The sequence below is a fragment of the Gopherus evgoodei genome, chromosome 1 (genome assembly GCF_007399415.2).
Source record: "Gopherus evgoodei ecotype Sinaloan lineage chromosome 1, rGopEvg1_v1.p, whole genome shotgun sequence".
NCBI classification, from domain to species: Eukaryota; Metazoa; Chordata; order Testudines; family Testudinidae; genus Gopherus; species Gopherus evgoodei.
The window spans coordinates 256,563,972-256,708,150 of record NC_044322.1 but is presented as its reverse complement, the minus strand read 5'-3'; the positions used below and the strand labels follow the sequence as shown (position 1 = coordinate 256,708,150).

The following is a 144,179-nucleotide window of genomic DNA, read 5'->3' as shown; positions in this document are numbered from 1 at the left end:
TCCTCTCTCCACTGTGGAATGTCAGAGTTGATTTTTTTATTACCTTAAGAATTTAAATACAGGTTACTGAGCTGAAATCACTTTGGGCTAATGGTGCACTCGCACTGGGGCTCCCCCACTAAGAGCTGAGATCACTAAGAGTTGAAATCACTAAAGAGCTGAAATAACTGAGCTGAGAGCACTGAGTACTGTGCTAACTAGTGGGGGAGCCTGAAGATATGCTGTGGAAAAGAGGGGCTGGCGGAGTGGAGCAGTTGTGGGGACGGCTGGAGCGGCTCACGGGACAGCTGGTGGCAGCAGAGCGGCTGACAGAGTGGAGTAGCTGTGGGACGGGTGGAGCGGCCCACAGAGCGAGCGGAGCCGAGCAGTTTGCAGAGAGAACTGGAGCAGCTCATGGAGCAGAGCAGCTGGTGGAGCAGAGCAGTTTCTGAGGACGGCTGGAGGAGCAGCGTGGAGCGGCTGGTAAAGCGGAGCAGTTCGTGGAGAAGGTGGAAGCAGAACCCACGGAGAGGCAGGGCAGTTGGCCCCGGACCACGTAAGGTGCCCCTTTCTATCCAGGCTAGGGGGGAGGGACCTCTACAGATAAACTCTCGAACTCTGGGGTGGCATTGACCAGAGACTTTTGGGTTGTTGGACTTTGGAGTGATTGGACTTAAAACCCTAAGGGGAAAAAGGACAGTGCCAAACGTACTTGGAGGTGGGTTTTTGTTTATGGTTTGTGTTATAACCCTGTTTGTGGTGTTTCTCCAATGGGATGCCGCATTAATTCCTTCCTTTATTAAAAAGATTTTGCTACACTCAGACTCTGTGCTTGTGAGAGGGGAAGTATTGCCTCCTAGAGGCGCCCAGGGGGGTGTGGTATGTGAGTGTCCCAGGTCACTGGGTGGGGGCTCGAGCCGGTTATGCATTGTGTTACTGAAACGGAACCCCTGGATACTGAACCCGGCCCTTGTTGCTGCCAACTCAGAGGGGCAGAAGGGTTACATCTGTCTACTTAAGCTGCCTCGGTGCCCTTTGAATTATACTCAGGGCTGGCTCCAGGCCACAGCGCGCCAAGTGCATGCTTGGGGCGGCATGCCGCGGGGGGCGCTCTGCCAGTTGCCGGGAGGGCGGCAGGCAGCTCCGGTGGACCTCCCGCAGGCGTGCCTGCGGAGGGTCCGGTGATCCCGTGGCTCTGGTCGAGCATCTGCAGGGATGCCTGCAGGAGGTCCACCGGAGCTGCGGGACTGACGAGTGGCAGAGCACCCCCCGGGGCGTGCCGCCATGCTTGGGGCGGCGAAATGGCTAGAGCCAGCCCTGATTATACTATCATGTTGATGTCAATAGGAGCGATGCTGATTTACACCAATGAGCATCTCTCCTGTACTCTTTAATATTTTTCTCTGTATGATCTTTGTTAAGACCAGTGAGCGCTAACTTGCAGTGGGTATAACTGAGGGCAAAATTTTTCCCACTGTCTCTTTGCTGAATTGCTTCTGGACTTTCATCCATACTAACAATGACCTGACCACATGATAATCAATTGCAATAAGACCTTGTGAAATGACCAAATGAATTTCGCATCATATGCTGTATCTACAATGTCTCAAAGAATGATACTAGAAAAATGACAAGGGTGCCCTAAAAATCTCAGTGGCTGGGTAGAGGTGTATTATCTCAGGAAAACTGATTATGAGAGAGAAGGCAGAACATTTGCCTTCAGATCTACACAGCTGCTATCAGTTCTGGTAGTCTGCACTTCCTATATGCCTAGGATACTCAATTACTTCAATTTTGGGTCATATATGTGTACAGAAAGAGCAGAACACCAGAGCTGCAAGTAGGGAGTATGACAGAAACTAAGGAAAGAATCTAGTGCAGTGTATTACTGCTGGCCCAAGACATAGGTCTCTCCTAAATAAAAATGTTTTGCTGTGTGGATCAGGAGTGGCGCATTCCTGGGAGATGAGTCATCTTTTATTCCAATGAAGCAGGGATGTCAATTTTAGCAACATTCTCTCAACCAAATTCATTTGTACAAGTGTTATGGGAAGTCATAATGATAATTGTATTGCTTTAGGATTTCTTCCCATCTGTGTACATTGACTGCCTTTAGGCATATTTAATAAAAGAACATTCAAACTCCTCAGGCTGGTACAAAAAGCAAGAACATGTCTGAAAACAATATAGGGAGCTCTTATATTCCTCCATTCTCCCGGTTCAGTTATCCAGATACAAGACGATATATAGAGTGTATTCCATAACTCAATGAGCATGTATACCATACATGTTAAATATTCAGGGTCAGACTCTCGGTGTGAATTAGTGTCATTCCATTGCCTCAGTTTCCCATGATTCTCTCTAAATCTGTCTAAATTCTATTAATCTCTCTCAGTGCTGGCTTTATATGAATATAAACTAAAGATTGAGCTTTAGATTGTTTTTCAAGTTGTTCAGGGGTTCATATGCCACAAAAGTGTTTCATGATGCCTACAGAGTATTTCTGTGCTGTTGCAATTTGCTCCGAGCAAGCAAGTCGGATAAGGAAGGTTTAACATTCGAGTTGCTAATACCCATTCAGACCACGCTGTTACCAGAGTAAACCTCTATGGCTGATCACTTAGAACATTCCTTTGGATAGTAGTATAAGCTTCCTGGACAAATAATAAGTTACACAGGAGACCTTGAGACAGGTGCAAGTGACTAGGAGAGAACTCCCTTCCTGGAGGGAAATTCTCTGCTGGTGCATCTGTGCTGAGCTCCATATTTGGGCATTTGTCACACTCCTCCTCCCATTGTAACAAACAGGGAGGTGTCATGGCACAGCTATGTTACACTAACATTATTCAGCACTAGTACAGGGCCTATTGAGGATCCTGCATCAGTGGCACAGCTTAGAGCAGCCCAGCAGCAGCTCTAAGCCTTGTTGAGGCTGAGGGGGCTGGCTCAGCCCTCAGAATCAGAAAGCCAGAACCAGCTTACTCACACTCACTCACTTTTCTTCACTGAGTCAAGTTCTCGCACAGGAGAGAATCTGACTAGTTTTTTTCATGCTTTAGTTGTTCAGTCTTAGACTATTCCATAAACACCAACCTCATTGATCATGTTTGTTATTTAATATGTAGTGGAAAATGTGTTTTTAATTAACTCCTGAATGCTACTACACATCTACACTCTGTAAAGACTTCAAATATTGACTGTAACATTACTTTAAAGCTGAAAAATTACATATTTGTACTGTGGCACCCTGATCTTGCTGACAAGGAATGTTCTAAATAGTGTCTATTTCTAAAAAAATGTATTTATATTTTTAAAAAATCTAATGTATAAGTATTATACTTCTGCTTTACATACATCTAATTTCATTAATACAAAAGAACAATTGGACTTGCATGAAATCTAAGAACAAGCAATTAAAACCTATTACAAGTGCAAATGTGCAAACAAAAGGATAATTTAATTGCATGTGCAACCCACATAATTATCATAATTGTTCTTTCTACTTTGTGCTAGGAAACCTCTCTGTATGTCGACCATACAATAAATTATGGCTGTATATTTCCATTACATTTCAGAAAGACAGAAAATACTCTTTCCAGAGTATGTTATCTGAGCCAATGGGCAAACATAGGAATTAACTCTGTTTAGTGGAATGGAATCAGACATCCCAGATCTAGCCAAGGAAGGCACTGAAGTCCACAGCGTGCTGCCCCTGTAACTTGGTAGAAGCCCCTCCATCAAGGGGAAGGAGGGTAGGTTGTAGACTGGGATCACATATAGGGGAAAACCTGAGCAAAGGGTGAGATTTGTTTCCCAGAGCAGCTAAGGAAATTGAATGCCCGACTTTGGAAATTTTTACCCTATGTCCCCAGTAAATTGCACCCAGAACCCATCCCACTCACACTATGGAAACCTTCTCTTTCTACCCGTTGTTAGATTCTCGGGGCAGCACCAGAATAAATCCGACATAGATGTTATCAAGGGGCCAAAGAAGCTGAGGTGGCAGGGTAGCAATGCAGAAGAAGGTAGGGACTTGGTGCCTTAATATCACCTCTGCTGCCTCCTCCAAATTGTGCCAAGCACAGGCACTCCAGAGGAGCTAGTGGGTGTTTTTTGCTAGTGAACTCCTGCATGCTGTGTGTGTTTGCCTATAAATTCAATATGATATTTTTGGTCTTGTGGTAGAGAACTCAGAAATAATTAAAAATAAAAGTGTTGCCACCCCTGCACTCACACATAAATGAGGGTTTGCTTCTAAGGTTGTGCCCCTCAAGGGAGTAGGGGGTGGTTCTCCTGCCTGAGTGCTCCCATTGATTTAACTCTGGAGCTATTACAATGGGGGAGAGAGATGGTCTACGAGGAGGGAGATGCTAAGCCATTTAGGGCTTTATAGATAAAATGCAACAACTTCAATTTACCCAGCTTAACAAATGTACATTGCTAATAAAGGACTAACTATTGGTCAGGCCACAAATATCTTAATTATCTGAAATTTTCAGCGGTAAATAGCTTGTAAAAATCCAGTTGCTTTGTGTGCATTTTGTTGCCAGCTTCAGACATCAGGCATAGTCAGACATGAACAGCGTCAAAAACAGGAACATGGTTGTTTTCCCATAAGCAGGAAAAGTTGTAGGTTTTTAAAGCAGCCCCGGCCTATCTCATTCTAACAGCCAGGTTCCGACTCCCAGTCGGACTGCTTGTGGCATAAAGTGCTACCCAATGCGACTAAGGGCGTTGAAGTCTGATCCTAAGGTTTCTTTTGTGTTTTTGATTTATTCCCCTTCTACATATATGGGTCAAAATCCTAATCATTTTGAGACAGCTAACAGATTCTGATCTGTTACACCAGTGTAAATATGGAGGAACTGTTGACAGGGAGTCAAATGGAGGATTATTCCAGATTTACACTAACAGAATCAGAATCAAAACCCACAAAAATACATTGCTACACAGGAAAATACCTTCAGCCTTCTTGGAGGTAAGACAAATGAATGGGTAACCGATCCAGAAATAAAATAAAATGAAACCTACCTTTTCATCAAACATTTACGGGTAAAAAAGCTGAAGTCTCTCCAGAACACTAACAACCTCCCACACAGGCAACCTTTTCACTTCAAATGGAAAACCAAAGAAATCAGACGTCCCCTCTGACTGAAAAGCAATTGGAAAATAATTGAATCTCACACCCGCCAAAAAGAACAAAATTTCAAAGAAGATGGCACAAGCTCTTTCTATACAGACAGGCTAAGATAAACTCACAAAGACACTGGCTCTGAAAGTGTCTATTCCTAAATTTGAAGTGAAAATTATTTATTTATTTTGGTGCATTTTTCTTAGCATGCAAAGATGCAGTTGCCTCAGACCAACTATAAGTAGTAAAATGATTCTTCTTACCTTAAAAATTCGTAATATATTAAGAGATGAGTGCTCTGCTTCTGCAAAAAATAATGCCCCCCTTTCCCTCAGCTCCCAATATCTGTAAAAGTGAAATAAACATGGCCCTAAATAAAAAAAGGGTCAAAATTGTTTGGTTAAGAGCTATTTTCATATTCCCTCCTATTCCCCACCAACTTGTAGCTGCCATGAAAGATCTTCATGGAGCAGCCCCAAAGCCCACCACCTATACAGTTGTATACTATGACTGAAAGCAATAGTAAATTCACACAACCTCTTAACAAATAAGCCTCCTGACTGCTCTAAATATTGCCCAGCTGCCTATTGGCTCAAGGAAAAATTACACAAGAACAGGGGTACTTGAACTATGCTTTAAAAAAAAAAACAAAAAAAAAACCCTTGCCACTTAAGCAGGTGAAGGTGCTGCGCTGTGTGTGTGTGTGTGTGGTACCTATGTCAGCTCTATGCCAGGGGTTCCCCCACACAGCTTGTTTAGATGATGTTCTTGCCCCTTTGTGGCACTAGCATGTCAAAAAGGGACCGTAACTAGACCACAGATCTGTCCCTCCAGCTCTCTGGTGTCAGTTTGTATCAGAAGTCCACCTCTATATGCCTCAAATGCAATCAAAATTCTGCAAGGGAGAGCCATTGTTTGTTCACAAAGTCACATGTCTTTCTAACTGCCTAGAAATAGTGAGCCATCCCCTTTGTGTTCTTTCTTGAGGATATTTCAGAGGGCCTGGACACTTCTTTGGATATTGCAGATGGCCTCACCATGCACTACTTTGCTGCCAGTGAGATCGTATTGCTCTGTAGGAGGGGATGGAAGTCGAGCTTTCACAGGAAGGACTCTGCAAACCCCTTCTATACAGTGCTTAATTTGTGCAGTAGCATGCTAGGGCCGAGCCCCTGCACCTCTAGACTCAGCAGCTTATAGCCCCAGTACCTATGGGCTCCCGGTCAACAGCCACCGCTCTCTGGCTGCCTAGCTCTGAAGGCAGTGCTGCTGCCAGCAACAGCGCAGAAGTAAGGGTGGCAATACACCATATCATGTCACCCTTACTTCTGCTCTGCTGCTTGCAACAGCACTGCCTTCAGAACTGGGCAACCAGAGAGCAGCTGCTATTGTCTGGCTGCCCAGCTTGACCTCTGGTACCTATTTCCTTACAAATTAAGTACTGCCTATATGCTAGAGCTCTGCTCCATGGTGGGTCTCCCCATGGCAGTGTCATATGGAGAGATCATGGTCAGGTTAGTGTGTCTATAGTGTGTCATGGGTTCATTTGCCCAGAAACCATGTGTACAGCAAGTGTAGCAGGCTGGTCCACAGCAGCTATAGGCCCTTCGCCCTCCTTCCTGTTTGGAGAAAGTATTCCTACAAGGTTCTATACTGGCTTCTATGCAAAGCCCTTTAACTCAAGTTTTCTATTTGAGGAGCTGGGAAGGTAAGGGCTGGCTCTTTGTCTCCTCTTTCCCAATATGCTTGTGCAGGACAGGGCAGAATTTGATCTTTAGAGCAAAGTAAGTTTTAAAATGTCTATTTATACCTGGAATAATGGATCCAGTGTTTTGTTTTAAATGTCTAAAGTATAATGCACCGTCATCAGGACTTCGTATTGAAACTACATAGCATCCATACCATGTACTTTAATATTTCTCCCAAACATTCTTTGCTATGGCCCTGATTCTGCCACCATTTATTCATGTGTAGTAGTAATTTTCTCCACAAGAAGTCCCAATGGGACTTCTCACAGAATCAAGTGCAACTCAGCATGAAGAAGGATGACAGAATCAGTCCTTTCATGCACATGTTTACCCTACCTCTGTTCCCATTTGAACATGCAAGGTAATTCTGACCAGTAAGTATTGCTCGCTTTGGGCTAGATTCTGCCAAATTTACTCATGCTGAGTAGCCTTACTCACTGAATAGCCATGTTGATTTCAACAGAGCTACTCAACAGAACTAAGGTTGGCTGAATCTAATGTTCTGTTTATTTCTGCCAAAGATCCCTCTTGCAGAAATCCTGCAGGATAGATTCAGTATAAAGAGTTTTGTACCATTTCTTTATCCCCAGTTAGATTTTTTTTGTTCTAGACAAATAAATATAAAACTCTATTAATTAGGAATCTAGAAAATACTGAATAAAATTTTATTCAGAGACTGGAACTAGTTCTCTGAATAACATTTTCAATTTTTGTCATATCCCTAACTATTAAGAGGGTTTCCCCCCCTCACAACTGCCTCACACCTCCCCAGCCCCTCCCCTGACTTCTGCACCCCCTACACCTCCAGCCCACTGCTCTCCCTGACCTCTGCACCCTCTCACACAGCCCCAGACCTCTGCCCTGACTCCTGCACCCCCCCCAACAGCCACGTGCCCTGACTCTTGCACCCTCCCACACACATAGCCCTCTGCACTCCCCCCACACATACACCCAGCCCCCTGCACCCCCTCACACAGACCCAACCCCCTGCCCTGACTCCTGCACCCCACTACACATACCCAGCCCCTCCACACCCCATGCCCTGATTCCTGAACTCCCCCCCCCACAACTCCACCCCCATCCTGAGCATCAAACAGGAGCTCTTGCACCCCCCACATTCCCACCTGCACCCCTCACACCAAACAAGAGCTGCCCCAGGTAAGCGCTCCACACCCCAACCTCCTGCCCCAACCCTGAGCCCCCTCCCTCACACTAGCTCCTGGCCAGACCCTCCACCCCAACATTGTTTTACAATATTTGGAAAGATCATTAAGTGGTCCATCAAGACTCTCCACAATTTTCAAGTGGTCTGTGGAAAAATAAGTTAGACTACAAGAACAATCAAGGTACCTCACTTTATTTTCATTTACTTGCTATTACTAATAGGAGGAGGATGAAGAAAAAAAGAATGAAAAAAATGAGGGTGGGGGAGATAAGAGAGAATGTTTTTTCTTGGCTGGGTCCCAAGGAGGGACCCCAAAAATGAAGCTGAGCACAGGGTTAGGGGGCCCCACTAACTCTAAATCCATCACTGGCTGTCACGTCACCTGGGCTGGGGAAACTGTGTCAGCTGATCCCCACAGTCTCTAACCTACCTGGGCAATACAGCAGACATGGCCCTGCCCATTAGCTCCTCTCCACTCCCTAGCCCCCTGCTTGCTGCCCCTCCCTTAAGGCTTAGCCCTCTTACTTTTAAAAATGATTGCTTGCCCCTCTCCCCCCTTCAGGCTTTTCTGGCAGCCCTGTTGCCAGATATCCAGCTTTAGACTGGAAACTCCAGTAGAAAATGGGACCTGAATGTCCAGTTACCAGTGCTGACTGGTATCAGAGGGGTAGCCGTGTTAGTCTGGATTTGTAAAAGCAGCAAAGAATCCTGTGGCACCTTACAGACTAACAGACTGACTGGAAACTAAAAGTCCGGTTATAGGAGTAACCACATTACCCTCCGCTCCTCCCACTCCCAACACTCACCCCAGAGGGCGGGAAGAGAACCTGTCCTGCTGCTGCTGGACGTCATGGAGTGTGGGGGAGTCAGGGTCCTGCACCCACCACTTCCTTCGATTCACTGTGACTTTCAGCCAGCCAGTAAAACAGAAGGTTTATTAGATGACAGGAACACAGTCAAAGCAGATTTTGTAGGTATGGAAAACTGGACCCCTCAGTCAGGTCCATCTTGTGGGAAGGGAGCCCAGACACCAGTGCTGGGCCTCCCTCCGTTTCCCCAGCCAGCTCCAAACTGCAACCCCCTCCAGCCCCTCCTCTGTCCTTTGTTTCTTTCCCTGGGCCAGGAGGCCACTTGATCTCTTTGTTCTCCAACACTTTCAGTTGGCACTTTGCAGGGGAGGGGCCCAGGCCATCAGTTGCCAGGAGACAGTGTGTCAGCCATTCTCTGTGCAGACAGCATCACACCTGCCCTCTAGGGCTCTGCAACAATCACACAGCCTTATTCCACCACCTACATACTTCAGAAATGCATAGGGGAAACTGAGGAACCCACAGAGTATTCAGAGAAAACATTAAGAAAATTCCCACTTTGTAACACTGGAGGAGGGGCAGCTCAGTGCAGAGAGAGATGAAGAGAATGGGCTAGAACCAGGGAGAAGGTAGGTACCCGCTCTATGTGGGCAGGGCCGGGACCCTGTTTACCCCTCCCCAGCCCTGCTGCACGTGCAGTTTACTCCTGGCCCCTCTCTTGCTCCAGGGACCAACCCTAGCTCCCGCCTCACTGTGCTTTTGCCCCGGCCCCTTTCACAGTCATTCCCTGAGGGGGCCACAAATATGTTTGGAGCCAGGCCCACAAAAAGTTAATCTGGCTCTGCAACTTGGAGGAACACTTCTTAAGGGAAAATAAACAATGGAAAGTCTCTCATAATTAATTCTGCACATAACAGAAATTCATGAAAATTCTTTATCTAAAAGTTTAATAATAAGCTAAACTAAACAGTTTAATATTGTTATTTTTTAAACTTCAACATTGGGCTCTTTTCTATTTCTTATTTCTTCATATCTCTGAGAAAGGAAATAGCTTGAAAGATCTCACTAAATCTTTAATAACGTTGCTACCTTCCTCTGATTTACAAACCCTATCAGTTAGAAATGAGAGAGGATTTTGCGCCCATTTAGGATTACACTGATTTAGGAATACATGGTGCATTGGTTGGTGACAGAGTGAAAAATACCCAGTCTGGAGGATCTGCAGTGCTGATGGCTCAGGATGTCAGACAATTAAGTATTTCCAGTAGTACCTCCAATGGAATAGATTTCAGTTGGCTTGGACGTCCATCTTCGTCAAGCTGTCTAAACCTGATTTCAAAGTTCAGTCAATTCTGTGTTCCTAACAATGGACCAAATTTCTACTATCCAGAAGCCCAGAGGCAAACAGTGTTTGGGTTTTTAGTACCGAATTTAGTTTTTATATTACATAATTATAATTTTATCATTGTATAATAATTGCCTGTTCAGTAGCCAAAGTACTTCAGCACAGGGGGTGCTTTATAAATAAAATTATTATATTATTGCATTGTTCCATTCCATTGCCTCCTAGTAGCAATTCACTGGCTTAATTCTCTAGTTAAACTAGTCTCAAACTGTGTAGCCTGATAGTACATTTTAATGCTTGTATTGCCAATCCCCCTTAATGGGTTTGTTCAGTTGCAAAGTCCTTCAACTTATTTACCTCTTGTTCTAAAACAGGCAGAAATATAATCTACTACCTTCACACACACAAAAAAAAAAAGGAAAGGAAAAGAAAGAAAGAAAGAAAGAAAGAAAGAAAGAAAGAAAGAAAGAAAGAAAGAAAGAAAGAAAGAGGTATAATAATGGATTACATAAAAAGGTTAGGTAACCAAATTGTTTTTTTACTTTACTGATACAGCCTATCCTATGATGATTAATAGCTTCGAGTTTTATAGCTTCCTTTTCTCTTTGGTTAATAATACTTTGCACTTATATAGTGTATTTTCTCTGAGGCTACCAAACTGTTCTGAAACACAAAGAAAGATGCTGCCAACACAGTATTATCTCTTCCTCTTACTGAAAATATACTTTGAAATAATTTTCAGCACACTATTGGTCTGATCAAACAGAAAATAGCCTGAAGGAGTTGCTGGACTACAGAAGTTGGCCGTGCCTTTAGTTCCCTGCACTAGTCACATAGATGGAATTGGCTTCTTTTCCACCCCTGACTTCCCCCAAAATGGGTCAGCATCTACTGTCTTCCACAGCTTGGAAGGCTGCAGTGCTTGGATGAGATCAGCTCATGGATGAAGAATAGCTGACTGAAGCTGCACCTGAGCAAGACTGATAACACTGATGGGCATAAGAAAGTCTCTTGGAGTATGAAGCCATGATGCAGTCTTCTTTTGGTTGAAAGTACACACCCACAACTGCTCAGCTGTGTATGCTGAGATCTCACATAGCAGCATTGCTTTTTGTCATCTCTGGTCGGCTAGGTTACTCCACCCCATACTGACGGCTGATGACCTGGCCTCGGTGACACCTTTGTCACTTCTAGGCTGGACTACGCCACTGCAGTAGACCTTGCCATGAAACGTGCAGCACTTAAACTCCAACTAGTGCAGACATGCTGCAGCGCATCTCCTCAGCAACACAGGCTGCTGCAAGCACATCAAACCAGTCCTCTGCTCTCTAAACTGGTGTCTGGTACAAAATCAAATCTAGTTCAAGGCCTTAGTCCTTATCTCTAAGGTGCTCCATGGCCTGACCCCAGGAGAGCTAAAATATGGTTGAAAACTCTGTTGTGTGGTTGACAACCTTGCTCCTGGCACAATGGACCTCTCTGACATAAAGGTAAAATTTGTCTGTGTGGGCCACAGAACTTTTTCTGCGGGTGTTCTGAGACAGTGGAAGGAACACCCCCAGGGCATGAAGGACCATCACAAGACTCCCCACTTTCTGCTCAAAGTGCAATGTGAATTGACCTTTGACTTCTCTAATACAAAAACAGAGGGGTGTGTGTCTGTCTGTCTGCCTGTATATATATAAAAAGCAAAGCAAAACAAATGCCCTACCAAAACCAAATAGTCCACTCCACACACTTCTCCTCCAAAGAGAGCATGAGAGAACAAACATGTCCGATGTTAACCATGGTGCTTAATGCACTACTGGGAAGTGCTCAGATACTGTGGTGATGAGCCTAGTATAAGAACCTATTTAGAATAGAATTATTTTAAAGCAAATGTGTAAATTAAACAATTAATACTTGAAATGCATAATGACTAGTAGACAGATTGTGGATTTTGCACCCTTCTTGGCTGCATGCAAAATTCCAGGCCAGTTTCAAAGGAATAATAGCTGCTGTGAAAGAACAGATACTCAAAGAAATGTCCATTTTGAGCTGTAACATTTCAGAAATAACCCTGAGCTTTTGTATTTCTGTTGAAATGCATTAGCCTGTTGTACACTTTAGCATTTCAGAAAACAGCATGAACTAATATTGATGGACGGTTCCAGACTGACATCCCTACACAGATTGAAATCCTCCATTTACTGAAGGAAAGGTAACAGCAAAGGCAGAAGCTTTCCAAGCTTCCTTATACTGAACCTGCCAATGAATAGTCCTGCACTAGAACTGCATACTCCATCTGATTTGACTGTTTGTTTGTTTGTTTTTGTTTGGCACAATACTGTTTGCTAGTAACAAAAGGGATAATGAGTTCTGGAACATATGTACAGAATCCATGTAAACAGCTGTTTTCTGTAAGAGGAAGTCACATAGTATTTCACGTGCGTCCCCAGTGGGCTAAGCCTACCTCACTAGATCAGGAGGGACAGCAAAAGCCATCTTGACTCAATTTTTTCAGAGAGGGAAGATCTGTTTAGGTAAATTATCTTAGCCTCTTTAGTACAGAAGAAAAGTGCCTGTGATAATATGTATATCTTAAAAGATTCTGCTTGTGTAGGTGGAGAAGAGTATACCGAGACAAAGAACTTCTTTTCCCTTTTGTCTGTAGTTAAAAAAAAACACAACTCATGCTATAAAGTAAAGATTTTATTCTGTGGAGTACATGATCTACAAAGAAATATTCTCATAGCAACAGAAGACTTACGTAGCTTCCAGTGAGGATTTTCAAAAGTGACCCTTGATTCTGGGTCCCCAGCTTGAGTAATTTCAGGCCTGATTTTTCAGAGGTGCTGAGTACCCAACAGCTGGCACTGATTTCAACTGTAGTTGAGTGCTCAGCACTTGTGAAATATCAGTATATCTACATAGTGAGTGGCAGCCCACAGTAGATACACTCAGAGCCAGGGTTAACAGATGTGGGCACATGGGGCTCACACAATCGGGCTAAAACTAACGGTGGAGACATTGCAACTCAGGATCTGAAGCCTACCCCCTTCCCTGTGCTTCAGAGCCTGAACTCCAGCCCAAGAAGCAATCTCTACACAGCCATGTTTAGGGCTGTAGAGTGAGCCTGTCAATCCCAGTTCTGAGACTTGCAGCCACTTGCTGTGTAGATGTACCCTAAGGGTATGTCTTTGCTGCAGTTAAACACCTGGGGCTGTCCTGGGCCATCTGACTTGGGCTCGGGCTGTGGAGCAGTTTAATTGCAATGTAGACATTTTAATTCAGGCTTCAGCCAGAGCTCTGGGACCCTCCTTCCAGGCAGGGCCCTAGAACCCGGGCTCCAGCCCAGGCCGAAACATCTACACTTCAGTTAAACAGCCCTGCCGTCCAAGCCAGCTGGCATGGTTCAGCCACAGGTTTTTAATTGCAGTTTGGACATGCCCTAAGTGTCTCCAGATGAGCAGAAAAGGAAATAAATAGAGGCATCCCAAATTAGTGGGCATATTTGAAGATTTTGGCTTATGCATCCAGCAGTGATCTATTATAGTGGTTTTCAACCTTTTCATTTGCAGACCCCTTTGGCAATCTTACACAGTCTGCGGACCCCCTGGGGGTACACGGACCACCGGTTGAAAACCACTGACTTAGTAGTATTAATTACAGAAGCTGCTGCACTAGTCTGACACTGCTTATCAGAGCACTGAGTATCCGCTGTGCTGCCAGAATTCACAGTGCCACTCGCCTGAAGGTAGCTTAGGTTTATACAACAGGCTGAGGAGCTTGTGGTAGCCCTAGTGCTATCAGTGTCCACCCAGGCAGTGCTGCCCTCCTCAGTCACAAATATATCTGTCCCTGGTATTCTCAGGAACCAAAGGCCAGCCGTAGGTGGATGTATTGTGCAACACAAATGACCTATGGCCTTCAGGAGAAATCAGTGACAGGTCTTCAAGCCTCCTGGTCTGTTTGTGTTGGTTTATGCTTTATGCACTCTTCACATGAAAAATGGTTCTGCCTAACGTTTGGTTTAATTTTGTCTTGCTTCTTTGTTTTTAAAAAGCTGAGATTTTTCTTTGCATTTCTAACTCCTTCATAGTGGGGGAGCCTAGGGCCACTGGTGTGTCAAGCCCCAGAGGCCAGTCCTGGATATCTCTGTGATACCAGCATTGATAGCACTGGGCTACTCTGAGTATGCACACAATGGACTTCCCTATTAAAATACTTGCAGTCAATGTTGCCAACAAAAATGTGTGGGCACAGATTCCGATGAAAATATATTCATACATGCTTCAAACTTGGAAAGGTTTGCACAGCTCTAGCTTCCAGGCTGTCCTGTAACTGTAGGGACGGGTTCATGATCCATGCCCATCCAGTCCTTGGCCTCTCAGAAGAGGCTGCCAAAAAGGGTTATTGTTACAGGTTTTGTAGTGTTCTGTTTTGGCTCCTGGGGATTAACAGAGAGACGAGTAACTAATTTCCACTAGATCCCCAAGCAGCTGACAAACACTAATTGATTAGTCTCGTTATAGTTGGTATGGCAACACCCATTTTTTCACGTTCTCTGCGTGTATATATATATCTTCCTACTGTATTTTCCACTGCATGCATCTGATGAAGTGGGTTTTAGCCCACGAAAGCTTATGCCCAAATAAATGTGTTAGTCTCTAAGGTGCCACAAATACTCCTGGTTCTTTTTGCTGATACAGACTAACACCGCTACCTCTCTGAAACTAACAAAGCTGGGTCACTAACCAAGATAACATTGATTTGGTAACCTAAAGTTAGAGATCTGTAGAATTAACCTATGGACCTCACTGCCGCAAAAATTTTGAAGCCAAGAGGTTGGTGGGATTATATATATAAACCCTATTATTTATATGAATAATATCCACTCTTGCATTAGACAAGCTATATATATGAATTCGGAAAACAATCATGGCAAGGATTATCTATAATTGTCCATGGTGGGAGTTTTTATCCATATGGTAAATCATGGAAATGTAGGACTGGATGGGACTTTGAGAAGTCAGCAACTCCAGTACTCTGTGTTGAGGCAGGACCAAGTAAATCTAGACTATTAATATTAAGTAGATTAAACTCATTACTACTTGTCCAACCTTCAGTAGACATGAAGAACTGTTGATCTCTCTATAACAGCCCTTCTCATATTTGAAAAGTGTTATCACGTCCCCCCTCAGTCTTTTTTTTTCAAGATTAAACATGCCCAGGTTTTTTAACCTGTGCTTATAGGTCAGGTTTTCTAAACCTCTTATTATTTTTGTTGCTGTCCTCTGAACTAGGGTGACCAGATGTCCCAATTTTATAGGGACAGTCCCGATTTTTGGGTCTTTTTCATATATAGGCTCCTATTACCCCCGACCCCCGTCCCAATTTTTCACATTTGCTGTCTGGTCACCCTACTCTGAACTCTAGGAGATATGTGGATAAATTGTACTAAGTGTGGTGCCCAAAACTAGACACAGTACTCCAGCTGAGGCCCCATCAGTACCAAGTGAAAGACCATTATACCTGGGGAGGGAGAGGTATAGCTCAGTGGTTTAAGCATTGGCCTGCTAAACGCAGGGTTGTAAGCTCAATCTATGAGGGGGCCATTTAGGGAACTGGGGTAAAAATCTGTCTGGGGATTGGTCCTGCTTTAAGCAGGGGGTTGGACTAGATGATCTCTTGAGGTCCTTTCCAACCCTAATCTTCTACATTTTAAATATGAAATTCCTGTTAATTCACCCAATAGCCTGTTTCACAAACGCATAACATTCTCTGACTCGTATTCAATTTATGATCCACTATAAGTCCCAGATCCTTTTTGGCAGCATTGCCACCTAGCTAGTAATTTTCCATATTGTACTGATGCATTTGATTTTTTCCCTTCCTAAGAGTAGTACTTTGCCCTTGTCTTTATTGAATTATGTCTTGATTTCAGCCAATTCTCCAATTTATCAAGGTCATTTTGAATTCTAATTTGAATTCTCCTATGTGTTTGCAGCCCCTTCCATCTGCAGATTGTATAAGCATACACGCCACTCCATTATCCAAGTCATTAATGAAAATATTGAATAGTACTGAACCCAGGACTGACTCTGTGGGTTGTCATGAGCGGTGGAAGTCCCTGGAACCTCCACCTAATGTTCGGCGTAGAGGAACTTGGGCCATTCCACTCTGGGACCAACCAGGGTCCCTCTTGGGCACCATAGGGAAGGTATCCGCTAACTGTGACCCACCACCTATGGCCCCCTTCTGTTGCTCTTTCCCTTCTCAGGATGCATCCCTGGTTTGAGGTTATCCCTTGGAACTCAGTTTACAGGCCTCTGCAGGCTAAGGAGTCTCAGCTTCATGCAACTGCCTTCTATCTGAGGATACCCTCCTGGCATAGACACTCCATCACTATGAGTGCAGCGCTCTCTCTTCAACCACCACCCTGTTGTGCTGAAGGCTCCCTTTTAAATCCCTTCTTCAACTGGAGCATGCCCAGCAGGCCTGCTAGAGAGGGGGTTCCTAGGGCTAGAGATGTTCCTGAACCCCTCTCTCTCTACTGTGGGGTTTATCCACCCCATGATATATCCCACTAGATAATCCTGCCAGTTTGACAGTGAACCATTGATAACTAGTCTTGTAGTATGATTTTACAACCAATTGTGCACCAACCTTATAGTGATTTCATCTAGGTCCCATTTTGCTAGTTTGCTTATGAGAGTGTCATGTGGGACTGTGTGAAAAGCCTTACTACAATCAATATATCGCATCTACTGGTCCCCTGCTTCCACTAGTCCAGTAACCCTGTCAAAGAAGGAAATTAGACTGGCTGGGCATGATTTGTTCTTGACAACTCCATGCTGGCTATTCCTTATAATCCGATTATTCTCTAGGTGCTTACAAATTAATTGTTTAATAATTTGTTCTAGTATCTTTCCAAGTATTTAAGTTATGCTGACTGATCTAGAATTCCTGGGTCCTCTTTGCTCCCCTTTTTAAAGATAAGTACTATGTTTGCCCTCCTCCAGTCCTCTGGGACCTCACCCATCATTGTGTTCTCAAAGATAATTGCTAATAGCTCCGAGATTGCTTGAGTTAGTCCATGTAGAATTAGTTGACTATAGTCTGAGGGAGGGTCACAAACTACATGAGCTATTGGTTTGCTCCAGAATGACAGTTATGTTTCTAAGGCTATGTGTTCTAGCTCATTAACAGTACTTTGAGTTAATTCAGTCTCTATAATACAGATACATTGGGATGCTTACACTGTGTAAATGGACTGTGAATGTAGTTTGGCTATTTTTTTTTAAAAAGTGGGTCTTAATTAGCACAAACTCAGACCTCAGTCCTGCACCTGACTCTCATTTGATAGGTTCTGCATGGCCCCAGACATAGGCAGCAGGTTTGTATAATTTTTGGTGGTGCCCAAAATGGTGGTGCCATCCCCACTCCCCTGCTCCCACCCTATAAGCCAATATAAAATGAAGCTACAACGCGTCGGCACCACAAGATTACAAGGGTCAATTAAAAGTGGGAAGTCAGAAGCAGCACTTGCCTGCTTCAGTATACGGTATTATATTTTGTTGCACCTGTTGTGACAAAGTGGAAATGTTCATAATGTTTTCTCAGAATACTGTGTGGGTGCCTCAGTTTCCCCCGCAAGGTGACAACTGAAGGCGTTGGGGACAAAGAGATCAGGTGGCCTCCTTGTCCAGAAGAGACACAAAGGCCAGAGGAGGGAGTGTCAGTCTGGAGCTGGCTGGGGAAATGGTGAGAGGCCCAGAACTTGGGTCTGGGCTCCCACCCCGCAAGATGGACCTGACTGAGGGGTCCTGTTTTCTGTACCTACAAGCTCTGTTTTAAACTGTGATCCTGTCATCTAATAAATCTTCTGTTTTACCGGCTGGCTGAGAGTCATGTCTGACTGCAGAGTTGGGGTGCAGGGACCTCTGGTTGCCCCAGGACCTGCCTGGGCAAACTAGCTGCAGAAAGCGCACGGTGTGAAAGGGCATGCTGAATGCTCCGAGGTCAGACCCAGGAAGGTGTAAGCTTCTTGCCCTGGAGACAGTATGCTCAGAGAGAGGAAGCTCCCCCAGAGACCTGACTGGCTTTGTATGGAGTAGTTCCAAAGCATCCCAGCATCCCCTTCCACACCATGTGCTTCCTGGAAGTCCACACAGGCACTGACACTTCCTCCTCTGGCTTTTGTCTCTTTTCCAGGCAGTAGGAGGCCCCTGATCTCTTTGTTCTCCAACACCTTCAGTTGGCACCTTGCAGGAGAGAGACCTAGGCCCTCAGTTGCCCAGAGACAGGGTTTCGGCCATTCTCTGTGCAGACGGCATCACACTAGCACTCTAGGGCTCTACAACAATCACACCCCGTTATCCCACCATCTAGATCCTTGAGAAATGCATAGGGAAAACTGAGGCACCCACACAGTATTCAGAGAAAACATTAAGAACATTCCCACTTCGTAACACCTGTATACGACTAGTTATATACTTTAAAGCATATAAAATAATCAAGTATTGTGCTAAACACAATGATACTCCAAACTGACCACCAAATTTAAGTTGCAGGTTTTTCCTGTCAGGTGAGGGCTCTGGGGTGGGGCTGGGGATGAGGGATTCACAGTGCAGGAGGGTACTCAGTGTAGGGATGCTGAAGGCCAGGCTCTGGGGTGGGGCAGGGCTGGGGATAAGGAACTTGGGGTGCAGACAGGATGCCCTGGGGCTAGGACCAGAGAGGACTGGCAGCAGCAAGCTCCAGGGGAGGGACCCCTCCTCTTCCTCCCTCCCCCTTCCCCCCCAGCAGCACACTCACTCTGCACCACGGTCACTGCACATGCTCCTAGAGCCTCTCTCAGGTCCAGAAAGCCCACTTGCCTCCCCTATGGTGGGTACCAGGGGGGATGGGGTTGCCATCATGTGTGGGCTCCCCTGCTGCTGCCCCTCACCATAGCCTCACTGGGGATGGGGCTGCCCCTTGCCCAGCATGGGGCAAGAGTGGGGACTGTAGGGTGGTGGCTGGTGGCTGGGATGGGGGGAAGAGGTAGGGTGTCACAAAATTCACCCAAGCCCCAGTTGCTCAGGTCTAGGAAACCCCCCTTCCCCATCTCTGTGGTGGGTGGGTGGGTGTTGTGGGGGGACTGTCATCACATGTGGCTTCCTTCCTCCCCTGCTGCAGCCTGCTGCCCCTTGCCCTAGCCTCACTGGGGGTGTGGGATGGAGCTGCCCCTTGCCCAGCATTGGGCAGAAGTGGGGGCTGCGGGGGGGAAGGGGGTAGATCACAGAGTCAAATGTCACGGAAGTCCCAGCAGCTGCTCAGGTGAGTGAGGTCCACTCCAGATGTCCATCTCCTGGCTGGAAGTCCCCTTGGCGTCTCCTCCAGATGGGTGCCAGGGGATGAGAGAGGGGGCTCCCAAGCACGTGCGTGCCTCCTCCCCACTCCTCTCTCCCTCTCCCCCTTCCTCTCCTGAGGTGCTCCAACAGCCGCTGCTCTCTACAGCCTTAGGCAGAAGCAGCAGCAGGCAGCCAGCAGGACAAGCAAGGGAGAGGCACTGTTTTTTTTTTCAGGTAGGGAAGTTCGGGGCTGGGGGGGGGGGATGCTCTGGGGCAGGGGGCGGCAGGGCCAGCTCCAGGTAGGGCCAGGGGAGAAACCCAGCTCCAAATATTGGTGGACCACAGCCCTCAGCCTTGAATATTCCTGGTGCTCGGGCACCACGAGCCCATATAACCTGCCGCCCCTGGCCCTAGAAGGTGTATCAATGTGGCTCTGAGTGGGTGCCACAGTCTATTGCAGAATCAAGGATTTGCTCTTGTTTCTGCTAACATGTCTTGACTTTCCCATACTGAAGCAAAAGCGATCTATATAGTAGATTTATTTGTTACTTTCTCTAACATAAACATCTGCAAGTTTCTCCAACAATGGTTTGAAGACCTTGGGCTTTTATGACATCCATCAAAGCTCATTCACACTTTGAAGCTTATTCTACCAGAACACCTGGCTATGCTCCCTCATTCTGCATTCACACAATCATTTTGCTCATTTATTTATCTAAGCAGCTGTGACACCTTCATTTAAAAAAAAACAACACAAGGTACTTTGCAATTGTAGTTGGGTGAGGACAATGACATGAACAGTCTAAATGGGAATGGAAAAATGAAAACCATTGGTCTTAGTAGGTTTAGATTTTTATTAGTAAATGTCGATAATTGTCAATTTCACCATACACACACAAGCCAATTGAAAGATATTTCTATTAATCATCATCATCATAATAGACGTTTACAGCTAAGCAAAGCAAGAAAATTGCTGCTTGAGAACTTAATAGAGTTGGATTTAAGGATTTTACTTTGTATATTTTGGCACATGATATTGATAATATAGTGTATTAACTCTTTGAATTTCAACATCTGTGATTAAAAGATTGTTTCATTCCTCCTGTTGCCTGATACCCCCATAATATCCCACAGCTGTGATAATGTAAATAGATAATTTTAAAATGATGAAACCCCATAATTCTGTGCAACTGAAAATTCAAATAGATACAAATAGAAAAAAATCCTTAAAAATAAACATCAATCTCAACTATTATAAAAAAAAATAAAAACTGAATTCTGCCAAGATTAAAACAATGTTTTCAATTATGCAAATCTGACTTTTTTTTAACCCGATTAAAGGCTTTCTTTTATTCTAATATTTTTATAGTGCTGTCAGTGTACACAGCACTGTGAGCAGGATTACTCTTGTTTTACATCCATTGTAAACTTTTCCAGTACAAATAAAGTGTGTGTTCCTATGGTTGTTAATATTTTTAATATTAGAAATATTTATTTCAACTGTGAAAAATTATTCCACTGGTCAAAAAGCATCTGGTCCAGCCCATATCTGAGCAAACAGTGCAAAACTATGTCCATGAATATTCATTTGTTACCACTGTATTCATGCCCCTTTTTATATTTGAATATTGTACCAAGCTAGTTTACTGGCAGGAATATACAAAAAAAGACTGAATGTTATGTGAACATTGGAGAATATTTGTGGAAAGTGAATTGAGAACTAACAAACATCAGTATTCACACTGCAAATCTGATTTTTTAGAGTTACATTTATCCAGATGGGAAACAAATATTTATCAAGTGACATACATAGATATTTAAAACTAATTAACGCTGCTCAAATTTCAAATATCAAATACTTGTAACAAACCTTTCATGCATGATCTATAGACCAAGAATTATTCAACCGAAATTTTTGGGGTGACTGAGGCAAGTGTTTTTGGCCTCATTATGTGATTTTACAACCTATACATAAATGCAAACAGTAAATACTTAATATTCCATTTAGTTTGTGAATTATGGTGCAATATCATAGCACTGAAGTTTAAATCTAATACTTTTTACCTCTGCAGTACTTTAAAGTCTAATATCTCAAGCAGCATCCCCATGTATACATTCTTCTGACTGGATGCCTTAGTTCTTCAAAAAGAGTGCATACATTTACAAAACCCATTGAAGTGAGTTTGTAATGAATAAATATTTTCTCGAATAACGCTAAAGCACAAACTGTTTTCTTCTTTTGAGAAACTGTGTGCTATTTTAATTTCAGAGTAATTACTTTTTGGACACGGAACACAGATAATAAACTTCTTTTCGGGACTATGGCATATTTAAAGACAATACCGAAATAACCAGGACTAGGCAACTGATAAAAGTCTTGAGCTTCTGTCACACAGTGATACAGCACTGACTAAAACCTTTCAAGTACATGAGGCAAGATGGGAGCTAGGTAACCGTGGATTAGCACTCTAGCCTTTCACCTCTGTTGGTTCAGCTTCAAATTCTAGCACCAGCCTAGGTCACAAATAAAAATGAGTTGGATAGTCTCTTCCTAGTCCACAGTGGTCAGCCTCAAAGAACTTCTGCATAGTGCCGCATGATTAATAGTGTCAACTCAATAAAGGCTTTATACTAAAATAGAAGGGCACTAAAATTTATGAGTGAGGTGTACTGTAGAGTTGTGTGGGAAAAGTACACAGCATCTTAACTAAAGCGAGTACTTTTAGTCATTCATCTTCATGATTAGCATACTAAGGACAGGCCTCTGCATCACAATTTCTCAAAAGTCATGCCCAGCAATTAATGAACATGGAGACTGAACTGCTCTCTTACTCCAGAGGCTGTAATTTCACATCAGATTTGAGGCATACTATGGAGTAGTGCAGAAAAGTTGATGTGTTTGTTGTACCTCTTTTGTGGCTGGCTACCTAAGGGATTTGAGTTTCCACCAGTGCCTTATAGGTTCATGGCCTTGTGTTCTTACATAAACATCCAAGTACATTTCACTAAGGCAGCTGTTCTCAAACTGTGGGTTGGAACCCCAAAGTGGGTCACAACCCCATTTTAATGGGGTTGCCAGGATGGGCGTTAGACTTGCTAGGGCCCAGGGCTGAAGCCCAAGCCCTACCACCTGAGGCCGAAGTGGAAGCCCGAAGGCTTCAGCCCTGGGTGGCTGGGGCACAAGTTAAAGACCCCTTGCCTGGAACTGAAGCCCTTGGGCTTTGGCTTTGGACCCCCCAGCTGGGGGGCTCAGGATCCCCCCAACCTGGGGCAGCGGGACTCGGCGGGGAGGCTTAGGTCCCCCTCCTGGGGTCATGTAGTAATTTTTGTTGTCAGAAGGGGGTCACAGTGCAATGAAATTTGACAACTGCTGCACTAAGGCATGGTAAAGGTGAAAAATAATCACATTTATATTGTATGGGAAACCAGCTAGAAGGAATGGAATAGACAGTGACACTTCACTTAGGCACAAACACAAACATACTCGTAAGCACTTTTTTTTCTAGCACTTACAAAGTTGGCGTAATATATAATACATTATAACATCTGCTTAAGCAGGAAACTGTTCATGAACAAAATCTATTACCCATCACATAGATATCATAAACTTTTCACCTGTTCACAACAATGCTACTGTGCCTGAAGTGTGCGTGTATGTGTACATGTACAAAGATTGTGTGCTTAGGCTAAGCTGGGTTGATGTTCCATTAAAAATCAGACCCAAAAAATTTCCATGTGTGAAAATATCTCATACATATTTTTCAAAAAAAATAGTTAGGCTATTTGCAGGCAGAGTGTGAGGGGGCAAAACTTTTTTTTTCTTTATAGAATAAAATATGATAGAGTATTTAAAATAATAAAATAAAGCTATTGTGCACAATTGTTATTCCAGTTAAAGGGCTTCAAGAGAATTTTTTGTCTGAAAATTATGTTTCAAATGCATTTCAACGTGTCTTCCAAGTGAGACACTTAGATTGTTTTACTGAACATTAATATAAACATTAGTATTTTTCTAAAAGTAAATTTGCATATTAGGTGTTTTCTTTATGAAGTGTAGCACTGATTTTTTTGGCCCAATATTACGTCAGCTTCCAGAGTAGCAGCCGTGTTAGTCTGTATCCACAAAAAGAACAGGAGTACTTGTGGCACCTTAGAGACTAACAAATTTATTTCAGCATAAGCTTTCATGGGCTACAGCTCACTTCTTCGGATGCATAGAATATATGTATAAATATCTTCTGTCCGTGTGTTCCATTCTATGAATCCGAAGAAGTGAGCTGTAGCCCACGAAAGCTTATGCTGAAATAAATTTGTTAGTCTCTAAGATGCCACAAGTACTCCTGTTCTTATTACTTCAGTGTTATGCTGGTGTAAATATTTTCAGTCAAGTTCATCATCATCATGTCCCTATTACGCCTCTGGCATTTAGGACAGTGACGAAGCTCCTCCACTCCTGTCTGTTTCTGGTAAGCCTTTCAATGGTTCCCAGCTCTGCCCCAGGTTTTTCAGCTCAGCTTCCACAGCTCTTTGCCATGTTGTTTTTGGGCAGCCTCATTTTCGCTTGCCTTCAGGTGTCCATCTTATTGCTACTCTGGTGATGGAATCAGTTGCCATCCGAAGCACATAACTGATCCATCTCTAATGCCTCTTGGCAATGATGGTGCTCAGATCCTCTTGGCTGCACTGTGTCAATAGATCTTGGTTTGGATTGTTCTGGGCCAAAAGATATGGAGGATTTTTCTGAGGCAGGTTGTATGGAATGAAGACAATTTGGACAGATCATACTTTCTTATTCCCCATCATTTTGCACTATAAAATAGTGTTGAAAGTACACAGCTCTGATAAATCTTGAGTTTGGTTTTGGTGTTGTATTTTGATGATTTCCAGATTTCAGTCAAGTTACACAGCTGTAAAAACTGGAGTAACATGTAAGGAACAGTTATATATAGTAACAGTTTATAGTAACAGTTAATTTTTGCTGGAAATAAACCCAGAATGTTTTCTTCTATGCATTTGTTAATGCACTAAGAAAGAGAAGAATTTCTATTGCAAGGACTTGTATACATACCATTCATTATGTCTTTAGACAGGAAGACAGACTTAGTTCATTAAAAAGTTGTTAAATTTTTTATCAGATATAGCTAGTTAATCCATAAAAAATGAACAAACTGCTCTGTTGCAAAGTTTAATAGGTTACTTACATCATGCTGTGAAAGACTTAGGAGAGTATGAAGAGTATGAGGACAAATATAGAAGTAAGCTCAAGTTTTTGGAAAGTTTTATGCTTCAGAACAGTTGTTTTACATTTTAAACAGATGTAAATAGGTAGCAGCCTTGTTTAAAGCACAGGAGAGTCTTTGATGAATACCATATGTGTGGTCTGTGTCTTTAAGTGTTTTATTTTGATCTATGATTTGTTCCAAAGGCCCTCTGCTGAAAACTAAGATGAAGTTATTACTTATTTAAAATTAAAAGTACAATACCTACAAAATATATTAAAATAGGCAGTTGCCGGTGGTGCATTATTAAAAGATAGAAGATTTGATTGATATGTGAGGCTTTGAAGCTGGTGTATTTTAAAAATACATTTTACATTGCTCTTTTGTTTTTGTTTGGGATTGTATTCCTCTCAATATTGTTTTAATTATCTCTGATTATGTAACAATAAAAAATTGGTGGATTTTTTTCAATAACAGACACTTTATCTAAAAGTTAGTGGGAATCTTTCTAGTGACTTCAACAGATTTTGGATTTAGGTCCTAAATGAGTACTGTATCACATTAAAAGGATGTAAGTTATTTGAAGGAGATAGAAAATACCTAACTTCACTATTGCTGTGTGACTATCCAATGGTTATAGATCAGGAAAAGTAAGAAGAATGTATAGTTGAGGTTTCTGCACTGAGAAATCTAAAGTTATACATCTTTTTAATATAACAATAAAAATGAAATGACTGTTTTGGCTTTTTGTTGTAATATTGCTCAAAAATTAGTTTGCTGTAGAACACTAAGTATAAATACTGTTTGGCCACAGCTTCCAAGAACAACTGTTAGCTTCCTTTCATAAAAGGAATAACAATCTAGAGAATTCCAAAATTCCCAACTTATAAAATTTCATCACAGACCCTTCCCATTCATAATATATAAACTGTCATGCTTCTTATTATTGGTTCTAAATAATTACACATTAATTTAACCAGCAAACTTCACTAACTTAGTATCCACTACTTACTATAGTAATTAATAAGGAACACTAGTGCCAATATCAATCTCTGAGGTCCACTTCTGTTAACTTCTTTCTACTATGATTTTTTTATTTCTTGTCTTACTACTTTTTAATCAATGTTTAGGGCTTTTTGCCTTTTCTCTGTGATTGTTTTCCTTTTTAGTTAGACAAGGCATGACTTTTCCTTACAGAAGATGCATTTTTTGACAGTCAGCTTATACTTATCTACCATTTTAGTACACCTCTACTTCGATATAACGCAACCCGATATAACACAAATTTGGATATAAAGTGGTAAAGCAGTGCTCTGGGGGAGCAGGGCTGTGCACTCCGGTGGATCAAAGCAAGTTCAATATAATTCAGTTTCGCCTACAACACGGTAAGATTTTTTGGCTCCTGAGGACAGCGTTATATTGAGGTAGAAATGTACTATTCTATCCTCTGAAGAAAGCCTACTGGTCTGTTATTCTCACTATGTTAGTAGATGGTGGTCTCAAAAGCTAGATCTCATATTCGTGTCAGTATTTCCTTCACATTTGTAAGCTGAATACCATCCAGGCATTGTGCACTGCCCACCTCTCAGCTACATAGACATCTAAGGAAAATGTTATCTCAATTAAGACTACATGCTGATTTTTTCCATGAAGAGCCACATGTATGATTACCTGCCCTATAGGAAGGTGGCATGTGTGTGCATTCGCTGCAAGGAGCTCCTGGCCCTCAGAGACCACGTACGGACTTTGGAGACCAGGGTAGTGGAACTGGAGGAGCTAAGGGAGACAGAGAGACACATAGATGAGACTTTCCAGGACACAGTAGAACAGTCCCAACCTGGGTCTGACAGACTCTGTGCTGTTGAGGAAGATGAAAGTCTCAGGGAAGAAGAACATCCAACTGGACCAAAGTTGGAATCCTCCTTTCAGATGATGTCATGCTATCCTCTCGGACCGAGGATACCTCTCCAGGGCAGGGAACTCCAGTTATTATGAAGAGACAGGTATTAGTAGTGGGTGATTTGATCATTAGAAACATAGATAGCTGGGTTTGCGATGACCGGGAGAACTGTATGGTGACTTGCCTGCCCAGTGCGAAGGTTGCGGATCTCTTGAGACATCTAGATAGACTTATGTGTAGTGCTGAGGAGGAGCTGGTGGTCATGGTACATGTAGGTACCAGTGACATAGAAAAGGATAGGAAAGAAGTCCTGAAGGCCAAATTTAGGTTATTAGGTAAGCAGGGTGAGGATGTTAGGGAGATTCCCAAACCTGAGCCGTTCATTGTAAGTTACAAATCTGAAGAATTGTCTCAGATTGAAGTGTCACTAGAGAAGGTTTTGGAATTAATTGATAAACTTAACAGTAACAAGTCACCGGGACAGGACGGCATTCACCCAAGAGTTCTGAAAGAACTCAAACATGAAATTGCAGAACTATTAACTATGGTTTGTAACCTGTTCTTTAAATCGGCTTCTGTTCCCAATGACTAGAAGATAGTTAATGTAATGCCAATATTTAAAAGGGGCTTTAGAGGTGATCCTGTCAATTACACATTGGTAAGTCTAACATCAATACTAGGCAAATGAATTGAAACAATAGTAAAGAGTAAAATTGTCAGACACATAGAAGAACATAACTTGTTGGGCAAAAGTCAACATGGTTTCTGTAAAGGAAAATCATGTCTTACTAATCTAGTAGAGTTGTTTGAAGGAGTCAACAAACGTGGACAAGGGGGATCCAGTGGATATAGTGTACTTAGATTTCCAGAAAGCCTTTGACAAGGTTGCTCACCTAAGGCTCTTACATAAACTAAGTTGTCATGGGATAAGAGGGAAGATCCTTTCATGGATTGAGAACTGGTTAAAAGACAGGGAACAAAAACTAAGAATAAATGGTAATTTTTCAGAATGGAGTGGGGTAACTAGTGGTGGTCCCCAAAGGTCAGTCCTAGGACCAATCCTATTCAACTTATTCATAAATGATCTGGAGAAAAGAGTAAACAGTGAGGTGAAAAAGTTTGCAGATGATACTAAACTGCTCAAGATAGTTAAGACCAAAGCAGACTTTGAAGAACTTCAAAAAGATCTCTCAAAACTAAGTGATTGGGCAACAAAATGGCAAATGAAATTTAATGTGAATAAAAGTAAGTAATGCACACTGGAAAAAATAACCCCAACTATACATACAACATGATGGGGGCTAATTTAGCTACAACTAATCAGGAAAGAGATCTTGGCGTCATCGTGGATAGTTCTCTGAAGACATCCACACAGTGTGCAGCAGTAGTCAAAAAAGCAAACAGGATGTTAGGAATCATTAAAAAACAGACAGAGAATAAGATGGAGAATATCTTATTGCCCTTATATAAATCCATGGTACACCCACATCTTGAATACTGTATACAGATGTGGTCTCCTCTTTTAAAAAAATATACCGGCATTAGAAAAAGTTCAGGGAAGGGCAACTAAAATTATTAGGGGTTGGAAGGGGTCCCATATGAGGAGAGATTAAAAAGGCTAGGACTTTTCAGCTTGGAAAAGAGGAGACTAAGAGGGGATATGATACAGGTATATAAAATCATGAGTGGTGTGGAGAAAGTGGATAAGGAAAGTTATTTTCTCATTCCCATAATATAAGAACTAGGGGCCACCAAATGAAATTAATGGGCAGCAGGTTCAAAACAAATAAAAGGAAGTTCTTCACACAGCGCACAGTCAACCTGTGGAACTCCTTGCCTGAGGAGGTTGTGAAGGCTAGGACTATAACAGGTTTTAAAAGAGAACTAAATAAATTCATGGAGGTTAGTCCATTAATAGCCGTTAGCCAGGATGGGTAAGGAATGGTGTCCCTAGCCTCTGTTTGTCAGAGGGTGGAGATGGATGGCAGGAGATAGATCACTTGATCATTACCTGTTAGGTTCACTCCCTCTGGGGCACCTGGCATTGGCCATTGTTGGTAGACAGGATAGTGGGCTGGATGGACCTTTGGTCTGACCCAGTATGGCCATTCTTCTATTCTTATGACATGCTTCCATGCTGATGACGCTCACTAAAAATAATGCCTTAATTAAATTTGTGACTGAATTCCTTAGGGGAGCATATGTCTCCTACTCTGTTTTACCCACATTCCACCATATATTTCATATTATAGCAGTCTTGGATGATGACCTAGTACATGTTGTTCATTTTAAGAACATTTTCACTGCAGATTTGACAAAACACAAAGAAGGTACCAATGTGAGGTTTCTAAAGATAGCTACAACACTCGACCCAAGGTTTAAGAATCTGAAGTGCCTTTCAAAATCTGAGAGGGATGAGGTGAGGAGCGTGGTTTCAGAAGTCTTAAAAGAGCAACACTCTGATGTGGAAACTACACACCTCGAACCACCAAAACAGAAAATCAACCTTCTGCTGGTGGCATTTGGCTCAGATGTTGAAAATGAACATTTGTTGGTCCACACTGCTCTGGATTGTTATTGAGCAGAACCCGTCATCAGCAAGGATGCATGTCCTCTGGAATGGTGGTTGAAGCAAGAAGGGACATATGAATCTTTAGCACATCTGGTACGTCAATATCTTGCAACACTGGCTACAATAGTGCCATGCAAACACCTGTTCTCACTTTCAGATGATGATGTAGATAAGAAGTAGGAAGCATTATCTCCCACATAATGTAAACAAACTTGTTTGTCTTAGCGATTGCCTGAGCAAGAAGTAGGACTGAGTGGACTTGCAGGCTCTAAAGTTTTACCTTGTTTTGGTTCTGAGTGCACTTAACGTAACCAAAAAAAATCTACATTTGTTAGTTTCACTTTCATGATAAAGAGATCGCACTACAGTACTACTTATGTGAATTGAAAAATATGATTTTTTTATCATTATTACAGGGCAAATATTTGTAATAAAAATAATATAAAGTAATCACTGTACACTATTTATTATGTATTGTAATTGAAATCAATGTATTTGCAGATGTAGAAAAAAAAACCCAAAACATTGGTATTCTATTGTTTAACAGTGAGATTAAAATTGCAATTAATCGTGATTAATTTGTTTGAGTTAATCGTATGAGTTAATTGTGATTAATGGACAACCCTAGTGAGTTTCTAATACTTGTTGCAATTAATTGTGACTCAATGTAGAAAGATTTCAGTTTCTGTCAGTTCAGGCTTTTCTTAGCTGAGAGTTTAAAATTGTGAGCCAACATTTATGTTTCTCACTTTTTCTTGCTTACTTACTAATCATGTGAATGAAATACTCATTGGGACACCATCTTATAAGGTTCTGTCTAGGTTAGATATCAGAGGGATTCTGCTGGTGAAAGTTAGTTAACCACATACTTAAATTTAGAAGGGCAGGGCACTCTTAGACTAACAAATCACTGGCCCTCTTCCTGTAATGCTATCTGCACCCTTTTAATCTCTAGTGTCCCACCAGAATTTATTTAACAGTATAGATGTTTTGCGCCACTGACACCCCAGCCAGTGGGTGGCTGAAAACAATGGTGAAAACCACATGGAAAACCAAGTGTCAGTTCTCGGCACATCCCTCAATCCCCACTCCAGAGGCAGTGAGGCTTTCCAACAATGAGAGGCTGCAAAGAATCTCAGATGCCAGGTCACCAAAAGGAAACCAGACAACTCTCTCAGTGTGCATTTATAACTGCAGAACACTGACAAGGGAAGAACTGATAAACCATCTCATGGAGGAAAAGGCAAAAACAGCCGGCAATGTGCTGGGTGTTTCCAAAACATGACGAAAGAAGGAGATGGAGATCAGCTGGAGGGACGGAAGCATGGTCATTTTAGGAAAAGGAGAAAGTACAAGGACAGTTGGAGGAGTCGGATTCATCATAAACAAGGAATGGTCTTCGAAAATTGTCTCATGCCTTTGAAGTTGTCGTGTATCAGGGTGCTTTACCGCTGATTGAACCAAATAGAACCCTCAAAATCATCCAGATCTATGCTCCCACATGTTTATGTGAGGATGATGATGTGGAAGGATTCTATCATTCAGAGTTCCACATATACAATTGTAATGGGAGATTTTAACACCAAGGTTGGAAGAGGGAGAGAGGGTGAAAAGTTCATAGGAAGGTATGGTATTAGAGAACAAAATGCATGAGGAGAACGACTAGCTATATTGGCAGAGACAATGAGAATTGGTAACACCTAGTTCTGAAAGAAGGCCAACAGAAGATGGACCTGTATTGCACCAAACGCAAAGACAAAAAATGAAATTGATTACTTTCTGATTGATAGACGATGCATCATGCAGAATATTTCAGTAGTGCAATCATTCAATATCGGTAGCAATTATCGCCTACTGGAGCTAGACTCATGTTCACTGTGAAGGTGGAGAAAAAGGTGCTGTGTATGGAGAACAGAAGGCACCAACTGGTAGCTTTCAATGAGGCAATCCTGAAGGAAAACATTTCTAGGGAAGATTGGAGCCTCCTGGATGACTGCGATGACGATTAAGAGAACTTCAGTAAGAGACTGAAACGGTGTGTGAAATCAGCGGAATGTGAAAGATCAAGAAGAGCTAGTGGAAGAATCTCAGAGAATACAAAGACTTTACTGGAGAAGAGGAGGAAAATGAAAAGAAATGGTAGCAACAGGCTTGAGTACTCCCTTCTCTGCAAGCTCATACGAATGAAGTTGAAGGAAGACTTCAAGAAATTTCAAACCGAAAAGCTCCTAAAGACTGCTAAAGATCCGTAAAAGTCTCAAAAAATGCAAACGGGAACTGGCGTTGTACAGGTCATCATTACTGGCTTTGAAGAACAGGGATGGAGAATCAGTAATCGATCAAACAGAGATGGAGGCAATCTGCAGGGATTTCTATACTCAGCTCTTTGCATCCCGTATAGACATCCCAATGCCATCACTTTAACAAACCAATGAACACATACCTCGGTTTTCATTACTGAAGTCCACCATGTAGTCCATCAAATGAAAGAGGGGAAGGCTCCAGGTAAGGACGGTCTGACAGCAGAAGTGCTTAAGGCGGGAGGTCAGGAACTTGGAAAAGCACTCACCCAAAGGTTCAGCCGATACCTGGAAATCCAGAAGATACCATCCAGTTGGAAAGAGTCCAATACCATCCTGTTGCATAAGAAAGGCAATTGAGAAAATCTAAAGAACAATCCCCGATCTGCCTGCTTTCACATATCTATAAATTGTTCACTAAAATAATAACAAATTTACTATGGTGAAACCTGGATGAACAGCAACCTAGAGAGCAGGGCAGCTTTCAAAGGAATTATAGCATGATAGACCACCTCTTCACTCTAAACCAACTACTAGAGCATTCAAGGGAATATAAATTCCCTTTGTGCATTGCCTTCATGGACTATGAGAAGGCGTTCGACAGCGTACAGACTAACACTGTTCTTGAAGCTTTTTCAGAACAGGGCATCAGCGTGAAATATATTATATTACTAAAGGAAGCGAACTCTGGCTGCAGCACAGACATATCACTGTTTGATACTCCCTTCCAAATCCCCATCAAGAAAGGTGTGAAACAAGGAGATAAAGTTTCACCAAAATTATTCACAGCCTATCTTGAATTGTTTTTTCAATGAGCAGACTTGAAAGGTGGGATTAATATCAACGGCAAGCGGCTAAACCATCTCAGGTTTGCAGATGATATAGTGCTGATAGCCAAAAATACAGCCCAGCTTGAAAGAATGCTTAAAGAACTGAACACAAAAAGTACTCAAGTCAAATTAAAAATGAATCAGTTGAAAATGAAACACATGAGATCAGATGTTCTGCCAAAAACTGGAGAGTAGATCCAAGAGGTTGACAAATACATTTATTTGGGCCAGGAAGCCAACATGTGCCACAATCAGAAAGGCAAACTGTCACACAGGAACTAAAAACTAGATGGTGCGCATTCAATGACATCAAAGAAATCCTCCAAGGAAAGATCACCAAAACAATTTGTGCGAATCTTTTCAACTCGACTGTGCTTTCAGCGATGTTATATGGGAGCAAAACATGGTCGCTGACAAAGATGGAAGAACATGAACTGTCTGTCGCACAGAGAACGATTGCCCAAAAATGTTTGTTCCTTTCACTCCACAATCACATCCTCAATGCAATAATTAGGCAGTAGTCTGGAGTGCGAGACGTTGTTGTTGTTGAAAGCAGGCCCAGGAAAATGTGGTGGGCGGGACATATGGCCCAACTCAGCAACAACAGATGGACCGCAGCTACACCTGAGTGGTATCCGGGAGAACAGAAATGGCCACGCGGTCAGCCTCCAAAGAGGTGGGATGATTTCCTAACAAGGAGATATGGACGAGCATGGCAAAGGATGGCCAGAGTGAGAGAAAATTGGAAGACATGTTGATCAGCTCAGTCTCAACTGATGAAGGACCAACAGTCTACACAGATGTTTATTTATATACACTGATTATATAGTCACACACATACACAAACACACACAGGCACCCATAATGCAGTATTAAAACAGGTAACAAACACAAAACAATACAGTTGATCTCAAGAGAAATAACCCTAATAAGAAATAGCCTTAATAATCACTAGTACCTATGGCTACAGGGTAAACCCTGCTGTATTCTGTAGATTTCGCCAACACTGCTGAACCACTTAAAGGTTGTGTATTAGGACATATCATTTGGTGGCTAAGACACAAGAGTTTGAGGTATGCTTGGTTAGCAATTTAATTAGGATTTATCTGTGCCATTTGCAAAGCCACTCTACCCCGTAGGAGAGGTGGACTGGGAGCAACTCTGACTCTTAGAGCTCCCTAGCACACAGGTGAAGGGGAAGGTATTCCCTTTCATGGGGGTACAGCACACTTCTGTCACTGCACCAGGCCTGCCCATCCTGTCAGCTGGGGGAGAAAAAAGTTGGGGCATGGTCCCACTGGGGTGATGTGCACACGATCATCATGCATCCCTTAGGCGCTCACAATGAGTAACAGCTGTGTCGCTAATGGGAATTTGTGTGCCAGATTCCACAGGCAGGTAACTGTCCCCTGTATGGTATGAAAACGTCATATTTACGCCTAGTTTGTGGCTTGTAAACTCTGCACATAAACTAAAGAGAGAGCGCCAGTTAAAATGAGAGCAGTTAAGGGGGCGGGGAAAGCTGGAAATGATAGGTTATGTCAAACTGAGGCCGTGTCCATTAGAACTATTGGAGATTCATTTTAATTGGAGATTAATTGCTGATTGATTACTGCAAAATCAGAGAACAAGTAATGTCTTTAGGCTGGACTCACAAAAGACTTAGTCTCCTAATTGCCATTTTAGGCACCTAAATCCCAGGATCAGGTACTACTGGGATTCACAAACCCCCCACTAAGCTGCCCCCACAACTTACAGGTATCTAAACTCGCTCGACACCTCCCTCTTGCAGTAAAAGTTCCCTAGGTGCCCATTTTTCTGCCTCTGAGCATGCTCACTGCAGCCTCAAAACAGCCATCCGGATGTCTAAGCCCCAGAGTGATCCATAAATCAAGAGAAGATGGATGGTCATCCACTTGCTCAGACTTCGCCTACCGAAACGGGCTCCTAGGGATGAGCTTACACAAAACAGCTGGGGAGGAGAAAAGGAGGACCTCCCTTATATCTTTTAGCCCAGTGGTTAGGGTACTCACCCTAACCTACTTCCCAGTAGGTTAAGGTACTCACCTAACCACTGGGAAGAAGGGATTTGAACAAGCTTTTGCCACCTCCCAGGGGGTGTCTATATCCACTCAGCTATGGGATATGCTGATGTGGGGCTCCCTCAGTCTCTCCTGTTGAAGCTGTTCCACTGTGAATAAATATATTAAAAATTAATTGGAGCAGGCTCTTGGGTTTCCCATCTCCCAGATGAGTACTGTAACCACCAGGCTACAGAGTAATTCTCTCATTCCGCTCCCTCTCCCCTCCCATGTCCCTCCCAATGATTCTTTGATTATTTATCCACAGTGCAGCAGTTTCAACATTGGCAGAGAGAGAGAGTGTGTGTAGATGTGTGCACGCCCAAGTAGAGAATGACACCTAGTGTGTGATCCTCCAAGTGTGCTGGCTTTGTGAATCCATTCTAAGGCACCTCTCCCCATTCACTGTACTGGGAGCCTAGGCACCCAACCCAGGCTTCATGAATCTCAGTGATTTTTCTAGGTGACTATGTTTCTTTTTCAATATAGCCCTTTATGACTAACTATTTATTTATCAAGATCTACTAGGGAAGTGGACACAGGCTACCGGGTTCTCTCAGGATTTGTTAAAGAAATGTTTCACATTTGAACAGATTGTTGGCCAAGCAAAATTATTATGTAGCAGTTTTTTCAGGTACGAATGGCTTGAGCACAACAGAGGGAATTTGATTTATTCACAATTATCCCTTGGGACAGCTCCTCACCAGAAGCACCACATTCCAGCTCCAGTCCCCAGCCCACCAAGGAGATGGCTACATTGGTTGCCTTGTTAAGGCAGATTTCCTTCCCCTTGGTGCCAACAGAATAGTGTAAAAGGGACAAATACAGGGACCAGGATCTGGCCAAGAGATTTGTATTACGTGGCTTATTTTTAAAATTAATTTTCTGTACTCCAGAATTTTCACTAAATATACAAAGATCAATCCATACAAACAGTGCCCAAGAACAGAGTACCCCGTTCCACCCTGGCATAGCAAGCACAGTTTCCTTTAAGAGTGAACAGTGTCGTGCCCATTTTAACCAAAGCTAAATTTTGCCAATAACATGCAGGGCTCCAAACTAGTGATGGCAGTGATAATTAAGAAATAATGTCAGTGGAATAGAACAATGTCACAAGATAAAGGTCTCCTGCTGCTACACAAATGGTGAAGTGAAGCTCATTTATCAAGAATAAATGTCAAGACAGAACTGATGCATTTTTAAAGCAATGTTCAGGTCTAATTATTTTTATTATGCTAAACTAAATGACTGATATATATGTAGTAATTTTGTCCAGTGGATACTGCTGCAGCAGATAACAGATTCACTGCACAATTATTTGACCTATTTTATTCTGATTGCCTTAGAGAGAAGGCTTCTTAATGTACCATAGCCAATTAATGTTTATTTAACCATACTACTATGAATTGGCTCAATGAATCTTGCCCTGTGGTCTATAAGGTTTAATCATGCTATATTATATTATATTCAGTGGTTAGAAATGAATTCAGTTCTTAACTTCAATAAGAGCAGGATCAGGACCAGTGGGCCACAGAATCCTTCTTGGTGGACTTCCAGATGAAACATTCTGGAAGTCAAAATGGGAGACAGAATTCCTTTTTCAGTTCTTATGATTGAGACATTGTAAGAACCAAACAAAAGTATTGGATAAATCAATGAACTGGCTTTTTGGATGGGATGTAGTTATACTGTATTAAGTTTTAGAAGTAAATAAGGAGTATGCCCTTGGCAATCTGACTGGCTTACAGACATTGGAATGTTTTAGATGATGAGCCAAATTTACCAGTACAGTCTGGCTGTTTTGTGCTGCTTTAATGACACAAATTAAACCTTAAACTTTACTTCACTCAGGTTCTTGACTTCTTTATATCATCAGAGCAGCCAGAGTATACTGGGGAATCTGGCCCTGATATTTCACGGGAAAATTTTGAAAAACAGTTTTTATTATTCTTTTTAATGAATTTCACTAGCATGTTTATTTTCCAAACCACAGCATTGGGCCAACATGGTTTTCTTATCTCTAGCTGAAGAAATTTCAGTAGTAAGTCATCATTCCTTTCCATGATAAAAGAAAAGAAGGGCCATTATTAACAAGCTACCTGTTGTAATAGGGTGTATTTCTATTATTACAGTCTCCTACGCAAATGCTTGGATTTACTATTTTTGGTGTGAATTCCCACTCCTCTGTTTGTTGAACAGCACATGAGAGGTTCCCAGGAGGAGACAGGGTAGGTGCAGAGCTGAGGTCTGTGAGTGGGACCTCAGAGGGCCCAGAGAAGGAAACATTCCAGGTAAGTGACGGATGATACAATAACCCCCTTATATCTCATGAAACTACCTGAGGGACAACTTGTCAGGTGAGGGAAGTTCTAGAAGATCTACCATAGCCAGACTTCCCCGCACCCCCAAAGGAAAATAAGATCCATCTCTCTGTCACCACAAGACAGAACCTGTTGCTGCCTCACTAAGGTCTGTGGTTTCTCATTAGCTGTCACAAGCTTGTCAGTAATTTATGATAGAGCAACGGCTAAATTTCCAAGACCAGCATGAGCTGCGCTAGCTACCACCAAGACAGGAAGGCCTTACCCATCCTTGTTTTTATGGTAAGAGATCAGCTAGCATAGTCTTTTTCAGGTAATAATATTAATATTTAGCATTTATATTATCACTTTACATGCTCAAAGCATTTTACTACCATTAACAAATTAATCTACACAACTTCATTTGCTGTAAATAGGTAGGTAAGTGATGGTGGCGGTGTTATCCTAATTTTACAGATGAGGCAAATGAATACACACAGTAAGTGCAAGAGCCAGAATTAGATCTCAGGACCTTTTGACTCCCAATTCCATGCTTATTACTTCAGCTCAAATTGCCACAGGACAGATCATATCACACTTCAATGAATTACAAGATATGCATTTTTTATTTAATCACCAGCTAGTAACTGGAAAGCAAACAACTGTGCATAGAGGACTCAAGACTTTAAGATGCCAAAACACTTCCCCAGCTTATGCATTGATCATATACAAAGGCAACTGGAAATAAAAGATTTTAGTAATCATCTCCTCCTCTGTCCCTAAACATTAATCTTAAGCAATTATATCTTCTCCTAAATCTCCATAAATTATTCTGTGCTATAAGTCTTTTTGAGAAACATTTCTAGAAAAACTCAAGCATTATGTGGCTCTGATTTCAGGTATTTGTAAAAGTCCTATGAGACCTTCACTGCTCTGTCTAACCCAATGGAATTCAAATCAGAATAATAACTGCACCAAACTCTTTAAAAATCGATGGGAGCTGTGTATACTCAGTCTTTTGAAAATCAGGCCAACATGCATTTATACAAAGTGTATGCATGTGTGTGTGAGTGTACGTGTGTGTGCGCGCATGCACATCTGTTACCTGTATTAAGGTAGAGTCTGGAGATATCAACCCAAGGGCCTGTATTAATTAATACATAGCACATAGAGATGGGGTATGCGGGGAGGGAGAAGAATCAAAAATTGACGCTTCAAATTTTGATGTGAGTGAAAATTGAAGCCAATCTTGACCATCTCTAACTCCAAGGGACAGTCCTTGCTCAAAAGAGTTCATAATCTCAATGGACAAGAAAGACAAAGGATGGGAGAAAGGAATGATTATTGTTCCCATTTTACAGATGGGGGAGTTGAGAGAAATGAAGCAATTTCCCTAAGGTCACAAGAGAGACTGTGCTAGAGGTAATATCTTTTATAGGACCCAACTTCTCTTGCTTTTGAGCTTTACCATTAGGAACTCAGCTGCCCGTGGGTTCAGTCATCTAGCAACTCAATGAGCTCGACTGGGCCCTCACTGAGAGACTGTTGTCCTTGATTGGTCAGAAGAGCCAACACATCACCACTGTAGCCCTGTAGCAAAGTAGTTGCTTGGCTTTCCAAGCCTGAAGCTGCACCAGACCTACTTCCTGTCCAGCCCTTGCTCCGACTCTAGCCTCTCTACTCCAGCCCAAGTCCCTGCCTAGCACTGAACTCCTGATTCCTGGCTCTGAGCACTGGCTTGTCTCCTGACCACAACTCTAGTTGTGCCTTTTGGTTCTGTTCTGACTCCTGGCTCCAACAATTGGTTTGCCTTCTAATCACACTTCTGGTTTTGCCCTCTGATTCTCCTCTAACCACTAGGTCATACCACCTACACCTCGGTGTGTGAAGTTCATAAGAGTTCTTCTTTAGGTCACTCTGGGAAATTTGAATGCTTGTCCCTTCTGCCAAGAGAAGCTGATCCATTAAAAGGTATTATCTCACCCATCTTGCCTCTCTCATATCCTGGGACCAACATGGCTACAACAACACTGTGCTAGAGTTGGCATTTGAACCTGGAACTCCTGAGTCACTCTCCAATGTGTTAACCAGAAGGCCGTCCTTCTCCATGTACATTTAGAACTGTCTCAAAGAATTAGAAGGTGCCTCCTGAATAATTCTGACCTTCAGCTAGAGGATCACAAAGCAAAGTGAACAGTTATCTCTTGATGTCGGAAAAGTGGATGATGCAATTATCTCATGCAGTGACTTAGTGCACTAATTTTCACCTCATGAGTGGAGTTCAAATTCTAACCAAAGTGATCTCATCCTCGTCCCTTTATCTTGAAAGCAAACGAATGAATGAAAACAGCATCCCCATACCCTACAGCCATAATGTGTTAGTCTGTTATTGCAGATACCATTCCACTCTTTATGACACCCTTTGTTCAAAATATGCTTGTTGGGAATGCTCAGCTTTGACAGGCTCTGCCCTGTGGATTGCTTTATAACTGCAATAATGCCTATCAGACAGCTATTTTTTATTACATTAGCAGTGAAAGACACTTCTTATTCAAAATTAGAGGATTAAAAATGCTCAGGCAAACTAAAGCAATCTTTAGTGCTTTGGAGTTTTGCTATATAGCTTTTAAAATCCATTTTAAAAGATAATCCAGTTAAAAGTGTATGTGTATGTAATCATTTTTACTTAATTTTTTTACAGATAAATTAAAAACCTAAAGCTGAAATGTGTAACTTTCTCCAGTTTTGTTGCTTGTTTTGTATATCCCCAGTTATTGATCATTAAACCAAAGAAATTATGAGGGCCAGATTCTCAGCTGCAGTAAACTGATTTGGGCTTGTCTACATGAATACTTGGATATGTCTACATTTAAAATGCTACAGTGATGCAGCGGGGCCACTGTAGTGCTTCAATGTAGATACTACCTATACCAATGGGAGGGATTCTCCCTTCAGTGTAAATAATTCACCTCCCTAAGAGGCAGTAACTAGATTGACAAAAGAATTCTTCCATCAGCTAGCACTGTCTACACTGGGGGTTAGCTTGGTGTGGCTACATCTCTCAAGGGTGTGGATTTTTCACACCACTGAGCAATGTAGCTATACCGATGTAAGTTTCTAGTGTTGACCAGACCTTCATTCACAGCTAGCTGGGGTGTAAACCTACCCTGCACTGGCCTGCTGCACACTAAGTGGATCCTGCTGCCATACATGAAAAGTTACGCAGTGCGCTTTGAACTACTCTGCTTTGAAAGGGGCATAGATCAAAGTGCACTACAGAACTTTTAGTGCATGGCAGCAAGGACTTTTAACATATGGCAGACTACCAAGGGGTAGACTTACATCCCAGCTTGCTATGAACTAAGTTGTGTAGACAAGCCCTTACCTGTGTTATAGTAGCACCTACAGGTACCAACCAAGATCAGGATTCCACTGTGTTAAGCTCTGTACAAACACACAATGAGATAGAACAGGGGTCAGCAACCTTTCAAAAGCGGTGTGCCGAATCTTCATTTATTCACTCTAATTGAAGGTTTTGTGTGCCAGAAATACATTTTAATGTTTTTAGAAGATGTCTTTCTATAAGTCTATAATATATAACTAAACTATTGTTGTATATAAAGTAAATAAGGTTTCTAAAATGTTTAGGAAGCTTCATTTAAAATTAAATTAAAATGCAGAGCCTCCCAGAATGGAGGCCAGGACCCGGGCAGTGTGAGTGCCACTGAAATCAGCTCACGTGCCGCCTTTGGTACACGTGCCATAGATTGCCTACCCCTGAGATAGAATCTCTGCGCTGAAAAACTTATGATCTAAATTGAAAAGACACACAAAGGGTAAGGGGAAATAAAAGCGCAGAGAAGTGACGTGACCTCTCCAAACAGGGCTGCCTCTAGGCACCAGGGCAGCAAGCAGGTGCTTGGGGCAGCCAACGGAGAGGGGCGGCATGTCCGGCATTTCGGCGGCTGGTCTGAAAAATGAAGTGGCAGCGGTAGAGCTGCTGTCGAAGTGCCACCGATCACGGCTTTTTTTTTTTCTTCAGCTTGGAGTGGCAAAAATGCTCAAGCAAGCCCTGTTTCCCAAGTAAAACAACAGGTCAATGGCAGAGACAGGAATAAAATCCAGATCTTTTTGACTCTCTACCCACTAGACCACCATGCTTCCCCACAGAAATCAATGGAGCTATACCAGTTTCACCAGCTGAGAATCTAACCCTGACTCTTGAAGTCCAAAACTATAACATTCATTGATCACCTCTGCACTGTAACCTGGTCTAAGGTTACATAGGAAATTTCCAGTAGAGCAGGGGATTGATTCCAGGTCTTTAGAGTCCAAGGCTAGTTGAATCCAACATCAGTTTTGTAAGCACCGATAATGGCCATTAGAAAGTTCAAAGAGCAAATTTCTAGCCAGTGTCAACACTTTTATAGCCTTAAAAACAAACAAACAACAACAAAAACAGTAGACCCAACATAAATTTGCCAATTACTGGCAATCAACCTTACAAGTACAGGTAGGGCATAATTTGATCAGAAGAGCTTGAACCAATGAGTAATCATCCCACTGCATTCTGAACAAGCTGCAAGTAATGAAGCAGCCATACAGAGAGCCCCATGAAGAGAGAAATGCAATAATCAAGCTTCTTGGACACAAGGGCACGTGATGAAATTGTGAGGTCAACCAGCTGGAAAAAAATGAAAAGCTTTCATACCACTTCCAATTCAGACTCACAATTTTCCATTGAAAAGACAAGTTTAAAGGGGATGCTATGACTCTTATTCTGATTAAATATTTCCAAATGACTCCCCTGAGTAAACAAAGACGGAATCACCTTGCATAAACAACTTCTCCCCAACAGCAAAACATATGGCTTCACAGGACTGAGGACAAGATAGCTCTAACACATCCAACCACCAGTATCATTCATTTAACTAATCTCTCAGCAACACTTTTTTTTTCTAATGAATTCAAAAAGTTTATATCCAGGTTTCCGATTTAGAATGCAGACACATTTAATAAAGGGATAGTAGTAATTACTGATTTATTTTGCACCCTTGCAAACTGCGAGAGTTTCAAGCTGAGATTTTCAAAAGAACTGAAGGAAGTTAGGTGTCCAACTAATTAGGCACCTATCTCTCTTTGGCTCCTTTCAAAGTCCCAGGCTTAATAACCTTTTAAAAAACAGCCATGAACAATTTTCTTTTCAGTGGTTTGTGTTATACCCTACATAGATGCTTAATAACAATAATAAATAAGTGAATTATGGCAGTGCCTGGAGGCCCCAACTGAGATCAAGGTGCTATTGTGATGGGCACTGTCCGTAAACATAGTAAGAGAAAGATCCTGGTCAGGAGTAAGGCCCTGCAGCTGTGCCTTCTGTGTCTCTGACAGCCTAACAGGTCAGCTATGCTGCCTGACTGGCTAAGGAAGCTAACAGGCCAGTTCTTAAGCCCAGCAGCAGCATTAGCTTGCTGACTGCTCAACGCACATGACTGTGGATTCTCTACCTCCCTGTGCTCACTTCACGCCAAGTCCTGCTCCTCCTTTGATCCTCCACTGCTCCAGCATAGACCCTGCCCTGCACCCAGCCTTATTCTAGTCCTGTCCCAGACTTGCTTCTGCCTTGAAACCAGCTTTGCTCTCAACTCCAGGTAATCCAAGTGTGATCGTTGACTCTGATTCCTGACTCTGACTCTGTCTCAACTCTTAGCTCTAGCATTAGGGCACTGACCTCAGATTTGACCCCTGCCTCTGACTCTGCTTTGACCTTGGGCTCTGGCATTCATATTCTGGCCACTAGGCCTTGTGACATTGCACTCCATATGTTTTATGGAAATATGCTTATGAGTGTGAATATGATGCAACTGGAATATGCTTTATGCAAAAGGTCTCTTGTAAGGTATCATAACAAAGGCTATAACCTACTGAATATATTCCTCCTATTTGTATGTATGTATCATTCTTGTATCTGAAGCTAGAAATATGAAGTATAACTCTGAGGTCCTACTGTAATTATGGAAAGTGTGGGCTATTAATGGTGGTTTAGAATCTTGATGACTCCCTTTGACTAGGACAATTGGTTGTAAATGGCTCTGTTTACTTCCAAACCTTCCTGTGTGCGTGTGAGCCAGCCCAGGAACAATAGAGGTTGGGGTCTCATAGGACATGTGATCATGTCACCTGATACTGGAATCCGTCTTAAATCTGGTACTTTTACATTGGGGGGGACCCAGAGAGCCAAAAGATTCCTGCCTTGTGCCAAAGCTGTAAAATGGGGTGGAATAGAACAAAGGGGGTTTCCAGTCATGAGAGCCCCTGTTTTCCACCTAAGATGTCTGGTGGAACTAACAAGGACTGTACCAGGGGAAAGGATTGGGCCCAGACTAGGAAGGAGTCTAGTCTGTGAAAGAAGCTTATTGGACCATCTCTGAGGGTGAGATATTATCTGTAATCAGTTTCTTAATGTATTAGGCTTAGACTTGCGTAGTTTTGCTTTATTTTGCTTTGTGACTTATTTTGTTCTGTCTCTTATTACTTGAAACCACTTAAATCCTACTTTTTATACTTAATAAAATCACTTTTGTTTATTAATTAACCCAGAGTAAGTTATCAATGCCTGGGGGAGCAACCAGCTGTGCATCTCTCTCTGTCAGTGTTATAGAGGGCGGACAATTTATGAGATTACCCTGTATAAGCTTTATTCAGAGTAAAATAGATGTATTTGGGGTTTGGATCCCATTGGGAACTGGGTGTCTGGATGCTGGAGACAGGTGACCTGCTGAACTGTTTTGGGTTAAAATAGTCTGCAGCTTTGGGGGCATGGACCAGACCTGGGTCTGCGTTGCAGCAGGCTAGCGTGTCTGGTCAAGGAGGCTGGGTTCTGGAGTCCCAAGCTGGCAGGGAAAACAGGCTCAGAGGTAATTTCAGCACATCAGATGATAGTCCCAAAGGGGATCTCTGTGACTGAACCTGTCACAGGCCTAAATATCTATGACCCAGTCTCCTGACACTCTGCCCCCAAAAGCTTATAATCTAAATAGACAAAATATACAAAGGGTAGGAGAAGGGAAATATTTTTATTTCTATCTTACATGTGATGACATGTTGACTCTGTTGTAGTGGTGCTGGAACAATTTTTAGTGGGGGTGCTGACGGCCACTGAACCCACTGTATATGATGGAAACCACTTCAAGCCAGGAGGTGCTGTAGCCCCTCTAGATCCCCTAGTTCAAGAATCTATGCTCTGTTGAATTCAGTGGCAAAACACTCAATGATATCAATGGAGCACGATTTCACCCTGAATCATGCCACACAGGAAGTCTGTGGCAGACCTCAGAACTGAAAGTGGACTTCCTGAGTGTAAGACAAAGTTAAGATTCAGTCTTTACTTCTATTAACACTAGGAGTTCTAGACAGATTTCTCATCTTCCCACTAGGCATATTCATGCCTCCCATTAACTTCAGTAAGAGCTATGTATATGGCTTTAGGCTATGTTTACATTGCATTGTAAGCCTGGGCTCAGACTCCAGCTCAAGCCCAACCCCTCTTTCCATCTGTCTGACTTGGGCCAGTAAGCCCTCAGGAGCTGGGACCTGAGGGCAGGATCCAAGCCCAAGTCCCACTGGGTCCAAACTGCATAACTTTGCAGGGCGGATTCAGCCTGGGCCTAGGTGCCCAGACTCATATCCTGAGAGTCTACCAAGACTATCCCACAGTCCCATGGATCAGTGTTCCTTGGCCTTTCTATCCCAAGAATAGCCAATCAGCTCTCAGGAAAGGGAAGCAAACCCCCTGGTTCTAGTACAGCTGTTTGGCATTTATTCTTCCATTTAATTCTGACCACTGAACTGCAAACAAAATTAATCATCCCCTGCATTAGCTATGGCCACCAACAAGAAGTAGTCCTTTGCCAAGCATGCTGCTACCTGGTCACAGCACCACAGTCAGATTCTCATAAATCTCTGGTGCTAGGTGAGCAAGATGCTCAACTTCAGTAAGAGCACCAGAAATGATCACATGTACCAAAAAATAATGGACAATCTGAAAGCACTGGGGATTAAATGGAACAGTGACCAGTGCAGGGAGCCGATTAAGCAGACCAAGAGCAACTACTGGAAAGCCAGGGGTGAGAACCATACCTTTGTGAACTCTCCATCATCCTGCCTCTTTTACAAGGACTTTGAGTGTTGGATAATAGCCCAGTCAACCAGGATGGCAACCTTCTGACCCCCAAGATCTAGTATAGCACTAGCGGGGAGCCAGCAGCTTCCAAATCAAGTGACTCTGGTGTCCCGTGTTGGTCCCCCAGCGGGCTTTGGCTTTTGCAGCTCATTCTGAGCCCATACCCAGAGGAGCTGTTTGATGACTCCCATCCTGGAGGATCAGCTTGCCTCAGAACTGCCAGCAGAAGATACAGAAGGAGCCTGGTATATGGCTGGCTTTATGTTTAATATATGCAGGGGAGGGATTTCTGAGTTATTACCCAATGTACTGTTATTACAAGCCATGGGTAGCAGTTAAACAAGCATTTAACATTAAACCTTTTACTAGATACTTGCACATTAGTACAAAGATTTGGTGGGGTGCTACTCTTTTAGTACACCACATCGTGCAAATTGGCCATCCCACAGCATAATGAATCATCTGCTGTATGCGGGGTGTGGGAAAATGTAGCACATGGGTGACTAAAGTACAGCAAGGATTTAGCGAATTGGGGTTATGCAGCCCAGAAATGTGCCAGGGAGGAGAGAGGCTGGCTATGCAGTTCTTTGAGAGTCCATATTGTCATGTGTGTTTGCATGTAGTCCATAGATAGACGTAGTCAGAGCAGGCTGTATCATAAGCTGTAGCTGTACCCAGTAACTGCAGGAGTGCAGAGTTTTCAGCAGCTTACATTGAGGCAGTAATCCATGAGGACTCCAGCGCAGCATCCTGTTGATTTTTCCCTATGAATTTTGACCCAATCACAGCTCATAGCTGCAAACTTCTCCTGTAGCAGGAACTTCAGATAGGTAGTCACACCTTTCCAAGAAATGTATTTTTCAAGCCCCCCTCTGTAGGACATCAGCCCACTCCACTAATGGATGTGTTGCTCAGTCATCATAAACTTGAAAACCTCTGTGGCATACACAGCTGGTTTCCAATCAGTAGCTTGGAACAGAATGTTCCTTTGGCATCCTTTGTCATCCTCCACAAGGTGGAATGCCTGAAAAGACTGAGAAAGCTTAGGAAGTAAACACCCACATACACCAAGGCTAAAATGGTCTGATTTTTAAACATATAGCATTTGTAAATTTCACCTTACCATTCTATGCTCGGGCTTTTCACTCTGCTTAACTGTGCTATGTGCATAGAGCACCTGGGATCGTAAGCACTGCTCTGAGAATATACTGAAGCTGAGTTTTTTGAAAGTTTTTTTTTTTTGCCTAGAGATTCCAAATGCAACTTTTTCTGAGCATGTACTTACCCTTTTTTGAAGTACTGAGACAATAATGAATTGTTTGTCTATTTTCAGGCCTCTCCACCTCTGCAGCCCAGCCACAATCCAGCAAGAGCCAGGGATTTTGAACAGTCATGAAGCAGTCCAAAAGGGTGCCTGTCCATGATGAACTTATGGTGGCTATCTTGGATAGGGCCAATAAGCAGGTACAATACCAAAGGGAAAAGGATTCACGGCCAGGGAAAAGGCACAGACAGGCTGCAGAGTGCAGGAGACACTTGCAGTACAGTTTCTAGACCAGGAATGGTAACTGAAGGAGGAAGATAGAGCAGAACGACATGTTTGCTGCTTGCACTAATGGCCATGGTCAGGCTCCTGCACCACACCCTGAGTCCCCTTCACAGACCAGGAATGCATTGGTGAATACTATGGTTGGGTGGCCCCTAAAAGCAGGATTGAATGCTATTTGGACAGGGCACGCATACCCCCTACAATCTTCCACTCTCATTTAGCGCCAAGTGCATGCTAAACATGGTAGAAAGGGAAAGTATAATGGGGACAGGAGACATGCAGAAGTAGGAGATTTATTTGTTTGCATTAGTTACACTATTTTGCACTGCTCAGTATTTGTTATGTGCTTTGTTTCATTACTAGTTTTGGTGTTTTAATGGCAGCTGGCCTGCCTGACAATTCTTTAACATTGTTTCATTTTCTTTGTTTTTTGTAATACAGCCATGTTAACACTTGTCATTAAGAAAGCTAATTACCTTCACTATATCATATTGTAGTTGGAAGGGACCTTGGGGGGGGGTCATCTAGTCCAACCACCTGCTCAAAGCAGGCCCAATCCCCAGACAGATTTTTGACCAGATCCCTAAATAGCCCCCTCAAGGACTGAACTCACAACCCTGGGTTTAGCAAGCCAATGCTCAAACCACTGAGCTATCCCTCCCCTCAAAAGACATACATAATAAAGCACATATAGAAAGTTGTATCCAAACACAATTTCTCAATACATCTCTTCAGATCAATCCATGATGAAAATAAATAGCTCATGTCACACAAGGCAATGTTCCCCCAACATTACTTAAGCAATCATCTAAATCATGACTAAAAATTCATGACAATCACATTCCCTCCCTCCACATTAACACTGTATGCAGAGAGTACTTCATTACTGTTAATGTTGCTGTACAAATAGATGCAGCAACATACCATTCTTCCTCTTTCATTGTTCATGGAGGGCCAGAATGTGGGTGTACAAAGCTTTCTGATTCTATGACAGAGGCTTTTTTTGGCTGAGTGTACAGTTCAGCACTCCATTACTGTCACAGGCTCACTCAAGGGCAAATGGCTCACTTTTGGAGTCACAAAAATTGTGAAGACTGCAGCAAGCCACAATAATGCAGACAACATTGATGACAATGAAATCCAACTATTCCATCAACAGTGCCAGCAGGCTTTCAATCTGAAAAAGCACAACCACTATTCTACACCTACTGAGAATGTGATTAAACTGTCTTTCGCCAAGGCCTCTGATATCAGAGTACGCTTTCATAAGCAAAAGGGCGTACCCGGGGTCCCCCAGCACAAAGATGGGGACAGTAACTCCACTTATGACCATGTCATGTGGTGGCAATGGTGTCCCAGTCTGTCTAGGAAGGTATACTCTCCATCAGCAGAGAACCCTGGCATCAGAAATTTTTCAGTTCAGCCCATTCTGGCATCCAAAAACTGGCCTCTGTGGTCAACAAGGTCCTGCATAACAATGGAGTGTAGTATCACCTACAGTTTATGTACTCAGGTGCTCCTTGAGAAGGATAAACTTTGGGCACATGGGTCCCATCAGTGGCCCTGGTGCAATTAGGAAACCCCATTCCCTCAAAACCAGCAGTGCCTTCAGGGACATTGTTTATGCCCACCACCTCTGGGTAAATCACACACCTCAGAAATCTCCACCACTACAGCTGACTTGTTAACACCAAATTGTTTAGTAATGGACCTGTTGCAGTCTGGGGTAGCCAGCCTCCAAATTGCTATAGCAACTCGTTTCTGGACCAGCATGGCCACCCTCGTGGACGTGTCCTCCCACTGGAGGATCAGGGCAAGCTGCTCACAAAACTCCATAAATGTCACTTTCTTCATGCAAAAGTTCTGCAGCCATTGCTGCTCATCCCAGGTCCACACAGTGATGTGATCCCACCAGTCTGTGCTTGTGGCCCTGCTCCAGAAGGACTGGTTTTCATCAGGGCACCAGCAGCTATAGTAAGAGTCTTGAGCAGCATCAGCCAGTTCAAGTCTGCTATGTTTGTTTTGTCATCATCCTTGTCCTCTTCTGACAGCTGCCTTTGGTAGGTTAGAAACTGCTGTCAAAATGTCCACCACAGTCTCATGTCTGCTATATCAATTTCCTGACACAAGAGTGAAAGCACAAGCAGGACAAGTTCTTCAAATGGTATTGCCTCTATGTTGCTGGCTCTGGTTGCTTGGAGCATAAAGACCCAAAAGACAGGTTCAGTTGGATGTGTTGGCAGGCTGTGACAACCTCCTATAAAGTGCCACAGGATGGACAGTCAAGTTGTCCCACAGTGCACTGTGCATAAAGGGCTAGAGTGGCTACAGCTGGAGAAGGCACTAGGAAGCCTGGGATAGGCTGGTTTGACTCAGGTTTGTGTAGTGCAGTGTGGACATGTGAGTGTGAGGTCCAGAAATTCTAACCTTAGGGTCAATATTCAGGGTGGACATTCAAACGCAGGCTTACAAACACTGAGCCTCTGGGCTCCAGTCCCCCAGACCTGGGATTCCATTGCTGCAGAGGCATACCCTTGAGGTGAACAGACTCCTTAATTATTAACCAGTGATGTGTGATATTTTGAGTACTGAGCTCTAAATCTAACAAAGAATAATTATTCGTATTTTCAAATCTGATGGGTATAGTTTCCTTCACTCTTAATGAAAGATGTACATAAAGTTTGTATCCCTAAAATATATTTTAATTAATCATTATATATTTGTCTGTATAAAGATTAAATGGAGCTTCATCTAAGATTGTACAGTTCTTTGACCAGATGTGCTATGCTAGGAATCTTAACACTGTATGTAGTTTCCAGAAAATTATCTGGACATAGAAAAATAAAGAAATTATAGAAAACCTGACATTTTTTCTTGTATAACAGTGTGCTAAGTCCTAAGGAAACAGAAAAAGTAAATGTATATGAATTAATATGCATAAATGTACATGCCTTCATTTAACAACTTCTTCTTACACACACATGAATATCCTCTATATTCAAAATACATAACTTTCAGAATGGAAAATAGAAATACTGTATAATATTTAAACAATTTATGTTCTTGTCTATTCATAATAAAATTGCAGGAGGAATACTATCCATTTTTGCATTTTATTAGAAATCAATTATAAATTAACTTGACATTGAGACATTAAAAATTCCATACTGGAAAAAAAGTTCAATAATGAACAAGTTAACTGTTCTTGTTTATGAAGCACAAGAATCCAAGTAGCAAACTAGAGCAGACTAGTGGCCATTTAACTAAGCAAATTGCTACCAAAATTATTTTCAACCTGTGCCTAGTGAAAAATGAATAGCATTGAAAAATAGACACAAGTCATGAAATAGAACATATTTCATCATTATAGAAAATGCTTTGTGGTTTTTAAGGAGTTTATTAATGTAATAGTATAAAGCCTTAATTCCCCTAAACAGTGGATTCTTTATGTATAACGATTGAACCCTCTGAACTGAGCATGAAACTGTGTTGGATTTTTTTAAAAAGTATCAAATATGCACAAAGCATCACGAACATCTAAATCTGTGAAGCACCTGTAAGAAATTAACTTATTTAGTAACTGGACAGTTTCAAGCCTAATAATATGTTTAAAAGTTAAGAATTATTTAAAGCCTCTCTTTTAGAGAGACTTACAAAACCAGAGCTCCTGTGGTGATATGGTTAGTGAAATCCTCTGATAGTGCTGTGCATGATAGTTATGCAAGATTATACTGTCCATACCATTTGAGCAAATGAAGATTCTACCAAATTAACAAGTGTGTTTAAAAAATAATCTCAGCATGTTCCACCAAGTGTGAATTGAAAATCAAGGACCGAAAAAACAAAACCGAAAAAACAATGTCCTCTCTATTCTTGCTAAGTTGTGCATTCACCACAGCCCTCTGCTGAATGTCAAAGGTTGCCTTTCATAGACTAAAGGAGCACCAGTATTAATGAAGTAAGCCACCAGGTTGTTCCCCCACCCCAATAACCTGATCCAAACCCCACTGAAATCAATGGGAAGGCTCCCATTGACTGCAGTGGGCTTTGGAGCAGGTCCTATCCCTTTATAGCTACTTTTTTGCGTGTGCTTTTGTAACGACCCCAAAATGACACACAATATTAAAAAGGCTGGCTCAAGTTACCAAGTCCCCATTGCCACTTGTGTGACCTGCCGGCCCCAGGCCATGCCAGAGTAACAAATGAATTGATTCATGCCAGAAAATCGTCTCCAAACCGGAGCGTCTGCTCTTCTGTTGGAGTGGCAGTGCCCTGCCCTGATAGCTGGGAGCAAGGGGGAGCCTGCGTCTGCCCCTCTGCCAGCCAACATTCCTTCTGCGGGTGCTGCATGCCTGAGCTCAGACTGTGCATGTAAGGGGCCCCTCCCGCCCCCAGGAAAGAAGGGGAGTGTCATATTTCAACCCCCCTCCCCTGCCCGGCCTCCCCAGCTCCTGCTTGGGGGGGGGAGGAAAGCGGGTGAAACCCTGAGGGGCCTGGGATGTGCCAGGGCGCGGCACAGAGGCAAGACGTGTCCTTGGGGAGAGGCGCTCCGCGAGCCCCTGGGAACGCGCCGGGACACTGACTCACCCGGGATCTTGCCATCCCGCCCGGCGCGGCTGCCACCTGTATCCCTCCCAAGGCAAGCGCCCGTGCTCTGCTGCCATTGGACACAGCTGCCTACCGAAGCCTGCTAGGCACAAAAGGCGTTGCTAAGTGGATGCTTATTTTGTTTCCCTCCTTTTCTTCCCCCCCCCCCTCCCTTGCTGATGAGAGCCTTGGTTCACTTGCAACGTGTCAATTGCACCGGTTCTCTCTCTGCTCTTCCTCTCTCCTTTCCTTTCTTTTTTCCCTTCCGGGGATGGTGACTTGGTAGCTTTTTAGTGCCATCCAGAAAACCCTTCCCAGGCAAGCAATGGCTTAGAGGAGAGGAAAGAGGCGGGAGAAGAAGAAGGAGGAGAAGATGAGTTTCCACAAGGAGGATGGTGTGGGGAGCCTGTGTCACAAGGCGCTGCAGATCATCTCAGAGCTGTGCCTGGGGGGCCAGGTGGAGCGGGAGAAATGTTCAGGCATCTTCTTCCCCCTGGAGACCACCAAGCAAGGTATAGGCAGCACAGGTACAGTGGACTCTCTGCTGAGCTCTCCTCTCCTGCTCGTCTCTAGTCTTCTGCTGCTTCCCCCCACTTCTTTCCACCAGCCTCTTTTTCCCCCTTATCCCCCTCACTCTGCTCCTTGCCTCCACTTCGCTTCCTTAGCGCAAAGAGGGGGGAACACGCGTGTCGGACGGTTATCTACTAATAGCAGCGGCAGCAGGTTGTGTGGGCGTTTGGAAAGTTGAACTTTTTCTTTGCTTTGCCTATGGAGTGGGAGTGGGGGGGGGGAGAGAGAATCCACGTTAAAATAGCAATAACCATAAGCAGATTTTCTTCGAGTGCCCAGGACCGCACTCAGCACAAGCACAGCAAACGCTGGTGCCCAAGAGCTTCATTTGCTATGTATGGTGATAATTATAGAGCAGAGCCCCGGGGAGGTTCCGATGCTTTGCGGAGGGGCTGCTGCTGTAGCGATGCTGCGGGGCGTGAGGACAATAACTACAAAGGAAAGGAAAATGCTTAGGGAGGGGGTCAGGACCTTGGATTGGGGAACAGGGAGTGGAGGAAAGAGAGAGAGACTCACCCCCCAAAGTGAAAGCCCAACAGTTGGTTGAATTTGTGCAACAGGAAATATTCCGACTTATATCCCGTCTCCTTCCTCCTCTTTCTAGTGCTAGTCCCCCCTTTCTATTCCCCCACGCCCAACAACACACTTGAATTTACATTGTTCTGCAACGACATTTTTCTTTCTTAAAACTGGAGAACTATTTTCTCCTGTTGCACTGATGTAGGGAAGGGGAAGAGGCTGCTGGTTTAGTGTTATAAACAATGGTTAGTAATGTATGTTCCGGGGAAAGGAAGTGTTATTCTACATATGTGATTTACCCCACGTCTCCCCTTCTCTGTTCTCCCCAGTGGCCCTTGTTTTTCCTTACGATATTTCGAGCACAGGGTTTCAAACAGGCAGCCACCAAATCAACAGGTTGTATGAATCGGAAGAGCTTCAAACGAAGGCTTGCTCTGCATAACCTTGCTCAAGATTTGCCCTGGGGGGTAGGGGGGTGGACAAGAACCCTATTCCCAGAGCAGAGACACGGTGTTTAGATGGTTTTTAATGTGTATACCCGATTTCTGTTGAAGTTTTAACTATGAAAAAGGCATATCGTGTTAGAGTTATGGGAAAAAATATCCTGGGGGACCCCAAACCAATCCATCGATATACCTTTGTGTGCACTTTCGGCTTTTTCTGGATGATCCGCTGTTGCAGCTATCTCTTAATAACGATGCAAAGTATTGCTGCCATAAAGCCTGGCAACACCAAGGCGTTTTATGAATGAACAGAACAGTTATTTTAATAAGATAGTCTCCATTTGTCCCATAGGACGAGTCCCCGTTTCAGGGAGAGCTTGTTGTTAAGGATGTGCATTTTACCTTAGCCAGGTTTGCTGAGCATGTACGAATGGAAACCTGTAGATTCAGTGGAGTGCTTTGGGGTCAGATCTGTTCTAGGACCCATCAGGGAAGACTTGAAGAAAATAAGGGGCTGATTTAAATCCTCGGAAGCAAGATAATCTATCAAAGGTGAAATTATCTGCTTTGCCTAGTTAACGCAGCTCAAGTGGTACCATGTTTGATCACTTACTGTTTGTACCCAGGCACATCCAGGTTAGGAAAAGAGTTTCGGATTCATTTCTGGATTGTCTCGGGGTTTCTAGCTCCGTTCAGCTCTTTCACCTTACTTTGTCATAGTACACGATTCCGTTGCCTTTTCTAGGGTAATGTTTTTAATGGGAGCCTTTAAAAAATTAGCTCTTTTTTGGTGCTTTATTCCTGTGCGCTCGCAGGCGAGACCTGAACAGAGAAAAATAATACACAGGTAGTTTAAAAATCTTTATGAAAATCGATAGTAGTAGTATAAATGTCCCACCTGTGTTTGTTTTTTCTTTTAATGCTCTAAGTCTTTCAAACACAAAATAAGTTAGAAACAACAAGTTAGTTAACAACAACCACTCTTCCAGTTCTTTCTCATAGGCTAAGGCACCGTGTGCCAAGTTTTATTCTAAGGTGCATTTACACAGCTTGAATGTAGGGATCCATAATAAAATCTCCCTGACCAAGTTAACGCTAGCTGGCGCCTGTGGATCATTTTATGCGGTTATTTACCTGAGGCAAGAACAAAGGAAATGATTCTGCTGCTACTGGAGTTGTGGCAAAAGTCCCAAAGTTTTCAGTAGGAACAGAATCCAGCAGGAAGTTTATCTGCATCGATTGGGGGGTGGTTGTGTGTATTTCAATGTGTCTGTGTGCGCGAGGAATACATACAGTATATTACACGCTATAAATGGGTGGACAGATTAATAGATTGGGTATGCAGAAGTGTTGCTGGTGGATGTGATTGATTATTGTTCATTTGGTTGAACTACACAGTATTCCCACTTGCATTTTTAAGTAAATATAGTATATTTTAGCATATTTGTTATAATCAAGCATATATTAATTATCTTGATCCAGATTGAATCATATCAAATGGAGATGTAGTTGGTGTTGAGCTTCAAAATCTTCCAGTAGGGTTGCTTTACTTATAGTAAAAGAGCACCTTGTGCATTGTATATTCATTTTTGAGGGTCATTATTAATTTTATTATAACAAACATAAATGTAATATAAAGGAATAAGATATGAAAGATACAAAGATGCTCTCCAAGGTACTGATAAAGCAAATTATGTTTATACACTTAAATTCAGCACCTGTTTTGATATTAGATTGCATACCTTAATTTTTAGCATTTCTTCAAAACCAACAATCTTATCAGTATTTTAAATTCATAATGCTTAACCATCTTGCAACTATCAAAAGGCCTGGGATTTTAAATTTTATATTCTGCAGCAATAACAATTTGTCATGAAGTAAAAGTGGCTGAGGTGAGAAGATAAAATTGCTTGTTCATAAGATTCCTAGAAACATATCTTACATAAAAAAAAATGCTAGAGAATGTATTTTCTAAATTATAAGGATATTAGATTATATGTCATCCATTTGCTGAATGCCTGCTAAAATTTTAACTTCTCTTCAGCAAATACATTGTCTTGAGTGTATCTACATCATTGTAATGAGCTATAGAATCTTAGGGCATCTTCACATGAAAAATCATAAAGAGTGTTTTAAAATAAAGGCATTCTTTTCTGTAGTATGACATTTTCTTCATTTCTCATAAATATGTGGATGTGTGTTTTAAAACTCACTAAAATTTTTAAACTGTTCCTTACATTAAATGAGACCACTAATGCACTGATAAAAGATGTGATCCAGCATTTCTTCTTCAGATAAAACTTCCACTAAACTCACTGGGTGCTGGACTGCAAACCCCTAACTCTCAGTGGTGAACAGTTACTCCATGAGTAGTGCTATTAAGGTCATTGGGATTACTTGTGTGAGAGGCTGCTCATTACTGTAAGGGGTTCACAATCTGCCCATGACCACAGAAGAGTTTCATTTGAAGAAAGGCAGCAGGATCAGGCCAAAAGTTAGAGAGTCATACCTAAGTTCTGCCACTCTTGTCATATAGTACCAAATTCAGATAGTAGTACTTATAAATAGTCCCACTGATATCAGTGGGACTGCTTGCCAAATAAGGTACTACTCAACATGAGTAAGGGTGGCAGAATCTAGTCCAAAATTATTAGAGTGTTACATAGGATGCTTAAGAGATCATATTAGTTGGCTCATATTGGTAAAATCATGTCAATGAACCACCCCAAATATGGAGTAGTAGGCAGTCTACTCCAAAGAGAAATGAATGAAAAAGTGATTTCCTCCTCCTACACGTTTTTTTTATCTCTCCATTGAAGAATGGGAAGCTTTTTCTGCAGCCATGTATACTTCTACATGAATATCAGTGATCATTAAGATTACTATCAATTGTATCATTTATTTTTAAACATTTTCTAACTTATTTTGTGTTTGAAAGTAACCATGTCTCTACAGACAGAGTAGTTATATTTTTTAGCAGTGCAAGACATCATTTGGTGATACAGGACATTGCTTGCACTATCTGAGCTTTTGCCTTTATTTTGTTTAATACAGTGAGTGCCATTTATGAATGACCATACAAGCTAAACCCTATATTAAATGTCCGTATTCTGTATTCTATTATACTTGAAAAGCAATGGTCAGTGATGGTCTCTCTTCCATTATTTCATTTGACCATGCAATTTTGTTGAGATAATATTTTCTCTCAAAGCTAGAACGTGAATGCGAATTTCAATTAATGACTGATTCTTGAAGGAGCATTTGCATTTATTTGCAAACACTTCTTCCTCTTCAAACCATTGCCATCAGATGATGCTCATCAACTGCATTTACACTCAGATTAAATTAAAAACAATCACACTAATTAAACCCCTGTTAGCAAACATAATTTAATATTTACTGACACCAGGAAAGTAATGCAAACACACATTTGTTCTTAAAATAATAACAATGTTAACATATTTAAATATCTAAATACTTGAACACAGAATATTTAAACAGCAGTATGTACATCCATGCACATGAGTATTATGTGCTGAAGGACTGAGCCCAGGGACCCTCCATCCTTTCCAGAGTCCCAGGGCTCAGGGGTCCAGCCCAAACCCAAATGTCTACACAGCAATTTTTTAGCCCCAGAGCCTGAGCCCCATGAGCCTGAGTCAGCTGACCCAGGCCACCCATGGGTTTTTTTTAATCCCTGTGTAGACATACCCTAGAGCACTCACAAACTATTTAATAGGACATTACCCAATTCCTATAGACTACACTGTATAAAGACACACTGTTAAGTAGAGTCTGAAACAGTGAAAAAGGAAAGTCTTGTGGGTGCTTGGGTTGAAGGGCAATCTGAAAATACCAGTGATCAAATGGATATGTAACTTGTCTGCTGCTCAGGATGAAATATATTTGATGACTGGATTGTTATTCTCTCAAGAGATAATGAATCACACATTCATATATATCCCAGTGTGTCACCAAAAATATTTGCAACCATCAGGTCCATTAGCAGTGAGCAATAATGTAAAAGTACTTATTGAGCAAATTCAGATGCCAACAGAGTGGGTTAACTGTATGGCCACTGGAATAAAAAACAAGAAATTTTGAACAGTCAACAGATTTGAGTAAGGCCATCAAATGTGAGGGTTAGTGTATTAGAACAGCCAAGGAGGTCCTGTCTGAGATTTCTAAATGTAAGAGTGTTTTCAGTTTTGGATGTGAGTAAAGTATTTTGACAAGTCTAGTTTACTAGAGAAACTACAAAACACCTTCAGCTTCCTGAGATATACTAAAGTATAATGTTTCCAATCTGTGGGGGTCTGGATGGAGTGGAAATAATTGTTGATGATTTGTTAATTTAGGGGAGAAATACTTAACACAATGATCAACAATACAACTGTGTAATGTTCCACAGTTTTCCAAAGGAAAAAAATCTTAAATTAAACAGCAAACATGCTAGATTTAGTCTAAATGAGATTAGTTGTATAGGACTCATGCTCACTTACAATGGAGTTTGATTGTATCCAGGCAGTTGTACAAATGGAAAATCCTACGAAGGTGATCTAATTTGTCATAATTAAGTGCTACACTCAGAGTGCTGCCTGTGGATAGTACTGAATGTCACTTGAGTGATTAGCAAAAGAGAAATTTGGAGCACTTAAATAAAAGTTCTAGAAACACTGTAATTGAGATTAACAAAGACACCTGGGTCTCAGTGCAAACTCACATGAGTCCTTCTATAAGATAGCCACGCAGTGAGGTATGTTTCCAAAGCACTGAAATATAACCAAACTGCATTCAGATTGAAAAGGAAATGCAGGCAGTTTGTTTGGTAATGAATGATTTTATGAGCTGAAATCAGCTGAAGTCAATATGGACCATAAATTGTTGGATGCTTTGTTACAGAAATTATTGTGCAAAGCATAATCTAGAATCCAGAAAATGATCGTGAAATTTCTTGAGTACTTGTTTAATGTGAAATACTGGCTGATAATGAGCTTTTTGTAGTGGATGTATTTTCAAGGGCACCTATAAACAGTGAAAGCCAGAAGCTAGAGGAAGAAGAATTTGAAGTAAATACTACTCAGGCACTCTGCATTTCCAAAAATAAATGTGACAAACTCAGATGAGAAATACAAAATGGCCCAATGATACAACATCTTGAAAGAGTCATTTTAATTGGAAAACCAACAGAAATATGACAGGTACTTTTAATCATAAACTCTTATTAGCTGGTGGAGATGAAATCATGGCAAATGATTGGATGTTGTACAAAAAATACTCTAGGTGAAATCCTGGCCCTATCCTGAAGTCAATAGGAGATTTGTGATTGACTTCAATCTGGACATGTTTTCACCCATAGTTTTAATACAGCACAACATGAGGACAGGAATACTAAATGCAATTCACAGCACTTATAAGATATTGTGAAGAATAAGAACAAAAATTGAGATGTCCTATTCTAGATACCATTGAAGATAAATGGCTGAATTCAGCTGGGCGGAGAAGGCTGTCGGGGAGCTGGTTACAGGTCCCTGATTTCCTGAACCATCTTCAAACCCAGAGCAGGTTAGAGCAGCCATCTCAGAATATAGACACCCATGACTTGCCATAACAGAATTAATGTACATCCATCTGCATCCAAAAATAAATTAGGCTCTTAATTTGTCCCTATCTTTAAGTCTTAGTTAGGGACAAATAGCACACTATTGACATACAGGGAATGCAATCCATTCCTGTTGACAGATTCAGCCTTAAGTACTAAACTTCCTTGATGGGCATGCAAAGAGACTCCTGTCTGAAGAAATGTCTCTTGATATTTTCTCTTATCAAATCAAACTTTCTGTGAAAAAGACATTATAGGTGACATTTCAAGTCTGATACATAGGACTTGGAAAGCTCAGGTTTAATACTATTCCACAGCTGGGTTTGAATGAATTCTGGCTTAATCTGACAGCAGAGTAATTTTAAAATTAATAATAATGGTTGAGTGACCATCAGAACTGAGGAAGTGAGCTAATACTATCTGTACTTTTTGTTATCTTCTATGATATTTAGATTTATAGCAATTATTTCAGTATTTGGGGAATGAATTTGCTGTTCAACTTCCTAGGAAATGCAAAACTGCATTGCTATTAATTAAAATATTTTATGGTACCATTACAGCATGTGAAGCCATTGAATATATTTCAAATACTCCTAAAATTACCTCTCATATATTTTTTTTCTTTCTGTTGAGGGTTTAGAAGTCTGATTTGATTCTTTTGGGTTAACATGATTGGATATATTTCCTGTAACGTTATTAGAATTAGAAAAAATCTGAAATAGATGAGAAAAACATTTAAAATATTTACAATTTAAAGCTGTTAAAACTAAAGAGGTTAGTACTAAGTTGTGAGTGGGAGCCTTGATTTAAAAAGTGTTTTCCTTCACAGAAAAGTTGAAGTATTAGAAAAGCCACTGCCTCTGGCTAAGACCAATAACTCACATGTGTTGGATTTTATCAAGAGCTTCAAAGGAAAGGATTTGTACAATTCTATGACTGCTTTTTATTTGTGATTCCATGCACCTATTCAAATAACTAAACTTTCTCATGTTCCTAATAAGGGAACTCAAAAAAGTAGTACTGGGGAATCCTCATTGAATGTGGGTGTTTCTAGAGAGATTCTGCTGGGTTTAGGTTTGACAGTATTCAACATTTTTATCAATGATTTGGAAATAAATATAATGGCTGATAAAATTGGGGGATAGCACAGACTAGTGGAATGATAAATAGTGATGAGGACAGGACAGTCAGACAGAGCCACCTGGTTCTCCTGGTAATCTGGACTTGTTCAAACAAAATGTGTTTTAGTACAGCCAAATGCAAGATCATACATCAAGGAGGAAAGGATAAAGGCCATATCTACAGTAGCCTAGAATTATAGTAATGTAGTACTGGAAGGGACCTCAATAGGTCATCTAGTCCAATCTCTTGCACTGAGGCAGGACTAACTATTATCTAGACCAGTGGTTCTCAAACTTTTTGTACTGGTGACCTCTTTCTCACCACAAGTCTTTGAGTGTGCCCCCCACTGCTTAGAAATTAAAACACATTTTTATATTAACCCTATTTTAAATGCTACATTTATAACTCTACTGTTTAAAATGAATTTACATTTTCACATTGCTTTTAAATTAAGACCAAAACACATTTTATCAAATTAATGTTATAAACAGAATATTTTTTTTAATAATTACTGTTTAAGACAGGAGGGGTGTTGCAAAGAAACTTTGTCAATATCACTTTTTTCAGCAAACTTGTTAGCTAGCTGGGAAAAGTGATATTAACAAACATGCAAATATCACTTTCACAGCAGACTTAGCGCCCCATGCCTCCCTTACTACTGTGTAACATTTGACCTTTGCAGTGGGAGAGGAGGTTGTGGCGGGGAGGCTAATGCAAATTTTGGGGTAGGTTCATCACAGTCTGGGATGGGGAACCATCTCCCACCCCTCTCTACATAAAACTCAATCTGTTTAATTTATCAAAAAGATTGAGAAACAACTTGATTACAGTTATAACTACTTTCGTGGATAGAAAATGATGGGCCTCTTTACTCTAGTGGAGAAAGGCATAACAAAAACCTATGGCTGGAAGCTGAAGCCAGACAAATTCAAATTAGTTATTGAAACTGAATGGCCTGTGAAATAACAGAGATCAGACTAGACAGAGGATCTAATGGTCCCTTCTGGCCTTACAATGAATGATTCTCATTGAAATTTCAGAGGGGTAGTCAGGTTAGTCTGTTCAGCAAAAACAACGAGGCGTCCTTGTGGCACATTAGAGACTAACAAATTTATTTGGGCATAAGCTTTCATGGGCTAAAACCCACTTTATCAGGTGCATGGAGTGAAAAATACAGTAGGCAGGTATATATATTATAGCACATGAAAAGATGGGAGTTACCTTACCAAGTTAGGGGGTCAGTGCTAACGAGGACAATTCAAACAGGGTGGATGTAGCCTATCCCCAACAGTTGACAAGAAGGTGTGAGTATCAACAGAGGGAAGTATCAACAGAGGGAAAACTACTTTTTGTAGTGACCTAGCCACTTCCAGTCTTTATTCAGGGCTAATTTGATGATGTCCAGTTTGCAAATTAATTCCAGTTCTACAGTTTCTCACTGAAATCTGTTTTTGAATTTTTTTTGTTGAAGAATGGCTACTTTTAAGTCTGTTATTGAGTGTCTAGGGAGATTGAAGTGCTCTCCTACTGGTTTTTGAATGTTACAATTCTTGATGTCTGATTTGTGTCCATTTATTCTTTTGCGTTCACCTGCAGGTCTACCAATGTGATAAATACCATCATGTGCCAGAAATGCCCCTCTGCCATGTACATTGGCCAAACTGTACAGTCTCTACGCAAAAGAATGTTCTGCTTTTATATTTTTAAGAACACTTTTTATCTTGATTTGGCTTAGTTTAAACCCCAAGGTTTTTCTGAGCCTTTCCAATTTTCTCAAAGCTCTAAACCTTTCTTTTATTTCTTTTATTACTGTTATCTCTTTTCATGGTATATGGACATTGAGTTCAATATTTATTATTGAAAGATATGTATCTGGAAATCATAATTATAATCTTTAAAAAAACAAACTTCTCAAATTTCAATTGTACTTCTAATCCCCCTAAGGAAAGAATGAGCTACATACTATTTCATAGAACCACTGTGTAGTTCAAGGATTTTTTTCTTTCTGTGATTTTTTTGCAAACTTGTATTTAAAGTGCTCAATGTGCTTCTCAGCTGGTTCATTTTAGCTGCATGGAGCCTGAAGCTTTGGATGCAAAGTATTAGCTGTAGATCTGTCAACCCTTGTTGTAACAAGCAGTAGCAGCAATTGCTTAGGGGACAAGAATTCTTCACAAGATTTAATTGAGGCCGATTAAATAATTTAAAAACATGTGAAAGGCCCTTTTCAAAAGAAAAGGAGTTTGAGAATTTTTAAGTCTATATTTTATAATATAACATGGTACTGAAAAAAATCTAACTGAAGTGTGTCTCATATAACAACACTCCTAATCAGGACTCCTACTGACACTACGAAAGGTCAGCCTTCCCCTAAAATCTGAATCTGTTCACAAAGTTGAGAGAGATAAAATCTGTTTTCTTTGTTTTGGTAATGTCATTGGACATGTTCACCCATGGTGACAGGCCAAATCAAATGCAGGATAGCAGGGGTAGCTAAAGTGCAGCACATGGTCTACAATTTGCTCTGTGGTGAGTCTCATTTTCAGTACAGAGGGATAGCCCATGGAGCCTCCAGGTACCACCACACTAAATGCAATCTTGATCTGAGTAGCTTTTGGATGTTAGCCTGTGCTAGTCATATCTCCATATTTATTAAAAAAAGAGAGCAGCTGAATCCTGTTTCCTAACGTGACTAAAGTTTGGAAGATGCTGAACAACAGTATATATCTGCCAGGGTTCATATGATGAGCTATATTAATGTGTACTCATAGAAGATACCTTCTGTGATTTAATTTTTTGAGTCAGATACATTCTTGGTTTTACTCCACTGAAGTTCTTGCCAGAGCCTAACCCAAGGGCCTAACCCAAAGCCCACTAAAATCAACGGAAAGACAGGCTACGCTTCCTCTCAATGATTAGCACTTGACTCCTCATGTACACCCATTCATTTTAGGGTGAGTAAAACTGGCTGAAACTGGCCATTGGTTGAGCAACAAAGCAATAATTAATAGAATTTTAGTTAAATTGTTATTAGTGGATAAAACTTGAAAAATGTATATCTTTTAGATATTTGCAAGAGTGAAAATGATCATCTGTCATATCCTGAAAGCGCTACGTAAGAGAAATATCTAAAATCTTCTGCTTCCTTAGTTATGTCATGTTTCCTTTTCTCTGTATTTGACTGTCTTGATGATCTTTGTTTTTGATTGTTTGCAGACATCTCAGTCAGTCTGCTAGCAGTAGTCGTCAGCTTCTGTGGGCTTGCCTTGCTGGTAGTCTCGCTATTTGTCTTTTGGAAGTTGTGTTGGCCATGCTGGAGAAGCAAACCTCTTATTTCTAATACCAGTAATATCCCTCAAAGCACCTGTAGTGCTCCTGCTGAGGTTTTCGAAACCAACGAGAAAAAGGAAATTAAAGAAAATGGGAAACCTTCCGTGAAGGTACTTGAGGCTGCAATGAAAATTAGCCACACTTCACCTGATATTCCAGCCGAAGTCCAGAATGCATTGAAAGAACATCTAATTAAACATGCACGCATGCAGAGACAGATCACTGAGCCTGCATCCTCCTCAAGGTAAGGAAAACTCAATTTTATGGCAATTTATAGAGTAAAGATAAGAGGCAGAGCATTTCGTTGTGAATTAAGGCCTCAAAATTGGAGCGTTCTCAATCCAGTGCTTACAAGTTTTCGGTAAAACAGTCATATTAAGCCAAAGCATCAACATTTCTGCAAAGTTTTCAGTAAACAGCCATAATGAACACTTTATCAAAAATGAATATTTAAATTAAATTATTTCATTGTTTATAAATGCAAAGATCAAGTCTATGTCTGTCGCTATTGTACTTAAATATGTATTTGTACTTGTGACACATTTCCATACAAACTTTTATTAAGGAAGGCTCTTTTACGGCAATTTGCCAGAGCCAGGCAAGCATATAGGACATCTCCAGCTTTCAGGTACAATCGGTATGCATATTTTTACAGCTCCTTCAACTGAAAATTTGACTGAGAAAATAAATTACAACCATGTGGTTGCTGCACATTTCTTTAAAATGTGGACTGACATTTTAAAAGGATTAAAAATTCCACACTCAACAAAATATATCTCTTTGTGGAATATTCCTAATACATTACACCTATAACACAGGGATTTTTTTTAATAAATCTGAACCAGCTTCGAAAGCCCTGGTACAATTTAGAGAATAACAACTGTTTGTCCATCTCAGGTACTGGATTATGTCAATATGCGGTGAACTAAAGATATACTGTGACACGTAGCAGTACCTGTAGTATCAAAGAATTTTTTGTGACTTAAGTATTTAATGCACAGGAGACATTTAAACAGTGAAATACAACATCACTCACTACATCTGAAATAATTTAGTAATACTTTTTAAACACAAGGAGAATGAAAGCGGGGAAGAGATATGCTGTGAATCATGACATAAATGAAACTAATAAATGCTAAATATAAAGTATTTCATTTTTGCTCAATAAATGATTTGTACTATGTACACTTGAAACTGAAGCGAAAACACATGAACAGTTCAGGCAAATGTTGAAGATGACATCTTGAGACAGAATCTGTCCCCCACAGTGGCCTCTTTATGCCCAGTATATATGTACATAAAAAAACCTTATATTGACCTCCTGTGCATAGGGATTTGCTGGGAGAGTATTGTGAATGGGATGGTGAGTGGCTGGAGTGCTTTGTTCTACTACTGTTCCAGGCTGTGAAGCAGCGATGTAAGGCTGTCATAAATCAAAACATTTCTTGGGGAAGGTCTCACTCACACCAGGAACTGCACAATCCTCTTTAACATCCTTGAATTAGGAAGGTGCACAGATGGCTTAAAGCCGTCTTTTTCTCCCACTTTGTCTGGGCTCCAAGTCCCAGTGCTCTTCTTCCTATGTGGTGGAGCACAGAATCTGATTTGTTACATGAAACATTTTTAAAATGCTGGAGAGACATCCATGAAATCATAACTGTCATTCTGGCCAGAAAGCGACCAAAGTTGGTATCATTTAACATGATGAGAATATTACATAGAATAGTTTGATATTAAGTAGAAGGTTCTTGTCCATGCCATCACTTCTCATGCCCCAAAATCTCCATCAGATAGTGTAAACCTCCAAGAAACATCAATCAATGAATAGATAGAAGAAATATCTAGCTGCAAACCCAAGTACTATGTGTGGTATCATATAGGAAAGGAAACAGCTCCCAGGATCCTGATCCAAAGCCCATTCAAGTCCATGGAAGTATTCCTGTAGATTTCTAATGGGCATTGGATCAGACCCTAAAACCATAAAAAGTCTTGGAGTTGGGGACAATCTTAAGGAGTATAAGCAGTGATTTCTCCTCTTCTCACTGGTATCAGCTGGTAGTGTTTCCAGGGGGTCTTTCTCTCTTGCTCATTCCAGATTATCAAGGGGAAAACTTCACTCAGATCGGCCTTTCATCTCTCCTGGCTTTGGAGCTGCCATTTGACAGTAGGATCTTTGGAGATATAGTCCTTTTAGGGTTCCCCTCAAACCTGAGTGTCTATCATACAAAATACTTTCTTGTGTATTTTAGAATCAGATCCCCCATAAAAGCTTCACAGTAGCCTTACACATGGTCCATTCTGTATTTACAAATACCTTTTCCCCATACCTACACTTGTTTCATATAGCTGTTTGCCTACTGCTCCTTGAACCTCTCACATTCAGTAGTGTAATTATCATAATCCAAAACTTTATATATCAGGAGAGCAGACACAAAGGTCAATTCTCTGGATTGCTCAGTCTCTTTTGTGTCACTCTGAGAAGGTGGCTACAGCTTCCTTGTTGGAATACCTGTAGAGGTAGGAGAGTCCCTAGCAGGCATAGAAGTTGTGTAGCTGCCTACTACACCACTCTCAGCAGAAGCACTATTCAGCAAGGGCATGTCACAACAGAAAATGACCAGAATGCATTGCACTCAGACCATCTGCCAACTGAGCATAGCCAAAGTTAGAGTAGCTCCTAGGCTTCTCTAACCTGTACTGGAGCAGAGAATTAGGGAGCGTTACCAACCCTTAATATCCCCTATTACCTATGCTGAACTTAGATTTAGAGCAGAGGATCTGGATAGGAGTCTATCATGCAAATGAGATACATTTTTGGTCTTCTCGCATTACTTAATTATTAATAAAAACAAACTGCCTGATATTAACTAATTATAACTATAATCATATAATAAATTATTCAAAACCTAACAATGTGTCTGATCACAATTTCTGGATAGTATTTTTAACACAGAGACATGTTCAGGAAAATGATGTTTCTCAGCTTAACTGGAACATTTTATATCATTGTTGTAGTTTGTAATAATATGAAGAAGGTTGGCATATTAAAAAAAGTCACTCTTACGGTGTCTTGATCCCAATTAAGCAGTAAACTATAACAGGATGAGCATTTCTGCACCACTGTTTCACCTCTTGGGTACATTTTGGCTTTGTACCTTCATCCGCTTGAGAACCACACTCACTAGCAGCCCAGGAACAATTTACATTTTCAGAAAGGAAAAAACAACTTTTTAAAAATCATTTTGAGCTATTTATTGTAACATAGCCATCCATTCTGGGGTTCTTAGTGTGATGTCAGTTACAAACACTCTTACCTACATTTGTTTTCTAACAAATTTCATCTAACTTCATCTTTTAAAAAAGTTCTTGAATTGTTTGGTCTCTTTCTTCCCCAGGATGCCAGAAGTCCTTTCAGAAGCAGTTTGTGGCCATCTGACCATTTGCAACTGTAGTTTAACTACTGAAAAATCTAAATTGGGCTTATTAAACAGCCTTTGATTTAATTTGCTATAACAGCAGGTGAGAATTGAAACTATCCAGAAGTACAATCCATAGCATCTCTAAAAGAGAAGTTGGTCTCATGGTGGAAAATATTAAGTTCCTCTTTCCTCCTTTGTGACACTCCCAAATCAATCCCATTTCACCCCAGCTTCTTTCTTTCCTCTGCTTTTCTTCCTCCAGCTCATCTGCTGAGATTAACTAAATAGGAGTTAAATTTAAAGTAACTTTCGCAGTAGAGAGTATTTACTTTTTAAGAAATTAATCAAACTAGAGAAAGGACAGGGGCAGCTGAAATCTGCAGGAGGCAGCTACTGCCTAGTGGGGTGAATGTACGACTATGAGGAGACTCAAATTCCATTTTTAACTCTGCCACTAACTCACTGTGTGACCTTGAGAAAGTCACTAAGGCCAAATCTGCAAAGGTAGCTTCTAACTTTGGATCCCTCCATTTTTGGGTGCCCAAGTTGGCATGCATACAAACAGATTTTCAGAGATGTTGAGCTCAGAATTCCCACTATAGTCAACACAGAGATAGCAAAAATAGAAGAGTTCCAGAGGCAGAAATGAAAATCTTTAGTAGCATGGAGAGACTTTGCTATGAGGAGATATTGAAAAGACTGGGACAGTTCAGTTTAAAGAGGAGAGGAGTGAGGGGAAATAATAGAAGTACACAAAATAATTCATGGTAAATTGGGTGCATCTATTTACTCTTCCTTATAATGCAAGACCAAGGGAATTTTCAACAAAACTGAAAAGTGACAAATTAAAAGCTGGTCAAATGGGGAAAAAATGCAGGGCAAAATTGACCTGTGGAACTAATTACCACAGTAGGATTCAGACTATGAGTCTAGGATTGAAGAAAGGACTAGACATTTGTTTAGATAATTAGAACATCTTAGTTACATTAGATATGATTAAAAATAAGAGAAAGAAACCCTTATGCTTAATGGCTGGAGCAACCACTAACAGACTAACTTACTGCCTTACAAGTTCATTGCAAGTCCCCATATCCTTGTATCATACAGAAGGAGAAATAAGAGTATCCAAACTGTCTGCTCTATACTATTCATTATTTTATAATTAGTTTATAACGTGAATGTGCTTTCTCTGTGCAAGTTAATAATCCTATATTGGGTTAAGTAAACTCTAAGGCCAAAGGCCAAATTATTACTCTTTATAATTTGTACTACAGTAATGCCTAGAGGCCCCAACTGAAAATGAAGCCCCATTATATAAAGAGGCCCTGAAAAGCTTACAATCTAACTGGACAAAATAGATAAAGTTTGAGAGAAAAGAAGTATTATCAAAACCCGCCCCAGCCCCCATTTTACAGATGAAGAACTGAGTCACCATGATCTTAAAGCAGGGACGGGCAAACATTTTGGCCTGAGGGCCGCATCGGGTTTCCAAAATTGTATGGAAGGCTGGTTAGTGGAGGCTGTGCCTCCCCAAACAGCCAGGCATGGCCCAGCCCCTACCCCCTATCTGACCCCCCCGCGTCTCCTCCCCGACAGCCCCCCCGGGGCTTCTGTCCCACCCAACCCCTCCATTCCTTTTCCCCTGACAGCCCCTGAAACCCCCATCTCTGACTGCCTCTCGCTGCCCCATCCAACCTCTCTCATTGCTGACTGTTCCCCCCAGGACCCTTGCCCTATCCAATCACCCCTTCTCCCTGACCGCCCCCAGAACCCCTTCCCCTGACTGCCCTCCACCACCCCATCCAACCCCGTTTTTCCTTCCTGACTGCCCCCTGGGGACCTCTGCCCCCATTCAAACCCCTGTTCCTCACCCTCTGACTGCCTCGACCCCTATCCAGACCCCTGCCCTCTGACTACCACCCCGAACTCCCCTGCCCTCTATCCAGCACACCTCCCCCCCACACTCCTTGCCCTCTTACCACACTGCCTGGAGCACCAGTGGCTGGCAGCACAACAGCTGCACCACCCAGAGCACCAGGACAGGCAGCCGCGACGCCCGGCTGGAGCCAGCCACACCACCACACAGCACAGAGCACTGGGTCAGGCTGCGGATCTGCAGCTGCACTGTCCGGCAAGAGCTTGCAGCCCAGCTGCCCAGAGCATTGCGCCGGCGGTGGAGCGAGCTGGGCTGCAAGGGAGGGGGAACTGTAGGGAAGGGGCCAGGGGTGAGCTTCCCGGGGCAGGAGCTCAGGGACTGGGCAGAAGGGGGGTCCCACGGGCCGTAGTTTGCCCACCTCTGTCTTAAAGCACATCTAAAGTACTTAAAGCACATCCTTAGGTCCATCCATACTCAGCAAAGTACTTAAGCATGTGCTTATGTTCCATTCTAGGGGTTAATTTAAGCACGTTTACAGTTAAGCATGTACTTATATGTTTGGCTAGACAGCCGACTAAGTGATTTGCCCAAGGTCACACAGAGTCTGTGAAAGAGCTAATAATTGAACTCATATATCCTGACTTCCAGTCTTAATCATAGTGTCATCTGTCTGTTCTTATTTCTTTGGGTGTGGTTCTTACTGAGTTAACAGAAAGCACTGTTATGTTACTCATTGTTATATAATTACTATTATTATTATTACTGGAAAATATCGGGGGGGAGTAAACGTTTATGACACAAAGTTTTTCTCATCTGATTTGAGGATATCATGCTTGTTTAGGGGATGTGAAGACCAGTTTTAAGCACTTTCTAATTTACTGATGAAAAATCTTATATAAGAGCTAGGTATTATTATTTATGATGGTGCTTTTAGGTGCAGTGGTGAATCAGAGTGCATGGACCTGCACTCTCTTGTCATTGAAAGCCCTAGTAGAGATGTGAGTCGGTAACTATATGGCATCTCCACAATGTGATTGGCTGAGATCCTTGCACTTCAGTATAACAGTCATTAATCCCTTTGTTATTGCAGAAAAAAGGAACATAACTATGTTGCCATGACAACAGTGAAGCACCTTAATAATTAAAAGAGTAATTAGCTGTCTTGTTGAAAAGTTGTGACTTAGAACATTCACTAGGTACTGTGTAATTAGGGCATTGGCTTAGTAGAGTAAAAGTGCTACTGAGTCTTGGTTCCTACAAAGAGGAATCTTACAGCTGTACAGTTTTATCAAGTGACACTTAAAACAGTGACTTGTTTCATTGAAGGATATTACAGCATGTGTGTGTGTGTGTGTGTAAATATTTTTAATTTTGAAAGGACTCTTGCAATGTAGAAATTACATTTGTTAGAAAAACGTTACCTATTATTTTTACAAATACTACCTCAGATTATTATAAATGCAAGAGATCAAAGAACCTTTTTTGTATGTTCCCATTTTGCTTACTTTGTTCCTCTAACAGCAGTTTGTTTCACAGTTTCTACTGCATAGTTAGATTCTCCTGTTTATGTAGATTTTTTCATAGAACATGGAGGAGAAAAACATTTTTTTAAAAATCCCTCCAAATTTGCAGGCAGAGTCGAGGACATTTGTGGCACCTTAACTTATATTTAATTTATTTTTTTAATTTGATTAGAGTTCAGTTTGAGAGTTTATTTGTAATCCAGAAATGTGTGTGATCAGAAGTGTGTTTTATGCATATGACTTTCAGATTTGAAACACTTAGATTTCTTATAACCAGTTCAAATCCAAATTATGACTGTGTTGAGAGGACTGTTCCCTGCACTCAACACCCCTAAGGCATCCAGAATGGAAAATGTTCTTGTTTATTATTTAATGGCTGCAGATTGCCCCCTTGGTGCAGCACTCAGAGAATCCACAGCAGTTTTGTTCATTGTGCACCTCTCCCATGCAGCATAAATAAGAATATTTTCCATGAAATTACTCATAATCATTTTCAAATGGAGAATTTGTTTTCCTGGTTTAAAGAAATAAACGTACAGCTATGTCTCTTCTTGGTTTCAGCATGCTGAACTGTGGGGGAACTGAGCAGTAATGCACATTTATATCTGGCATTAATAAGTAATAGATTGTGCAAAAATGAGGAAATTCTGACTATTAAATTGGTTTTTAATGGCAACTAAGTATAAGCGTAGTCATAGGAGCAATCTGAGTTTGTCACAGCACAGCTTACAAGGGTGGTAATATGCCAGGGAAATTTTATAGTGGCAGAAAAATGGAAGGGACATTTAGGTTACACAAAGTCTTCACCAGATTAAATATAGTAAGTATATTATCCTACATTTTATACTACTGTAAAACACATAATAGGCCAGATCCTACTCTTTTTGAAGGCAATGGCAAAATTCCCACTGTTATTGTAGACAGCATAAGGCCTTAAGTATCACGAATGTACTATACTGCAATCCAAATGAGGAGGAATTAAAAATAATTTCTTCTGGTATCATTAAGTGAATTCATCTTCTGACACACTGTAGAGTGAATAGGAAAGCAGGAAAAAATGGAACATAAAAATGTCTAATAAAGCTTTAAACTATAGAAGAGCTAGAATTCAATGTTAAATGTTAAAACACCAATCGGAACCCAACTATAACCTCAATCCTGAAAAGATGTAAGCATGTGTATAAATCTTTACAGGATTAGGGCCTCTACTGGTTAAATGCTATACTTTTACCTGCAGGCCTAGTACCTTATGGTCTTTTCAGATCTCGCAAGTTGAGAAGTGTTGAGCCTGTTAAATACTTAGATGGAAAACCTCCAAGGAATGCCCAAAAGTTCCAGGAAGTGTTGATGATGAGTGGTAGGCGGTACTTTTTCCTGTGTAACAACACTGTACTAATACTCCAGCATGGTGCTAGGGATCAGTGTTAGAGATCCTATTTTATGAGATACAAAACTGAAGTCCTGGCCAATTCTGATTTTTTTTAAAAATCACATGGCACTTACCATGAAAATGAAGGTATAAATTTACAGTGATGTTTTAGCCTTACTGAAGTTTGGGGAGTCCTATAATTTCTTATGCAGTTTCAGGTACACATTTTTCAAAACAAGGTATGTGTTGTATTGCTAGGAAGTTGGGTTTCTTTTGAGATAAGAAATTCCATTTTCATGTAAAATTATGTTGTATGGTGTTAATGTTAATTCTTAGTTCAAGACTGGATTTGCACAGCAATTTCTTTGTTTTTAAACCTAAACTTTTATTTGTTTAGAATTTTTGTTCATATTTTTATTTGGGAAAACCCATATGTTTTCATGGAGATAATCCCAGCTAATTTTTTGTGTGTGCAGGCATAATTCTTTCAGGAGGCACTTGCCAAGGCAGATGCAAGTGTCCAGTGTTGATTTTAACATGGGGACAGATCCAATTTTACAACGGGGTGAGACAACAACCAGCATTGGGCGAATAAAACCAGAACTCTATAAACAGAAGTCTGTTGATTCGGAAGACAAGCAAGAAGATGTGAAAATCTGTGGGAAACTTAACTTTACTCTCCGGTATGATTATGAAAATGAACTCCTTGTTGTTACCATTGTCAAAGCCTTAGATCTACCTGCTAAAGACTTCACAGGAACCTCAGATCCGTACGTTAAGATTTACCTTCTCCCAGACAGGAAAAAGAAGTTTCAGACACGGGTTCACAGAAAGACTTTAAATCCTGTCTTTGATGAAACCTTTCAGTTTCCTGTAGCCTATGATCAGCTCAGCAACAGGAAACTGCATTTCAGTGTATATGATTTTGACAGATTTTCTAGACATGACATGATTGGGGAAGTTATTCTTGATAACTTTTTTGAAGTCTCTGATCTCTCCAGGGAAGCCACTGTGTGGAAAGACATCCACTGTGCCACCACAGTAAGTAATGTGTCCCAAAAGTGTTCAAACTGATGATATTTTCATTTCTCCTTTGTGCTTTACGGAAAGCGTATACTGTCTATCTGCATAGGTTGAAAAAAAGAGTTGCCAGTGTTTTCCTTTGAGCATGGAAAATAAGATAATTAGGAAGCTGTGAAATGTAATTAAAAAAACTCTTATGGGAACATAGAGTTACCCTCATGACACGCTATGCAAATGAAAATTAGATTGATTAATTAAATCAAATACCCCTAAGTGTTACTGTTTAACGGGAACAGTTAATATTTTCCTGTCAGCAAAACATATGTACATTTCCACATTGTCCTTCAAAATGTCATGCACTAATATGCCATGAAAGCACCTTAGTATTATTAACCACCTTTCACATATTGCAATCTACATGAAAAAAGAGATGGAGATTAAGATGATCCAGTGTCTAAAATGATTTTCTAACAGCTGCCCCATGCACAGGGTAACCTACATGAAATATCTACATATTCTTTGTTGCTAATATCTACTATAGACACTCAATGTTGATGGAGAACAGAAAGACATGTGGGGGAGCATCTGGAAACAGAGAGAATTGGTTTGCTGTTTCAAGTGAGAACTGTAGCCTATAAAATTCACCTGTGAACAGAAGCAAATAGGTGACATGCTGCAACTACTAACAAACACTATCTCCCAACTTTATCTTTACCAATCAGAAGGCCAAACTCATATCTTCCACTTGGATCAGATAGATGGTTTCAGAAAACAAACCAGTTTTCTCTAAAATACTACATTGTTCATAAGGAAACTTCATGTTGTCTTGTTGTACTGGGGTTATCTACGTTGCTCTGATCCATATGCCTTCCTTATCCATGCTTTTTCAGTAGGAGATGGGCTGTTGCCAGCACTGCACTCAAGATTTACTGGGTTTAGGAAAGGAAACACAAGCAGGGCTTCTCCCTCACAGGTGGGAGCTCTATGCCATCCTCTTTATTTTCCCCCTTTCTCCCAGAGGACTCACCCTCTTACCTTGTCTCTGTCCCACATTTATTATTTTCCTCATTCCCCTTTCACATTGGTGGCCTTGGCTCCCTCCTTCCATTTGCTGTTTCCCCCTTTTCTCTGCCCTCTATTTGTGCCCTTTTCTCACACACACCCTTGTCTCTCTGCCCATTTTTTTCACCTTCTTTCATCTTTTCACATCTCCCATCATTTGTGTCCCCTGTGCCCCTGTTTTTCCCCATTCCCAGTTTGCCTTCCATTTTGTGCCTTTTCCAGGATCTCAGAATAGCCAGGGACTGTTCAGGGCTTCATTTCAGGCCATCTTCATGCTGCCTGGCACCTCCTTAGCAATCACCTGCTGCTGGCTCTCTTCTACAGCTGCTGCTGCTAATGACATCAGCCTCCTGTTGCTGTTGCACTTAGTGAGACCCTGTGTTGCCCCACAGGGCAGTGCATTAGCACTGATTCACCGCTGGAGGTACCAGTGAGCATCAGCATCTCGTGCACAGGACTGGAACAACTGTCTCAGCTACCTACACTGTCTTCTCTGGCTAGGGTGACCAGACAGCAAATGTGAAAAATCGGGACAGAGGGTGGGGGAGTAATAGGAGCTTATATAAAAAAAAGACCCCAAAATTGGGACTGTCCCTATAAAATCGGGACATCTGGTCGCCCTATCTCTGACATCAGCCCTGGTTGCTACACTGTGTAGACGTTAAAGGCTCACAGGTAACATTAAAATATTTCTGGGCTGAATATGAAATTGGGGGGTGTCATCATTTTCTTAGTCCTCTTGAGCAGTCTGTTTCATGATGACGATAATGCTTTACACTTGTACAGCACCTTTCCTCCAAGGATCTTGAAGGTTTTCCTAAACATTCACTAATGAATTGTACAAGTTTAGGATGGTTTGTTCTGTTGGCTCCATCTTCTGTACAATAACCAGTGGAGTTAAAAATTAAATAAAATTAAAAATCACTCATATGCATTTTAATTATTTCCTCCTGAACAAAGTGATCACCTTGACTTAAAGTCTAAGCGAGAGCTGGGATATGGTGGTGAACTCATGCAATTTTCTTAGAGGAGTGGATTGGCTGAATTACAGACCACAGGCTACCACAGGCAGGCCTCCTCTTTAATGTGGGCAGACAATTCCTCTTTTCTTTCACCCCTGACAAACCCCTCTCTCCACCCTTAGGGCAGGCATAACAGAAGTGATGGCACTGGGTACTGTTAGATTCAGGAGGATGGTAGTGCTTTGGAGGTTCTAGCTTCTGGGTGCAGCTGAGTGGGGCAGATATGGGTAGGATACAGGGACCTACTTTCTTTCCGATCATAGGTCCAGCACCAATGCGTTTGAAGAGTTAACAGACTGCCAAAATATTTCTTTGGCCTGGCAAGTACATGAAGCAGCGGATCTTAAACATGGAAAGGACGATTCAGAATGCTAGCCTTAGACCTGGGTTCAATTCTCTGCTCTTCTGCAAGCTTCTTGGATGATGTTGCGCTTAGCCTGTCTCTGTCTCAGTTTCTCATTCTGCAAAATTGAAATGATAGTACAGCCAGGAGTGTTCTGAGAATAAATGCTTTAAAGATTGTTAGGCAATATGATGCTATGGTAATGGTGCCATTTGAGTACCTAAGGGAGTATCTACCCTGCAGTTGAACCCCTGTGGCTGGCCCGTGTCAGCTGACTTGGGCTCTTGCAGCTTGGGCTATTTGGCTTTAAAACTGTAGTGTAGATGAACTAGGTTCGACGGGGACAGGTGAGCAAAGCCCACAGGTAAGTGGGGAACAAGACCTGGGAGATGGGTTGGAAACAGGAGGGAGCACGGGCTATAATGGCAGAGAGGAAGGAGGGTCAGGGCAAAGCTGGGAGGCGAGATCAAACCAGTATCTTAGATGCCTTTATACAAATGCAAGAAGTATGGGTAATAAGCAGGAAGAACTGGAAGTGCTAATAAATAAATACAACTATGACATTATTGGCATTACTGAAACTTGGTGGGATAATACACACGACTGGAATGTTGGTGTGGATGGGTATAGTTTGCTCAGGAAGGATAGACAGGGGAAAAAGGGAGGAGGTGTTGCCTTATATATTAAAAATGTACACACTTGGTCTGAGGTGGAGATGGACATAGGAGACAGAAGGGTGGAGAGTCTCTGGGTTAGGCTAAAAGGGGTAAAAAACACAGGTGATGTCATGCTGGGAGTCTACTACAGACCACCTAATCAGGCGGAAGAGGTGGATGAGGCTTTTTTCAAACAATTAACAAAATCATCCAAAGCCCAAGATTTGGTGGTGATGGGGGACTTCAACTACCCAGATATATGTTGGGAAAATAACACCGCGGGGCACAGACAATCCAATAAGTTCCTGGACTGCATTGCAGACAACTTTTTATTTCAGAAAGTTGAAAAAGCTACTAGGGGGGAAGCTGTTCTAGACTTGATCTTAACTAATAGGGAGGAACTTGTTGAGAATTTGAAAGTAGAAGGAAGCTTGGGTGAAAGTGATCACGAACTCATAGAATTTGCAATTCTAAGGAAGGGTAGAAGGGAGTACAGCAGAATAGAGACCATGGATTTCAGGAAGGCGGATTTTGGTAAGCTCAGAGAGCTGATAGGCAAGGTCCCATGGGAATTAAGACTGAGGGGAAAAACAACTGAGGAAAGTTGGCAGTTTTTCAAAGGGACACTATTAAGGGCCCAAAAGCAAGTTATTCCGATGGTTAGGAAAGATAGAAAATGTGGCAAAAGACCACCTTGGCTTACCCTTGAGATCTTGCGTGACCTACAAAATAAAAAGGCGTCATATAAAAAATGGAAACTAGGTCAGATCACGAAGGATGAATATAGGCAAATAACACAGGAATGCAGAGGCAAGATTAGACAAGCAAAGGCACAAAATGAGCTCAAACTAGCTATGGGAATAAAGGGAAACAAGAAGACTTTTTATCAATACATTAGAAGCAAGAGGAAGACTAAGGACAGGGTAGGCCCACTGCTCAATGAGGAGGGGGGAACAGTAACGGGAGACTTGGAAATGGCAGAGATGCTTAATGACTTCTTTGTTTCGGTCTTCACTGAGAAGTCTGAAGGAATGTCTAGTATAGTGAATGCTTACGAGAAGAGGGTAGGTTTAGAAGAGAAAATAACGAAAGAGCAAGTAAAAAATCACTTAGAAAAGTTAGATGCCTGCAAGTCACCAGGGCCTGATGAAATGCATCCTAGAATACTCAAGGAGTTAATAGAAGAGGTATCTGAGCCTCTAGCTATTATCTTTGGGAAATCATGGGAGACGGGGGAGATTCCAGAAGACTGGAAGGGGGCAAATATAGTGCCCATCTATAAAAAGGGAAATAAAAACAACCCAGGTAACTACAGACCTGTTAGTTTAACTTCTGTGCCAGGGAAGATAATGGAGCAGGTAATCAAAGGCATCATCTGCAAACACTTGGAAGGTGGTAAGGTAATAGGGAATAGCCAGCATGGATTTGTAAAGAACAAATCGTGTCAAACCAATCTGATAGCGTTCTTTGATAGGATAACGAGCCTTGTGGATAAGGGAGAAGCGGTGGATGTGATATACCTAGACTTTAGTAAGGCATTTGATACGGTCTCGCATGATATTCTTATAGATAAGCTAGGAAAGTACAATTTAGATGGGGCTACTATAAGGTGGGTGCATAACTGGCTGGATAACCGTACTCAGAGAGTAGTTGTTAATGGCTCCCAATCCTGCTGGAAAGGTATAACAAGTGGGGTTCCGCAGGGGTCTGTTTTGGGGCCAGTTCTGTTCAATATCTTCATCAACGATTTAGATGTTGGCATAGAAAGTACGCTTATTAAGTTTGCGGATGATACCAAACTGGGAGGGATTGCAACTGCTTTGGAGGACAGGGTCAAAATTCAAAATGATCTGGACAAGTTGGAGAAATGGTCTGAGGTAAACAGGATGAAGTTCAATAAAGATAAATGCAAAGTGCTCCACTTAGGAAGGAACAATCAGTTTCACACATACAGAATGGGAAGAGACTGTCTAGGAAGAAGTATGGCAGAAAGAAATCTAGGGGTCATAGTGGACCACAAGCTTAATATGAGTCAACAGTGTGATACTGTTGCAAAAAAAGCAAACGTGATTCTGGGATGCATAAACAGGTGTGTTGTAAACAAGACACGAGAAGTCATTCTTCCGCTTTACTCTGCGCTGGTTAGGCCTCAACTGGAGTATTGTGTCCAGTTCTGGGCACCGCATTTCAAGAAAGATGTGGAGAAATTGGAGAGGGTCCAGAGAAGAGCAACAAGAATGATTAAAGGTCTTGAGAACATGACCTATGAAGGAAGGCTGAAGGAATTGGGTTTGTTTAGTTTGGAAAAGAGAAGACTGAGAGGGGACCTGATAGCAGTTTTCAGGTATCTAAAAGGGTCTCATCAGGAGGAGGGAGAAAACTTGTTCACCTTAGCCTCTAATGATAGAACAAGAAACAATGGGCTTAAACTGCAGCAAGGGAGATTTAGGTTGGACATTAGGAAAAAGTTCCTAACTGTCAGGGTAGTTAAACACTGGAATAGATTGCCTAGGGAAGTTGTGGAATCTCCATCGCTGGAGATATTTAAGAGTAGGTTAGATAAATGTCTATCAGGGATGGTCTAGACAGTATTTGGTCCTGCCATGAGGACAGGGGACTGGACTCGATGACCTCTCGAGGTCCCTTCCAGTCCTAGAGTCTATGAGTCTATGAGTCTATGAGTCTATGTTTGGGCTTTGCTGGAGCCTGAGCTCCGAGACCCTGCCAGGTGCGGGAGGAGGGAGAGGGATAAAAGAATCTCAGGGCCTGAGCTCCAGTCCAAGCCCAAATGTCTACACTGCAATTTAACAGCCCTGCATCCCCAGCTTGAGTCAGTTGACACAGACCAGCCACAAATGTTTAATTGCAGTGTAGACATACACCTACAGATAAGGCCCTGACAAATCCACAGGCCATGTTGGTCAATTTCACATTCATAGAATTTTAAAAATTGTAAATTTCATGATTTCAGCTATTTTTAAATCTGAAATTTTATGTTGTTGCAATTTTAGAGATCCTGACCCAAAAAGGAGTTGTGCGGGGCATTGCAATATTATTGTAGGGGGGTTGCAGGTACTGCTACCCCTACTTCTGCGCTGGTGCTGGTGGCAGCACTGACTTCAGAGCTGGGCGGCTGGAGAGCTGGGCCTGCTGGCCAGGAGCCCAGCTCTGAAGGCAGAGCTGCTGCAAGCAGCAGCATAGAAGTAAGGATGGCATGGTATGTATTGCCATCCTTCTGCGCTGCTGCCTGCCAGGGCCGGCTCCAGGCACCAGCATTCCAAGCTGGTGCTTGGGATGGCTATCTGCAAGGGGCGGCAGTCCCTGTTGTTTTGCCCCCAAGCAGCGCACCATATTGCTGTCGCGGGCGGGGGGGAGACAGTTACTCACCTTTGTAACTGTTTCTCTTCAAGATGTGTTGCTCATATCCATTCCAGTTAGGTGTGTGTGCGCCGCGTGCACGTTCGTCAGAGAAACTTTTACCCTAGCAACCCTCGGCGGGTCGGCTGGGCGCCCCCTGGAGTGGCACCGCTATGGCACCTAATATATACCCCAGCCGACCCGGCCACCCTTCAGTTCCTTCTTGCCGGCTACTCCGACAGAGGGGAAGGAGGGTGGGTTTGGAATGGATATGAACAACACATCTCGAAGAACAACAGTTACAAAGGTGAGTAACCGTCTTTTCTTCTTCGAGTGATTGCTCATATCCATTCAAGTTAGGTGATTCCCAAGCCTTACCTAGGTGATGGGGTCGGAGTGAGATGTGGCAGTATGTAGAACTGCTGCGCCAAAGGCTGCATCATCTCTTGATTGCTGGACCAGTGCGTAGTGCGAGGTGAATGTGTGGACCAATGACCAGGTCACTGCACGGCATATGTCCTGGTTAGGTACACGCGCCAGGAAGGCGGCTGATGACGCTTGAGCTCTAGTGGAATGCGCTGTGAGGTGGCCAGAAGGGACATGAGCTAGATCTTAGCATGCGCGAATGCATGCAGTCACCCAGGAGGAAATCCTCTGAGAGGAGATTGGCAGGCCTTTCATCTGCTCCACAACCACCACAAACAGTTGGGGAGACTTTTGGAATGGCTTTGTTCGCTCAATGTAGAAAGCGAGTGCTCTGCGTACATCTAAAGAGTGTAGCTGCTGCTCCCTCCGAGAAGAGTGGGGCTTTGGGAAGAAGACCGAGAGGAAGATGTCCTGGTTGGTATGGAAGGCAGACACAACCTTAGGGAGGAACGCCGGGTGGGGTCGCAGCTGTACCTTGTCTTTATGGAAAACAGTGTAGGGTGGGTCCACTGTGAGAGCTCTCAGCTCGGAGACCTGCCTGGCCGATGTAATGGCCACCAGGAAGACTGTTTTCCATGATAGGTACAGGAGCGAACAAGTCGCTAGTGGCTCAAATGGTGGGAGCATGAGCCTGTTTAGGACCAAGTTAAGGTCCCAGGTAGGGGCAGGGCGACGTACGGGGGGATAGAGACGCTCTAGGCCTTTAATGAACCGAGCAACCAATGGGTGGGAGAACACGGAGTGGCCACCTTCTCCTGGTCAGAAAGTGGATATGGCCGTTAAGTGTACCTTCAGGGAGGATGTCACCAGGCCCTGCTGCTTAAGGTACCAGAGGTAGTCTAGGACCGTGGGGATCGGAGCCTCCAAAGAGGTAAGGCCCTGAGTTGCACACCAGCAAGAGAAGCGTTTCCACTTCGCCGAGTACGTTAAGCGGGTTGAAGGCTTCCTGCTGCTAAGGAGAACATGCTGAACCGGCTCGGAGCAGCTCAACTCTGCCGCTTTCAGCCATGTAGGAGCCACGCTGTGAGGTGGAGGGCTCGTAGGTCCAGGTGACGGAGCCTGCCGTGGTCCTGTGTGATCAGGTCTGGATGGAGAGGGAGGGGGACTGGAGAGTCCACAGACAGATCCAGCAGTGTGGTGAACCAATGCTGTCTGGGCCACGCAGGTGCGATCAGGATTAGACGCGCTTTGTCCCTGCGGAGTTTCAACAGGACTTTGTGCACTAGGGGAAACGGAGGGAAGGCATACAATAGGTGGTGCCTCCACGACAGGAAGAATGCGTCCATGATCGACCCGGGAGAGGCCCTGAAAGGAGCAAAACTCCTGGCACTTCCTGTTCGAGCGGGAAGCGAACAGGTCTATGCGGGGAAATCCCCACCTCTGGAAGAGGGAATGTATGACGTCCGGTCTGATCGACCATTCGTGGCAGAGAAAGGACCGGCTGAGCCTGTCCGCCAGTGCGTTCTGGACCCCTGGAAGAAAGGATGCCACAAGATCTATCGACTGGGCTATACAGAAGTCCCAGAGTCGAATGGCTTCCTGACATAGGGGAGACGAACAGGTCCATCCCTGTTTGTTGATGTAGTACATGGCCATTGTGTTGTCCGTGAATACCGAAATACAACTTGGGAATCAGAAAATATCGGGAGTAAAACCCCTTTCCTCTCTCATCTAGAGGTACCTCCTCAATAGCTCGTGCTGCGAGGAGAGATCGTACCTCCTGCAGGAGGGTTTGCTCGTGAGAGGGGTCCCTGAAGAGGGACCGGGAAGGGGGGCGGGAGGGTGATGAAGAAGTAAATTGTAGGTGGTATCCTTGCTTCACCATGCGCAGAACCCAAAGGTCTGATGTTAATTGGGACCATGCTGGCAGGAAGTGGGAGAGGCGGCTGGAGAAGGTAGGGGAAGGATCCAGTCCTGAGGCTGGTACGCCGTCCCCGGGCGCACCTTCAAAAGCTTCCTGACATAGGGGAGACGAACGGGTCCCTCCCTGTTTGTTAATGTAGTACATGGCCGTTGTGTTGTCCGTGAATACCGAAACACAACTTGGGAATCAGAAAATATCGGGAGTAAAACCCCTTTCCTCTCTCATCTAGAGGTACCTCCTCTATAGCTCGTGCTGCGAGGAGAGATCGGACCTCCTGCAGGAGGATTTGCTCGTGAGAGGGATCCCTGAAGAGGGACCGGGAAGCGGGGCAGGAGGGTGGTGAAGAAGCAAATTGTAGGTGGTATCCTTGCTTCACCGTGCGCAGAACCCAAAGGTCTGATGTTAATTGGGACCACGCCGGGAGGAAGTGGGAGAGGCGGCTGGAGAAGGTAGGGGAAGGATCCTTTCCTGAGGCTGGTACGCCGTCCCCGGGTGCACCTTCAAAAGCCGGACTTGGGGCCCGGTGGTGCCTTAGAGGGCCCTTGGTTTTGGCCCCCCTGGGAGCTGGACTGGCGTCTGCGGCCCCCCCATCCGTGCCTTCTGCTGAGGCCCTGCCACTGGCGGGGTGGGAAATGTGGGCGGCGTGCTTGGGGCCTGAAGGGTCTACGCTGGGTCGCAGGGGTATGCATCCCCAGCGAGCGTATGATAACTCGATTGTCCTTCAGGCTTTGCAGCCTGGGATCCGTTTTGTCTGAGAACAAACCCTTGCCATCAAAGGGTAAGTCCTGGATGGTGTGCTGCAGTTCCAGGGGTAGGTTGGAGACCTGAAGCCAGGAAATGCGCCTCATGGTTAATCCCCGAGGCCAGGGTTCTGGCTGCTGAGTCGGCCGCATCTAGGGAGGCCTGGAGGGAGGTCCTGGCCATTTTCTTACCCTCCTTCAGGAAAGCATTGAACTCCAGGCGTGAGTCCGGGAGTAGTAGCTCGGAGAACCTACCCACCTCCGCCCAGGTGTTGTAACTGTACCGACTCAATAGGGCCTGTTGGTTGGCCACACAGAGTTGCAAGGCCCCTGCTGAGTACACCTTGCGACCCAGGAGATCCATCCGTCCAGCCTCTTTGGATTTAGGGGCCGGTGCCTGCTGGCCATGTCGTTCCCTTTTGTTGACCGACTGGACAACTAGGGAAGAGGGAGGAGGGTGGACGTACAGGTATTCATACCCCCGAGAGGGTACCATGTACTTTCTTTCGACTCCCTTAGCCGTCGGTGGAATGGAGGCTGGAGACTGCCAAAGGGTATTGGCAGTGGCCTGGATGGTCTTGATAAATGGTAGCGCTACCTGGGTGGGAGCATCCGCAGTGAGGATGCTCACTACTGGGTCCTCAACTTCTGGGACCTCCTCCACAGGTAGATTGATGTTAAGGGCCACTCTGCGCAGGAGGTCCTGATGGGCCCTAAGGTCCTGAAGATGAGGTCCCTGCCACAGCTTCATCCGGCGAGGAGGAGGAGGATATTCCGGGGATGAGTGTGTCCTGGATGGTCTTCTGCTCCTGGGTCGGTTCCTGCTCCAGCTGCCCCGGGGAGTCTGGTTGTATCTGTTCTTCCGACTCAACCGCGGGGGGGCGGGAAATGGTGGCCTCTGGTACCCGATGTTCCGAGGTAGCAGAACGGGTCTGGACCAGGGGAGCACCCTGGGCCTGATGGTACACCCAGGGTGTCCAAAAGAACCACTGCTGGGATCCTACGTCCTGTGGACGGGGGTCCTGGAACACACCCACCGGTACTTCCGGATCCCGGTCCCGGTCGTAGTAGCTGTCCGCCTGGGAGGATGCAGGCGTGTCTCTGGACGGCCATGGTGGAGCAGCGAAGGTTGGAGCCGAAGTCCCAACGGACCTCACACCCCTCGGTCGTGGCGACCGGTGCCGGTACTCGTATCAGTACCGAGAGTGAGACCGGGACCTGCGACTGGCTCGGTGCCGGGAGGTCGACCGAGATCTCGAGTCTCTCTGCCTTGACCTGCTCCTGGAGGTGCGGTGCCTGGTACAGTGCCGGGAGCTGGAGCGGTACCGCGAGTATCAGGTTGACGCTCGAGATGTTGACTGGTGCCGGGAGCCTGACCAGTGCCGGGAGCCTGAACGATACCGAGGTGAAGATCGGTGCCGGGAGTCCGAACAGTGCTGAGTAGGGGAACGGTGCCGAGACCGGGATCACCATTGAGAGTGGGAATGACGTCTCAATCTGGAGCGTCTGCGGGATCGCGATCTGGAGCAGTGCCGGTCCACCACGCTGACAGATGATGGTCTGGTCAGGGTCGGCTAGCCCATTGATTGCAGTACCCGCACCGGCGGTGCTGGGGGTAAGGGCGGTGCCGCATCAGTGATCGCGATCAGATCTCTTGCCGCAGAAAACGTCTCCGGGGTAGACGGCAAAGTAAGCTCTACCACGTTGGGTACCGGGGAGCTGCCAGGCGCCGGACTCGATGGCCCTCGTGAGGCTGGAGTCGACGGTGCCGGCTTAGGCGGTGCCACAGCAGGTATCGGTGCTGGGCGGTCCGACTTCGGTGCAGGCTCTGGCTGCGAGGCGGGTGTTGGCAGGTTCACCTGGGTCTTCGCCGTCTTCGACCTCGGGGAAAGGGAGCGGCTCGGAGTAGGTTTCGGTGCCGGCGGGGGCTGGTGCCGGGAGTCCTTGGTGGCAGCGCTCGGTGCCATGGGGGTGCCTTTGCTTACCGGCTGGCTTGTGCTCGGTGCCGAGGACGGAGGTGTCAGGGCCACTTCCATGAGGAGCTGCTTTAACCTGATGTCCCGCTCCTTCTTAGTTCTCGGCTTGAATGTCTTGCAAATTGAGCACTTAGCCGATAAGTGTGACTCCCCGAGGCACTTTAGACAGGGGTCATGGGGATCTTCTACCGGCATAGGCTTGTGACAGGCCGAGCACTGTTTGAAACCCGGTGAGCCAGGCATGAGCTCCGGGTCTGGGTGCGGGGAAGGGGTTGACTCCCGATCCCCTCAAACAAGTACTAACAACTATACTATTAACACTAACTAAGTCTAACTAACTAACTAACTAACTAACTAACTAACTATATATATATATATATATATATATAACAACAATTAACTACAACTATGGATATAACAATGATAAGAAAAACTATGAGCTGCTTGGGAATGTGGAGGTCAGCTAAGCCGCGTTCCACTGTTCCAACAACCGACATGGGCGGTAAGAAGGAACTGAAGGGCGGCCGGGTCGGCTGGGATATATATTATGCGCCATAGCAGCGCCACTCCAGGGGGCGCCCAGCCGACCCGCCGAGGATTGCTGGGGTAAAAGTTTCTCCGATGAACATGCACGCCGCGTGCACACACCTAACTGGAATGGATATGAGCAATCACTCGAAGAAGAATCCCTGTGCCTTCAGGGCGGCAGGCACGTTTCTGTGGCAGCGGCAATTCGGCAGCAGCGTCTATGTTTAGCTGTCCAGGACAGCTTCAGCTAAACATAGAAGATGCCACAGAATTGCCGCCAACCACGGAAATGCGCTTGCCGCCCTAAGGGCACAGGGGATTCGGCATGCTGCTTGGGGCGGTGAAAACTGTAGAGCTGGCCCTGCTGCCTGCAGAGCTGGGCCTTCAGTCAGCAGCCACCACCCTCTGGCTGCCCAACTCTGAAGGCAGAGCAAAAGTAAGAGTGGTAATACCAGGACCCTCCTAAAATAATCTCGTGACCCCTTTTGGGTCAGGACCCCCAATTTGAGAAATGCTGGTCTTGCCCATGAAAACTGTATGTTAAAAGCACACAAAAGACCATATTTCACAGTCTCTGATGCATTTTTCATGTCCATGAATTTGGTAGGGCCCTACTTATAGATGACAAAAAAGCATGAGTGTCAACTAGCTAATATATTTGTTTTAGTATATTAAATATCTGAAAATTCAGTTAGTCACACAAAAGGTAAAGAAAAACCAGCTGGCTCCATTTCTAGCTATAGAGTGACCAGACAGCAAGTGTGAAAAATCAGGATAGGGTGTGGGGGGGGAAGAGGGGTAATATGAGCCTATATGAGAAAAAGACCCAAAAATTGGGACTGTCCCTATAAAATCAGGACATCTGGTCACCCTATCTAGCTAAATCTAATAGGCCATTTGAGACTCATACTGCTGATGATTTCACAAGTAGATCAGACTAAGTAGAGAAAATATCATACTATAATATCTGAAAAAGTCAAACATCTTCCTCTTGAATGTGGAAACAGCAAATATTCATGATGTCAGCAGCAAATGGGACTCAAATGATCTTTTAGACTTTAATTGAAATTACAGCTGAGGTACAAATATTAACATCCCTTTACATTTCTGATGAACATTCAGGGCTTTAAAACTTAAAATCCCAGCTTTCCATTGGCATAGGCCCTGATCCAGCAAAGTACTTAAGCATGTATTTAACTTTCACATGCTTTAACTTCAATTAGTGCTTTAAGTTCTTTGCTGAAATGAAGCCCAAAGGCATTGCTTTATTATTATTATTAATTCTGGTGGGTTTTGAGAGATTTTACATTTAAATGTTCATTGGTCCTTTAGAACAGGCAAAAATGCAAATCTTTTACTTGATAAACCAAAATGATCTCATCATTCTAAACTTCTTTGACATCTTTTTGAGCAGACTAGAATGTCATACCAAATAGTGCTACTGGGAGAGAGATGCTAATATGCATGTGGCTGAGAATTATTGCTGTTCTTGGCTGCTGACATTAGTACAACTCTCCTCAGCATTGAGAGACAAAACCACCTAATTATAGTGCTTAGTTTAGCATGGTAGTATCTTGTTTGGTGTTAATGAACCACTATTTTACAATTTCAAACCGTAAGTGTGCAGTTTAAGAAGTAGCAGCTGTGTTTGGAGCTTCAGTCGTTCAGCAAGCAGCTTATAACTGTAAGCACAACTTTATGAACAGTATTTTGCTAGTGCAAATAGCCTGTTTTCTAAGTGGCTACTACTTAGAAACCATTACCAGTGAGCACGTGAAAATTAAACTAACTTGTAGTTATGTATAATCATATTGTGCCTTCATAGACTTTTTGAATCTTTGAATTATTAACAACATTTTTTCAGTGGTTGACTGTATTCTTTTTACTGGCAAAATAAAATGATACTATTATAAATCACTAATATATACAAGCTGGAATGTGCTACAATGAACTTGTGGTTTGGGTTGTTTTGGAGTTTATTTTAGCTATTTTATATTCCTGAAAATCAGGTTAGTGTTAACGATTTCCAATTCTTACATTGCAGAAACTGTAGGACTGAGGGGCCAATTCTGCACTGGGTTAAGCAATGCTTAAGTGGATGAGATGAGGAATTTATGCTCTAAGAACCTATTCTAAAGTCTAGTGAAGTCAATGGTACGATGCAAAAGTTTTGGATCAGGCCAGTAAGGTCCATAGGATTTGGGTCATGTCTTGAGAAATAGGTGCTCAAACTGACTCAGCAGACATTGAGAGTGAACTTTACACCCTGAACAGGTTATTTTTGACTTATGCACTTTTCTGCTACCTTCAGTGCCATGAATGTGGAATGAGAAAAGCCATGCTTGGGTACGTGAATGTGCTTTAGTGGAAATGGATTTCACCACAAGCTGGCCTTCCTGTACTAGTGATCAGCAGATCATTTTAAAAATTGAATGTTTGGAGCAGGAGTAAGGACCCTACTCAGCTCATATTACTCCAGTGCTTGGGGAACGAGACACCACCCATAGACATGTATCTCTGATACTTCTTCCCCCCTCACCTCGCTCTCATCTTCCCCATGTTTTGCACCGGTTTGTTTGTTTTGTAGGGTTTATTACCTCTGGCCAATGGGTCCGGACATGCTTCCCAGTACACACGAAGCATGCCCAGAGATTTACTGACACTGTAAGTAACTGGGAGCCAACCCTGGATCTGGATCTGGGGACTGGTGCAACATGCACCAAATAAAGGGCCTCCTTCGTGACTTGGCCCTCTGGCCAGGTCACTGTCTGTGCCTCCCCCTTCCGGCGTTTATCAAAATCTTTCTTTCATCAGTCCTGGGCAGTCTTCCCATTCACTGCCTCAGGTGCTAATCCTTTAGTGGCTGGTAGGGGAACCCTGGCTTTCCTTCTACTCTGTGTTCCAGTCCAGGGGCCCTTATTCCAGTGGTTCTGGGCTTTACTTTCCCAGCCCCCACTGCTTCTTCCCTGGACTGCTTCTTACCACTCCTGGTTTCCCCCTTTTTCTGGAAGCACCAGGGGGTGACTGCTGCCTCAATCTGTTGCCAGCTTCCTGGCTTTATAGGCCCCGCCTCTTCCTGCCCAGCTAAGCCTGCTTACAATTAATTCCCTGCTCCCTGGCTCTTCCTCCAGGTGAAGCATGTGGAGTGAATAGCCTACCTGGCCACGTTAACCCCTTCCAGCCCTGTTTAAGTATTCTTGTATAACCTTCCATCCTCTGATACTTTCAAAATCCGATCCATATGCCACCCACATTAGTGATACCTGATACTGTTTACATTTACATTACAGTAGGATCCTAAGCGTCCATGAGGATGGGCATCTCAGTGTACTGGGTGCTGTATAAGTACAGATGAAGTCTCTGCTTTTTATTCATATAAATTTAGAATCTATTCAGGTTAATCTTTGTGTGCCTCTGCACGTTTGGATACCAAACTACCAATAGGTAGATGTATGTTATATAGTGGTCTCATTAAAGGACTTGGAACAAGAAACTCTAGAGTCCTAGACCACAATGACTCCTGTGTTCTTGGATAAGTCACTAACATCTCTGTGTCAAAGTTTCCCCACAGGTAAATTGGAGATAGTAACGGTGCAAGATGTGCATCCTTATAGACACAATATTGCTAGTGAAGGTTAAATCCAAGAGCTAAAGCAGTAATATGGGATTAATTATTGTCTGTAAAGCACTTTGAAGTTGAATAAGTGGAAAGTATTACTGAATAGGGTGTAAGTGTTTGCAAACCACATTTTTTAAAAAATGGGCAATCAGATAGACCTCACTCTAGACTTATTCAGGCTTCACATGCTATTCTTGTAGTTATGGACAGAGGCTAATTGGACAGGCTGATGTTGTTTGAGCTATTAGCAGCTTTTAATACCAGCAATCACTTTCTTCAGGTCAAAATGTAAGACCCATCTCCTTGGCCTAGATTCCCACAATAACACTAATCTCCGAGCAGAATAACTAAATCAATAGATGATGCTGGGAAGGAAAAAAAATGAAATTCATGTGCCTGGAATAAGGGAAGAGAACAAAATATCATCTGGGGGTGGTGTTTTGAAAAGAATCAATCCCATTGAAAGTCAATAGGATTAGTGCGCCTATCTGCCTGAGGCATTTTTGAAAAGCCCATGTGATTTCATGTAATTTTTACAAGGTAAATACCACAATGATGAGCTCATAATACACAGACAGATAAACATCACAGTTGTCAGTTTGAGTCCTATGTAGTCTTTCATTGACATGACACTTGTTCTTCTAGTGCAGTTATGATTTTTGTAACATAATTTTCAGAGCAATTCTTTCTAACTCTTGGAGGCCAAGCCCCATCTCCTCTTTAATTTCCAACCAACAAACAAAATAATCTGATTTGTCAATATTGTTTTATTTAGTTCCTGATAGGATATTGGAACATGCAATTATTCTATAGGTTAAAACTCATTCAGATATTTTTTGGTGGAAACCAGGAACATTCAAATGTCCCTAAAAATCAGAAAATATTTTTTTTGTTCTTTCCTGTTATTTCAAACTATCTCAGAACCTGATTCTGCCAGCTTTCTGTTGAAATTAATGTTAGTATTCCAGAGTAAGGTACTGTGCAATGTGAGTAAAAGTGGCAGAATAGGGTCCTAAATAATTTGGGTTTTCAAAATAGCATCTTATAATGTAACACTTAGAGACTCTGTATTAGAGCTAATTGATGCTGCTGGAGTATGTGTATGAGGAAGATGAGAATGTTGTAGGTATTTTTAAGTCATCTTTTGAAACTGAAAAAAAGACCCACTATTTAATAAAATAATAGCTTAAATTAGATTCATTTGGAAAGTGAACCAAGAAGTGGTGATAAAGAAGATGTGTAGAATGGTTTGCTATAAATCTAGATAATGGCATATAAAAGTAGAAAATGGTGCCCACAAATATTTTTTCTATTTTATTGTCACACAATATATAGTATTTAAAAAATCATTTACATTCTACTTAATAGGAAAGTTCTGGTAAAGTGCCTAAATATTAATTAATAATAGCCTAAATGATTATTAATTTATTTGGTTTTCATTGTAATAATCTGAATGGTATTAATGTCATCAACAGTATTTTAGGGGATGTCCATTGTAATTCAGTATTAATTAAATGGATCATTATTATTTTAATACTAGCAATTAATCACTAACTAGCATGAATAAAACAATACAGCCCTTGTAACATCTAACTAGCCCATGGCAGTAGTGAACTGAGAAATGCTGCTGAAGGAGTTAATTTGAGTTAGCTGGGAAATTTGAAAAATCAGAGAGGGAATAACTATGTGACAATACAGTAACTGCTTAGACTGCAGTTATTGTCAGAAATATGATAATGTAAAAATGACACCTTCTTACTTCACAGATCTGCTCCCTGTTTGCTTTTTGTTCCTGTTAGCATTGTAGAACCCGCAAAGCTATTGGAAAGTGAGATGGAATCGGTCCCAGCTCTCCCATCAGCAGAATTACTGAATTCTTACTGCAATATCTTTCCCTGGAGGCATCCAGGTTTCAGGTTAGCTACATCACCAACATGCCTCAGTTGGATTAGAATATCTGATGATGGTATCACAGTAGGAATGAACGTTGCTTGATCCCCAGTTGAGTGTGCAGGGCTTGCAGCTATGGAACTGTGTTTTTAATTGTGTACTGAAGACATTTGATATGGAAACCATTGAGAACAACTGGGGAAACCCATAAGTCTTTGTCTGAGTGGGAAAGAGGGAAGCTTTATCCAGCAACTAAAGTCCTAAGGGCCACATTGTGGACCTTCCTGTGCACTCCACCGGTGAGCAAGGGTGTATGAGGCACCTCCTTACATCTCTGCATGGTTACCAGCATCATGCATAGCAGCATTTGCAGAATTGCTGCTACTTCTCCCACACAGGTAGGTAGAGGTAGAGAATGGACAGAGCTTTAGTTCTCTCCAGTGGGCCAGATGACAATGATAACAGGACAATGATAGTCTATCCATTGATTTCAGTGGCCCCTGGATCAAGCCCCCAACTGACAGACAGTGAGCACACAAAACTCCCATTGAACCTAGCAGGAGCTTTACATGTTCAGTGTCACTTAGGAGTGGTCGTAGAGTTGGTCCCTAAGTGAAGAATAAGAATTTAATGCTGTCTAAGGAATCTATATTCTATAATTAAATAATAGCGTTGATATGAATAGTTGACACCTTTATTTTGAATTTTGTTTCTCCTATTTTTGTATTTCTTTCTTGCCTCACCATGACAGAAATGTATTGGCTCGTCATGTAAACAGGGAGCAATAGAAATAAATGTAAGCTGGTATAGTGCTTACCATTGTTTCAGTTCCATGGTTCTGTATAATGGCTTGTGTTCACAACAAGGAAACAAATAGATAAAAGATACTCAACACCAAGTGGATGTTTTATTGTATCTGTGCTCAGTGTTGCTTTTTTTGTACAAGTTATTGCAAGCCTTTGGCAGTGAATCATTATGAGCAGTGTGGAGCTGAAAGTAAAGCAGTATCTGTCAGTAAGGTTAGCTCTTAACTGAAACCTTAATTTAATTTAAGAAGAGGAAAAACTCACAACACACCAATGAAATTCAGGAAACTTCACTGGAGTTGCCTTAAAAAAAAAAAGAAAAAACCCTGTAGCCATTATTAATAAAATAAAAATAAAATAAAACATTCAGTATAAAAGTCTGCTTCTAAAATAAGCTCTGGCAAGCTTAATTCTTGATGTTATAGTTAAATAAATACTTATCTGATTAACTTTGGACTGCAATTCTTTGTGCTTGTATCTCTTGAGTAAGAGGTCATATAAACAAGTGTTTTAGAGATACAAAAGTGAACTTTGCAGACAATCTACACCTTGGCTTTATGAAGTCTGATAGCACTGAGATACTCTGGTCAGGTGGCTGAGGTAAAACTTAGTGAACTGGTCTGACATAAAGTGATATAGGGTAAAATTTTCAAGAGCACCTAAGTGATTTAGGTGCCTACAACTTATTCAAAGTCAATGGGACTTTGGCTACTATGTCATTTAGGCATCTTCAAAAATGTTACCCAAAGGGACCCAAACTATTAGAAAAGAATACTATGGGTGGGTGTATAAAATATACAAGCTATGTCTATCCTTATGTACATCCCATGTACTTTTCCAAGTATTACTAATACATAGAACCCATACCAGTGCCAAGTGTCTACATATGCAGTGCTGGGCACAGTTAGACCCTGTGCATAGGCATATATCTGCATCCATGCTGCCTCATTTTTGGTACAGGATGGTAGCACTACCATTGCAGGGATAGTATCCCAGGGACCTATGTGTCACAGGAGACACTCTGGGAATTGCCTGGTTTTGTGTTGCTGGTACTAGATGCCACCTTCACACATTTGGTGATGGCACCTCTCACTCACCTCTCCTTTCTACCAAACTGTGTGGAAGACATAGAGCCAAGTCCATAATGATATGGTTCTGCTCCTGCTTGCAGGACAAATGTTCATGCAGGTTCATTCCCTGATACTGCATGGAATAGGTCCAGAAATAGTTGAGATGCTGAAGACAGCTGATTGAGAGGATGACTGTAAATCCACTATAGTCTCATGGAAAAGATATGTTGAATTCTGCGATTGCAGTGGTATGCCCATGGCTGGACTGCCACTTCTGGTTGCGGAAACCCAGCACAACATGGTCAGGCCACATCGTCTTGGAAACCTAGAAGGATGACCAATAGCTGCAGAACTTCCAGCTGAAGAAACATACCTTCATGGAGTTGTGTGAGGAGCTTGCACCAACCCTCCAGTGCCATGCCACTCAGTTTCAGAAACTCATAACAGGACAGGAGGTGGCTACAACACCTGGCAGCTACTGGTAAGTTGCAAACCAGTTTGAGGTTGGGAAGTCAACTGTCAGGGTGGTGGCTGCATAGGTTTGCCAGGCTATCAATACTGAGATCTACCCACAAGTGATTGCCATAACCCAAGTCCCTGTAATTATAGCTGGATTTCAGAGGAAGGGGTTTCTGAACTGTTCAGGGGCCATCGATGGAACATACATCCCAATACTTTACCCACCAAAAGGGGCAAGTGAGTATGTGAACCAAAAAGTTACAATTCATTCATTCTCCATGTCTTAGTGGACCACAGTGGTTGGTGCATGATCACCAATGTTGGGAACATGGGAAAAGTCCATGATGCCAGGGTGCTCAAGGGATTAGGATTGTATTGCAGTGGGAAAGAAGGGACTTTATTCCCCAGAAATGATGTGGTTATATACAGTGTTTCTGGCCTGACATTCATTTTGGCGCACCCCACAGACCCATTCCTAACTTAGCTCATGAAGTTGTATCCCAACATTGCTGATCCAAGAAAAAGAGAATTCAACTACAGACTGTGTAGCTGCAGAATGGTGGTGGAGTGTGTGTTTGGGAGGCTGAAAACTTGATGATACTGGAGCCTTCTGGATAGCAATGTGTTCTATGCATTTTGCATAATCATAATATGCTGTGCCTTTCCCAACGTATGTGAGGATAAGGGGGAATACTTCTGGACTGAGCAGGCACAGGAGAGGCAGCCAGATCCCAAACATGTGTACACAGCTCCTAGAGGGCAAGGGAAATTTGTGGTGCTATTTGCTTGCACACCAGGGAACAGTGGGGAGCCAGAAGGTGACTTTGGACTATACCAAGGGACACCAAAGGACACTATGTGATGCTACAGTGCTGCTGTAAAAGCTCAATAGAGCATTGCTATATAGTTGTGTTGTGGTGTCCATTGGTGGGTTTTGATCCCTGCAGCTCATGTTAATGTACCAAATGAAAGCAGACCATTATGTAAGGATTGCTTCTCAGAGTCAATACCTTTGGCTGTGGTTTTGGTTTCAAGAGTGTATAAGCACTTCAGTGCCAGCACTAAGCAATCTTTTTGTTATATGTTAACAACTCTGTTTCACAGTGCTCTCTGGAGAGTACTTAATCATTCTGAAAGTAACTGAAAAACAGTTCTGTACGGGTTGGGGGGGGGGGGGGAGTGGCTTCACTCATTCCTTCCTCACAACGTTTTCTGCAACTAGTGATCACAGCACTGATCAGCCACTATGCAGGAGTACTCCTCTGGTTGTATGTCATGACTGTTTGATGGGGGAAAGGAGGAAGGGTTGTAAAAGCACTGCTCAGCGTCAGATATCAGTGTTAATTTAGTTTTGTTTCCTTTCTCTGAATTGTCAGTTAAATTATTGACAAAGCCATAGAGACATTTTAAAGTAAACTTCTCTGATTTTTGTTCTGGTGCATTGGACAGTAACAGTTTTCTGAGAGCTTTGTTCATTGTCATAAACCCTGCTCTCTCGCTCTCTCTTTTTGTTAAACATTGGGAAATTCATGGCTGCAGGGCGGAAGGAGTTGTGGGAGGGACAGAAAATTCAGTGTCTTTCTATGGCATCACTGCATTAGAAAGTTACAGAACTGATAGTCATTGCTGTGCACGCTGCTGACGAGTGGGAAATATCCCATTGATGATACTCAGAAAGCAAGGTGCCTACACAAGTGACGTGAACAATAACTTTTATTTAAAAGATCTATGGAACATAGAACAGAAATGATTTTTAACTGGAACTGCGAATGAATCAAAAACTGGATCGAATTCCCTGAGCTATGTGCAAACATTACTTTCTGTGGACCTGTCTCCTTGTCCTTCCTCTTCCCCTGACAAGGGGGGAATGACTGAAAAAAATTATGTAGGGGAGATGAGGGGACATCTTCTGCATTGAGTTTGAGGGATGGACACTGGCTGGGCTACAAGGCATGGCTTAGGCTCATTGTTCCACATCTGTATGCTTTGGGGGGGGATGGTTCTCCTCCAAGGGCTTTTGGGTACCAGTGAAGGATGTTGTGCCAGGAGACCAGCATGTTAGTGTTGGATCAGCAGCAGCCTGCGAGGCATCTGGAAGAGCAGTAGGAGGAGGATGAGTTGCTGCCTGTTCCCAAACAAGAGCAGTGTCACCAGCAGCAGGTGAGACCCAAAAGCCACTGTCGCCCACGAGAATATAATATTCTATAGTTTTGCAACTTTTTTTATGGAAGGGGCCCCTGAAATTTCTTTGCCCCAGGCCCCCTGAATCCTCTGGGTGGCCCTGCCAAAAGCTTTCCACCACCAGTTGTACTAGTGACTGCATGAGTTCATGATCCTCTGCCCACTGGGCATACTCCCGTTCCCTCTGGCATGACTCTAGGTTCAATAACTGGTTCATCAGTGCCCCACCCTGCCTAAGAGCTTGATTCCCATACCCAAAGAAAGCAAAACTGTTCCTGACTTCTCTTGTGTATGCCAATGAGCAAATGCTTCAGGTCTGTCTGCCTGCCTCTGCTGTCTCTGTAGTGCTGCTCCTGCCCTCCTGGCAGAATAGGTACCCTGCTGGCATCAGAACATACTGCTGAGTCAAACACAAGAGTAGCGTTATATTTAATTTCTCCTTTGAAGGAACCTAAGAACACTCTCTCCCCAACACACACACAACTTAACTGTGCTCCTGAAGGCCACAATGTTGATACTTTTTAATATCGCAGGAATGCAACTGTTTACAACATCCTTCCTTCTCAGATAACATTTGCAGTCCACAAGGAAGGAGCTGAGGCAAATAATGGTAAGGTTCCCACAGTACTGTTATTAAAATGTTGTAATGTTTACAGTGTATCAAGGATCCATTTGGGGTGGGGTTGTTTCCTTCTGGGGGTACATTACTAGGCATTTATTTGTTCTTGAAAATACAGGCATCATTTGGAGAACAGAGCAGTTTTCGGGGTATTGGGATGGAAAAGAGCAGTAGTTTACCAGTCCCAGGGAGGAGATCTGGCCTCCTATGCCAGTGCAATGTTTCTTCTGAAGGTTGCCTCCCTACATATTGCTGAGTGGAGGGGTTTTGAGAGCTACAAAGTTGGACCAAGCACATTTGCCCTGCCAATGAACCTGAACAACCAGCTTCAATCTCTCCTACACCAAAAATTTGCTGAATTATGCTTATGGAACTGGAAGACAATTCAAGAGGAAGTTTTTTAGCTAGCTGATCGAGTTCCATAGAAAAGGAACAAAGAACCACAAAGAACATCCACCCTCCCCCTAACCTTCCCCGCATCACCAGAAAGTTCAGGCCCATGTCCAGCCACCAGCATTGGAAAATGACAGGGAAATAGAGAGTCATGCTGCAAGCGCATTTTTTCCCCTGAACTTTCAGATTAACACCTCAAGCTTGTTACCTCTCTACTGCTAAGGGACATACCATTCTGTGTGTGCAACTGGCAAAGCAGATGCTTCATCCACTCTATCTTCTGCTGGCTACTGCAGAGTGGCTCAGTGCAGGGAAAGGCCAGACACCGAGGACTGGGAACAGTAATAAATATTTGAAATAGTCACAGGGAGAATGAATGACTATGGCTTTTGCTGGACAATCAGATAGCTCCCTTTCCCCTGCCAGATGTTGGCAGGCCAGCACCCAAGCCACCAACCACCCCCATCCTGCTTCCATGCAGATTCCATTCATATGGGGATGGAAAGATGGGGGATCAGTGGGATGAGTGGTTTGGGTCTTTGAACAAACATAAATGTCACAAAACTGTTCTTTCCCCACCTGGGCCCTTTCAAACCCACTCCCTCTCTTCCTCCCTCCTTTTCAGTCTGCACAGCACAAGGGCTATCAGTCTTAGTGCTGGCCAAGAAAAGCACAGACACAGGAGCACAGTGACTGCTTTTTAATTATCTGTTATAGCTTTCGCTAAACTCTTTACAGTGATGTATGGAATTTCAATAAAATAACTGATTTACAGTTGTGTCTGGCTTGGGGATCATGTCAGATTGGAGCAGTGAGCTGGAGGCAGGGGCCTGTTTCAGGCATGTATCTCTGGAGCAAGAGGGAATATTTCCAGGGAGCGTGGGGGTGTATTGTAACTTACCAGCCTTGGGTTCTGGTTCCTGCAGTGGCTCTGGGTCCTCCCCAGGCTCCTCAGGGAGGGCTTCCTCAATTAGGTCTGCTAGGTAGACCTGCTCCTCTTCCTCCGTGACTCCCAGGGCTTCCTCAGGAATTCTTCCAAGGTCCCCACTGCCTGTCATTGGTGTCCCATCGTATGATAAGGCCAGTGGGGTTGAGGATGGGGTCATAAGTCACTAGTCACTTCAGGCTCTGTTCTTGCAGCCCTGGAGAGCACCTAGTCCAGCTTGTCAGAGCATGGGCATGAGCTAGATCTCCACTCCCCCCTCTGCCCCGAGCAACTGTTTGTCTTTCACCATTGGTACAGGAGTCTGAGGTGCTTCATGAGCTCCAGTAAATGCCCGCTTCTTCCAGACTCTGAAAAATGCAAGGGTATAGAGAGCCTTGCTTCTAGGCATAAACACAGCCTTCAGCCTGTGGAGATTGGGAAATCCCATGAGAGGGCTCATTGGGCCATAGTAACCTCTGTGGAGCTGCTCTTCAGCCACTCTGCATCCTGGATGGATAGATCCCCCCCATCCTTTCCCCTCTGCTGCCCCAGACATTGAGCCAAGCATTTGGGCCTGATTTATGAATAGCAAGCATCTGAAGCACACTGGCTCTACAATAGGCCAGTAGTGCAGCCATCAGATCACAAACATCAGTGTAATGGGTGAAATCACCTGAGCAGTTATAATACAGCAGAACCCCGTTCATCTGACCTAACTGGGATCGGGGTCAGATCAGATAATCCAAAATTTTCATAATCAGGAGAATGGTCTAAGAGCTTTCTGTACATTATTTTAAAGATGCAGAGTTGCTTTTAAACTAACTGACCACTCCTGGAAAAGCATTAAAACATAGCCCCCTTCTTTATTTCCAGTATACATGAACCGTTACTTCTAGTAACCAGTACCAGTTTTTAAAAATGCAGAAATGATCGTTCTAAGCTGCAACAACAGCAATACCAATGGTAACAACTAACGACAATAACAATACATCATATGCATAAAGTATCACATTAAAATATAATACCTTATATAGCACAGTGGTAAGTACAACAGCACTCATGTTGTTAATGGCTGGAAAAAATCTAACAGTTTGAGTTGTTTTAGATGAAAGGGTCTCTTTTTCATTGCACGATCAGGGAGTTGCTGCATCAACAACCTTTCAGTGTGTGCGCTGGTTGTTCAGTTAATATGGAAAGCTGGCTAATGGAGGCTTGGGTGAACAGGGGTCTACTGTACTATAGCTGAAAGCAGCTGCAATCTATTCCTAGCTGATGGTCACTTTAGAGAATTACCATATAAATGTACTGCAATGGAATAAGACTAGTACAACTGGAGTAGGCCATTCCAAAAACCGTACTTTTCTTGTGATATCCGTGCTTTCCAGGTGCCTCAGTTTTCCTTCTGTGATATATTTAACAGTATGTGGAACAGAAAATACTTTGGAAATGTAGGAATAATGTTTTCCTTTACATTCAAGGTAATCTGCATACTCTCTTCAATGTCCAACATATTGTTAAATGCTTGGTGTTTGAATAGTAATTTTTCAAGGTCATTTTCCATCTACATTGCATATGAAATAGTTAAATGGATAAAAAAGGGATGATCTAGGGCCATGAATTGTTATTTATTTACTATTTATTAAGCACTGCAGAATGCAGAGAGGAAGATATGGTAACTATCCTAAGAATTTACAAGTCCGTACAATGAGAACTTTTCCATTCAAGTATAACAAATTATCTCTGCATCTGGCTTTCTGAGGGAAGAATTGGGCACAATGTGTCCACTCCAAATATTACATAATTTGTGCTATAATGCTATATTCCCCTCACCCTTGCATTACATTATCACTTACATCTCCACACACTTTCAATGCCAGCTTTTTAATGCATGAATAATTCTAGCAATCGCCTTCTGAACCAAAGATTACACATCATGAAGTCATAACATGTCATTCTCATTTGAATTATGATATTTGTAAGAAATGTTTTTAATAGATCTAAGTTACCATCATCCTCTGGATCTTCCTGCCCCATATTTGTCTGGGTTTTAAACTGTAAGTAGAACTACCGGGGAAAAATTCTCAATTTTGAAAAGTCCAAAAAATATGTTGTGATTTTTATTTTTTGAAAGTTTCCCCATAAAATATTTTGCTGTTTTTACAACTAGCTTATGGAGTGGTCAAATGCTTTAGTAAATTTGAAATTTTGCTTACAACTTTTCATTAAAGTTTTAAAAAACATTTGCAATTTCTTTCAGTAATTTTTGCCCAGATATAATTGTACAAGCACTTCAGGAACAATCTGTTTCTGATTTGTGCTTTGGGTATGGTGCCAAGCACCATGCTCTTGCTTAAAAAATAAATAACCATTAACAAAAAAATGATACAAACATTCTGATACTTTGGGTTACATGAGTATTCTGGGAACTGTGGTTCCATTCGTTTCCATTAGAAGTGTTTGGAAATCTAATTTAAAAGAAAATCTATTTAAGATCGCAAATCATAGCTGTAAACCTTAGCATGCATGATAAAGCCAAAGAGAGACTCTCCCAAGGCATCCCCTTGGCTGTGGTAGCCCTCAGGTCAGCCAGGTGGTCATGGATTCTAAAGGCTATTTAGGAATGATAGTACCAGCTGGGCTATGTTGTCTCTTTCTCTTAATAACCACAGGACTAAATGGAAGGATGATGTGTGTCCCCCTTGTCTTTCCTCTGGCCAGCCCACTCTCTTACCTTGGCCAGTCAATTTCTATCCCCTCCTACAGCATGGACCTTAGACTATGTTAAGAAGCATCTGTAGGGTATTTGTTGGGGGGGGTGGAGGGAGCATGTAGGGGATGGTGATATGAAGATAGCTTACACCCTCTGTCCATGTGAAATGAGGTGGGATCCATACAAAGAAAGTACCTTCTGCATGCAGATACATGGGTCATAATCTGGCCCCATGTACGTAAATTAATATTAATAACTGAAAGGCCTGTTTTAGAATAAAAGTGCAGTTATGAAAAAACTGTTAAATGTAATGTAAGGCTTTTCACCCCTTTCGTGAATGGGTGGGAAAATGTCAGTTTTCATTTGTTTATGTTTTATTCATATTTTCCAGAAGTGTTTTTAATGCATTGTAATTTATAAAATTGAAAGTAGCGAGTCACAAAATAAGAGGTATGAGAAGAGGTGAAGTGGCCAATTCCATCTGATGTGGACTGAATATGAGCAAAAGTCATTTTGACATATTTGGAAACTTTGTCAAGCAATGAAAATTGCATAGGCACATGGCTATCAACCTCTTAATTTTCAAAACAAAACCCCAAGAAAACTATTTTACATGTGAATGGGATATAAGCTGACCTGCACAAAATTCAATCTGAATAAGCTTCCAAGATTGTCACTATATCTATGGTGCTCAGAAAGTCTGAGTCACCAGGTTGAATTATCACCAGGTTGGGACTCACAAGCAGGTACCATCCAAATTTTAAGTTATCTGCTATTTTTAGTTTTTTCACACACATGACTTTACAGCATGGGCAATCAGTTATTTGCATTTATTAATGGTAAGAGAAAGAATTTAAAGCTATTCTGAAACCTACATTCTCAAATTTAGAGCTACAGTTAGAGGCTCTGATTCAGAAAAGCAATGAAGCCCGTGGTTACCTTTGCAAAAGACTGTACTTAAACATATATTTAAATTTAGTCATGCACTTAAATCCCGTTGAGGTCAATTAAACTACTCAGGAGAGTAATTGTCACCAATGTGAATGAAGAGTCCCAATCGAGCCCATAATTATCAGCAACATACTGTATCACCTTCTACACAGGCATTATTAATCTGGCATATTATGGTAAAATATTTCCATTCTCCTCCACGTACCATAACTGTTTTACCATAAATGGCCCAGTAACAAGATATACTTATCAACCAACTGCAAATATATTAAGATTAAGTAGCTACAGCACATTTCTCAATGCATATATAACTACAGGTATTAATGCCTGAGCCAAAACTCTTTGAAGTCAATGGAAAGACCTCCATTGTATTCAGTTAGTATTGGACTGAGCCTTTAGTTCTTATTATATGACTTTATTTTTGTTCATTTTTTGTGTTTTTAAGGTTTAAAAAGTGTTTGTTGTTGTTTTTTGTTTATTGATTTCACTGAAGAAAGATACCTGAACAAAATCTACCATATCTGCTGTAAATATATTGAGTTTGTAAGAAAATTACTGTACACATGGGTGGGAGAATGGGTCCATAATTCATATATCTTTTTTTTATTCTTCAGTTGTCAAGCTTCATATTTATACAACAGGGCCATGTTACTTTCTTGTTCTGTCTCTGGCCAGCATCTCTCTCCTGCATGTAAATAATATCTCTATGTAATATGATGAGTAAGTTCCAGAGGAAGAAATATTTGGACTTCGTCCATCTTTCCTAGCTTGGTACATCATCTTCCTAAAGGTTATGTTGCACCCAGGAAGGAATAAGGTAGCGCAGGAAATGTTACTTTACTCTTTCCTTCCTTCTCTCTGACCAACAGAACACAGAAGAAGGAAATGATAAAGAGCTTCATGACTTTTTCAAGTATAATGACCTCTCTAAATGCTCACAAAATGAGGCAATTTTTTCACATCCACACAAATTTTTCATACATTTGTGGAATGGGTTTAAATTTATGTGAATATACCTTACAACCTTACTGCCTGGCTGGGAGGGTAGAACACGGAATCCCTTCCAGAGCTGACATTAGTATCTCTCCATGTCTTCTAAGGAGCCATGGCGTGCAAGGATCCTACATTCAGCATTCCTTGTCCCTCACTCTGAATGCAACAAGGCTCTGGTCCCACCAGCCTGGAACATAAAAGTTCTAAGCTTGTTCCTGAACAAAAGTCCTCAATCTGCAACTCAAAAGCCAGTCACCAAAATAGTCTTCCATTTCTAATTAATTTTTATACTTCAAATTTTTTTTGAAAAGTTTATTTATAATCTCTTTATAAACACATCTAAATAAGATTCGATCTTCAGAAAAATAGGTTTCTGCATTCATTTTTAAATGTTTCTACAGTTTTGGATTGTTTGAACTATTTGCATAATACACAACATTCTAACCATAACTTTCCTTTTCAGGAAAGCATAGATTTGGGTGAAATCATGTTTTCCCTTTGCTATTTACCTACTGCCGGACGAATGACGTTAACAGTAATCAAATGTAGAAACCTCAAAGCCATGGACGTAACTGGCGCTTCAGGTGGGTATGCTTCTTTTCACTTAACAGCGTGGAGTTCTCGTCTGAAAAGTGGCTATATTAAAACAACAACTTCTCACTCAACAAATATGTGTATTTTGAATATGCTGAGTCATATCTGCTCAGTTTTGTGAAAAAAATATGGTGTTTTGTTTCCTGCTTTTTCTTTTTATTAGCTGTGCAGAGAAAACATGGCTCAAAAAGAGTAAAATGAGGATTCTATTTCATCTTTTGCATGATCAACCACATTGTTTACAAAGTTCCAAACAATTCTGTGCAAAACCATTGAAAGCAATAGCCATTGAGTGCACTCACTGAAGACAATGGGATTATGCAGGTATAAGAGAGGGCATAATTTGGCCATCCCAACATTGATTATTTTGATGCTGAGTGAGATAAAACACTGGTTAGCTGTTAGAGTTCAGGCTGAGTTTGCAGGACTGTTGGGTGTTTTGTTTTGTTTTGTTTTTAAAGTTGTAAAATTAACTTGATACAGAAAGCACTGTGAGACAAACATGTAAATCAACAGTCTTGTTGTACCAAAGACACTAACAAAATGGAACTGCTCTTCAAAAGACACTCCTTTAGTGGAGCATCAAAAATCTCTACATCCAGTGAAAAGTTTTGATTTAGTTTACATTAAATTGTACTTTGATATTCACCTACAAAGTTTTGGGGTTTATCTGTTTATTAGTTAATTAAGTTTTGCTTTGTTTTCTGGATGGGTAGGACAATGGGGATTACTCCATCCTTTTAAAATAATAGCAGAAGATAATTAAAAGAAAATTAAGCATTAAAAATGTGGGAAGAGATTTTCCAAGCACACAACTCCCATTGACTTTCAATTGGAGTTAGGTACCTAACTGCCCTCTGCACTTTTGAAAATCTCCTCCTTTTACTTTGTAACTTATATGTTTATTATATGAAACCTTCAAGAGAAATGGTTAAGGTGGAGAGGTCTAAATTAGAGCTACTGGCTGTGTGTGATGTGGGGTGGGTGTATCTATTCTGTTTGCTTGCACCATTCTTTTGAGTAGGCGGGAAATTGAAATTGCAGAAGAGACAGCTCTGGTTGTCTTATGTCACTAATACCTATACAACTTAGGTTTTCATGAATGTTAACCTGCTAAGAATTTGCGGCTCTTTCGCTTTATCTTTCAACTGCATTGAGACCAGTGTATGAAAATGACTTCCTGTTACTCAGATCCTTATGTCAAAGTCTCATTGATGTGTGAGGGTCGAAGGCTGAAAAAGCGGAAAACAACTACAAAGAAAAACACACTTAACCCAGTTTATAATGAGGCCATCATCTTCGATATCCCCCCAGAGAATGTGGACCAGGTCAGCCTCTCCATTGCTGTGATGGACTACGATCGGTAAGTGCAATTTGTTCCCTGAAAATATTAATCTTCAGCAAGTGGTTACCTCACTATTGCAATTGATTTATTATTTTAACTGTCTGTTTTTTTAAATAAATTCAGTGTCACTAAAATAACACTTTTGAATCCTCTGCTAGGGGATTCAAAGCTACCATAGCTTTCAGCATTTACTTCTGTTAATCAGTGTCATTAATGATGGTAGGGAGAAAATTAAACATGACTGAAAATTGTGTTATAAATGTAACACACGTTAACAGTGTGAGTTTTTGTCTATCCCATCCCCATCTCCCCCCATCAACCCTGTGGCTATACCGTGCAAGGGGTTTGTAAGTCTGTAAAACTTCCAGCAAATTGAGTTATTCCTTTAGCTCAAGCAGTAGGAAAAGGGGAAGATAAGTATCATCACCTGTTTGAGGGAAGAAATGAGAAAGAGAGAGGAAGTGACTTGGTCAAGGTCACATAACAGATCAATGTTGGAGTAAGAGCTATTAAGCATTTAGCTGGTGTTAAGATTTTTGCCTGTCATAGTTAAACCCTGGAATGCCTTGACAAGAAGCATAGACCTATCTTTTATGCTTCTGTACCTGAGGTTCTAATTATTATAACAGACTAAAGATGAAAAATATACTTAAGATCACCAGTTACTCTTGGATCCTGCATGGACCCTCATTCCTCCAATTCCCATTCATCATTCCTCTCCCCACAATTTAAAATACAACAGCAAGACATGTAACTAACTAACTAGTGACACTCAAAACCTACTGACAACTATATGCAAGAAATCAATGGATCACCACACTTACCTTCGTAGAGCCAGTAACCACCCCAAATACACCAAGAAATCTGTTAGCTACAGCCAGGTACTTAGATACCACAGAATATGCTATGCTCCAAGGAGAAAGTTTGGGATACACACTTTAACACACTTAAACCACCTTTACCAAACAAGGACACTCCACCAGAGAAGTAGATCATCTCATGGAATGGGCCACCCAAATACTCTGAGAGAGCCTGCTCCAATGCAGAAATAACCCCCACCCTCTGACTGCACAACTCTAGTTGTCACCTACCACTCCACTGCAACCCATACAGGGTATCCTCAAACAACTACAACCCATATGCCATGAGGATCCCATCCTGAAAGAAATCTTTCCTGAACCCCCACTTCTGTTCCATCAAATAACCTGCCAACCTCTCCAAGCTCATTATCAAGCAAGTTCCCCGCAGACCAGGACACACCAACTCAAAGTGTCACCAGACCTTGCCAGAACAACAGATGCAAAACCTACAGAAATATTTCCAGTGCTACAATGATCAACACCCCCCACAACACATCTTTCAAGATCCACGGGTCTTACACATGCCTATCACAACATGTGGTGTACCTCATCCAGTGCACTAAATGCCTCAGTAACAATTATGTGGGTGAAATCTGACAATCACTGCACGCTTGAATGTACTCACACAGGAAAATGATAACAGACAAAAGCACTCTATCACCTGTGGGTCAGCACTTTTCACAAAGTGGTCTCTCTATATCAGGGGTCAGCAACCTTTCAGAAGTGGTGTGCCGAGTCTTCATTTATTCACTCTAATTTAAGGTTTCGTGTGCTGGTAATATATTTTAATGTTTTTAGAAGAGCTCTTTCTATAAATCTATAATATATATTTAAATTATTGTTGTATGTAGGTTTTAAAAATGTTTAAGAAGCTTCATTTAAAATTAAATTAAAATGCAGAGCCCCCCAGACCAGTGGCCAGGACCAGGACAGTGTGAGTGCCACTGAAAATCAGCTCGTGTGCTGCCTTCAGCATGCGTGCCATAGGTTGCCTACCCCTGCTCCGTATCTAACATCTCGGTCCTCATCCTCAAAGGAAACCTGCACAACACTTTCAAAAGACAACTCTGGGAGCTTAAATTCATAACTCTGCTATCACTAAAAATCATGGACTGAACAGAGACATAGGATTTATGGTTTATTACAACAATCTATAACCCACTAACAACATCCCCAATTGCTTTGCTTCCCCTTCCACCCTGCCTTCCTTTATCCCTGTGATTGGAGGGCTACTGGGCTACTTCACCTTGAATGGTCCCTTGAAATGTGTGTTAACTACTGGTGCTAAACAATCTGTTCCACCTTGTATTTAGCTGTGACAATAAGTAAGTTTCCCAGACCTGAAGCAGAGCTCTGTGTAAGCTCAAAAGCTTGTCTCTCTCACCAACAGAAGTTGATCTGATAAAAGATATTACCTCACCCACTTTGTCTCTCTAATATCATGGGACCGACACAGCCTCAACACCGCATACTCAAAACTATGGTCATTTATTTGCATGTTAACCCTGTCTTCAACTCTTTGCCTGTTCTTTTGGGTTGTAAGTAGAGCCCTGCACCAAATTTGTATCTGCATCCAATCTGTGAACATGGTCCATGGATATCTGCATCCACGGAGGCAGATATCTGTGGATATAAAGTGGATATCAACAGATTTGCAGGGTTCTAATTGTAAACTTCCCAGGGCAGGGCCAATTTCTTCACCAGTGATTTTATAGTTCCTGACAAAATGATGCCCCAGACCTGACTGGGATATATATGACATATAACAATAATGATTAATAAAAACAATGTGCACACTTTGGGCATCTTCAACAACATTTTGCGCTAAACCAATCAAACTGCATTATGGGTCAAAGATGTTAATAAATCTATCTGCATTAAGAAAAGCTTTCTCTGCCCTTCTGTAATCCTCAGAGTAGGACACAATGAGGTGATCGGGGTGTGTAGGACAGGACTCGATGCTGAAGGACTTGGAAGAGATCACTGGAATGAAATGCTGGCTTACCCCCGTAAACCTATTACTCATTGGCATCCACTGGTAGAGGTAAGAAGTAGAGTATCTCTATAGCCAACTTGTTGCTATATCTCTCTGCATTTAATAACTCATTTCCAAGAGCCTCTGAGAATCACGACATCAGTAAGGTGGGGACCTTGTGGAAGAACCTCCACACCACTTAAATCTTGCCTAAGAGTTGTGTGTGGGGGGGGGGGAGAAAGGGTTGAACGGCCAAACAGGGATGCCTGACCATACCTTACATACTGCAGAAAAGAACTTTCCACTGCCCTGCAAAGGCTGGTATGGAGATCCACCTTGGGGCAGGCCAGGGGTCAGAAATTGACCCTGGGCTTCAGAGATGGATTTTACTTCCTCAGCCTTCCTGCACTCCACTTGAATAGGACCTGAAGTTTCTTATGTTTGTGGACTGAATTTTCTTTAAGTAGCAGACAGTCAAAAGAAGTCTATGACTCGGTTCACGTCTAAAGAATGCTTGTATTGATTTTTGCCGTTATTTTAATCAGTGAGTTTCTGATTTAGGAGTTTACTTTTGATCTGAAAGTATTACTTCAGAAGTTGTCTTGCTCTGCTCTCAAGGTTTTGAGATAAAGTTCTTTCCAATCTTTTTAGATGCTACCTATTGTTTATTCTGAGATTACCAAGGGTTGCTTAAAATTACTTGGGAGTAGCAAATGTAAATATTTCAAGGGCAATCATTTTCTGATCTGAAATCATTAGCATTAAAGAGAGTTGTGTAACTAAAATATTGAGTTTAGATTTCTCCATTAAGTAGGCTGAGTTGCGGCTGCACACCAGTAGCCACATACAGGGATGCTAAAGCAGTCACTTATTTGAACCCTCTAATCCTAATGCAGGGAAAATTCTGTGTGTTACTGTGAATATTGAGAAGATCCCCTTCCATATCTTAGGACCACATCCTGCCGGATGCATAACAGCCATTGGAGTCATGGCTTTAGGGCTGGGAGGGTGCAGGCTGTGTTCATTAGGCAGCAGGCCAGGATTGGGGTCAGGGGGACAAATGTTGTTCACCCCTTCTCTTCAATCAAGCCTTGCAGATAAACCAGTTGAGAGCTGATGCAACCTGAGGCAGCACTGACTATTTCATGGCTCCCTCTACTGTGGGGAACCACCCTTAAAGAAGCGTCAAGGGCTGTGGCAGCTGGGGAGTGTCTACTGGAGCTACACTCTCAGGGAGTGTGTGAGAGAGAGGAAGCTGGAGCCAGAACAGTTCAGAGGGCACTACACAGAGGTTCCTGGCCTCCTCCTGGATTCTCCAGCATATATGCACGGTTTGGAGACAGAACTGCAGCTCAGTAGATGGTGAAGCAAACCACACCCAAGTGGAATGATTCAGGGAGAGTTCTTATGGGATCCCCCCTAAAAGAGTTTCTTTACCATGGTTAATTCTCCAGGAGGGTGTGTCCCGAGGCATAAAAATTACTTCAGATTAAGTTTTCATTTCCTAAAAATGTCCTTTTCATTTGGGGTACAATTCAGCTCCTTCTTTTGGAGAGGGTCCTTACGACTCTCTCATCCTCAGAAACAACCATGATGAGTGGAGAGATCTAATGATGATTGTAAAACTAAAACTTTTCTTTCAGTTACCTGGCCAGGCAACCAGTTTTGATAGCCAGGGGTCTTGTTCATCACCAAAACCACCACCTACACCCTAGGGCACAAGAATGGATTCATCACATCCAGTGTCCAAGCTCCATGTCCATCACACCTACATTAACAGAAGGTTTGGCTTCCTCAGATGAACTGTATCCATATTTTTGTATTAAAATAGATTTTCTTCTTGTTCTAAGTATTTTACAGTTTATAATAATTTCTTAAGAATGAATTTCACTTGAGCCAAAATATTCCTTCCTTATGCAAAGATATTCATTTTTCTCTCTCTCATAAAGTATTGTTTTGATACAACCTATTTCTTTGCAGATGGAAGGAAATAAAAAAACAATACATGTATACTAGCACTTGAAAACAAATAGAGCTTATGATACTATTCCTTTCAAGGTAGCAAAATTGTCATATACAGCACTTACTTTGTAACTTGCCTCTAAATTATAAATTTTGCACTAAATCGTATATGACCATTAAAGAAAACCTTGAAAGCTTTTGATGTACTAGAAAAAGATAATTCTAACAACATAATGTCCAGTTTCTCTATGATTGTCTTGAATGTTACTGTAGGCCTGCACCAGAGCCCACTGAAGTCAATGGAAAGGATCCTATTGAATTCATTTGGTTTTAGTTCAGGTCCTAAGGACCATATCCTGCAAATGAATGCATGTAGTTGAACCTTTACAACAATCCTATTGACATTGTGGAGACAACTATGCAGTATTTTATATCCAAGCAATTTTGACTGAATGCCTTGTTCGCATGGGATTGGTTCTGTTCTAGTCTTGCGAATTCAGTAGGACTGGACCAGTGTTTTTCTCAGAATCAGGCTTCCAGTGAAAAAACTTGTGATTGTGGATTTGAAATTTGCCTTCTGTCAATATAGTGAGGTAAAAACTTAAGTGTTACTAGTTCATAGAACATTCCTGCTCATAAACTCAAGAATATTCAAGGAAAGAAAATACAAAATGAGCATCAGTTAAAGCTAGTTGGTTAAAAAAATGAATAAATACAGTAACTCCTCATTTAACATTGTCCCACTTAATGTTGTTTCAATGTTACGTCACTGCTCAATTAGGGAACATGCTCATTTAAAGTTGTACAATGCTCCCTTATAACGCTGTTTGGCTGCCTGCTTGTAAGATTCTGTGGAAAGGCAGCGACTTTACATGGGAGCATTGCACAAGTTCCGCTTCTCCGACAACCCCCCTCTCTCCCAGCGCTTCTCCCACCACCAAATTTGGCAGTGCTTAGGACTTTATGGGAGGGAAGGGCAGGAGTGGGGAAGCACCATGTCTCTGCTCCTTCTCTTCCCTCCCAGAAAATCCTAAGCACTGTGAAACAGCTGTTTGTCAGTCCTTAGGACTTTCTGGGAGGGAGGGGCAGGAGTGGAAATGTGGGGCTTCTCCACTCCTCCCCCTCCCTCACAGCACTTCATGCTTAGGACTTTCTGGGAGGGAGAGGCAGGAACGGGGAAGTGCTGCATCTCCGCTCCTCCCCCTCTCTCCCAGAAAGTTCTAAGCCCTGCCAAACAGCTGTTTGGCGGGGCTTAGGACTTCGCGGGGGGAGGAGAGATATGGTGTGCTCGGGAGAGGAGGTGGAGTAGGGGTGGGAAGAGGTGGGCCTGGAGCATTCCCAGCAAAATCTGAGTCTGTTCTCCGGAGAAGCTGCCGCTGCTACTGCAAAGGTGCTTCCTAGAGTCCTTGGCTGCACCGGGCTCTGCCTGTGCGGGGTAAGCCAGGGGCACTTCCCAACCACAGTACAGTATAGTATACAGTATAATGCCTTTTGTCTGCCCCCCCCAAATGTCCTTGGAACCTAACCCCCCACATTTACATTAAATCTTATGGGACAATTGGATTGATTTAACATTGTTTCACTTAAAGTTGCATTTTTCCTGCACATAACTACATTAAGTGAAGAGTTACAGTACTAGCATGTTACTTTGCAGTATTGATCCAAGTCTCAATAAAACTCCAGTTTAGCTCAGTGAGAGAATTTATACTGAGTAAGGCCAGAGAAAAGGCTGCAGGATTGGGCCCTGGACTTTTAAAGGTGAACTGCAATAGGAAAATTAATTACGGATGTTCCCTTTTTTTTGTTTGTTTGCTTGTTTCTTTTTGACATATAAAGACAGCCAGAAAGGTTTCAGTTTAAAAACAATCCACAAACATTTTAATATTAGAAATGTATGTCCTGTCTATGCAGAAAAACTCTGTAATGACAGGAGAACTACCAAATTCTAACATGCCAGGAGTCAAAAGAATGAAAACTGAGAGGAGGGGATTTTTACTCAGACTTAAAAAAATCTTTTGGGTTTGGTTGGCTTTGTTAATATTTTGGATAAATGATTTATTTATAAAAATCCATCACCTCCAGCTTTTTAATTAAGATGTGATAGCTCCCAGTAAACATGCTCTGAGATGTCTATCGTTTCCTCCAGAAAAACCACAGAAAGCTAGTCTTGACATTCGAGTAAAACCAAGCATAAAATAAGCACATACATAAACACACAGGCCTTCTTTATATATTACTGAAAACAAAAACAAAAAAAAGGGACCAATGTTTGAAAAAATTCTTTGCAAGTCACCTTTGCTGAATCCTATAGAAACTGTTTCCTTCTAGAGATTTGGTCCTCTTGTCCCATGGTATTTTAACCCTCAAGATTGTATTTTAATAAATAAATATATATATACATACAGCCTTGCAAATTTTTATTCATCCACTTGCCCTGGGTGAGTAAATTTTTAAATAGGCGAGTAAACTGTAATTTGGTTTTCATCACCATCATCATCATGAGATTTTGTGCCTGGGCTTGTAAATTTTCATGACAGTTTTGCAAGGCTGATATAGAGACATACTTATATATCTGGAGATTCAAAAACTATTTTGAGTATACATTTATCTTAATATAAAATATTATAGGAAATGGGGTTTTGTGCCCCAAAAGTTACTGTTTTGTAATGTGGTACTGTAACAGTTGACTGAATATTCTTTGCACTTTTTTGCATCTAATATCCAAAAAAAGCTAGCAAGTTCATAATCAAATGTAGCACTAGTGTTCAGTAATGAACAACATCTTGTTTATAACTATTCCATCATTTTCTATGAATATCATGTATGTTTGATTATAAGTGGCAAGATATTTAAATGATCATTTTCTTGGATTGAAATTATTATCCAAAACCAAAGGAATAATAATCCAGTTTGTGCCCTCTTTTTTTTTGTTCAGAAAATTAATAATAATGGCTTATGTTTCCAAACTTGATTTGTGGGTGCTCTGCCACTCTGAAAAAACAGGCTGCTTAATTAGATGCCTACATATGAATTGAAATGCTTAAATTTAGGCATCCAACTTTAAAAAAAAGCCTATCTTATAGATGGTTTCTCATATCGTGCCCTTATCAGTGATGTATTTAAGTAATGTGAAGTGGTTTATTTTTTCATTGATCCCTTGAGTATTGATCCTGCAAAGTTAAGCCTGTGTTTCATTTACCATGTGAGCAATTCCACTCTTTTCAAAGGGGATTTCTCACAAGTTATGTATTTGTGTAGCTTCTTGCAGGATTTGGAGCCTTAGACTATACCATTTTTTCTGAAGACCACCATGTTTAGAAGTATACACCTTGGTCATAAAAGTTCACTCAGAGTGAAAACTTAGCAAAGAAAGTCTCAGTGAATGAATAAATAACTTTTCCTTCCAGCTTTTAAAAAACATAATTGTGCTTAATTTGTAGACAAGGTGCAAAAAAATTAAAGAAATGTTTTGATTGCCTATATTTGCATATTCAAAATGTCCTAAATATTATTTTTATTTAAACATAATCAAATTTAGCAAGTAATATTTGTAAAATATATTTCAATAACATCTGGCAAGTTGAAAAACTCATATTTCTAAAAGCCTGACTTTATGTTGAATTGGTTGGGCACAGTAATTATTTTTCATAAGATTTTTTTTGGTACTACATAATTTTTAATACTTTCAGAACAGCAAACTCCATCGACATATACTGTATTTACATGATGAATTAAGTGGCTCCAAAAAAGTTGTTCAGCTCCTATACATACTTACAATAATACACTTTAAAATGGAAAAGCCCAAATACAAATTTCTCCCATGAGCCACTCTGGTCTCTTGGGTAAATAATGAAGTGTTTCCCCACCATAGTAATAAGTTTAAAAAAACCCTGTAAAACAGTTTGAACAATGATGAAGCTGTCAGTCGGTCTATGCAAAAAGTTTGAGTGGGACTTGAAAGCCAGGGTAGCTTTGGAGCTGCAAACAAACATAAGCAGATGTTCACAAATAGTCATTGAAGCTGGGCTGATGCAGTTCACAGGACTGTAGATCTGCGAAACTCCACTGATTTGTCTCTTCCCCTCCACAATCCAAAACACCTAGCCACTTTTTTCCGACAACCTTTTCTCTACCAGGTTTGTATTCAAGCAGTAGTGATCATATGCTTACTTTCCTCTGCACTGCCTCAAGAAGATTTCTGGCCTTAGAATTTATGAAAGCCCTTCTCGCTCCTCTTCAATAGGTGCAGGATGGCTACACCCATTATTTTGTTTCTTCAGGAAGCTACCATAGAAAGCCTCTGACCTTTCTCCAGTGTATCATGATCATCAGAGGTTCAGGAAGCAGCATTTCTCTTGCTTCCTTCCCTTCCAGCAAGCAGCTGGAGAGGAAAAATACACTGTCTTTGTGCTGCTAGATGTTAATATATGGAGATATACCTATCTCATAGAACTGGAAGGGACCTTGAAAGGTGATCAAGTCCAGTCCCCTGCCTTCACTAGCAGAACCAAGTATTGATTTTGCCTCAGATCCCTAAATGGCTCCCTCAAGGATTGAGCTCATAATGCTGGGTTTAGCAGGCCAATGCTCAAACCACTGAGCTATGTTGAATGGCAGTAACCCATAAATACATCAGGTCACACATTTTCCATCAAAATGGCTTTTTTGACTAAATTGAATTTTTTCACAAAAATGTCCATTTTTGTTTAAAATTATGCTCTGGATGCCCCTAAACATCTGACTGCTAGAAGCTAGGACTGGCAACAGGAGGTTCATCACCCAATGAATTGCCCTGTTTTGTTAATTCCCTCTGAAAAATCTGGCACCAGCCATTATTGCAAGACATGACACTGTGCTAGATGGACCATTGGTCTGACCCACTATGGCCATTTTTATATTCTTATCTGGTTTTCATTAAAAAACCAATAAATCCAAAAACTTGAAATACTTTTGATTTTCAGTAACCAAACCCCCAAATTGTTCAGTTTAAAACCAAAAGATTCAGAAGTAACATTTCAATGAAAATAAGCAATTTTAATTTTCATCAAAGTTTTCCTCGGGAAAAAAAAATTCCTAACCACTTCTACCCATAAGGCTTAGCAATTTGTTCAGTTTCCAGGGAATCCTTACCCAGTCATCCTTTACTCTTACTTTTGTACTTTCATTTATTTTCTGTTGGCTTTTATTTTTCCTATTTGGAAGCCTTAACTCTCACTTTCAAGCGTCATGATGATCTAATTCCCAACTTTCACATTATTTAGCCTTTTTTAACTCATTAACAAAATATGTACCTAGATGGTTTATGGGATGTAAAAAGTCTATGATGCTGCATAAGTTTCATTGGTAGATTTATACTTTACACATAAATGTTTTAAATCATTTTTAAGAGTAAAAATGTTGGAGAATTTGAGAAATTATATTAACACTCACTAGGGACTTATCTACATGGCAAATTACTGCCCAACAAACCAGGGTGTTACTCTACAGTTTGCCATGGAGTAATATCCCATGTAGATGCTGCTACAGTGCACTGGAAGTCCAAGAGCATGGCTTGATCTATAGTAACTTGCCATGTGGGAAGTCATAGCAGCATTACATATGTAACAGGACTATTTTAATGTTTAAATAGCTACATTTTCAAAGGAGTTCAATAAATGTGCCAGCAAGATTTGAGAAAGTATTTATCTGAGCCTGCAAAAATCTATGTTTGAAAATACACTAGTACACACACAATATATATGTAATCATGATTATTTAGCATTTACAACGCAATAGGATCCAGAAGTCCAATGAGAAATAGGCTTCCATAGGTGCTAGATGCTGAACAAACACTTAGGAAGAGAGAGTCCCTGACTCAAAGTACACGTTTTTTGGTGCATTCAAATGAATGTGCTTGAAAATTCTATTGGCACAAATTATGACCTAAATGTGCATTGCTAAGTAGATTGTGATGCAGCTTTTGGACTGGAGGTGATTTAAAGTCAGTCAAATAAGCCAGTGACGGGTAGAATATTTTCTATGGCAGGGATGTTATTGAATATTTTAGAGAGAAAATGTTCTTGGCTCCTCATTCCTCTTATATGAAATGAGACCTAGTTTTGACCTTTTGTTCACAAACTCACTTCCAGTTGGCTTATGAGGATCATTCAAAAATCTAAGCACTCAACTTCCAGAAAACTGTAAAACTGCCAAACATGATGGAATACAGAGCTATTGAAAACATAGGATAATGACCAGGATGAGATCATAATATGAAGTGTACAACTGTTAGGTACAACTGCAAAGTCGGTGGAAAAAACCACATCTTTAGAGCAGCTAATTTTTGCGGTATTCATGCTGTGCATTCATTCTTCTTGATGGGCCTGAATGCACTATTGAGGCAGTGATAAAAAGGGAGCCTAGAAAGGTTGGGCAGAGGAGAAACAGAAGCAGCAAGTATAGAAATGAAGTGAGATGCTGAACTGTCTTTTGTCATGTTCATGAGAAATGATACCTTACATTAATATAGAACGTTTCATCCCAAAGCACTATACAAAATGAACTCAATTCTTGTACATAGAAATGCCTTCTCTCATTTCTGGGTTGGAAACTCAACTCGGGTGCAGCAACACACAGGAAAATAAGGGCTGGAAATCCAAGAGAATAATGTGTTGAAATGAAACTACATGAGGGATTTACATACCAAAGGGGAAAATGGAATTAATACCTCCTATCTTGTGAAAAGTGGTACAAGGTTCTTAGAGGGCCTTGGTTTTATGTCTTACCTGCTAGACAGCACCTCCAACACTGCATGCTGTTGCTGGGACACTTTTTCATTACTGACTTAGAGAATACCTACCTACTACCTTCCATTCAAATACAGACCAAGCCTTATGTTGCACAGGGCTCAATCCTCTAGGCTTGATTGGACCTAGGAGGTCACCAGACATCAGAAGTTTAAAAGAGCATCACAGCTGCTCTTGTCAATTAAAACTTTATACCACACCATCAATGGGAGTACTCGCACTGTGAACATTAAGCATGAGTTTTAGTGCTTTGCTGGATTGAGGCAGAGTTGAGTCCGACTTTTGTAAAATCTGATGAAATCACCATCCAGGTAAGCTTCATTGAAGGTCTTGTTTACTGACAGTTAATAAGACAATAAATAGAATTGATTTAACAAAGGAGCTAAGCATTGTTCAGTAATTAACACTTAAAGAACCTCTGCTGTTTCATGATGGTGTGCTACAAAGGTTTAATCAGCAGGAGGTTGGACAGCTATGACAGCAGTAGAGCTGCTTTTGAATAATAAATAATTTGTGAATATTGTATGTTGAGATGGTTGTTGAGATGATTAATACAGGGCTGTGAGGAAAAACAAGCAGGGAAAGCAAAGAATGGCTCAAGATATGTCACACCTCAAACGTTTGAGGGTTGTTGAGGGACAATGTCTGAACTGTTATCTTTGAAGACTTTACTTCCTCCCCAGTCAACCTGCAAAACTAGCTTTGTTTAGAAAGCCTACAGACTGGGAACACAAAAACTAAAGGACTATAGCAGTGAGGGTCTCTCTCTCTCTCTCTGGAGATGGGAGAGTTGTTCATTGGAACCAGACTAAGGTGCAGGCGCCTGCTGGAAGGGTCTGAAGAAGTTAGGCCTGCCTAGATTACCTCAGGGTCTGGTAAACAGGTAAAATAGACATGCGGGTAAACTGTGGGCATCATAAAATCCCTTTTCTCTAAATGCTTTCTTCCTTCTGCCAAAATAAACAATCCTTTTGTTTTATGAAGGCCATTTGGCATCATGTACATCACTGGTCACAGACTCCCAAAGGGAAGAACCACAGGTAACTAAACCCATTTAGACATATTGGGTAAGAATGGTCAATACACAGAGTACTGTAGACCAGGGCCTGGTCTAAGAATGGGGGATTTGTGGAATTCCATCCAGGAAAAGTAAAGGCATGAAGCCTGATGCCTGAGGTGGCGAGCGCAGGAAGAGGACAGAATTGCTGTTAGTCTTGTAACCCCAACAGCTGCTCACTTGCAAGAAGCTTTGCCATCTATGTAATATGCCGTCAATCCCAAATGAGCACCAATAAAAGTTTTTGCCCAATCACACTGTTGTAGATGCACATATTTTATCCCCACATCCCAAAATTTAGAAATATTTTAGAGAATTTTTTTTAAATGTAAGAGTAATATTTTTTATATACTTCACCTGGAAAGTTAATCTCCTTTAGTAGCAGAGAAAGAGAGATTATGGAGGTGGGGACTTGGGTTGGTTAATCAGATGAGTCCAGACTGAGAGCTGCATGAAAATGAAGGAGAAAGAGAAACAAGGATTTAACAATCTAACAAGACATTTAGCTCCCTTTTTTAGCACCCGAGTCAATAACTCATGGTGAGAGGGGAAAAAAGCCAATTGAGCCTCCGAAGAGCACTTGATTTTTACTTGTCAAAAAAAAAAAGAGAGTGACAACGTTAAAGGCAGGAGTAAAGTGACAGTGTACGGACTGAGTCACAAAATGTATACGCAGCAAGATCCACTTCCATAAAAAAAAGTGAATATTTTGGGTCCGATTCTCCACGGCCTTGTGTTTGTGCCAGTTGGCCTGAGCCATACTGCAAGCACTTTGCCTATTCCTAGAGCAATGTCCCTAAACCCAGCAGTTCTAGCTCCCCTGCAAAGAGGATTCTAAGGTGCTGAAGTGGTGTCATAATGGAGCCTACACTCCTCCCTGCTCCCTGCAGCATATCTTGGGCAAAAGGGAGATAGCCAGGGCTTCCTCATGACTCACTGATCCCCTGCAGCTGTAATGGCTTTTAATGGCATTGGCAGCTGGCACAGATTAGAACAGACCAGCCTTCCATGCTATGAGCCTAGCACATTTTCCAATCCCTACAGACCAGGTCAGTATTTGGATGGAAGACTCACTAGGAAACACCTATTGCAAGTGCAGATGTGATTCAGAAGATACCTTTCTTCAATCTGAACAATGGCTAGACTAATGTCATAGAACAATGTAGGAGTCACCATGCCACTCAGTCTAGCAGCAGGTAGCAGCACAGGAGTAGTGTGTTTCTCTCTCCTGCTGTCTACTGGAAGGAAAGGAGGGGGAGTAATGCTGCTTACTGCACCTCTGATGACCATGATTCACTGGAGAAGGATCAATGGTTTTCTGTGACTGCTTCCTGAAGAAGGAAGATAATGGGTGTAGCCATTCTGCACCTATTGACAAGTACTCACAAAACTGAATTCCCGATTTCTCATTTAATATCCAACAGCTCTTTCTGTATGAATAGAGGTAATGGGATTGGTGTCCAGGACAAACTCTAAATGATTTTGTTCTTCCTATCTAAAGTTACATATGCAGGTTCAATTGGATACTGAGTTCTTCTCTTGTTCTAAACAGTTGCAAAGTGGTGGTGTTTGCTGCTAACCAGTGAGTGTTTCACCCCAGAGGTGACCGTGTTTCTGCAGAAGTCGAAGTGATTCTAATAGAGCCATTACTTTACAGGGGTTTTGTGAGCTTTAATTAATTAATGTTTGTGGAGAGCTCTGAGGACCTTTGGATGAAAGGGGATATAGAATTGCCAAATGTAATTTTTTTTGTATTTAGCACATGAGTGTGTGTGAGTGGACTTCTTTCTCTGAAGGGAGCCTTGATTATCTCAGAAAATGAGGGAGGAGATTAGAATGAACCTCCAAAGAGCACTTTATGGTATGTTATTTTTTTGTTCCTTTTCAGCTTTAGAGAGGATAAGAGAATCTAATGACTTGAATTATTCCTTTAGCACAGGAGCTTGACTAATTTGTTGAACCTTTTAACCTTCTCATCTGGAAGGTTCCCCTCAAATCATTACATGTTTATTATCAGGGTATAGTCGGATTGCTGAATATGAAATATATTGCTTCACTGTGTTTAAGCCCCAGTCCTGCAACTGAATCTACACTAGTAGACCTTTGTGCTCCTTGTGAGGGTAAAAGTGGCCTTGGCTGGTGCACAACTGCACTCTGGCTGCTCTCACCTGGCAGTAGTGTCAACTGGGGATTGCGGGAGTGAATGCCTCCCCCAGCTCCAGGGTTTTAGCACTTGCTTCAAGTTCCATAGGCCACGGAACCAGAGTGGGCATGGCCTGACCACTTTTAAGTGATGGTCTTGTACCAAATCAGTATAGCTGTTGCTGAAGTGGTCTGGAGCCTCGCTCCTGCTGCATGATCACAGTGCCACTGAAATTTGACCCAACAGCTCTTCCATACAGATGGGAGGCCAGGCCAAATATCAGTGAGTTGTCAGTGTAGCAATCTGGCACATGGAGAGTGTATTCCTGTACTGCAGAGCCTGCTTGACTCTTGGTGCCATCAACTCATGCACAGTGTGGATAAGAGAAAGGGGAGACTTTTTGTCTGAGTGAGACCCGGGGTCCATGTGGGAGAAGCAGGAACTAGAACAGAGGCCCTTCTGAGAGGTAGGGGGAAAGTTGGGGAATGGAACCCTCCCCACCCCGCCATAGGAAAAATCTGAATTGACTCCGCTGGTCGACACCCATTGGGCATCATAGCCAGGTGGTGTACATTAACGCAGTGCCTGGGGGGAAACTTCTTAAGGCCTTAGGCCTTATTCTGAACCATTCCATACACAAATGGAGTAAATGAGAATCCCACTCAAGGAAGATTGTTAGTAAGTGATCCACACAGAGAAAAGAGATTCATTCAAATCCATTTCAAGGCATCTTTTAGAACGTCTTTATTTGCTGTCTCTGCTGTTGCTAAGTATCATCTTTTTATTAAAAGAGATACAACTTTGATACTTTGTTATCTAGCAGCAGCAAAAATGATACCATTGATCTACTCATAATATAACATAATGCAAACAAAGATTTAAAAATCTGTTAGCAAAAATATTTATTCTTATGAGATGCTAAGAAAAAAGCTGTACACTGTACTTTGAAAGCCTTCTCACTGGTAAATTTGCAACCTTTTCCATTGTCCAAAAAACAACAACAACAACAAAAAACCCTCAACCCAATAAAACCACAAAATAACACAATCCTATAGCTTTAATAATTATTGAAAGAATAGAGCACAAAATTATTCCATTTAGCTTTTTAAAAAGAATATACTTTTTGAAATAATGCACATTTTTTATATTTTGCATTGGTAAAAGAAGCTTATTAAAATGTTACCATTTTAGTAAAAATTGTAACATTCTTTCAAACCAAGATTTTTTTAAAGCAAGTAAGCTGCTGATCTTTCTGTATTTGAAGTAATTGTTCTTATATTCATTAAAATGAGAGATGTGGGGTTTTGTTTAAATGTCCAGGTCCTATATTACATTTCTGCCATTATTTATACCTAGTAAAATGAGTATTCAGGCAGTGTCCAGTTTTCTATTATTCTTTTTAGTGTGTCATTTCATTGCAATACCATGACAGATGACAAGGTGCTCAAGCACAGTCCCAATGACCTGATCTAAAGCCCATTGAAGTCAGTGGAAAGATTCCCATTGAATTCAATGAGTTTTGAACCAGGCTGCATATGATAAAATATACAAGTAACGTAAAAAATGTCATGAAATGAACCCGGCAAGGAGAATGAATTCTGAAGTGTCCACTGTTGATGCTTGTGGCTTGCTGCCAATTCAGATTATATTCAAGTCTTCAGTGCATCTCTAGGGTATGAACTATTGCCTGTCTTGTGTGTGGATTCTACTAGAATCAGCAAGCAATGTAAGCCTCAACTGCCTGATTCAGTAAATAAAAATGTCTGGTGTCTATAGCCTGATGTGGAGGTCAGACATATCTTTATTGGCTCTTTTATTTTAATTGAAGTCTACAGTTTTCCATCTGATGCCATATTCGTAGTGATGCTCAGAGTATGTCTGGACAGAGTAGATCTTTCCAGTGTAATCCTTAGATAATCCTGTTGTACAGCAAACATGAAGCACTTATTTTCAATATATATTTCTATGAAAAATAGGAAATAAAATATACTTTTGCTAAGAATACCAAGTAGAAAACTACTTATCAGTTTAAGAAATTATATATATTGCAGATAGTTTCTTTTCTTCTCTTCTTCCAAATGTAGGTCTAAACAGTGCCCACCTTGCTCACATGAGCAATCTCAATGGGCTGTATGGGGCTTTATAGGCACAGCCCTGAGCCAGGGGTAACAGCTACTTGCACCACCTCAGGAGCAGATCAGGAAGACCCCCCTTCCAATTATCAGTTTCTTCCCTCTTTCCACTTTGACCTGGGGACAGTAATTTAGGAGATTTAAGCACATGCTTAAGTCTATTCCTATACAGAAAAACATGAAAGTTAAGTCCCATTAAAGTCATTGGGACTTGGGCATGTGCCTAAAGTTAAGCACCTGCTAACATACTTTGCTGAATAGAGATGGACTGCTGTATCAGTCTTACTGTTAGCCTATACTACCAGTACATTACAACAGTCCTCATGCCAGCTTAGCTGCACTAACCAGGATGTGGGAGGTGGAGTCAAGTTTCCATCTATTCCCCACCCATCTCTGCTTACTCTTCACCCTCCAAGTAAGTGGCACCTAATCCTGTGCACTCCAAATCAGAGCCCAACTAGCTTGTGTAGGAGCTAAAGGGAGTTCTTAATACCTCTTACTCCTTTGAGCGGGCATGTAACACAAATCATATTCCAGCCATTGATTTCAGTGGAACTATTCATGTGAACGAGGTGATGTGAACAGGATTTAGCCTTTGGGATTCTATTTTTTTCACTAGAGAATATTTTGTTTATTTATAGCGAAGTCTTTTTCAGGAGCGAACAATTTGAAAGGTAGGAAGTTAAGATTGGGTTCCTGGTCTGTGGAAAAGTTGAGGGCTAAAATAAAAAATGAATTTAAAATATTTCAAAATTAAGGGCCTATTCTAATGCCCATTGACATCCTTACACTGACTTCAGTGGGCATTGGATTAGGTCCTAAATAGCCAAAACTCTAATAAACTGCCTAACTTTTAAATAATCTTTACAATTAGATCACAACTTTTGCCAAGTCTATGTAGCCTATGAAGAATTGCAGAGTTCTTCTAAGCTTTTGCCTTTTCTTGCTATGTGGTATTGGTTGACTGGGATCTAAAATTAAATACTTGACTGTTTTGGTACCCTTTATTCAGTGTTCATGGTGTGACTTTTTAAATGCAGTTTGTGATTTGGTACCCAACCATTGTTCGAGTCAATATCTATGGCGTTTGCATTATAGAGGGGAAAGAAAATAAAAACCTTTTGGAACTCATGTTACTGGCTTTTTGTACACGCTAAACAGCCATTTGTGAAACTTGACAGCATATAATTGTTTTACTGATAGTAAATGTTTTTGCACTAGCCTTTAAGAGATGTAACACATTTCAGTATTTTTACAATGTATTCTTTAGAAAGTGTGAATCTATTTGTCAGTTCTGAAAAAATATGTAACAATGAAACCTCAAAAGATGTTATGAAGTGTATAGTTTGTGATAATTTTATAAAAAAAAGAAAAGAAAAAGAAAAGAACGCATTTGAAATATAATTTTATTCTATTTGTTTCATATGTATTTTGAACAAGAAATAAAGTGATTAAAATTATTCATTTTTGTCTTTCTTACAAAAAGCAAACAGTTGGAAGTAACCAGAGATTTTTGGCCCACATTCTCCTGAGTTTTGTTCATGGATTAGACACATATAAAGGGCCGGCTCCAGGCACCAGCTTAGCAAGCAGGTGCTTGGAGTGGCCACTCCGGAGCAGGGCAGCACGTTCAGGTATTTGGGGGCAATTTGGTGGAGGATCCTGAATTTTCTTCCTTTTTTTTTTTTTGGCTGCTTGGGGCGGCAAAGCCCCTGGAGCCGGCCCTCACATATAGCGCCCAATCTGGCAAGAGATTGTGCTCAGATGCAGTGCTGCACCTGCATAGAGACCTGCAGACTTCAATGGCATCCTGTGTTGATGCAATAATGTGCCCATGCAGAATCTGCATTAATTGCATGATTGGGGCAATATTAAGTAAATGGCTATACAGGCAGGTCTCATCCTTTTCCACATCATGAGTTTCTTTTCTATATCAAGATCCTCTTTGCATCTAGGACTTGATCCTGCTCCCATTCAAGTAATTAAAAACCCCTCCCATTGATTTGAATGGTACAGGATCATGGGCCTACCCAGGGACTCCCTTCTATTTATCAAGGTGAGAAGGATAGAATGCTCATAACCCTCTGAGCCCTGTTTGTGATCCCCACTGCTCCAATGCCGAGGTTGAGAACTGATGTCCTGTATCAAAATACTTCTTCAGCATTTTTCCTTTAACAAATCTGCTATTTCAAGTTCTGTTGCCATACCCAAATGAATTTGGCAAAGAACATAATCAAATAAAGGCAACATTTCTGCCACCAGTTGGTGTGGTAAACATCAGCACATCTGGGAATGAAGAAGAAATATAAACAAGTAGTCACCCTACAGCAAAGGGGATTTGATGTACTACTATAGGCTTTCTGCACAATTTCTTCTACAACATTATTCAGTGTAATATTGAAAATAATAGCATCTAATTTAAATATCCAAAAGTAAGTAACCGTAAGTCTGATAGAGACATCATAGGTCCCCAGTTCTCAACTGTCTTATCCTTTACACCTATTCAAGTTTAAAACACTGCTACCAGCAGAAGGGAGAGGAAAATTCTGATCTGGTTCTTTTTACATTAACTTTGCACTGGTGTAAGTGACTACATAATGTGGAGGTGAATGATGAATCTGGTCTTACATTCTCAGTCATCACTGACCTTTCATTACATGTCTTTAAAAAAGATGGTATTATTACAAGTAGAACCTAGACAAAATTTGCTTTGCTTTCAACTTCATGTGGGGGGGATATATATCCTATCAGTTGCTTATTTCTATGTGGAGAAATTAAAATGAGTTTTACCATGTGGTGTGCAAATTTTTAAAAAGAATATTTTTATTGTACTAGAAAATGTTTGTAAAATATGGAAACAAAGTTTAATAGATCACAAATTGCCCCATTCCATGATCAGATGGTTTTGCCTAAATGAGAGTAGCGATATTTTCTATTAGGTTTCCAATCATGCTTCTGATCTCTGGTGTCACAAAATTAATCAGTTCCAAGCGAAATGTCTGCTTAAGACAGAAAATGCAATTTGATTTTGAGCTTCATTGTGGGGATTCACTTTACAACTGTGACCTGATGATTTAGTTTCCCTTGAAAGATTGCTTGTCCTCATTTAGAAAGAATAATGTCATTCCTTTTTTGATGTTGCCTTTCATTTCAGTATTTCCTGTTTAATACTTTAAAGAGTCACATTCATCAGGCAGACTGGTCCTGACTGTCATGTGCGTTACCAGTTATTTTGGAAAATCAGCTGCTCTGGTTCTCCACTTAGAAGCAGTATAGCCATCCTTTCATGATATTTTAGTGAGTCTGGCAATACTATACTAGGTGTTTTCTTAAAACTCTGGCTCCTGGGGTCATGTAATTGCTAACAGTTTCAGCTTTCATTTTTTAAAAAGTATGTTTCTACCTCATGAAGGCAGAGGGAAGCTGGAAAACATGAAACCTCAAAGATTTAAGAGCCAGAACACAAATTAAAACTTTTGGTAGCCTGTGAGTGCTTGGGGTTTGTAATACTGTAAAAGCACTTCTTGATTTTTCCTAGAACACATTGTAGTGGCCAAATCCTTCTTGTCCTAACTAATCACACAGGTGGTCCCATTGAACCTTGATTCAGCTCCATTAAAGTCAACTTCTATTGACTTAATGAGAGTTAGACTGGACTCTTAGTGGGCCATCTTTCAATTAGTAAGAATAAATAATATTTAAATTGTTCCATTATGGTATGCTGGCACACTAATACAAAAATACTTGTTCTCAGCAATAGAACTATTACTTAGAAGTTATGCAGAAGTCTGTGACAAAACTGGAATCCAAATCCAAACCTCTTGATTCCCAGTCCAAAGCCATACACAAGAGACTCCCAAAATTTAGCCAAAAAATATACCTATTGTAATCTAATTAAAATCTTATACTTTACTCTATCCACAAACAAATGTAAAAGAAAAATACAACTCTGTAATCTTGATATTTAACTTATTCTTTACATTTGGGAGTTCCTGACATTTGAGTTCTTGTTTTCTCTACTATATTTGCATTACCACTATATATGTTAAAAAAAAATATGCACTATTAGGCATAATAAACATATAAATTCTGTGATTCTATTCTTTAGAATCTTGTGTTAGTCATGCTGTTCCGAGACACACATCAGTTTTAAACAGTCGCAACTTTTAAAAACTATTGAATCTGTTTTCTTCAAGTAAGATACCTTCTCATAGCCCAGGAGTCACCTCTGTTACAAAGAGTTATTCTTAGGGTATTTTCAAACGTGCTAGCTCAACTGCCTTGGCTACCCTAATCCCACCCCAGCCCCAAACCTTCCACTTAGTACCATCCTCCATGAACACCAGTAAATAACAACAAAAGAACAACTTGCGTCCAGATGCTCTTGGCTTCTGATCCAAAAAATCCATTGAGGTCAATGAGAATCTTCCAGTTGGCTTCAAAGAATTTTGGATCATTGCTTTGTAAAATGGGAATCCTCAAAAGAGGTAAGTCACACAAAAATAAGCTAAGACAAACACAAGAAAGCTCATTCCCTTTTTTTTTTCTCCCCAGCTGCAGACAATCTCTCACCTATTAAAAATAACCAAACAAACAAAAGGAAAACAGGGAATAAAACAAGAGAAGGAATATATTTCTCACAGTGAATAAACCAAATGCTTACAATGACAGCAGGATTTGGCCCACAGATTGTTTTCTTATCACAAACTCTCTTCAGCAATGTAACATAAAGTAACAAATAAAGTCACTTAATCATAAACTTAAACAATCTAATATACTTCTAAGATGCAACCACTGTTGCAGGAAAGAATGAAGAAAAAGTCCGGAACAGGTCAAGAAAAGGGAAATAATGCATCTGCCAATCTCACCTGGCTGCCACAAATAGCCAGTACCCTTAAGTATCACTCTTTGGCTGCCATTTCTTTACTCTCTCACTCCTCCCGGACTGGCTTAGGGAGGTAAATCCTGCAAATAGCTACTGCAGCAGAGCAGTATGGCAGATGGTGTTCATGTACCTGAATAGGAATATATTGTTTCCTAATTCTTTCAGCTGCAACAATAAAAGCTCTCTGAAACTATCCATCTCTGGTGCTTTATGGATCTCAGTTAGCTGATTGTGATAACCTGCCTAAGATGTTGTAATACAAGCTAATGTGTGCATTCATTTTACTGCATAAAGAACATGACTGCTCATATAAATTGTGAATGTCTTCAGAGTGCAGCGAATTAAGCATAAACTTCAATTGATGTCATTCTCTGGTGATATTGTCAGTGTGCTTCCTGCAAGTGATATTGGATTTAAATATTTACACCAGTTCTTAATTGTATTTGACTGTGTAAGTTAGGCTCCGTACACACATGCAGAGACACCCTGCACACTCAATAACATAAGGTAAATTATTAACAGTGAGTTCACAAACTCCATGGAAAAGCTGAAAGTCTACATTTTGGAAATGTTTGCTGTATGAAAGATGGTGAAAGCCTATGATAAAATGGGATCTATTTAGTTAGTTAGTTAATTAGTTTGCAGCCTAACATTTCCTGCTTTAGGAATAACACTTTTAGTTATCCGTATGTGCAGGAACTGACCATCCTGAATCATTTAGGTTTTTGCGGCTCAGCTACTGACCCTACCAGGGGTTGATGGAATTGCTCAGGAAAGAGTTTTTGCATTCTTCCCTTTCAGTCAGAACCAAGAGGATGGTGTTGGGTGATCACTTATCCACCCAAAATAATTGCTCTTGAAGCATTCCACAGGACATCTCTCCATGGTTCTTTGGGTTCAATATTTACACGGCTAGATTGTGCCTATACATCTAAGCCTGTACAATGTGGTACAGTTATGCCAACCTAGGACAAACTAAGGGAAGGAATTGAGACTCATGAAATTACTCCCTGTTTCCCATTTGCTCCAAGGGGCAATAATCTGTTATGTCCTTTATCATTAACAGATTCCTACCTCCTCACCCTCGCTCATTTCCACAGGCTGGTGCCTGGGGAAAGGGAGGCGGAATCAAGGCGTGGCCCATTCCCTTTATTTGCCTGAGTGGGGGGAAGAACAAGGCCTGCAACCCCCATTGTGTTCCCTATGCCAGTAGCTATAAGGTAAGGAAGTGTGGAATTTTATTCCCTCTTATGCTTCTGGTTGACTACACAGGCAAGGCCAGGACCTGGCCCCTAGAAAAAAGAACTAGTTCATAATCAATAATGTATTAAAGATATTTTACTCCTGTTGCTGTTAGGAAATTGTTTACAGGTGGGTTTTTTTCCCCCTCTCCTCTCAAATGTATGTGCTATAAAAACATTGCAGAAGAATAAGAATTGCTCCATCAAATTCTTGGTCTATAATTATTCTTGGGAAGTAACAATCAGTACTAGTGTTAGCCTTGCTTAACATAAGCTTATCCAAAAACGTTGTTAGGCTGTAAATCCCAGAGAATTGCCTTCCTGGTTCCCACTGATGGATGAATATCATGAACAAAATCCTGTAAAGTGCTATTACCTGCAATCCCCCTTGACATCAGTGGAAACTGCAAATGTTCACATATGGCTTGCCGTTGCCTAGGTACCCTTGTGATGCAATATTTCTTACCTACATGAGATAGCGAAGAGCTTTTAGAATAAAAGAAGATAAGGAAAGGAAACTTGTTCAGACCATGCAAAAGGTTTGAGTTTGGTCAGTTCAAATCTGTCAAAGATTCATCTTAGTTTTTGTATTTCATCCAAATTCAACTCCTTGTCCCTAGTGATCAGTGGATGCTTCTGAACAGCAGGCTTCTTCCAAATCAGTTGGAGCTTAAAATGAATCCGTTTTCACAGGAGACTATAAAAGGCAAGGCGCTGAAAAAGACAAGAACCTATCATTTTATCGCTCTGAAAGCTCTTTGAGAAATGGAGAATAGTCTACTAAATGACAAGTCTTACTAAGTGCCTGCTACAGTTAAAGGCTCACGAGAAATCTACTAAAAATATTTTTTCTGTGTTCCATTCAAACTGCCTGCTGCTGTCCGTATTGAATTAGTCACCAGGAATGTGATTTTCCTCTTGTGTCCCACTAGTATGGGGTTTACTGATGACAATATTAAATCAAAATGCTCTTGGGCAGGAATGGAGAAACTCAGCCACATTTCCTTCAGCTGTTCACCTAGGAAACAGAAAAACACAATAAGTTTTACCATCCATCTTCTGTAGTAATGCTTGGTGACAGCAGTCACATAAATTACTTTCACTATTCAAGTATCAGAGGGGTAGCTGTGTTAGTCTGGATCTGTAAAAGCAGCAAAGAGTCCTGTGGCACCTTATAGACTAACAGACGTTTTGGAGCATGAGCTTTCATGGGTATTCACCCACGAAAGCTCATGCTTCAAAACGTCTGTTAGTCTATAAGGTGCCACAGGACTCTTTGCTGCTTTCACTATTCAGTATCACTTCATATTATTTAGATTTAATAAACCAATACAGCAAGGAAGCTACTTTCCCTTTTGGTTCTTGAATGTACACAATGTGTTCTTCAAATGGTGAGCATTTTAGTTCTAATACGACTAAATCTCAGAAACAAGCAAATAGCCTCCATGCATCCACAATGACACTGGACAAAACCACATCCAGTGTTCTTACATAAACAGGACTGTCTGGCATAAAACTGCATGATTGGCCTGCCTAGCACAGCTCCACCCTGCTCTAGCAGCAGCCTGCTGCTTTCCCCTTCCTTCCCTCACTGACTACAGGCAATGCCCAATATCCCCACTTCCCTGACCCGGGCACCTGGCCAGACACAGCCCCACATATTTTAAACTCTCTGGAGCCCGCGGCAGTGAAACACTCTGAGGAAACATTCTGGGGAAGTGAGAGTGATGAGCCCTGATCTGCTCCATGCTAAGCTGCACTTCACTGCCATGGGCTTCGGGGATTAAGACAGCCAGGTCCTGCTGCCTCCCAGGGCATGAGCCATCCACTCGCTTCGGTGAGTCACTTTGTGCCCCAACTGGGCAGGAGTTGAAGGGGTAGGGGCTATGTGACAGCCATGCAGAAGGAGGGCACAGGAAAAAATGTGGAAATCTCTGATCTATGGTATAAATCTCAGAATGGTTGGTGTGAAAATTGTAGGCCTGGGTGCAATAGGTAAACAGCACCAGCTACTTCGGTTTCCTTTTCCTATAGCACACACTTTATGCTATAGTTTCCAATTTCATTGCTAGTTTTACAGACGGAGGGCTACACAGGTACATGGCTTAAACATCCACCACATTTTTTTACTTTTATTTTAAAAAAATATATTTTTCTCTTCATTTAATGTCTCTTTCTTGACAAATCTGAGGTCATAATTGTGTCCTGGAAAGTAGCAAACTAATTTTAATTTAAAACAAAATCTCTTATGGACAATGCACAATGGGAGCCACTTATCAGCCACTTATCAGCTGGCGTAAATGTTCCCGGTGCCTCTGATTTCAACAGAGCTACCGCAATTTTCCCCAGCTGAGGGCCCTACAAAACATAAATCACATAAGTGCCGCAGCATAGAAATTATTGGATGAAAGGACACAGATTGTAGATAACGCTTGATGACCTGAACTCTCCTGATTTAACTCTAGCTATGTGAAAGGCACTAACAAATGGTAATTTGTGATACAGGTGGATGGCCAGTAGAGGCCTAGACTGAGATCACCAAAAATGTAAGACTCCTAAAATCCGGTCTGATCTAGTGTAGCCCTTCTGCCAGGTGATCCATGGCAGCAAAAAAGGGCTGGGTTCAATATATGTAGGGTCCCTCTAGACAAATGGCTACACCAGCTCAAGTCCACACCCAGAAACTAGGGAAACTAAATGCATGCTCCTAGGGTGCCTGAGCAGGCTGAACATCCCCACTTGCAAGTGCTCTGAGACTGTGAACAAACAAGAGAATCTTTATTATGGGAAAGGGAACACAGTCATTAACTTGGGAAAACACAGTAATAGAATACTTATATACAAATAAAGCATAAATTGATCTCCACCACATCCTTGCAGTAATTTTGGCTAACTCCTCTCCCACTCACCAGTGAGAAAGTCCCATTCCTGGGCCACAGCTCCTCACCCATCCATAAGCTCCCACTCATAGTTTCAGTCAGCAGTAGTCCAAGTCTCTTTTCACAGATCCATCTCCAGTTTCAAGAGAGCTGCTTGCCTGGCCCCACCCGGAGATGCCGTCACCAAACCCATTTTAATAATTCAGCTTTATTAAGGTGCTGGGTGGGCATGGCCTCCTCAAGGCCTGCTCAGCTCTGCTGCTGCCATCTGTCACAACCCTTGCAGCAAAATCCTCAGTCTGCATTGTCTTGCACAGCGAAATTGATGCCAGAAGGGAGCCAAGAGCACTTAGGGCCTTTGAGCAGAGTCCTGGCTGCTTGGAAATTAGCTCATTGTTCCAAGGTAAGAGCTTGTTCCCCTCTCTGAGCCTATCTGGGACACTACTACCCTCCCTCCCCAAATCCAAGTTCATGTCCTGTTACAGTGACTCCTCAGTGTCAATGGAGAAATTGTGGCTTGGCAGCCTATGCAAACGATGCAATGTATGGCAGCTCTTTTCCCTTTCCTTTGGCAGAGGGAGTAGGGAGCTCTTTCCCTCGAGAACAAAGGTTCTCAAACTGTGGTCTCCGTGGACCACCAGTGGTCCGCAAGCTCCATTCAGATGATTTGCGGATAGTTCCCTCTGAGGTGTGTGCCTGGGCAGCCGCACACAAGAGAATGAAGGGCCACCCACCTAATTAGTGAAGTCGCGCAGGCATGCTCCATTAATTAGGCACCTGGACCCTGGAGAAGACACAAATGTAACATGAGATGTTGCCCTTGGGGGGAGGGGGCAGTGGGGTGAGAAGAGGGGATAGGGGGAATTTGGGATGTGCAGGGCTGCAGCATCCAGAGAAAGAGACAATTTTCCCCAGCTCCAGGGCTGCGACTGCCAGGGAGAGATTACCTTCCTTCCCAGTCTGAGCTCTGTGATTGCTATGGCAGGGGAAAGACCCTTCTCCTTCCCAGCCGCAGCTTGGGGGCTGCCATGGCAGGGGAGAGAGGGCACATCCATCAGACTAGAAAGTTAAGACTACTGATATTAAAATATAAGTTGTGTGTTTTTATTTGTAGAACAAAAAAAGTTTTTTTTGTGTATATATCACGCTTTTATCCAAAGCTCTTTAAAATACTTAGTTAACAGTACAAACAACATTTGGAAAGATCATTAAGTGATCCACTGAGACCCTCAGCAATTTTCAAATGGTCCATGAAAAGAAATGTTTGAGAACCACTGCTCTACAGCTTCTGGCCACTGAGCTTATTATTAGCACAAGTGCCATGCTTAAAATGAATGGCTTTGTTTCTACCTTCCACCCCCAATGTCAACAATAGTTTGGATTCTTCTACCCAATAATATAGAAAAAAAGGAGACTTCATTTCAAAACCTAGAAATAGAGCACTGGACTTGCTTCTGTCTTGCACTACTGGAAATCAGGAATATCTCCACTGAAGTCAATGGAATCACACTGGTGCTGTAAATGAGAAAAGAATTAGGCCCACAATTAATATTTCCTTAATTAGTTGTTTCACAGTTTGAAAGAGTTCCAGCTTAAGACAAGTTTAAATGTGCAAAAGTTTTTTTAAAAGCTAATTAAAAATTGTATTAAATAACACCCCATTCTTCATCCTCAGACATCTGTCCTGACATATCATTAGTATTATGTGTCACATCTGCTATTCCAATCATATATTGGCAACTTCAGGTGGAAAATGGCACATCCTCTTGAAAAAGTCAAGAAAATTAAGTGTTCTTAAAGGCTCAAATGAATTACATTATGTGAGAGTTTTATTGAAGGAATATTTTGGGGGAGGCTGGGAGAGGGAACAGGTGTTAGAGTTTTTGTTGTTATTTTAGTTTTGCTCTGGGTTTGTTTTTTTGGTGTTTGCTTGGTTTTGTTTATTTGTAACTGGAAGTTTGTTCCCAGAAAAAAATAGTAATTGATTTATGATGTGAGGCTGCCCTGAATTATTCTAGGAGTTGAATTTCCCCCCTCGTGCCATACAGATCAGGGAAGCCAGAAGAATATATACTGAAACCTATTCCTTGCCTCTTGGCACAGCTGAGGATCACAGCCTTCATTTTTTTTGTGTTTTTTTATGATTAAGTGAATCTAAAGAACTGCTTGTGTTAAAAAAAGAACTAGATAAGTTCATGGAGAATAGGTCCATCAATGGCTATGAGCTAAGATGGGCAGGGATGGTGTTCCCAGCCTCTGTTTGCCAGAAGCTGGGAATGGGTGACAGGCAACGGATCACTTGATGATTACCTGTTCTGTTCATTCCTTCTGAAGCACCTGGTAGTGGCCACTGTCAGAAGACAGGATACTAGGCTAGATGGACTATTGTCTGATTGGATATAATCGTTTTTATGTTCTTAATTCATGTTAACAACATGGTGCCTTGAGCACAAAGTCAATTACAGCTATAACCAAGACTATCTGCATCATCTTCAGGCAAAGTTTCAGACTGAGAACCTCAAGTCACTCCTGCATCCAATGACACATGAGGTTATCCATTAAATTCAACTTCAGTTTTTCAAAAAGGATGGACAATGAGGTGAAATGGGCACTGAAAAATCCTTACAGCAAATCAAAGCCTGGTTGCAAAAGAAAAAGAAAAAAAAGCATGTGATTTCACATTCTAACTTATTTAGATTTATTTATATTTTTACTCTTCAAACAAACTATGTAAGACAACAATCCTTGTAATGTTCTTTAGTTCCATACTGCAGTTACTTGCAGCGACTAATATCCTGATGCCTATCACCTAAGCTATTACAATCCCAGATATGCTAATTACTTCCTTAAATGTGCAGTACAAAATGTTCTCAGCTTGAAACCACTCTTAGACATATAAAGCATGTATTTTCTTTTCTGGCAGTTTAATTGCACCACTGTCAGCTAGATCACAGCAAACATCTTTTACTCTCTCATCTTTCATGCCCTAGTCTGTCTTCATGTAATGTATTTGCAATTGCTAAATAGAAAAGGAGAATAGAAAATGTACAGCTTAATAAGTGTGTGAGTGGTCCTCCAAATATTCTTAAAGGTGAGTAAAACAGTGTCAAGTATCATGTGGACAGGAGAATCAAAGGAAACCAGCTGAAATGAACTTGCTTGTATGAGAGGTGAATTGGTTTGCTTTATCTTAAATGGTGCAAAGTGCTGTAAGGGCTTGGGCCAAAGATGACAACTCACAGGAAGCCTTTTCTTGGATGGGTTTTGAATCAGACCATCAGATTCTCCAATGGGTTGAAATTCACTAGTAATGCAAACAGCCAGTACAAGGTCATACTTGTCATTTAAGATCTGCTTTGGGATTGTACGGGGTGGATTAGGGTCAGCAGCTGTGCATGGGCACTTCTGAGTGCTGCAGACCAGTGCATAGGCCAATGCAGAGAAAAGTGATGATGGCATGCTAGGCGCAGGCCAGGACAAGTGACTCGAGTAGAACAGAAAAAAGATTGCTGTGTATCATGAAAATTGAAGGGGAAGAGGGGGAGAAAAAATGTTGTTTTTTTTTCTTTGAAATTATTTATCATTTTTTTTCACTTTTTGGTGAAAATTTTCTAAATGAAATTTTTGTTTTGAAAACAAATCAAAATTGGTCATTTAATGTTGATGGGGAAAATATCCACTTTATCTTTTTTAAAAAAAACCCTTTTCCTCCCCACGGGAAAAAGTGGGGAGAAAGGAAAAAAAACCTGAGAGAATGTGGGGAGAAGTCCATACTGAAAAATGACACATTTGAACCAAAAATAACTTTTTCCATGAAAAATGTCATTCTCATCCAAGGCCCCATTTTTTGATGAAAAATATTTTTGTCTAAAAATGTTTGACCGACTCTACTTCAGAAGGCTGGAAGAACCTGTGCCGGGGGTATGGTTTTGTTCTCCTAACCCACTCATTTTACACTTCCCAGACTGTGCTGTAAACAACATGGCTGTTGATAACTAGACTAAAACCCTCCTGTCAAGGTTCCTTCCCCACTCTGAACTTTAGGGTACAGATGTGGGGACCTGCATGAACACTTCTAATCTTAATTACTAGCTTAGATCTGGTACCACTGCCACCATCCAGAATTTGAGTGTCTGGATCACTCGCTGTCCCCCCAAAACCTTCACCTCCCTGGGTAGCCTTAAGAGACTCCTTCACCAATTCCCTAGTGAGTCCAGATCCAATCCCTTGGATCTTAAAACAAGGAGAAATTAACCATTCCCCCTCCTTTCTTCCACCAATCCCTGGTGAGTCCAGATCCAATCCTCTTGGATCTAAAAACAAGGAAAAATCAATCAGGTATTAAGAAAAAAGGCTTTTAATTAAAGAAAAGAAAGGTAAAAGAAAACCCTATGGGAGAGATTAGCATACCAGCTACTCTCACAGACAACAGATTTCAAACACAGAGGATGTTCCCCTGGGCACAATTTTAGTTACACACACAAAAAAATAATACCCAAATACCCAATTTGAGTCTACTTCTATTTGCATAAGACAGATTACAAAGAAATAAACATAAACCTATTTATTCCTTTCTAAAACTTACTACTCTGATAAGAGGCTGGTTCATTGATCTTTTTCACTCCGGCTGAAACTGAAAACTCTCAACAAAGGAAAAACTTCCCTCCTTCCTTTTGAAACATCTTGTTCCCCCATTGGTTCCTCTGGTCAGGTGTTAGCTAGGCTAGGTAAACTTTTTAACCCTTTACAGGTAAAAGAGGCATTAACCCTTAACCATCTGTTTATGACACCTCCAAAGGTTTGTCAGCTTTTATTCAGATATTTGGCAAAGATCCAGATTGAGTTTATTTTCAGCAAAACCTATTCACCTTTCCCTAGTTACTGTAGACAAGAATATGTCCACTACTAGGCGTGGTCTACACTATGGGGTTAGGTCGAATTTAGCTGCCTTAGGTTGATTTAAAAATGAATTAACCACACAACCAACCCCGTTCCATCAACCTAAAGGGCTCTTAAAACCAACTTCTGTACTCCTCCCCGACAAGGAGAGTAGTGCTAAAATCGACCTTGCTGGGTTAAATTTGGGGTAGTGCAGATGCAAATTGACGGTACTGGCCCCCGGGAGCTATCCCAGAGTGCTCCATAGTGACCGCTCTGGACTGCACTTTGAACTCCGACGCACTAGTCAGGTACACAGGAAAAGCCCTGGGAATCTTTGAATGTAATTTTCTGTTTGGTCAGTATGGCGAACTCAGCAGCATAAATGACCATGCAGTCCCCCCAGAATCATAAACGAGCTCCAGCATATACCGAAAGGGAGACACTGGATCTGATTGCTGTATGGGGAGAAGCATCTGTGCAGGCTGAACTCTGATCAAAAAGAAGAAATGCAAATATATTTGCCAAAATCTCACAGTGCATGTTGGACGGAGGTTACAACAGGGACACCTAGCAGTGTTGTGTGAAAGTTAAGGAGCTCAGGCAAGTCTACCAAAAGACAAAGGAGGCAAATGGTCACTTCGAGTCAGAGCCCCATACATATCACTTCTACGATCAACTGCATGGCATTCTAGGCAGAACCCTACCAGTACCCCACCACTGTTCATGGACACTTGCAAAGAGGAAGTCTCATGCAACAGGGAGGCAGATTTTGTGGATGAGGAAAAAGAAGAGGAGAATGTGCAGCAGGCAAGAAGTGAATCCGTTCTCCCCGGCAGCTAGGACCTTTTCATCACCCTGGAACCAATACCCTTCCATGGTGGGATCCCCGACCCTGAAGTCGGAGAAGGCACCTCTGGTGAGTGCACATTTGTGACTACAGTACAGGGTTTAAAAGCAATAGAGTTTAATGTCTGATTTGCCCTGAAGAATTGGGATGCATTCGTGGCCAGTACAGTTACTGGAAAAGTCTGTTCACATGTTATGGAGTGGGAATACTCCAGGAACATCTCCATGAAGCTCTCCTAGAGGTACTCTGAAAGCCTTTGCAGAAGGTTTCTGGGGAGGGCTGCCTTATTTTGTCCTTCACGGTAGGACACTTTACCAAGCCAAGCCAGTAGCAAGTATTCTGGAATCATTGCAGCACAAAGCATGGCAGCGAATGGCCCTAGGTTTTGGTCACATTCAGGCAACATTGGGTCTATATATTTCTGTGTTAGCCTCAGTAAAGTGCTATCATTCGAGTCACCTGGTTGAAATAGGGGAATTTTTGTAAGGGAACAGTAAAAGGACTCCATTCATGCTGGGCTGTTTGCGCTTGGCTAAAAGGGATCATTCCAGAGAATAGCCATGCGGTGGGGTGGGGGTAGATGTGTGCTGCATATCTGTTTAAAAGCCACAGCCTCTCCTTTTAAATATGAAACCCAACCCATTGCTTTCAAAGGAGGGTGCTGCAGTTTGAAAACATTCTCACATGTTATGAAGGTGGAAGAAGCCAACCCCACATACCAAAAGGCTTACCATGGCTGCCTGGAAACCAAATTCTGTTGCCCAGCCATGTGTGATGTGTCGCCATACCAGCAAGTGCTCAATATAAAAGGCAAAATGTGACCTTGTACCTAAAGCACATGTGCTGTCTGCTGTGAATTGCTTGATTCACTATGAAAGAGTCTCCCATTTGTTCTCAGAAATGTATAATCTTAAATTTTACTCTCCCTTTTTATCTCCCTCCCATTGCAAATGTTTCTACGCTCCCCCTTTCCTCTCCATCCCTGAGGTTATTACAGATTAGAAGACAAAAAAAAAAGGAATCTCAATGACATGTTTTCTGAACTCATAAAGTCTTCCCACACTGATAGGCCACAGCTTAATGCATGCAAGACTAGCTCTAGGCACCAGCAAAGCAAGCACGTTCTTGGGGTAACACATTTCCGGGGGCTGCATTCCGGCCATCTTTTTTTTCAGATAAATCCACCAATGTACAAAAAAAAATAATAAATGAATATCAAAAAAATCTCCAGTAGTGTGATAGAGTGGGACATGAAAAATATCATGTCATATCATGACATGGTCACTCATAATATGAACGTGCGTAAATATGTAAACGTTAATGGTTATTGATTAATTAACTCAAGAATCACGATTACTTGTGCGTACTGTGCCATCCTATTAGTGCCATTCATGCCAATTTCCATATTGCATAGGTGCCAGTGGTTATAGGGCTAAAGTGCCGGGACAAAAACGAAAATGACCTTCTGGTGCTGCCTACCGGCAACAAAGAAAGAAATGGCCAAAAGAATTAGAAAAACTATCTCGTACTTCAAATAAGTATTTTTTAAAAGTTGACAATCAAGGAGAAAGCTCTAAGCAATTCATTGAAAGTGATTATTCATTTACTGATGAAGACCCATCGAACCAAAGATTATCTTTATCAACTGATAGAGTTGAACAACAATCTGACCAAAGATTATCTTCATTAACTAATAAAGACAAACAATCACAATCCATCCAAAGATTTACTTCTTCAGCTGAAGAGTCCAGAAATAGAGAACTATTATTCAAATCTAAAACTGAAGAATAATTATTGGAAGGTGGAGAGGCTGACATAGGATTGGATCCAAGTACATGGCCAACAATAATTACTGATGCAATGCTAATGATTATTGTGAAAAAAGGTCCTTCAAAACTAGATCCTACATCTGAATATCCATTTAATGAGTCAAATCATCGATTTATGCCATCCATTATGAAGAAAAAAATGAAAAATAGGGAACAAATTAATAGATTGTGGTTAGTGTATTCACAGACCAAATATGTAGTTTTTTGGTTTTTGCTGCACACTGTTCTGTAACTCGGACATTCTTCCGGCAACTTCAGGTTTTAATGAGTGGCGAGATTTGCATCAGCATTTGAAAGAACATGAAACATCAAAAAATCATTTACGCTCATTGACAAATTGATTGAGCTGTCAGACAGATTACTTTCCAGTACAACAATCGATGTGGTACAGCAATGTCTACTAAATTCAGAAATTCTACGTTGGCAGGCTGTATTGGAATGTTTACTGGCACTCATTAATTTCCTAGCCGAACAGTGCCTCATATTCCATGGCTCCTCGGATATTTTATATGAGAATAATGATGGAAATTTATTGAAATTGGTTGAGTTATTGGCAAAATTTGATAGTGTTATGGCTGAGCATGTACGAAGAGCGAAAGATTCACACTCATTATTTGGTAAAAAATACACAAAATGAGATAATACAATTAATTTCTAATGGAGTGCGTAATGAAATTTTATTGGATTTGAACCATGCCAAATATTACTCAATTATAGTTGATTGTACTCAAGATCTCCAAACATGTGTAAAAGCCAAAAAACAAAGGGGGCGGCCAAAAAATGTTTTGCTTGGGGCAGCAAAAAACCTAGAGCTGGCCCTGAATGCATGGAGACATTCAGTGGCAGAGGCCAGGAAAGAATTAAGTGAGCATAAAGAATGGAGGCAGGATGTGATGCTGAGGCTAATGGGGGAGCAAACCGACCTGATGCAGTGTCTGTTGGGTGAGCAAACAGACACGAAGAAGTATCTGTTGGAGCTGCAGGAAAGCCAACAAGAGCACAGACCCCTGCTGCATCCACTGTATAACTGCCTTCCCTCCTCCCCAAGTTCCATATCCACCTCACCCAGACGCCTAAGAATTCGGGGGGCTGGAGGAAGCTCTGGACACCCAGCCACTCCACTCCAAAGGATGGCCCAAGCAACAGAAGGCTGTCATTCAAACAGTTTGATTTTTAGTGTGGCTACAATAAACAATGTGGCCTAGTCCTTCCCTCCTCCCTCTCCCCACCTGGGCTACCTTGTCTGTTATCTCTCTCTCTTTTTTTTAATTAATAAAGAAAGAATGCACAGTTTCAAAACAATAGTTAATTTATTTCAAATGGAGGAGGGTGGTTGGTTTACAGGGAATTAAAATCAACAAAGAGGACGGGTTAGCATCAAGGAGAAACACGCACAACTGTCACACCGAAGCCTGGCCAGTTATGAAATTGTTTTCAAAGCCTCTCTGATGTGCAGCACAACTAGCTGTGTTCTTCTAATTGCCCTGGGTCTGGCTTCTCAAAATTGGACACCAGGCAATTTTCCTCAACCTCCCATCCCACCATGAATGTCTCCCCCTTACTCTCACAGATATTATGAAACACACAGCAAGCAGCAATAACAATGGAAATGTTGGTTGCGCTGAGGTCTGACCTAGTCAGCAAACAGCGCCAGCGAGCTTTTAAATGTCCAAAGGCACATTCTACCACCATTGTGCACTTGCTCAGCCTATAGTTGAACTGTTCCTTACTACTCTCCAGGCTGTCTGTGTACAGCTTCATGAGCCATGGGAGCAAGGGGTAGGTTGGGTACCCAAGGATAACTATTGGAATTGCAACATCCCCAATGGTAATTTTCTGGTCTGGGAAGTAAGTCCCTTCTTGCAGCTGCTCAAACAGCCCAGAGTTCCTAACTATGCAAGTGTCATGTGCCTTTCCCGGCCATCCCACATTGATGTTGGTGAAACATTCCTTGCGATCCACCAGTGCTTGCAGCCCCATTGAGAAGTACCCCTTGTGGTTCATGTACTGGTTAGCAAGGTGGTCCAGTGCCAAGATGGGGATATGCATTCTGACTATCGCCCCACCACAGTTAGGGAACTCCATTGCAGCAAAGCCATCCACTATGACCTGCACATTTCCCAGAGTCACTACCCTTGATAACAGAATGTCAATGATTGTATTGGATACTTGGATTACAGCAGCCCCCACAATAGACTTGCCCACTCCAAATTGATTTCTGAGTGACTGGTAGCAGTCAGGCGTTGCAGGCTTCCACTGGGCTATAGCTACTCACTTAACTGTCAGAGCAGCTCTCATCTTGGTATTCCTGCGCTTCAGGGTGGGGGAAAGCAAGTCACAGAGTTCCAGGAAAGTGGCCTTATGCATGCAAAAGTTTCACAGCCACCGTGAATCATCCCATACCTGCTACAATATGCTGTCCCACCAGTCTATACTTGTTTGCCTGGACCAGAATCGGCGTTCTACTGTATCAACCAGCCCCACTGCCACCACGATTTCCCAATTGCCACATCCCATGCTTTCAGGAATGTGTGTGTCCATGTCCTCATCAAAATCCTTCTTGTGCTGGCGTCTCTTAGCCCAGTTCTACATATACTCCAGGATAAAGCGTGAGGTGTTTACAGTGCTCACAACAGCAGTGGTGATGGTGAGCTGTGCAGGCTCCATGCTTGCTGTAGTATGGCTTCTGCACAGATAACCCAGTAAAAAAGGCATGAAACGATTGTCTGCAGTTGCTTTCACGGAGGGAGGGGAAACTGATGACGTACCCAAAATCACTAGTGACAAAGTTTTTTGCCCCATCACACATTGGGAGCTTAACCCAGAATTCCAATGGGCAGCGGAGACTACAGGAACTGTGGGATAGCTACCCACAGTGCACCACTCCGTAAGTTGATGCTAGCCACAGTAGTGAGGATGCACTCCACAGACTTAATGCGCTTACTGGGGACATATGCCATCGACAATATAAAATCAATTTCTAAAAATCAACTTCCATAAAATCAGCCTAATTTCCTAGAGTAGACATACCTCTAGCAAGTACTGGGAATGGAGAAGACCTCCTGGGCATGCAGGTGAGATGCATGCTCTTCATCAACCACTAGAATGGTGCAACACACTCCACTCTTTATGCCTACCTAGCTGTGCCTCAACAGCACTTCTTGTTCAGTACTCCCCATTCTCTTTGAGTTAGCTTCTGTACTCAGGGGCACAAGGAGGTTATTCTCCTCCCCTCACCCAGAGTTCAAGAACTGTCATTTTGCCTGACGCAAGGATTGCATAAGACTCCTTGTACTTCCCCAGCCTGTGCAACAGTGCAAAAGCCAGAACAGTCTTTAATCTTCTTCCCTAAGAAAAGAGTTAATGATTTCAATTGATGCCATTTTCTTCAGGTTCACTACACTTGCCTGGTAAGATAGCACAGTGTTTTGGAGCCTGCTTTTTAGGAAGGTTTATGGTCTCTGCAATCATATTGAATCCCCTGTGGTGCTGTTTATATAATTTGCTATGGAAGACATGCCCCTGTATTCACTTTGAAAATTCAGTACAAAATAGTTTGGGTTTTTTTAAATTAAGTTTTGATTGATGCCTACCAGTTATTGCTATTGTTCTCATCTTTATGATGTTCAGGGAAATGTCAAACTCATAATCTCATTGCAGATTTTGTGAGTGCACAGATAAAAATTTGATTTAAAATTATGAAATACTCGTATACAATTTCAGTAGTGTAACTTGTCCACAAAAAAACATAAAAAAGATTGTTTTGAAGTGTCAGTACATTATTGTTTTGTGCCTGTGGAAAGCTTGTTGGAACACATTATGTTGTCGTAATGGTTCATGTACCAACACAGCTATTATCTGCAGTTTCTTAAATTCCCTTCTCAAAACAGGTCAAGAGTGCTTTTTAGTTTGTACTTATGTATGTTATTAAATGCTATGAGTCTATTCAGCTGGTAATACCAAAGATTAAGGGTTCCGGCCTGCATATCTAATGCAGGAAAAAATCTGACTGCACAACTAGACCCGTGGTTCTAGTTGTCATTAAATAAACTGTATGAAGGAAGGGTGTAAATAGCCTCCACTACATACACACCCTTTGCTTCCCTGTGCAGCAGCTGAGGAAAGTTGCAGTACCAACATGATTTGGAATATAAGAGGGAGAGGAGGCAGGGCCATAGCTTCACTCCTGCACACACGCACACACGCACACACGCACACGCCAGCCAGATTAGCATGGAGACAGTATGCTGCACTCTCTGCAGAAGTGTAGCAGTAGCATATTGGGTTCTTTTTACTTGCCCTGTACTTTGTGAACCTGTAGAGTTCACATTTTCAAGCTTTTGCCAGCCCTAAACTGTTTTTTATAATGAAGCTGGGGTTCTCATGCCGACATCTGACTCCAGAAGCTTTAAGAAAGGGCTATATGTATTTAGTAGCACTTCACAAAAAGAGAAACTAAAAAGACAATTAACATTTTGAAGGCACATACAAAATAAAATCCCCAAGCGGTCCCCCTCCAGTATTTCCTAGTACATAGTCTAAACACATGTTTATGAAACACCATATATTGCCTAGCGACACCACAACGATTTTCTCAACAAGCCAAAAATAAAGTGATACTTTTAGGTGATCAAGTGAATTTGATAGCAATTTATAATACAACAGGTTAACTTTCAGCACACCTCTTTATAAATGTCATATTTCATGGCATACATCAGAGAAGTTAGATAAAAACATAAATACTCTTTCTGGAAGGCTGCAATGTAATATTGCTTTATTTCTGAGAATTCAGAATAGCACATAAGACACACACACACCCCCAAAAACACCCCAGGAGAGACAAAGCAGGCTGCTCCCTAAAACAGAGTGGTACAGCTTACACCACTTTACTATAGGTCAGCTGTTTGCAGACTGATTGTGCTGCTGTTAGGGACAGACTGCACACTCTCCTACAAAGCCCCTTAGTCTGCAAGCAGAAGCAGGAAAATCCCTGCAATTTAAAGTGACAGCTTGTAATTTTTACAGTTTTCAACAACACAATAAATGTCATTTAGTATTTGTTATTCTCAAATATTGAAACAATGGTTCTCAACCCAGCTTTTCCATGCTGAGACACACACACACATACACCCTATCATCTAGTAATATGGGAATGTTAGAGTGATTGCAACCCTGTGCACTTCGTTATAACCTGCCCAGGAAGTCACAATTCCTGTATTACAGAGATCATTGCAATAGCTATGTATGTATTCAATAAAGGGCTTCCAAATGTCATTCAAAGGGTCTATTTCTTTAAACTACATATCGCTTTCTATCTGCTGGCTGCTGATTTATCATGGGTACATAGTTTGTGTTAGGCAATTCTTCCCAAAGCCTTTGGATCAAGCAGTCCATAGCTCAACTTTATTCTTAGCTATTAAGTCCTGTGACCCTGAAGCTATTTGGCAAGCATAAAACAATCATATCCAATATCCACACAAATAAAATAGCTTCAGTCTTACCCAGTACATTATGCCATTTATTTATTTTTCTAACAAAAACAACTGAGCGAAAAAGACAGTGGCAAGAACCTCCAATAAGAGGCTACGAGATGCATTTCACAGGCACCAGCAATAGATCTCCACCACATCTGTGCTCAACCTGTTAGGCTACTGCATGTTATCGATCAAAGGGATCCTCAGAGGTGAACAGAAAAAAAGATGCCAATGCTAAAGTGGAAGAGAAATCAAGGGAAGCATATACCATTATGATCTCTACAGTGTTTTTCCATTTTGTTGGAAACTAGCACCAGTGCCCATCAGTCTGAAGAGTAGATCGCTGCTGCTGTTTCTGTTGTTCTCAAGCTGTTCAAGGGAGATAGAAGAAAACTGTAAGGCAGTGTAAGTCTAAGGCATGACGCATAAATAAAAAGAACTTGTGGGCGTTACTTAGAAAAAGAACTTCATGTTTGGCATCTTTGTTTCTTACAGTGACAGCCTGGGAAGCTTCCCATTCAGTACTATAAAAAGGTGACAGAGTCAGATGTGGAAGAACAGAGAAACAACTTCAAGAAATATATAGTGAATACTTTCCACAGCCAAGCAACAGGCTTGACTCTAATGCAGGGGAACAAGAAAAGGAGGAAAGAGTGTTGAAAGCCCAGTTTATTGGACAGACTATACACAGTGAAATCAAAGATATCCAAGTGAAGTCAGATACTGCAGGAAGCAGTGTTAGTGATTCATTTAGTGGCACTCTTCCTTCTGCATCTGTTCTGAGCCAGTATTTTGTAGTTTAAGGGGCACTGTTCTGATAGGTGAGTCAGAGAAAACTCCTGTATGCAAGCTCTGCTCAGTGTAAGAGGTGGGAGACAGGCAGCTGGTTCTGGCTCCCTGATTCTGTGGGCCTGTCTTAACTGGACCCAGCCTTGGTGACAAAGCAGCCTAAGACTTTTCTAATTTTTGCCATCAGCATATGGTGCCTAAAGGACAATACAACAGATGAGAATCAGCACAGCATCTCCACTCCATGTCTGTCTGCCACTTTCCCAGGCCAGGGGAGTGATTGGGAGAGGCCAGGACTGAGGAAATGGTTGGGAGAAGAGCCATATCTACTCATGTCACATGAGTGTACCCCTTGCTGGGGGAATTGTCCATGGAGTAATTCTAGCCAGAGTCTGGCTCTTTTGCACCACTCGAATGAAGTAAAGGAATTGGATTGGAAATGAAAACTGTCCCACCACCACCGAGATGAGATTTTAAAGTGAGATCCCATCTATAGTTGTACAGTAAACATGAAACCAGAAACCAGGCTAGAACTTCTCCATAATTCCACAGAGCCCTACTGTACAGTCACTTTGATTGTGTCCATCAACCAATATGTTACCTAGAGTTGAGCCAAACCCAGGGTATCCAATTGCAAGTGTCTCCTTCATAACCACTTAGGTCTGACCTGCTGAATTGATAAGAGACCCACTGCCATGTTTTTATGACATCTCTGGAAGTATCACTGTTACAACCCAGACCAGTTTCCCTTGTGGACACATTCCCATCTGTTGTGTTTGGATCCTAATTACTGAATCCCATGTGTTTTAGGCACAGTCTCAAAATGCAGATCCTCTTTCTAGAACCACTTTCTGAGATATAGGACTCCACAGTCCAGCTGCGTAGGCAATGAAACTAGCACTGGCTCTCCCAAGCCTCCTCAGTAACTATTGCTTACTCCTCTGAAGCTGTGAAGCCTCTGGATTATTTGTTTAACCCCTTCAGGAACATGTGGCAAATAAAGCAAGGACATACACACAAGCTTTGCACACGAGACAATAACCACAGTTAATTTTACTCTCAAAGTATGCCAGGATTACAGATCTTTATGTAAAACATAAACCTATATGTTCTCCTCCCCTGAGATTATCTGAATCCTTAAGTCTAGTCAATGTGTGAGGCAAGTTTGCCACTTCTCCCATCTTCCTCTTGCACAGTACATTGTTGTCAGCCAGTGTACAGCTGGTAAGTGAGAACCAGCTCAGAGCAGAATGTGTCCTTTTATAAAGTTCCAAACCCCTTTGCCAAGTCACCTAGTGACTTCAAGTCTCTTCTCAGGTGATCCATTGCTTAGTTCCAGTCTCTTGAAATCCAGACTCAGAAAACTAGGCTGCAGCCAGCTCATTGCTATAGGGTGCTCCATAATCAATTTTATCATACTTTTTTTTCTTTTTTAAGAAAATTTGGCCCAATAGAGCCAAATTCTGCTCTTCCTTATATCCCACTGGACTCCACTGAGTACCATAGGGATGCATAGGCTGTAACTCAGGGCAGAATTTAGCCCAAAAAGTTGAATTATAGCTCAAACTCCTTGAAACCTGCTATTTCCAAATGTTTCCATTTGACAGCACCAGGAAAAGCTTTCTTCGTTAGAGGTCAAATAATATGCTTAGTAAACAACCATTCTGAACATTCATCACTTAATTAGCAGGCGGCATGCATTATAAATAGTGGGTAATTTCTAACACATAAAAAGAGCTAAAATTGACATGCATTTCCATAATAACATGTCCTTTAGAAAAATGGATAGCTAATAGGATTAGGAAATTGACAAACAACATAAAAGGGTTTAAAGAAAAAGTGCATTTACAAATCCGGGACTGGATTCTGCAAATCTTTACTTTGCCAGCACTCTCCTAACAAGGCGCTCACATGCTCTGCTCCCTTTTGCAGGTCACAGGCTCAAAACATACCCTTTGCATCCTTCTTATTCACTGAAGGGCCTCATCAGACCTTTCGATTTTTAGCCCTGCATTAGTACACAGCTGCCACATCACTCCCTTGAGTGCACTTGTGGCAGTCTAACTCAGGGAGGTAGAATTATTAATTATATTATATTTAT

At 41.8% G+C, this 144,179-nt stretch overlaps 1 protein-coding gene across 2 annotated transcripts; it reads left to right on the top strand.

The window, feature by feature from the left end:
- Positions 1-51,200: 51,200 nt before the first annotated feature.
- SYT10 (synaptotagmin 10) lies at positions 51,201-107,872 on the top strand. 2 transcript variants are annotated; one of them, XM_030543745.1, is made up of 7 exons: positions 51,201-51,526; positions 62,487-62,844; positions 71,264-71,828; positions 100,864-100,984; positions 102,186-102,357; positions 105,114-105,243; positions 106,818-107,872. In XM_030543745.1, the coding sequence occupies exons 1-7, from the start codon at positions 51,388-51,390 to the stop codon at positions 106,887-106,889; spliced, it is 1,557 nt and encodes a 518-aa protein (XP_030399605.1). In that variant the 5' UTR covers positions 51,201-51,387; the 3' UTR covers positions 106,890-107,872. The 2 variants fall into 2 exon arrangements, with proteins under 2 accessions (XP_030399605.1, XP_030399598.1); XM_030543738.1 differs by having other exon boundaries at positions 51,201-51,541.
- The last annotated feature ends 36,307 nt before the right edge of the window (positions 107,873-144,179 follow it).

Bases quoted from the DNA above. Each gene is read 5' to 3' on its own strand.
- SYT10 (XM_030543738.1), top strand. From the start codon at position 51,388: ATGAGTTTCCACAAGGAGGATGGTGTGGGGAGCCTGTGTCACAAGGCG. The intron at 51,542-62,486 runs GTACAGTGGACT...GATTGTTTGCAG, and splicing joins GCAAGGTATAGGCAGCACAG to ACATCTCAGTCAGTCTGCTA. The intron at 100,985-102,185 runs GTGGGTATGCTT...CCTGTTACTCAG, and splicing joins GGACGTAACTGGCGCTTCAG to ATCCTTATGTCAAAGTCTCA.